Genomic DNA, 144,179 nt, shown 5'->3' on the forward strand with positions numbered 1-144,179 from the left:
GCGGGCCTCCTGACCGTTAGGTTGCTATAGACTGGGGTGGAAGCGGAGCTCAGCAGAATAATGCAGGCTTTTGTGCTGGGAAGGAGGCTTCAGGCTCTCTGCACCAGGAAGACGAAGGTGTGGTGCCAGCTCTGTCTCCAGTGCCAAAAGTGCAGAGAAACACCTCCTTTTTTCTACTGTCTGTTTCAAAAAAATGTCCTTTGCAGGTATTGCATCTGCAGCAGCTGACCCCACAGACACGAAGCAACAGCCAGGCATTTACCTGCAGGTGCCTTTACTGGATTTTAGCTCTTACTGTGGTAGCATCTCTCTTCCCCAATGGAAATAGCATGGAGAAAGCATGAGCAGAGAGCAGGATTCACCTCACAAACTTTCTTTAGGACTGCCAGAGTGCATTATTGCCAGTGGACTGGATGGCTTGGCTGCCAGCAGAGTGTTTCCATTATCTGGGATGTCCAAACTAAAGCCCTTTCCATATCTCCAATATGACTTTAAAAGTTGACATGCTGTTATGGAGGTTGAGAAAAAGGACCTATTTCACTGGGAAAATGGACAGAGGGAGAAACAGAAGATGTTATTAATCTCCCAGGTCAGGGGGGAAAAAAAAAGCGCAAAGTAAGCCCTTAGGAAGTTGTGGAAGTTGTGAAGTCCCTTTCTCAGGCTGGCAGCTATAACACTTCCCCTCTCAACCCCTCTACCCTTTACAAGCCAGTTTTACTGCAGAGGAAGACCATGTGAGAGAGGCTCTGAGAGGACCTGCATGCACTAAAAAGAAAGGAGAGTGGAGGTTTTCCATGGCTGGCTGCTGCTTTATTCAGGTGATAACCCGATGCTGAGATATAAAACAGGAAATAAGAATATTGGAATTTGTGTTTCTTAATAGAACAAAGACCAACAATTCTGCATGCTTTCCTATTAAAGATCCTTATTTTAAGAGATTTTATTGGCTACATAGCTTAGTAATTCTCTCAAACCAAACCCAAAATATGAAGTTTACATCAGTTGTCCACATACTCTTTTCTCAACTCTGTCTCTCAAAAGACTTCTCATGACAAGGCTGAGTACCAAAGACCAGGTGCTCCTAAGTTTTGTCGGCATTTTTTTCGTCGTAGGCCTTAACTGACTTTTGGACGAGACAGAGTCTGTTAATTTGGATTCTGAAATGCAAAAACCAGACAAACACATGCAAAAACTCACAAACACACCATGGGTGAAAATGCACGCCTGTAGGGCCAATATCTGACCAGTGGTCTAGTTCAGCATGATGCTTTTTTTCTAACCTGCTTCTCCTGAGCCCAAAAGAGCTTGAGACTGGTTTTCAGAGCATAGATTCTGAACATCTACCTGGATTTCCCTATCTTTTAAACCCCAACATTGTCTGTATAGGGGCATAACACAAGTGACAAATGTTCAATGGAAACTAATCAAACCAAGTTTAAAAAAAAATAGTTGGTGCTCTTTTCCACAAACATAAATAAATACAGATGTTCTGGTCTTACGCTTTGGCTAAAACATGTTTATGGTCACAAGAGATTTACGCAGGGGCAAACGCAAACATAACCACTGCACGAGGTTATACTAACACAGGGCTGTACATGACAGACGTTACATCAAAACGTGAGGATCAACAGACTTGCAACAATTTTACGGGGAATAAATGTGATTCTCCCTCTTTCCTAACCCAAATTCACCGACTGTTAGTGTGGCTTGTGAAGTCACTATTAACCCTGAACTATGATCTCTTGCAGCCATTGGTTGTACCGGGAAATTAAATTTTGCCTTGTAAACCATCACGCCCACGTTACATCTTCGTTACTGAGCTGGCACCAAGGTTTTCAGGCTGCCTCTGGTGGTCTCCCTCCTGCCAGGTAACAGAGACCCCTGCAGCTCTGAGGCCGTGGCGTGCTCTTTAGTCCGGCGTAGTGTGCCTGGTTACTCATTCACAGGATCAAATTCACACTTTCCCTATGCTCAGCATAAGTTTGGAAGCTGGGGAAGAGGAAAAAGAGCTTCATGACTTCGTTTGTGCTTCTCACAGACGGAGCTCAGACAGGAGAAGGGAGCTTTGGTGAAGGATCTTCCCTTTCTGAAGGGTGCCCAGGTCCCTGATCGCAGCTTTGTGCAGAGCACAAGCCAGAGTGCTGTGTTTTTACCCCAGGTCCGTGTGTGGATTTCCTCCTAATGCTCGTCCTGCATCAGGAGTTGGTGTAAATGGGGAAAACTCACTGCATGAGGAGCCTTCATCTGAAACACCTGCTTGCCCTGCCTGTTTTGATTTTAATCCCCCCTTCTTATAGAAGGGCACAAAAGAACTTTGGTGCAAAAATCTACTGAAGATTTTTTTTTTTTTAAAGAGAAATTAAGAAAAAAAATCAACTGTGGGGGGCAAGTTTGGCAGCTCTCTTTCTGGAAGACCAGGTGCTTGAGTTTCACAAGTCCAAGGGGCATTGAAAATGCCAACATTTTGAAAAAATATATATATAATTTATGATTTGCAAGTCTATTACTTGAAGCTAAACAAGACCAGGATCATTTCTTCTCTTTTCATTTACATTTTTATAGTTAAATGTTACCTAGAAGATATAAAACAGACTAGATTGGAGACTACTTGGTAAGGGACTGTGTCATTGTTATACAACAGACAACATAATGAGTGACTGAAACCTTCCTGCACTACCCAGAACAAATACATTATTAATAAGGATGTTGTTAATGATATGCCTGCTTCTGCAGTCCTCACTCACTAATACCAGGAAGAGTTTTGTGTTTTGTTTGCTGGATTTGGCTTGCTTTTTCTTTTTTCTTTTTTTTTTTTCTTTTTTCTTTTTGAGTTCCACTTAAAGAAACGTGGCCACCACATATTCCTCACTTACAACAAAGGTGATGGTGTTGAATTTGCACAGTGAAGCAAACCCATCTCCCAGCTAACTAATTGAGGCTGCACAGGGCTGGCAGAATACAATTTGACCAGCAGATTGGAAAGACACATGATCAACTTTGCACTGAAACCCCTTCCAGGTTACACTGACCACTGAAAGTCAGGCAAGCAAACATTCCCCCGTGCTGCATCTCTGTCCTCAGGCACCCCCTGAGCATAACGCTGGGGCAAGGATGGAGCCATGCAGCAGGTAGGGGCTGCCCGCCCTGCCGTGAGCTCTGCTCCCCAAAAGCCTCACGCACACTCGCCACCATAGTTCCTTTGCTCCCCCTTCTCCAGTTACCTGATGGCTTCCAGTCCATCAGACACTTGGATGGAACAACACTGTTGCACGTTTGTATTTACAGACTTGGGGCAGGAAGGAGGTTTACTTTGGCAAGTGAATTTATTGCCTTAGTTCCTTGTCGCTATTCCAAAGCCTGTTTCCTGGCATTGGAAAGTGGTTTGCAATAACCTGTTCTCTTTCTGTAGATCTAAAACCCAAACTGTTTCATCATTTCAGGCCAGCTAGCAGGATGTGACTGATATATCTTTTAACCATGAAATTCCCTGCTAGAAATTGCCAAGTTTGAAACAAGCTCCTCTCTGGAGCTGTCTTTTTCTTGAAAAACTACATTTCATCCCAGCATTCCCCAATCAGCTCTACTTCTTCAGCTTTGAAAAATTTCTCTTTGAACATACTTATCTGGCCCAGCTTCCCTGTTTGTTTTTGTTTGTTTTTTTTTGTTTGTGTTTGTTTGTTTGTTTTATATATGTATATGTTTTATATATGTATATATATATATTTAAGCTTAATTAAGGACCTAGTGAGATTAAGTAATGCTTATAAAGCACTTGGGAGATAAAGGTATCTGTGCTAAATGTTACCAGCAGGTGACTTGTGGAGATAGGAATAGTAGAGGGAAGAAAACAAGTGTCAGGCAAGACGTTTTGCTTTGATAAGTTGTGAAGGGATGTAACACCTAATAGCATTAAAATGTATTTCGTGCATGTCACGGGACACTTCTGTTCACTGTTTTGATTCTGAAAGCCTAGCAGTTACCTCCTTCAGACGGCCTGAGTAACACAACAAACCTTACAGCCACTCTCATGGCACAACAAAAAAACAGGTCAAGCAGGAGATAAACAAACAACTTAGTAAAACACTTTCTTCTCTATGTATCTCTATAAGTCATCTCCTTCTCCTTTAAGTAGGCTATTAATTTATTCCCCAAATGCCAGCAAGTATGGGTTTCTTTGTGATAGAAAGTAAGCAGAAATACCAAATTCCCTTTGCAAATGTGATAGGAGAGTGTTTTCAAACAATGTCTTATATACAGATTATTCTGCCACATTTTTTCAAGTCTGGATATAATATATATTTCAAAGATTTTAGGAGAAGCTGTTCTCATTACACAGAGAAAATCTGTGCTTGTTACCTCTCTAGATGTAATTATGGCAGTTTGCCAAGCTGGCTGGAATCTGAGCTGAAAACTAAAGCTTTTATCTCCATCAATAAAGTAACTTCTGCCAGGGAAACTGGCATGATATTCTTGCGTAAGGAAACATCATCAGTGCCAGGGAAATAGCCTGTTCTCTACCTCAGTCAATACTGCTGCTTTTGAGAGATGCTTCCCCCGCACCGTCAGTGTCAGGTACCATCAGCAGCTCAGTAGCAGAGCGTTCAGCTGCGATCATATAACTCACCTTCACCTCTGCACTTGAAACCTCTCACCTGTTCATTTCTCAGCGACATGGTTTAGTGCTTGATTGGTCAGTGCTAGGTTAAAGGTTGGGCTAGATGGTCCTGGAGGTCTTTTCCTACATAAATGCTTTTGTGATTCTGCGATCCTTCATGGAAGCACAGGGCATGTGTACACTGTGTGGTAATGCAAACAAGCTCACTGAAAGGCCAGTCCTTCCACAAGCTGGAGGGGTAGAACAACTGTATGGAGAAAAAAATAATGCAAAGCAACTCTGCCATTGGTGTTTTGTGTTTTGTCTTTTCATTGATGTTTTCCTGTTCAAATCACAAACAAAAAAAAATCTGGCCTTTATCCTTCTCCACCATCCTCACTTCTCACTCTCAAGTGTTGAACATAACTTTCTAGACAAGTACACACCTGCCCTTCTGCCCACTGCTGAGACAGTCTTCAGACCTACTGTGACTTTTGTGTTGGCATCGTAGAAGAGTTAGAAGATACCTAAAGGGAAATGTGGGATTCATCTCACCTTGTCTGCATCAGAGCTACCTGCCTCAGCTGCCATTTTAGTCAGCTGCCCCTGGGTTAGGGCAAAACATGGCAAGAAGAATGCAATCCTGTACACCAGTAGACGTCTCTTGTGGGAAGAGCTACACGGTGATCTGCGCACCACTGCACGGACTGACTGGCCACACACGGATATAATGGCAGTCTACGACTGTTTGCTGTGAGATGGATCTACATTATTGGCCAACAGATGCCTAGGATGTAACAGCATGTCGAATTGTTCTTACTTTGGGGAAGTAATGTACAAATAAATTATGTGCATACATTTTTATGGTATGAAGTTGTAACATGCATTTAGTTGCTTATTCGCGTTTTATGCACAAGACATATAAAGCATTCACCCAAAATATTCTTGCAAGTCATTCAAACTTTCACCTTGACATGTGTCTAGAAGAAGGGAAAGCCTGTCTCTCTGAGGACTAATGAAACAAAAACAGCTAATGTTAAAAGGTTTTGCTAGCTAGGGTATTCTGTACCAGAACCCCCCCAAACCCTATCCATGAATCCACAGTAAGACCAAGGGTATAACTGAATGCTTGGCTCTATCTATTATAAAGAGTTAAACGAACAAATAGATTATTTTGTTGAAGTTACACTGATAAAGCCTTATGACTTGAATCTTACAGTACTCATTTGTCCCGGAACATTTCACATTTTTAGAGGGGTCCTCACAAGATTTCCTTCTAAGTTGTTGGCAGCAATACACGAAAAGAAGCTGGTTTTGGCTATCAGCAATTTAAATTGAAATGTAAATGTGAAACCAGCAGCATTACAAACTTTCGAAGTGCCCTTGTAGGACTGAACAGTCTGCTAATGTAAATGACAAAGTGACCCTGAACATCGTGGATGTTGAAAATTCCTTATGCCATTGTTATGTCTGACATCTTTGGTTTTGTTTCTTTACCACAGCTCCTGTACTAAAACTCACAGCTGCCAACTTAGGCTATCGAAATACTTGTTATGAATGAGCAAAAGCAGATTAAGGAAACTACCCCACACCTGTTCAGGAATCCTTACCAAATGCTACGTGAAGGCGAAGAATGTCTAAGATCAAAGTAAGATCAGGTTTACTTGACAGCATGAGGAAGGCTCCAAGGAGAATGATAACATTCCTTGGGCGAAGGAGTTGCTTCTGTAGTGGATGTGGCAACACAGCATATAGTCTGACGTGGGGGGTTACCCCTGCCATAGCTGCAGTATACAAATTCACTTTCACAGATTGCTCAGTGCAAATGTTTTCAGTCAGCTGGTTTTGATTAAACACGTTTTTACAAAATGAAATTTGTTTAACACTTCTGTCAAAAGGAATACAGTATAATTTCTTTTAATTGGTTCTCAATATTCTGAAGATTTCCTTAACATTGCTATACAAGCTTTTTTTGCTAAGTAGTAGTATGTCTGGATCTCCTATACATTCAAACACTCCTCCTTCCCTCAGGAAAATTAAATACAAATTTAGGTTACAGAAATAGAAAGTGATTATATAAGCATCAAAGATGTGTGATACACATAAATACAAGTACTATTTACCTTTAATGTTACTCTTCTGTTATAAACAAAAAAAAGCAGTTCTACCATGCAACATTCAAATTTACAATTCAATGTAAAGAACACAGAATTGGGGGTATCAATTTAGTGTTCTGAGGAAAATCTTACTACTGTTTCTGTAATGAATGCAAAGGGTACTTCACCCTGACAGCACTTCCTTTGCTTCAAAGCAAGGTCTGCCCACAACAGGGAAACAAATCCTAACTGGTGGACTCAAATTGCCAGTTGATCAAAGCCCACGCTATGCAACGCTTACAATACAAATTTCTACTGCTGTGAATAAATTTGCATAAGTGACAGAATTTAGATCAGCTCAAATAGTTAAACTGAAATGTGCTCTTGTGCATTTCATCACTTTGTTTCATTCTGGGAGAAGTTGGTGGAGTAAATACATATATCTGTACTCAAAATGAACATTGTACTAACGATTCCTTAGATTAAATTTTAACCCCTCCCTCTAAGTCTCTTTCTAGAACTTTATTTCCATTAGCAGGGGAAATGTCCTTCCAATAATAAGCCACTACCAATAGGCTGACCACTAAAATTAAAATTATTTCAATTTAATTCAAACTCACCAACATTTTCCTTAGAGGATGGCATCAATTATGAATAATTCACTTATCAATAACTGGTTAAAGGCACACGACCATTAATACAATGTACTTCACTGCAGAAAAAACGGTACCTGTAGTTATGTGAAAATACAGATTATATTCTAAATTAGAATGTAAGATGATAGGAAATGCATTCATTCTTTCTGTTAAGGCCAACATGGAATTAAGAGAAATTTTATCTTGCTTTTTTGGGGGGGCTGGGGACTCAAACATTCAAACATTTTTAACTTGGCAGTTATGAGAACCTACTTTTTAAGACAGCAATCCATTAAAATCAGTACAACCTCTTCCTTTAACTTTAAAAGTACAACTTGAAAATACGTGGAAATAGTTTCAGTTGGCATAAGAAATGTATGAGTTAACAGTAATATTTTAGTGATATGTATTGCACACTGTGCATGAAGCTACTACCTTGAGTAGACAAATTTTTTGTGTAATTCATATACTTTTTGTATTTCATATTAATTCAATTGTGACAATGCAGTAAAGCACAAATTCATCAAGATATGTTTTTAGGGTTGGTTTATTTTTGCTATGTTTTTTCTACACACGGCAAATATCACTGCATAGCTGGAAAAATCAATGCAGTTGAAATGCACTGGTAAGAAAATGTTAGGAAGTTCATTTATAATAGGGAGGTGCATCTCCTAGGTGATGTGGGCTGAAACAAATATTTAACTTCTTTTTTTCTTTAACCTGGCTACCCACAAACTAGGTGTCACTTTACCTTAAAAATCTATCCACGGCCTGAGATAATGTTGTCTAAATGTCAGGAAGAGGCACAAGATTAACGTCTGTCTGGAGAGGGACAGAAAGAAGTCACATGTGACAGGTGCTTGCTACTTTCCTCAATATATTTATTTCTGCATGGTGCTTATGTGTTGCTTTGGTAGAACTGCTAGAAATGCAGAAAATGAACACATGCATTTTTAAACTATCTAAGAAGTACCCCATCATCCGATCTTTAAACACAGCTAGAAAGAGAAATCATTTGAAGTGAGAATCAAGCATCTTATGGTACAGTACCAGTCTGAAGGACTGATGGAGGATATAGAGTTACCAAAAATGTTAAACGATAATCTAAAAATGAGAAAGTGTTAATTTTCCACGTTGTTTCTATGCACATTTAACTTTGAAACAAATCTGGATAAAGCACAAAACTCTACGCATATATTATGAAACAAGAATATATAATTTTTTTACAGTGACTTGTACTCACTCTTGCACAAAAGATATTTATTACTGGCATTTTACAGCCTGTAGTTCAAAACACAGAACAAACAGGCAGACTATTCTTGTTGAGGGAAGGCACATTTTGAGGTGGTGTAACATTTTCCATACGTAGCTGAGTGTGCTCCAGAGAACCTTTAGAACTTTGCATAGAAGGTCCCTGGTACCCATTAAGCCAGTCATCACAGTTCATAGTTTCTTATTTTTAGTACTTTTTACTAATATGTATTTATTAATGTAAATGTAGTATAATTTTAAGTAACACTAAACATAAACACGTCACCTGATCTTTGCACCCTTTGATAAGTTCAGCACCTGCTAGCCTATCTATGCTTTTCCACAGAATTACCCCCTTTTGTCAGCTATTCATCAACAACTGAGGAAATTAATGCCCCATCTCCTCAGTAGACAATGGAGCTCAATGAAACAAAACCAAAAGCAACCCCCCCTCAGCCTGTCCTCACAAGAGAGGTGCTCCAGCCCCCTGATCGTCCTTGTGGCCCTCTGGACTCGCTCCAGCAGGTCCATGTCCTTCTTGTGCTGGGGGCCCCAGAGCTGAACACAGGACTCCAGGTGGGGTCTCATGAGAACAAAGAGATGGTGCATCACCTTGCTCAACCTTCTATCCTTACTGCTCTTGATGCCGTCCAGGACAGGGGTGGCTTTCTGGGCTGCAAGCGCACATTGCCAGCTCGTGCTGAGCTTTTCTTCAACCAACACCCCCAGGTCCTTCTCCTCAGAGCTGCTTTCAATGCATTCTCCACCCAGCCTGTATTGGTGCTTGGGATTGCCCCAGCCCAGGTGCAGGACCTTGCACTTGGCCTTGTTGAACTTCATGAGGTTTGCACAGCCCCACCTCTCAGGCCTGGGCAGGTCCCTCTGGATGGCATCCCTTCCCTCCAGCTTGTCAGCCGCACCACACAGCTTGGTGTCATCAGCAAACTTGCTGAGGTTGTACACCGTAAACTAGACAAGAGCTAAACTTTTACTTTGTGACTTTTTCTGAGACTTTTTCTTTTTTTCTGAAATTTCTATTTCAGTGTAATAATAATGCATTTTATTTTGCAGTAAGGATGATGTTGCACTTCAGGAAGAATGCTATGTATGTACAGTAGTAAGATCAAACTCACATTTTAAGCAATTTTTATTTTCTTATACCTTCCAGAATCTTCTGTAAAGCTTACACTTTATTGTAATAAACAAGTTTGCCTTTAAACAGTCCTTAAATATTTACTAGAATTCCTTAGTTCCAAATTAAATACTCATAATTATTGTATTTTAAATCAAGCGTTTTGTTGACACACATAATATTGTAATCAAACTGTCTTCTTTCCATTGTCTAATTGTCTGCAAACTGAGTACCAAGCAACTACAGAAGAACAGAATTTAGTGTAAACACTGTATTATGGCAATTCGTGTTGAACGAGGTGCAGATTCACAGCTTCACTTTTTGAAATGAAAAAAAAAGCATTTTTTAAAAAAACAATTCAATATGAGAGTCCAGCAGAAAAACAAATAAATCACTTCAAGAGGCTAACTGATGTTTTTCAGAAGTGGCACACACTACTAGGTTATAATACTTAGCATCTATATAGTACTTCATGTTTTTAAAGTGCTATATGAATGCTATCTAGGTGAAACGTAGCCAGAGTTCAAATCCAGAGTGAATGGTGATCAGATGAATGGCACGATGACACCAAAATGTAACACAGGTACTACAGAGAGACTAAGTGTTTCACAAATTAGTTAGCTATACATGAATGATAATGACCACATAGTTTTCAAGGGGAATGTATAAATATGAAATTATTACCATTTATGGAATAGGTTTCTGTGACCACCATGAATTGACACAGGAGCTGTAACTGGCTCCACAGGCTTCAAACGCCTAACTTGGAATTAACAGGGAACATAAGGAAACCTTATCAGTGACGAACACAGCTCATTTCAACTGCTAATACGAAAAACTTCAGACCTGTCATCCTTATACATCAATGTGAATTCCGTGTTTTATAGACATTAATTCTCTAGTGCCTGTCAAATACATAATAAATGAACATAGATGAGGTAAAGATGCTGTTATTGCCACATACAGCCAATATGGCAAAGGAGGAGTTTTTCCGAACGGGCAGATCCAGAGGCCATGGCGAATCCCATCACGAACATGATGAGAAGTCCAGGATATGAACAACATCCAAGGAAGAAAGCACCATGAGTCTTTAAGCCTGAAAAGGTGCATAATAAACTTTAATGTCAGAGCCACAACAGGAATCACAGTAGAACAGTGGAGAAGTGGTCTCTGGGGAAGATTGAGAGCAGCCTGCAGAAAAGAAAAATATAATTGGCAATGGCTAGAAATCATGACAAGCAAAAAAAGGTTTCATGGATGATTACAGGAGTATTGCCAATGGGCTAAGAGGAAGCTCAAAGAAAAACATACCATTCTTTTCCACCGTGGCTATTCAAAGCCAACAATACGAACAGCCAGATGTGTCAGAGCTGTGTACTGTCCTGTCAGTAGCAGGGCTGAGGGTGCTGGGACAGGTTTTTCTCTATTTTATGATATGAATCACGCATCCTACTGAGCAGTACTAGCAGCAGGAGAGGAAGGGAGAGGGATGAGGTATGCTGTTCGTCATCTACTCACACGGCAAACAGGAATCTGCACAGTATGCTGCACTGATTATATATATTTAATTTCACAACAATGAAAAGGACACCAACCATACGATACGCTTGGAACATTTAATGTGTTTTATTGGCATTTACTCTCAAAAATTATACTTTAGTTAATACCTGTGAAGTTGTATTGTTCTCTATTAAATACTGTCATGCCAGAAATTTCCAATTGGGCAAAAAATACCAAAGTTACATATATTTCACTTGCCTAAGCTTTGCTCTATTAGCTTCCCACATGCTTGTTTGTGACACTCTTACAAGGTAGTGACTCTCACAAGGTAGTGACTAAGCTTAGTCCTGTTTAGGTGACAGGACTAAAGAGCTCACAAGTAAAAACAACAAAAACAACAAAAAATCTCAACAACTTTTAAAGGTATAGACCCAACTCCTTTAAGTTGCTGCAATGGGTACATTTTCAGCAAATCTGTTTCATACAAGCAGATTGTTCAGGGATTAAAGTAAACAATTTCACCATCAAAAGATTTTCTATCACCTACCTTACAAAGACAATCAGATTTGTGTTACTGTCAGCAAGAAGCTAAAATATATATATTTTTGTAATTGCAGTACTGTCATCAGGCTTCCAAAATGCTGTGGCCCAAGTTCTGAGAGGATAGTCTGTTTTCTCTTTTACAGTCTGTAACTGGATCAACATTTACATCCTTAAGTTGCCAAGCCCAAGAGAGGGAGATGCAGTTCTGTTTGGCAATATAAGCTATTATGTTCTTTCTCCTACCAGTCAAATTACTCGCCCTTTAGAAATCATGATGAGATCTTAAAAAAAAAAAAAAAAAGTATATTCCTTTCCTGCCTTACAACATCCATCCACCCCATGAAAAGTACATCCTTAGTTTTGAGGCTTAGTCTACATCTGTAAATTCAATCTTAAATTCACTGTCTGTGAAAAGCTTATCCTCCAATTCCAGAAATGCTCCTGTGCAGCCCAGGTTAGGTCAGCAGTGGCACATTTAACAGCTCTGTTATGTATGTTTGCTGGTACAATCTTGTTTGCCATCAGTAGCATTCTCTACACTTTCACAAGCTGGTAAATCTTAAGTAGCAAGCTAGCAATTTCCACTTTTTTGTTCTGCAACATGAGTGTTTGGACCACAGGCCTGGGGGACTCTTGTCATGGAAGTCACGCCTGTACCACCTTCAACCCATCACACCACTCTAGTTTATCAGCAAAGCTGAATGCAATGGCAGGCTGCAGTAACTTCCTCATTTAGAGCTAGTCAGTGAGACTGAGCACTGGTTCTTAGACTTTATACATTCGTGTGCAACTATATAAACTATCTGGAATACACAGAGGTACAAATTCTAACCAGAAAATTCTTTGTAGACTTCATATTTATTGCCAAAAATAATGTGGGCAAAAGGTTAGATCACATGCTGCTCGGTACACAAGTATTTGTCAGAGTAAACATAAGTACCGCAGGTGACTATTTACCCTGAATACTCCAGAAAAAATAATGATGAAATTGGGAAAAGCAGCCCACTAGCCAAATAGTCTAAGCAATGAGCAGTGTCAGCAGGAACAAGAGGAGGAGTCTGTAGGTAGCAACCTGCAGTAGATGGCAATACTGCCTTGTGCTGCACTGAAGAGCTACTTCAATAAAGTAACCTATCATCAGATTTAATAGTTGTGATTAAGAGCATGATAATTAATTGTGTACAGCAATGTAAACAGTACTACTGTTATAAATTAGTAACAGTGGAGTGGTTAGTTAATTAGATTTCTTAATTTATTAGTTTCTCAGTAATGTGTTGCATAAGCAACAAACAGTGTAGTCTTGTAAAACAGTTACTCTCAGTCCTGCAATCTGGTAAGGGAGAATGAGACTGGGACTAACAAATTAGCAGTAAAAGGTAGTAAGTAATAAATCATACAGGCAACAGTTTGAAATTACGACATGAAACCAAAAGTCGCATCATATTAAGCTGAGGAAAGAAAAATCACACATTAAAATCTGGTCTATCTAGCCAGGCAACAACACAGCAGAAAAGTTTATGGGGATTAGGTTAGATCACAAACTAAAAAGACTGCTGGCACTGCAAGAAGACAAAATACATAGCAGGATTTTTATGCTGTTTTAAAAAAGACAAAATTCTTGTATGCATTTGTTAGCAAAAAAGAATTAAACTAAGAACTTAGCTCAAATTTAGGGTATTTTTGCTAAAATACTGTATGTGGTTTGCGACAGGGCCCTTCAAAGACAATTTAAGCAAAAGGCAATCCAGAGGAGACCAGAAAAATGGCAGGATGTTTAGAAATCACAAATCCAGGCTCTTCAGCCTTTACTCAGTGAGTTACTTAGTTAAGAGACTTATTGTAAAGCATAATGTCTATTCAAGTTGCGAAAATAACACTGTTACAGATCTACATCCCTGATTTAGAAACCTACACAGGACACAGTTTACAGCTAAATATCCTTTATTAACCCAATTAACATATGGAGGAGAGTGGAGTTAGGTAGGCAAGGGACTTTGACAGGGCCTTTGGGCATCTTGCCTTCTCCTTATTTCAGCAATGTATGTGTGGCTACTCAAGGGCTACTCTTCTGTATGCTGCGCTTGTATTCCTAATTTGTCAAAAAATAAAAAAATTTAAAAAATGGAGAGAGCACAGCAACCAGACATCTTTTCCAGACAGGCATTAAAGAAAACGAAATCTAACTGTCAACATCATTAATTTAGGTTCAATACTAGAAAAAAAATATATATATATAACTGCTTGGAAACCGAAAAAACACAGGAAGAAATTGACTGATATAATTCCAATAATTAACTTTGTTTGGGAGACAAGGGGCAGGCTACACAAACATTCTCCATCATGGAAAGTGTAAGCATATTTAACCTTGCCTCACTGGAGGCAGTAAGGAGGCAGGTCACCTCCCAGTCCTACCATACAATGCCCGATTTTCTGAACTAGCACTGATGAAGAGCGCCATCTAGTCGTCATTATCAAGAAAAAATACCCGTGGTAAGTACCAGAAAAAGTAGCAAGAACATTTTAATATTTTTTATAACTTTTTAGTCATTCATTACTTGTGCTTACTGATTTTAAAATAAGGAATAAATGTGAGAATAATTAGGTTTACATGTTGTACTAAGGTGTCAGTATTACATGACTCATTAAACAAACTTTGCTTTTCTTTATCTAGTTTTCTAATTTTATGGCATTGCCACATGCAGAAAGTACATAAGAGGGGAGAACCAGGAGGTACCTAGGGAAGAACCACCCCAGGCACCAGTACATGCTGGGGACCAACGGTGCAGAAAGCAGCTTTGCAGAGAAGGCCCCGGGTGTCCTTGTGGAAGCGAGCTGAACAGCAGCCAGCAGTGTGCCCATGCCGCAGAGAAGGCCCTGGGTGTCCTGGGCTGCACTGAGGAGCGCGGCCAGCAGGCGGAGGGAGGCGATTCTCCCCCTCTCCGCAGCACTGGTAAGGCCATCTCCGGAGTACTGTGCCCAGTTCTCGGCGCCCCAGCACACGGGAGAGGTGGAGCTACGGAAAACTCTATCCGATGAAGGGCCACTACGATAACTAAGGGGCTGAAGGAGCTACCGTTGGAGGAAAGGCTGAGAGAGCTGAGACTGTTCTGCCTGGAGGAGAAATGGCCGAAGGGGGCAGATCTCACTCAAGGTCTAAAAATATCTGAAGGAAGGGTGCAGAGAGGACAGAGCCAGCCTCTTTCAGTGGGCTCAGCACCACGACAACAAAAACAGAGGCAACAGGCACAAAGCGGAGCACAGGAGGTTCCCTCTGAACGTCAGGAAGCACCTCCGTGCTGTGCGGGTGACGAACCCTGGGCACAGGTTGCCCAGAGAGGTTGTGGAGTTTCCTTCCTTGGAGATCTTCTGAAGAAGATCCAGGTGAAAATTCACCTGGATGTGGACCTGGGCACCCTGCTGGTGGTGTCCCTGCCTGAGCAGGGATCAGACCAGGTGGCTTCCAGAGGCACCTTCCAACCTCAGCCATCCCATGATGCTGTGAAAATGTCCTCTTTGTCAAAGAGGAACAAAACTGATCATATTAGAAGGTCCATCAAACTTACCAATAGGAAAAAACATCTTTTATTTACAATAAATACCGATACTGTACACAAATAAAAAAAAACTGTTTTCCCACTGGAAGTCTGATTTTTTAATCTCAACTATAAACAATAATGTTTCTTACATATATATCTCTCTTACATATTTTTTTAAAAAAGGTAAAACATTTTGGATTGTTGTTCTTTAAATAAAGGATTGCAAAGAACAGCAATTTCCTTCCCACCTCTCCTTCCTCTCCTGCCTCTGTGTCCTAAGAATTATGTCCTCTGTCATCCATGTGAGCAGTTCAACACTACTCTGAGCAAGCAGGAGGAGAAGAAAGAAGACAAGACTGGCCGCTGAACAACTTATGCTCTGGTTGAATAAATAAAAGTTTCCCCTTCTGTACAAAGTAGCACATATGCATACATATGCTAGCAACACCGTAGCAATTCCTGGTTACAAGCAGAGTGGCATGGCTCTAGGGGTGGGGACCATGAGCTGGTACAGCCAGAGCTTGTGGGCAGAGCAAATGTTTTGGAGAGCATACAGAACAGACTGTTGTTTCAGGGAAAGCTGAGAACAGGTGGCTGGAGCACACAAGGATATATGCACGTGTGTCAATAGGGGAGTGGGAACAGGACACACCGAAAACACGGGAGAACCCCTGAGAAGGAGTGCCACAAGCTGGTAAACTCGTTCTGCTGATAAACTGTGTCCTAACAGGCAGTTCTGCAAATGGAGGATGATCACATATATTCCTTAGCAGGAGCCAATTCACTTTTTTCCTTTTATTAAGAAGTTTGACACTTGCTTGATTTTCTTTTACAACCAACTATACTTAAGGTCAATCTCAGATTGTTTTTTTAAAGGTGAACAGGCTATACACATATTGCTGGTTTGCGGGAGAAATGTTTATAGAATCAACCGAAAACAAACCTCCTACTGCTCAGTATGACTGGTTGAATGAAACAAAACATCAGCTGGATGATCTGTTTTCCAGATTTCTACTCCTTACCTTAAACAGAAATGGAATAATCCACTTTATACACAAAGTGTGCGTGGCAGCACTTAAATGTTAATTTGGATAACCAAACAACCATATTTGGATAACCATAGGATACCATGGAAAGAGGCTTTCAGAACTCTTTTTTTCAGAGCCTTGTAAGGGGTAGAACTTAACAGGGGATGTGGTATTTCTTCATTTTAAAATCATAACAATTGTATAAAAATATGAATTCCCATATATCTTTTTAAAATGCATCTAATTAAAGTATCGTTTAATTTTTGTTGTTGTTTAGGATATGGTAGACGAACAATAAAAATGAGCTGCCACCAATCTATTCACTTACCTTTAATGACAGGGAGCCAGCAAGGAAGAAGTGGTCCACGTCGATGACAGAGGCAAGGAAGCCAGCCAGGGTGACTTCTGTGAAGTCGCTTTTCTTCCGGAGTCCGATCACTATCGCCCAGGACCACATTCCCAGTATACCATGCACTGCATTATCAGAGAAGGCTCGGAGCCAGTCGTTTTGCTGAATGAAGGAAAACTGCAGAAGCCTGTCTGCAACAAAGCAGAATATTCCCAAACCTAGACTAGAAATAACTGAAGCTGTGCTGAAAGTTTGGAGGAGAGCATGGGCCTTTTCAGTCTCAGACGCCATGGCAAAGACCATGTCACAGCACACAAAATGTCATCAGGATATACACTGTGCATTGTCCCACGCGTCTTCAGTTGTTCTGCAAACGTCAGAAACAACAAAGTATTGAAGCAAAAAATCATTACCACAAAGCATTTGTCATCACAGCTACAAATAAGCATAAGAAAACAATATTTGTATTTAATATTCCTACAGAAGCTTTGATTTTAGTCAAGTTCATTTAGGTGACAACTCTGAATTAAAATGCTTGTCCCGTTCCAATCAGCACACACACCTTTGTAACACAGAAAGCTCTAACTCCACTTTTTGAAATGCAGTTTCACAAAATAACTCGAGTTGTGTCTATGATAAGACACTGAATATATTTCAAGATTCCTCCTGGCCTTAAATTCATGATATTCATCAAATTAAATCCATTCCACTATAACAAAAGGAAGAAAAAAATCAGTTTTAAGGATTCCTCGGACTGACGCTCAAAAAATCTCAAATCTTTATATACCAGAACAGTTAAAAAAAAAATCTAATCTATAATTCTATTTTCAATATTTTTCATAGTTTGTAAATATATTTATTATTGCCATGGTACCCCTCTCTGAGCTACTCCTTGTTTATTCCAGGGTAAATAAGATTCGCAATTAAAATAAGCATTAATAAGAGAAACACTGTAATATCCTCACCTTTGACGACAAACACAAAGACAACACCCTTCAATCAAGCAGAGGTAACCAAAACCAACTTCTTACAGAGTGAAACTATGTATGTTCTTCCTACACCTCCATAGCACTCCAGCAGCAAACTCTACCGTTACTTCTAGGACTCCTCTACTATTTGTCACATTACCTTCAGAACAGCTCTTTCTGCAGAACTTATAAAAGAACTAATCCTAGTCATTTTACTTTTCAAAAGTTGACCACTGTAATTTGAAAATAAAGGCATTGCTATAAGTATTAATAATCACTTAAAAAGTCCTTAAACAATATTTATGCTTATGTAATTGTTATGAAACCCTCTTGCACAAGATTATTTCTGGGAATAATTACCCTGACCTTAAAAAAACTGGTTGACACCTCAAAAGAAATTTCAAATAGAATCCGAGGTCCAAAAGGCCCTCCTCACCAAAGAAGCAACTACAAGATACCTGGGTTATAAAGAGAGAGTACTCGTTGTAATGATAACACTAAAAAAAAAATAAAAGAAATATCCACATATAATCGATGTATTCCCTAGCTTTGTGTTGTTAAACAGGCACTGTAAAGCAGACTTTAAAGCACAGTATTAATTCTAACTCCAACTATTATGATGTTATGTACTTCTGTGAAGCCCCATCCCTGGAAGTGCACAAGGCCAGGCTGGATGGTGCTTTGAGCAACCTGGTCTGGTGGGAGGTGTCCCTGCACGTGGCAGGGAGGTTGGAACTGGGTGATCTTTAAGGTCCTTTCCAACCCAAACCGCTCTGTGGTTCTGTGACAGAGCACAGTTTCAAAGCCTGCATCCTAAGACACTGCTATTTCTTTGCAATACACTAAATCTTGATAATTCCTTTCCTAGTAGTTATACCAGGTAAATTTTTATTCTAAATATGCTTTTTCAGAATGTATCAGACCTTCTTTTGAAATGAACGCTTCTAACAACAGATAGACAGTATTTTAGGATTTTAATAATTATTAATCATAAGCCCCAGAAAATATAAAATGTTTTTTTTTTCTGGCTTATTTACATGCCTATCTATTGTAGAATTATCCACAAGACATGACTACTGGTGTTAATCTTTACAGAAAAAAAATCACTGAAGCATTTATTTGGAAAAGGTTAAAAAAAGAAAAGAAAGCATGAATAATACATGGTCTTTCAATACACATGAAAAGAAGTGGGTCAAGTTTAGAGCCTGTTAACCATGACTGTGCCTCTTCTGAATAAATATACAAAGTACTTCCTGAAACACTGGAACTGCCATTTTTTGAGGAGTGATATACTCCATATTTCTGAATAAACTATTTTTCAAGGAACAAATCACAATATCCTCAAAAAAATGCTTCTTTTACATAGCCACCATGACAGATTGGATTTTATTTAAAATTATCATAAAATCTGTGTTAGAATACAATCTGGTGAGAACTGATGTAGCAACATATCTTTAAACAACACATTGATATTCAGAGCCAAACTCACCATGGGACTAGGAGAATACATTTTTTCCCATTGCAGTTGCTTTATTCCAGTAGAAAATGTGGTCTATGCCTTAGAGTTGAGCGTCTCCGCTTGCTGAATCCAGTCCAGTCCAGTGCAGGGAAGACGAAATGAAGTTTCTTCTGTCCCTAAATAAATCAAAGAAATCAATAAATTAAATAAAGTCTATGCGTGGTCAGTCCAGCTAACATACTGAAGATTTAGGGTGGGTCTACATAAAACACATGCACATGACAGTTGATACAGTACCGCTGTTTAGAGCTGTCATTGCTCATGACATTTTTATATGGGATAAAGCATTCGGTATGATCTCTGTCTATGCTCCACAAATTAAGTTTTGAAGACATATTTAATTTATTTTACGTAAATTTGAAAAGATAATTTCATCAAATGCATAGTTGTCTTTGTAAATTACTGACGCAAGAAGATATTCATATTAAAGCTGCAAATATGCATTTGGGGAAACACCTGACACTAAGATGTCTTCAATCTCCTGGTGTAAGTGCAAAATAAAAATCCAATGGCTAAAAGTAGCATTTAGAAATATTATTGCTCTCCAAAATTTTTGCTACAATTTAGCAAAATACACGAATATAAATAGGAATTGAATGTCTAAAAATCTATTGTCTGTTTTATGCAAGAAGTCAAAAGATCACATTGATCCCTTAGAATTCCATAATCTCCTCAAGAATATTATTTAAAAGTGGATATTAATCTATATGAAAAACTTCATAAAATATCATTATCCTTTAAAACATATGCTCAAACTGTTAATGTGTTACCTCCTGGAAAAGCAGATATGAGCGCAAAATGATCTCAGAAGTACTAATAATGCAAATATTTTGGGTCTGATAATTATAATGCATTATGGGGCTCAGAGGGTTGAAGGAGGTCAAAGAGGAAAGCAGACAAAAGCTCACAAGACATCTGCAGAATTCTACCACGATACTGAGGAACGAACTGAATTAAAACCACAAAGAAACAAAGGAGGAAACAAACAAACAAGCGAGCAAGCGAGCAAGCAAGCAAACACAAAATGAGAAATCTGCACTTTTTAATTAAATTGTTTCTTTCAGGGACCATAAGTCAAAGTGTTCAAAAACAGCCCTTCCAAGCTACCAAAATGCAGCCCTACTCCTTCAGCAGCACTTTGGAACTGAGATGAATTTGAGGGGAAAGAAAGTGTTGAAAGGAATATCCTAAAAGTATGCAGCATCTGGAAACAAACTGCAGTGCTAGCCAGTGGAGGAAAATATCATTTGTCATCCTACATCAAAAAAAAAATAAATTAATTAAGGTTTATTTATTACCCTAATTACTACTATACCATTTGGATCGTAAACAACTAATCCAATTTAGGATTAAAATACAGCCCTTCTGTGTAACTGAACTGGGGGATGAAGGAAAGACGAGCATGCGGCAGGCAGACATGTAAAATTAGGGGGATCAGCAACAATTTCTGCCTGGAGGTGGGGGTACTCTTTGTTTCAAGGCAGAACAGCCAAGGCTGCCCCGCAGACCTCTCCTCGGTCATCAAGGAACACAAATGTAGTCACCTTTAAGGAGAAAACAAAACAAAACAAAACAAAAAAACGCAATTAGGAGCGTTACGGAAGCTAACGTGGGAGAGCCGGGCGGCACCCCGCTCCCTTTTCCGACGGTTACACCTGACGAGACGCCCGCAGCGCTCCCCGCCAGTCACCACACGGGAACTCCACGCCGGCCGCCGTCACCGCAGCCCCCTCCGAGTACGCCCCTCCGAAATGCCGACACCTGCCTGCGGGGCCCCTCGGCTCACCGGGACCCCCGAACCCGCCTCGGTGCGGCGAGGCACAGCCCGAGCCTCCCGCCGGCCCCGGCGCCCACCTAAGGAGCGGCCGCCGCCGGCCGCCCCCTGCGCCCCGTCCCGCCTCCACCCCATGAGGAGTAGCGGAGGCGGGTGCCCTGCCGCCGCCGGGCCCGCGGGCATGCGCGAGCGCGGAGCAGGCTGGGAGCGCGGATGAGGGAGGTCCCCGCCCGTCTCCGTCTCCTCCTCCTTTTTCTCTTTCTTCTTCTCTTCCTCTTCCTTCTCCACATCCTCGGCGGGCCCCGCGCTGGGGTGAGGAGAGCGGGAACTGGGGCTGTGGAGAAGCCCGGAGCGCTACCGACGGGTTTTTTGTGTATTCTTGACGAGATTGAGTAAAACAACAACAAAAACAACAACAAAATAACAACCAAACAAAAACCCAACGCCGAAAGGCTAGTCACTGACCATGCATAAAACAACGAAAAAAAAATCTCACAATGCTACTGACTAAAAACACGCCTTTTATTAGAAAACAATAGGTATAAATCGTCTGGGCAACTTTATCCAATATGGAGTCGTTGGGGTGACTTTAAAACTTAACTACTGGTGTAAGTTTCTGGACAAAAGCATGTTTTTACCGTTAAAACGCCTCCCCCATGTTACCCCGACAAGTTTCAATCAGGTTGGTCACAGAAACCTCTACAAAGCTACACAACTCAAACAGACACTGATACGCTCAGATGTAGCACTGTCAGGACAGCTTCCTGATATTTATCCAGCGGTGCCCCACTGTTTGGCCCCTAATTTTTGCCTATCCACATTATACAATTGCGGTATTACAATAACAAATTACACATGTTGCTGGTCTGGCAAGGCATTTAACTGCTGCCGTCTCATCCTTCATCCCTCTTACACTTCAAAGCCTCTTCAGAGGTAGCTGGGACAGCTCCTAGGAGGATACAACGTATTACAGATCTTCACTTCCCAGAAGCAGCAAGCAGAGATTCAATATCTTGAATTATTTTAGAGGTTTTTTCCAAAGCCTTCAGGATGCACCCTTCATTGAGTTCTTCAGTATCACTCCTATTTTCTGTTTTTCCAATGGCAATTGTAGGTGGATTGGTTTTTGCAGCAGATGTCCTTTCTGGAAAATTGCTATTATCCAATAAATCTAGCATGAGTTTGTCAAGAAAAATTCAAAGCCTCCCTCCTAATAATGAGAAAAACACTTTGCCACATCGTAATCATTATTGTGCATTACAGAGGCTCACATTTCATACCACAGTGATTACATAAAACTAGAAAATGCTAATGTTTCTAGAAAATGTCTTTAACTAAGGCTTCTATTTGCCCAATAGTTAATTTAAAGAAAACTGATGTTACGCTGCAAAGTTTCATAGCATGTATGTTTTTTCATCCTAATAAAATTAAAAGCTAGCATAAAGACAGGTTTACACTGCCTTTAAGAAAATAGAGCACTGCATACTTTCTGGGCTGGTTGGACAGTCCTGAGGTAGGTAATAAACAAGACAGTATCTTATTGCAACAACATGCCAAAAGGCAATTGTACCATCCCTCTTTCAAGAACAGATTAGCAGATGGTTTTAGTGAAACGAATATATAATCTATTCATAATGTATATATTATATGTAATGAATAGTGAAATGCAATAACCATTACAGGAATTCCCTACTTTGTTAATGATTTTATTTTTGTTTTGTACTCTGCTTTTGTTTTTATTTCCAGTGCTGTTGTAAAGGAATTGAACAAGATTAATGAGAAAACTGTAAGTGACTTAAAAAGGTGCTTTTAAGAAGCAGGTAAAACAGTGAAAAGCAGGTGAGAACAGAATAGAGAGCTTCTTATGTTCGGAAAATGCAGGTCTGAATACATGATGAACGATACAGATGAATACAGATGAACAACTGAATATCAAAGTGAAAATCTTCACGGCTTTCAAAAGGATACAGTTAAATCTCTGTATTTTTTCAAGCTCAGCATCAGCAGACCTGTCCAAGAAAATAATGATTTTTATCATAGTATCTAAAAAGTTTCTCAACCGTACTTTTGTACACCATTTTAATTTCAGTTCTCAGAAATACAGAAAATTAGAAAGAGAACTCTAAGTGAAAAAAAGCATTTTTTTTTCATACTACTAGTCAGTGGCTGCATTTGTCAATCATTTGTTTATAAAAATCAAGGCTCAGCTCTAAAAATAGTCTCCTTGCTGTATATTTATGTGAGTAAAAATAGATAAAATTTTTGTTTCACCATCTACTGCAACTGCTATAATGTGATAACTGAATCTGTAATCAGATTCATATATCACATTTGTAATATCTGATTATGTAAGTATACAATATCACTAGACCTTTGGTCAGTAGCATTTATTAAGAAGGACAAATACATAACAGATCCAGATGTCATTTAAAAGTTCAAAGTACTATTTTGGACAGCTTGCTGTTCTGTTAAAAGTTGCCTTTCCTAGTCTAGTTTCTCATTTTCACTTTGCAAGATGTTATTTCTATAACATTAATCTTATGGTAATATTTGGCAAGGTCACCATAATTCTATTTTTTAAATAAGGCAGGCAGAAGCAATGTGAAACAAACTTCACCTAGAATTCAACTTACTGTACATTTTAAGTTCCAACAGAGAAATATGAAGTCACACAAAATAAAAGGATTTACAGTTTTCTTTTTGGATCCTTAGGAAATGCTGTCTATAAAATTCAGAGTTTATAGTCTTTTTGAGTTTTATTTTCAACATTATTTAGCATAAAAATGAGTACCAATTTTCTTCAGTTACAGAGTGTGCGGTATATCCAGGAATTTCTTTGCTTTCATTCAAACTTCTGCACCATTCTATTACTGTTGCGATGTATCTGTTAACATGAAAAAAAAAAGTTATTTAGATGAGAGATACACTGTTAATTCAAGATAGAAACAAACAAACAAAAAAGGCATTAAGCAATGAACCTGGATTCAGGAAAAAAAAAAAAAAAAAGACTAAAAGTCTAGCCTTTTCCCTATGTTTCTTTGCCCTTTTTGGATTCACAGTTTTTTAAAAGAATATCCTTCATATTTAAATCTATACAGTCACAGAAAATTATAACAAAGCCATCTGATTTGAAATGAATACTGTACAAACGTTATTTTTTGTGTGTGCATATCTGCTTGCTAAAATGCTTCTGATGATTTGCATAATAAGGCTGCAATTAGAGCAAGCAGATTAGCGAAAGCAATCTGTAGGCAGAGGTCAATATCTGTAATAAAGCAAAAATTGGATAAAGTGCTTTTCAGCTCTAGATGCCAGCTTTATACAGCACAAAGATATTTTTTTGCTTACCCAATGATTTAAGTGCCAAGTTGGAGCTCTAGTTTGAGGTTGGTTGATTTTATTTTTTTAAAAGACATTGCATTTCCATAACAATTATACTGAAATGACTGTATGCAGTGATCCTGAGTCATACAGGTCCTGAATCTTAGCCAGATATGTGTTTTTTATCACTATGTGTTTGGGCTTTTCTTTTTTTTCCTCCAATGTGTCTCCAGTAAAAAACATTTCTTCATATAAAAGGGTTTGCTTAGAATTCTTTAATATTTAACTTTAAATTGTTTAAATTACTTATACCTTTCATAGATTCCAGGATGGCTTATTTTTATTAGCTGCTGTATCCCATCAGGAGTAGTTAGCTTACACCAACCTACATTTTCATTTACCTTAGAAGGAAAAAAAATTATTAGTATTAATTTTCTGCTGCAGTCTAAAGAAAAAAAAAAAAGGCAAGTGAATAACATTTGCTAATTTAATAATTAAATTATCTGTGAACACTCCACTTTAAACAGTTAAAGTTTGTGTTTTGCTAAGTTTCTTACAGTCTACTATCACAAATGTGGGGGGAAAAAAAGGAAAACCTGGCATGGACCAATACTAGTTTTTGTGCTGTTTGAGAATAAATTATTTCTAAAAATGTGTAGGGATGTTTCCAAACCTGTAGTACTTTCGCTTCTTCCTACTTTTATCATTAATGAGTGTACAGATTTGAGCTGGCTCACATCATAAAGTTACAGTATCTTTTAAGAAACAAAGTATCACACTTTAATTGTTTATAGTACACATATCCTCAGGAACATCTTTTTGTGTCTAGTCACCATAGGGTAAAAGCAAAGAGTGGAAGCCAAAAATCTCAGCAGTCAACTCTAAATTCCATTCTGACATAATTTTCTCTGTAGTGCCATTTTACCACCATTGCCATTTTCACCACTTTGTAATGCAAAAGTCAACACAATCTTTTTACTTCAATGTTAAGTAGATCAAAAAAATTATCGAAAAAATATGTAATCCCATATCCACAAGGTTACTCCTGAGCAATTTTTCACTACTCAGTTGCTCAATTATAGATATTTTGAAATAACACCAGCACCACCACCACCAAAGAAACACTCCCATCTTACACCGATATGAGTGACTTTTTAAAAGGATACAGTTTTATTTATCTTTTAGGCATGAATTATGCACTAGAATATTTTTCTTCCTCAGTTTCTGGGTAAAATACTCGCAATACATGGTGCTATCTTCATGTAGTTCTATGTAGTTCTATGTCTATTACACCAGCTTGAGAGTAAGCCATGGCAGAAAACTGCATTGAATCATGACTCTATCAAAAGAGCTCAGTTTGTATTTTATAGACAGAAAAACTCTTGATTTACTTTCCCCATTAGTTTCCTAATAACACTTTTTAATGAAGAGTTTTAAGAATAGTCATTTCTGTAAGTCATGAGTTACCTGAATCTTTCTACAGCCAGAGCTGAAATCCCAGACCATATTCAAGGTGATTCCATCCCTAAAAGTAGCATGGACTTTATAGTCTGAGTATACAAGAAGTCTTCCAATGCTGGGAATAACCTTTTCATCCAGCAAAACAGGCAATATTTCCCGTCCGTCTGTCTCAGGCACCTAGAAACAAACAAATACATAAAAAAAAAAGAGGAAATGTCACAACTGGTTGTATCTCTCCCAGATTTTCATGTTTTTCTAGACCACAAGCATCTCTCTTTATCGTGCAATTCATTGCTTTCTGCTTCACCAATTCACCTTAACAGTCTGTGGTGATGGTTCCAGTTATATACCTTTTCATCTTTGCATACAGGATATGCTCATGATTTTTCCCTCTAGAACTGGTCCTACTCCCTATAGCACATGCAGTCATCTTTGTGACATGGAAAGATTTATAAATCTTCAGCTACATACCATCTTCCAGCAGCAGAGATGATAGTTATGAATTAATGATAGTTTAGTCTTGTAGCAGTACTGAAGGATTCTGAGGAAAAAAAGTATTAAATATTAAGCATTTTGTCCTTACATTAGTATCTCCTACACAGTTGTGATCTTTGTTCTGTAAGTTACAGATGTCCCCAGTGATATTATAAATTTGTTTAATTTTCATACTTAATAATAAGTATCACATGTAATTTTAATTACTGTCCTTTCACAGTTAGAGGAGTTAATGTAACAACAATGAAGGAGAAAAGTAAGTTACTTGGTTGCCTGAGTAATGATGGAGGATATAGAATATGGACTTCCTGGTACATCAGGAGGAAGACTGTTTACTGAATACATCTTTTCTTCTCTCTGCAGTAGAAACAGGAGTTATTTATAGGTACTGTAGCATGACAAAACTATTTATAATCTTGAAAGAGATGAAATTTCTGACCTCCCAGACAACTCTAACCACATTTAAATTTCTCCCAGAAGACAGGTATCTCCTTGAAAAGTTGAAATAAACACACAAACAAAAAATGCAGTTGCATCCATCCCTTAAGTCTAAGGCACATTCACAGTTTTCATACACTCAACATGGACCAATAGGTTATTTTATCAGGGAGTATAGTTCATTACTGAGTAATTAAGTTTTACTACAAGTTAGAGGCTAGGTTCAAAGGGTACAGCATTGATCCTTTATGCTGCTTTAAAAATAAAAATATCCAAATCTAAGAACAGAAGAAATAAACATTGAAATTAGCACACACGACTCAATAAACTTTTTTTTTTTTTAAAAGGATAAAGTTAAGAAAGAGAAGTGGAGTAACAGCCATGCTAAAAAAACTAATCACTTGAAAACAAAGTAGAATTACCTGAACAACAATGTAGGGTCTTGACTTTAGACTACATATCCAAATGTCTTAAAACACAGCTGCTAAATTGAAGGAATTCTGAACATATTTTTAAACAGTTTTATTCCTACCTTGTTTGTTCCTTTCTGGATTACATAATGCATGAAGTAGTTTCCCAAAAAAGCTCCTTCAGACTTGAAAAATGATTCATCACCAGGATAAATTTCTGCAATGTTTCTTTTGCCATGGATAAATCTAAGAGAAATAACAAGACTTTTAACAAGTATTTAAAATACTGTATCAATAGACAGTACAGAAGAAAGCACTAAACACAAACATTTTCGACAACTCTCACAAGAAAAACTCTACTGTTTCACAAACAGCAGGGCATACCAATTATTTTTTTGATGATTAGCATTACCAAGTCATTTTTGCAGGGTGGAGGTGGGGACGGGATTAGCATGTTCAGAAGGAGAGCTTTGTGTTAAGGTAGGTATCTCACAAAAGATGTCCAATGCCCATTCCACTGAACACAAAATATAGCAATGCACAAGAAGGAAAAGGTATTATTCTCAGGGGACCAGTCCTAACAGGTGTACACAGAAAAAAAAAAAAAAGAAAAAGCTGTAGAACTGAATGCTTCCTAAATAACCAGACTTCATTTCCGCTGCACCTGGGGTTTTCTTTTCTTTTTTTTTTGTTGTTTGGTTTGTTTGTTTGGTTTGGTTTCATTAAGATTGCCAGTCTTTTTCTTGTGATCTTGGAGTGTTAAGCTTATTTAATGACTCAATTCTGCACTATGTGGTCAGATGCCAAAACTTCAGTAATGGGACTTTAAAACTAAGTGTTATAAACTGGGTCTTATAAGACTAAGTATGGCTACTCACCATACTTCCAAAGAAATAAGTTATAGTACTGAAAACACTGACAAAAACTTTGTTCAGATGAGACAAAAATTCAGAAATTCCACTGAGAAAAAAAAAACACAAACAGAGTGTATGGCAGAAAGATGAAAGCTTTAAAGAATGATTATATTCTTACCAAAAACTTTTGAATGCTGATAGCAACTGTGGCACTTTCAAAGTTTGTATAACAGATTTGAAGAGCCTATTTTACAAAAATTCTTATTTAAAAACAAACAAAAACATACAGACAAGCTGATTTGCCAGGAAAATCCACAGTAGAGTTTAGCTGCCTGTAACATGGAAATTACATAGGTCACCAAGACAAGCATTTCTAAAACGTGAAATCTTTAGCATCAACAGAAGTGATGTAATTTGAAAAAAAAAAAAAAAAGGCAAAAAAAAAAAGCACTATAGTTGTCAGTGAAGTCTGTGGAAGTTACAGTTGTCTATTTAAGTCTCTAAGAAATCAGATCACTTCTTTAAAAGTCTTAAATATGGTTTCAAAATCTTTGTTTCAGGCATACCTGCTTTCAGACCTGGAACTACACTCTATTAGAGAATGTGAAGCAAATTTTAAGCTCTGTCTTCAAGCTCTAAGAACAAACAAATGGCAGCAATTAATAGAATCTTCCATAAAAATTGTGTACGATGTCTAAAGGAATGGGAAAGGGACAAAGTAAGACATTTTATCTTGAAGTTTAATTCCCATACAAATGAAGTCTTCCAAAAGTGAAACGCATGACTTCCTTCATACCTATAAAAAATACCTTCGCACCATACAATTTCAATTAGCTGAGGGTATGAATACTTTCCAGAATCTTGCTTCTTTTGTAGAAAAAAGTCACAGAAACTCCACCTGTATAAAATACAATAAGAGCTTCAGTAAGATTGAATGTGTTTTTTTTTTTTTTTTCTAGGCTGGTAATCATTTCTGTATCCTAAACAGAAATATTTTTCTATACCAAAACAGATGCATGCACAACTACTCAAAAGAAAATAGGCCACATATTTCCAATGTCCTCTAGTTCCTAGGATACCTAACTACTAACTAGTTCCTAGTTACCAAATTTATTTTCTCAAATCTACAATTATTTTTTCAACTATTTTTAGCAGGGCCGACAGAGAATATATGTCACTGTCCCACTTCAGAAGTATCATCTATTCAGAACCGAAACAAAAACAGAAACTCAAACCCCAGCACAGTGTTCTTTTTCAGTACTCTCTTTCATTTACATAGCATGTCAGAAATATTTTTTTTTCCCTCTGGACTAATTAGTTTTTATTCCTTGACAGTAGGATAAAGAATGCTAGTTTCACAAATTCCATGTTTTCAAGAAGTTGCTAGTAAAATAAGGTATGATGGTATTTTTTCTTTTATTTCTTATAGTTAGATTTCAGTTGTTTTGCTAAAGGTTGAAGTTCAGAATTGTAGACATATGTTAACAACTAAGACACAAAGTTTAAATTACCTGTGTAAATGTGGTGCTCTGCAGCTTAGTGGCAAAGCTGCTGGCAAACGAGATACTGCTTCACACGCTTTAGGGTCTATTAAAACATCTGCTCCTATAGACGTATGGTTATTTCCCTCACATGTTTTCATTTCAGTCTTAACTGTATGTAAGTTATAGCACATTAATGCCAAAGACAAAGGGTATTTCCATTCTTCTGGGTACGAGGAAACAGACCAACACTGTGTAACCCATGCGTATTCATAAGAACAATTTGTACAAAACAGAGGAACTCTATCTCTGTCTTTTTGGTCCTTTGGTTTGGTTGTTTCTCTGTATTTTCCCTCAGCACCGCCATGTTCATTCTTTCTATTTTCTACTCTCGTTTGTTTTGATAACATTTCAGGAAGAGAATTTTTACTTGATTTTCCATACTGGTCTTCATTTTGATAGTTGCTGTTCTTTTGAGAGGAATGTGAATATGCTGCAGATGGTTGGCTGACTTTGCATAAGAACTCCACAGTAAATTCTTGCTGCAATTCTGACAGGTAGAGGTGGGCATAACCATCCAATGAGGAGATCTTCACATTTCCATTCTTTATACATCTCGTCAGGTCTGCAGTAACAGGGTCAGGCCATCTAACTTCTAAGATATCACTGAAAAGAATCTAATACAAGAAAAAGGGTTGAAATGTGCTTCAAAATAAAATTTACATGCTTGCCAGAAATTACAATGTTGGGATTGTGAATTTTTTGAAATAATTCATGTCTTCTGCATGCTGACGTATGGCATGAAACATTAGTCTGTATTTATTTGTACCCATGAACTCAGGATATCTGTTATTCAAATCATCTTCTTCCTGTTCTAACAGGATTATTTCTAGCAATACGCTTATAATTTAATACCCATTCATAAACCAGAAAGATGCATGGCCAACTGACCAGGCATAACTGCCCACTGACAGCTATTTCAAACTTTTTAAGAAACACTGAGGAGAAAGCTCAAGATCAGGAAATGATCAAGATCATTATGCTGATCATATCTGTTATCAGTGGAGCTCATGCGAAGTCCATATTAAAATTGTGTACACTGAAATGCCACGTAGTCTGAATTCTTCTATTTATAAAATTAAGCCTGTAAAATGGCATGTAATGTACCTTTATATGCTCTTACCAAAACTGAAAGGTATTTGTTCTTACCAAAACGGAAAGCATTTGCAGCACAGTAAACTTACTTAATCACACAGTACTGAAGATAAAGTTACACAGCTATTGCTGGAATGTGGATAGAATGTATTTGTGAAGGATAATTTGAAATATGACAATGGTTTTAGACACTTATATAGGATTTCAGAATTCTCCAAAGAGTAGCCTCATCTTACTCCAGTAAGCTGCACTTTCTCACAGCGCAGCTTGCTACTTCAGTTAGAACTTTTGTCCAAAATAAATAAGAAACATTTTCACAGAGTACACCCTTGTGCTATCTCTTCTGTAACGATGAAGCCTATGATTCTCAACAAATTGCTCCAAACAAACACTGCATCTACCTCAATGCCCAGGTTATAGCTTTGCCCAAAGAGGTGGTATAGCTAAATACAATTTAGAAAATGCATTAATCACATTCTGAAAGAAAAAAAAAAGTCAAGATAGAGAGTGTTTTTCTAGGCATCTGCAAAGTTCTGCCCTAAAAGGACATATATTTGTTTGCATTGTCATTATGCCTGATCACTGCACAGGAAATATTCTTACTCTGCTCTCCTTTGGAGACTCCAGGTAAAGTACTGGATCCTACATGAACAAAGAAATGCAAACTCACTTCAAATAAGGTCTGAAAAAAATCTCTTAGCAAAAGAGTATTCATTCAGCTTAATCAACTTTGTCCCACTTGACTGTTTGCTGTTTCAGCTGGGACAGAGTTAATTTGTTCATTGTAGCTGGTGTGGTGCTGTGCTTTGGATTTAGGATGAGAATAATGCTGATAGCACACCGATGTGTTAGTTGCTGCAGAGTGGTGTTTTCATAGAGCCCAGGATATTTCAGCTCCTCGTGTGCAGCCCTGTCAGCAAGGGGACTGGGGATACACAAGGAGCTGGAGGGGACACAGCCAGGACAGCGGGCCCAGGATAGCCAAAGGGGTGACCCACATCCTCTGGCTTCATGCTGAACAATAAGACAGGGGGGAGTCAGCTAGGGCGGGGGGAACAGGGACAACATGACTGCTTGGGGACTGTCTGGGCATTGGTCAGCAGGTGTTGAGCAACAGCATTATGCATGAGTTATTTTGCGTATTCATTCATTCATTTCTTTCCTATTAAGCTGTCTTTACCTCAAACCACAGGTTTTACTTTGTTTTTCTCCCTGATTCTTTTCCTCATCCCACTGGGGGCGGGGACAGTGAGCAAACAGCAGTATTGTGCTGAGCTGCCTGCCAGGTTAAACCACAGCACTGATCTTAAATCAAACCAGGATCATACTTCTGCCCAGAGTCCAGTAAAAATGAAACAGGAGTGTATTAGCAAGGTGAAAATATCTGCCAAAGGTATTTAGGGCTAGCTAAAAATGAAAATTGACCATAAAGAATTGCAAAAGGACCCTAAAAAATTCAAGGGACCGCTCAATAAGGCTGCAGATAACTATTTAGTGGAGATAAATGGAATGTGATATAAGTGAGGAAAAGCAATCCTAGCTTTACATCCAGAAGGATGGGCTCTGACCTATTACCACTAGGAATGAGATATTGGTGTAATGACTGAAAACATACTCTTTGATAGCAATATATCACATGCTACAAATTTCTAGGAAATGAACTAGATATTAAAAACAAAACAAACATCATCATCATCTTCAACAACAACAAAAACAAACACAACAAAACATACAACTACTGCTGAATAGATTTATGGTTAATCTGCATGTTCAAAACTGTGTACAGCTCTAAGCAATCCACTTAACTGACAGGATCCCCCTTGTCAAGCTTCCTAGAGATACAGATGGTCAGCATGGCCAAACAGAGCCTAAGTGAACGGCATTTAAGCATAAGTGAAGTAATACAGTGTAACTGTAGATGCATTTTTGTACGTAGCAGCCCTATAAAAATAGTATCATCACTGCTAGTAACAGGTCACAGACCTTATGCTAACTGCGCCTTAAGATAACTCGTGCCAGGTGCCAGAGTGGCTTGTTAGGCTCGTGACCACCTTGTTATGTGAACTTGCTGTGTGTACTTGGAGCTTGATAGCTGGTATCTCTTGCTATACTGTACAGCTTAAGTGTGGCAAACAGCAAAGGCCTTGAAAATATGGGCACTGGTGAAGAACAGAGGGCACAGAAAAACAAGCTGATTGTAAATTACTGGTCAGAAAGGGAGTACAACATCAGAAGCTACAAAAACACCATTCTTGCTTTAAGGAAAGCAGTTGTGGCTAAACCAAGAGAAAAAGAGCCCAGCAAAAAAAGCCACTTACTGTGGCGTTGGAAAATTATGCCTCAGCATCCTGAAGCAGATAGTGCAGGTGGAAAGTATGGTTAGGAACTGCCTAGAAACTCAGCCATGTTATAGAAGAAGATCCTGAACCAGTAGAAGGTGGGAGGTTACCCACTATTGCACGCAGCAGAGCATCAGCTCTGTGTACATGCACAGCGCATACATGATATGACTGTTAAGGTCTGACTGCTGTAAGTATGTACTGATAGTCATTGTTTAACAAATAAACATTAGCACAAAGTGTGCTGCTAATGGAATGTCAGGTGATTTATCGGTCCAGGTGATTTATCAGTCTTTTAAAGAACATGAAATATCTGGGTTTTAGTCTTACTAAGACTGGGTGGAATCTGTACTGTTCAGCTGTAAAGGATATGCAGGACTAAGGATAAAATACTAAGCAAAATTTAAAACTGTAATTTGAAATGGCAGTATTCTAAGTGAGTTGAGAAATGCATGAACCAAACTGTACGCTGTTGGTCTTCAAGGCCTGTACTCATACACACGTGCGTACAATTCTGTAAGCCCACTTTGTCAGACTACCAGGGCAGCTCAGTTTACAGAAGTGTTGTGTATAAAACTTACAGTCTTTCTTTCTGAGGATATAAGACGTGAAGGTAAGTATGGCCGAGAGGAAAACTTGTTCCGGAAATCTAGAGCTCGTGCAACTTGTTCCTAATTAAACAAGAAGACAAAACCAAACTGTACTATCACGGGTTTTCTAGAGGCGTTAGCAGACCGAGCCCTCTTCCCTTACTTAGGAGGGCTGAGGCAATGCCCCGCACCTCTCGGAGGCGCCCCCCCACCCCGCTCCTCCGCCCGTCCCATCTCTCTCCCCGGCCGCCACGTACCCTGTGGGCGCTGAGGACGAAGGCGACCCGGCGGCGGCAGGTCTCTGCCGGCTGCAGGGGGTGTGCGGCGGCGGGCAGCACCTCCTCGTACAGGTACTCGGAGCCGCAAGGCGACAGCACGAGGCGGGCGCCCCCCGCGCAGCGCACCTCCACAGAGCCGTCCCCGAGCAGCACCATCAGGCCCGCCGCCGCCATGGCGACCGAGGGAGGGCGGCCCGCCGGGCGGGAAAGGCAGGGCCGGGCCGCCCAGCTCCCTCAGCATATACGGCCGCTTTAATTCTTTGGTTTTTTATTTATTTATTTATTTATTTTTAATATGGCTGTTTGGCGGTAACAGCCCCTCTATGTGGCTCCCGCTTGCGGTGCTGGCCAGGCGGCCGCCGCGCCCGCTGTGTTTGTTTGTGGCGGCGTTTCTGAGGCGCCGGTTTCTCCAGGCTTGGCAGGGGGGCTGTGAGAAAAGCGGGCGGATAAGACAAGAATGGAAACGGATAGCTCTATAAACAGAGCTTATTGCTGTTTGAAGTCGTGGCTTTCGATAACGAGGAAAGAGAATTATGTGGGTTAAAATCCAGAAATGAAAATTTGCAGAATGGATGCCCTGACTGCTTACTGGTAATTGTGCTACTTTAAGACGGGCATCTTTCGACACGTGTGTTTGCACAGAGCGCAGCTGCCTGGAGAACTGTTGCAGCAGTACCTGCTGGTGTTCGTCCTTGCCCTCCCCCCTTCAGCCTGTAAGCGGCTGAGTAATTCGTTAATTCATTTCCTCCGCATGTTAACATCTCTGGAAGATGAGGAGGCGGCTTGGGTGACAGGATTGAGAAGGCAGATTGCAGATCTACAACATAGCCCAAAGACAGATTACAAATAAATATTTCTCTTGTGACTGCTGTTTTACATACATATACTGAAATCTAATCCATGTACTTACTCGTAGCAGAATCTCAGAAGCCCTAGCTGAATAAAGATTTGACAGATTAACTTCCCAAAGGCCAATTTATAATTTGCCTTTTTGGAAGACACATACATTACCACCACCATCCACCTTTACAGTTTAATCAAAGCTATTTTAAATAGAATGACAGTTTGCAGTTAAAGGACAATTCATTACCAATGCCTGGTTAAAGCACTAAGTAAATGTAATTCAAGATCCTTTGCCATAAAATGTCACTCTAGATCACATGGTTCATCTAGCTGTAAAAATCATTCCTTACCTTTGAAAGTACAGGTTTCTTAGATCAATATGTGACCATGGAATTGCATACAGGACAAATTTCCATCTTCTGCTGAAAAAGCAGCCTCAGAGGGAAGGTCAGCTTCCAGTCAAGTGGCTACAGATACAAGCATGCACAGAAATAAATCTGGTTCTATTTGTAATACTGTTTTTAATTACTATTTTTCTGCATTATACTTGCCTGAAGCAAGTTTCAGAGTATATTTTTAGATTATAAATTATTTTTATCCCTTTTATTGTAAAATCTAGCAGTGTAAAGATAATTGCTTTTAAAGTAACCAAGTATAAGACTTGATGGAACTGGACTAGGGTTCAGAAATGCAGATTCTAGTCCTGGTTGAGCTTTTAATTATTTGTATTCAATCATTTAAAACACAAATAATAATAGTTCTCTGCTCTATTTTTTTTTTTATCTATGGAAGATGCATATTTTTTTTCTGGCAATTTCAGTGCTAAGGTAGGAACCCTAAACTTGGGAGCTGTGGAAGCAGGTCAAGTAGACTGAAGTAGACATGACAGAAGCAATTCAGGAATATATTTACATACACATACAGTACTGTTCTCAACTTTTGGCTGGAATGGCATTTTTCTGTACTTAAATCAACTAGTAGGAACCACGCACATAACATGGATAATTAGAACCATAATTGTGTCAAAGAGAAGCAAAGTTGCAAACTTGAGCTATCGCTAATTGCATAAATGAGTTCTGGGTAGAAAGGAGAGAAAGGCAGAACATTTAGAGATGGAAATACTGGCCCTGAGAGAAATAAAAACAAGTATCACAATCCAGAGCAAGTGTCACTAAATATCAGTGCCATAATGGATGCCGCTTAAAAAAAATCCCAACTATACATAATCTGTGATACCTGATGTAACTAAGCCAGTTCCTTCTGTCTGTAGTGCTACAATTACACTTAAAACCAATATTCAAAAAACCTACTGATAATGTTTTTCCTAATAAAAAAGAAGGTTAGTAGCAAAAGTTCTTAGCAGATGTGAAAAGAAATTACTGAGTAAAGGTTTCTGAATATGTAACTCATTCAAAAGCAAACAGAATGCAAAGTGACCCATCTTTCAGCCCAGCATGAAGTGACTTCAAGCAGTGAAATTTTCTCATATTAAACATTTAATTCACAATTGATTTCTCAAGAGTGGCAAATATTGTGCATACTTTTCATGATGTGTGAAACTGCTTAGTCACATGCATTAACTCAGATGCAAAGAATCTTTCTTTGAAGAACTAGTGCTTAAAAAGTTAGCTTAACTTCTCCCCTGAAGTTTAATTTCCCTGCTTCTGTGACTTCATTGGCTTGCCATTATGAAGAAAAAAATAATAAGAAAATATCTTTTCAAAGGCTTTTTCATCAGAACAGTAAATGAAAAGCACCATTGCACAGTGCACTATTAATTTGAAAATCCTAAAGTGTAGTTGAAATCATCCTTAAACCCCCACAGACGCATCTCTATGATACACAGAAGAGCTACTGGCAGTTAAAAGTGGGCAGACAAGCAGCAAAAAGTGATTGTTACAATACAAAAGCTGCTTCATTCATTTGCTCCCTCATCTCATCCCATCCTCACTAATTTGTATTAGTCTCCTGTGAGATTTAAGACAAATAGGGAAGATGGTTAAAATGTTTAAGGCAAACATGATCTTGTTTTTCCTTAATCAGTAGAGGAGAGTTAAAACCATTTTCTCCTTACTGCAATACAAGTCTATAGCTCTTACAAATGTTCATGTGTGCATAGAACACCAACTTCTCCACTGTTTTGAATTAACATCCCAATGCAGAGCTTTCAATATTTTTGCTGGAAAAATAGGAAAAGCCTGTTTTGCAAATCTTGATCTGAATTGCTTAAAATATACAATTCCTAATTCGAACATTTTTATACAAGATGACTTACAATATTTCTTTCTTACATCTACATCTAAGATTAACTGTCCCCAAAAGCTGACAGGATGTATCATCTAGATACATCTAGAGTCAGACTGTTACTTTTGATAGAAAGACACTAAACAAGAAATGTAAAACTAAACATAAAAGGCAGAGCCCCTTGAAGACACTATTAACTTACTATCATGCACAGGTGAATCCTTGTTCCGTGGTCATACTATTGAGATTTTCCATTTTCAGCAATCTGTTTTCTACAAGACATTTACTTCTGAAGTAACGAGGAAGACTGACCTACATTTGAATTAAAAATTTTGTAAGAAAATTATGCACAACTTAAAGTCAGAGAATGTGTCTGTGTGAAGTATCTATCTGAAAACTATTTATACTTTTCTTGTTTCTGGATTTTCATCCAGGCTTTGAAGTGCTAATATAAATCTTATGACTAGTATTGTCATTTTATGGATTTTGTGTGTCCAATCTATATTAAAAGATAATCTTCTCTGTATCTGTGTACTTTAAAGAAAAAAGGAGTGTTAGGGGTAGGAAAATGAGCAGATGAATGGACCAAAAACTTCAAAAAAAAAGGCAAGACAATGAAAATATACCAAAGGAAACAAAGCTAGTTAAATTTTATTTTCCAAAAACTCCAACCTGAATGAATGTTAAATAAACATCCAGAAAACAGTCAGTGCTCACTGTATTAGCAGACACAAGTTATTTAACCAAACGTATTACAGTGAAATATTAACAGAATTATTTACATGCATATTTACAACATGTTCTTTACAGTAGCTACTTTTTGGGATTTTTATTTTTTTTATTTTATTTTTTGCAAGGGGTTCTACTTAGTCTAACCAGTAACAGACAACAGGAAACAGTACAACTGAGTTTGGCAACACCAACAACAATGGAATATCCTAGGGACACTAACATGATTATATTGGGTCAAAAAAGAGCAGTTGGCTTCAGAATGTTAACATATGTGAAATATATGAATGTATTCAAACTACAAAATCAGGACAAATTATACAAAATAATTAGAAGAATGGAAAAAGTTACAAGGGTTGTCAGAAGGTTAGACATGTTAGATACATTCAAAAATATATTGAGCACTGCACATACTTTTGAGGAGCATGAGTTAAACGGTAATTATATTCATGTAATCTTGAAGAACACAGCAAGTTATTTAAAAGGATCATTTTTGCATGTAAAAGTAGAAAATAAGCTTATCTGAACCAAATGTCTTGAAAGCACCTGACTTTCAAAATACTGCTTGCTTTTCCACAATATCAACATATCACATGTTTATTCCAGGAAAAAATGTCCAGACCTCACCCCTACAGGTCTGGGGAGAGGAAGAAGAAAAAAAAACAAACCACAAAATAACCCACACAATACAAAACCTTAACAAACCAATTCTCATGATCTACAGAACAGGTAAGCCATATTTGGACCATACTCTCCTTAGCAAAAAAAAAAAAAAAAAAAAGATAGCTTGTATATGGCAAAAAGGATGAATAATTCCTAATGTATACTAGAATAAGCAAGCAAGCAATTAAAGTTAGATCACGTTATTCTTCCCCTTTCTCCCAAAAAGGGAAATATGGGACAAATCCCCTTTAGTTAAATTTTAATTTCCATTATGACACTTTTTAAGTCAATTTTTATTGCAGCCAAAACATTGTTCATATACCTGTACATAAAATAAACTATGATATATACACAACATTTTAAGATACAGGACATAAGTTTACAATTTTTGGCAGATTCTGTTTAACAAAATGGAAATTGTGTATCTTTAGTACTTGGAGAAACTCAACTTCCTTATTTTGGTACAAATGTTACAAGTTTTATATCCCCATGTATTCTAAACATGCCTAAACTGCTTTAATAAACTAATATTTATGTTTAACGTCTCACTGTTTTCTCTCATGTTCCGATTCTAGACAGAATTTTTCATATGCTTCTTCAATTTCTGGATCCATCTCATCATCAGTGTCATCAAAATACCTACAAAAAAACACACAAAAATAAGATTAAGTACATACTTTCAGCAACAGTAAATAGGTGATGTATTGACGTAGATGAGAAATATAAAGCAGACCTTTATAAATAGTAGTTAACTATTGACTAGAAGAGGGTGAAGAGGGAAAAACAAAATCATGGCTACAAAAAGAACCCAAGATCGCAAAGCACAGGCCATGTACAAATCACAATAATGTTTGTCACCATTTTAGACAGTCTAATGCTCTCCAGCAGTTAAGAGTTTTTTAGATGACAGAAAAAGCAACAGTGCAATGCAAAGCAACTTCTTTCCAAAACTTAATGATGTTTTCGCACTGATTTTTTTTTTATGCAGAAAGCATAATTAGCATAATTTTTGGTTAGTCATCATCCTAGTTCAAATACAGGATCAACCATCTTGGTCGCACATGAGTCAGAAAAAAATATGTTATCCTATCTGTTGATACTCAGAAGAAGGCAACCTTAATTCATCCCCCTTTTGCATCTGCATTATAATGCCTCCTATTATATGGCAACCAGTCTATTTAAAAAAAAAAAGATCTCTTATATTACATTTAAGACCAGAGAAAAGGCTAAATCCTGTTAACAATAATCAGTACTGCACAGAGGGGAGACTACCAAAGAGTTTCAAAATAAAGCTGAGATGTGATGGGGATCACGTAACAGCTTTGCTCCTTCCCACAGCTACTGGGAAGTAACTTGCACGTCACTTTTTTCCCTGTAGGTCCAACTGGTGTCTTCACCACTATAAATGAGGACAATGGAGTTGTAGCTAGAACATGATAGGGTATGTAATTCTAAACACCCTTATAAAGAAAAAAATAGTCAGCAGCTATTGACCCTCAATAAGTGTGCCTTTGTTTCAGGTGCCCAAATTATCTTCAGTGCCTGTGTTCCAAACAAGGGAATTAGCATGATTTATCTGCACTGAGGCCATAATTGTTTCACACAAAACTTCAGTAAGTGCCAAAAAAAAAGTATAATTAAGGAAATTATTTTTTTCTTGAGCATTGTGCATTAAATAAGTAGTTAAGATATTTATTTGTTCCTCCTCACTTGCAGGAGTGTAGACTTGCAAAGGGACTTGACACAGAACCCTTTTCCCTGATGACAGCCACAAGAAATAGCTGACAAAGGATCAGGACACATTTGGCTAAGCTTTTCTTAAGCTTTCAACAAGGGTTCCACAGTCACTTTGCAGGAAGGCTGACTGTCTTCCACAGGCCACTCTTCAAATACTCTTTTTTCTTTTTTTTTAAAATGCTGTCTGTTTCCATTTTGCACTTAACTTGGTCTCCTAAGCACAACAGTTCAAATGGGTATTTTTTCGTCAATATGAGCCTGTTGATTCCTCATGACATCTCTAATTTACCCTCCACAGCTTCTGCAGCTAGCCTCAGCTAGCAGCCATCTTAGTCTTCTAATTTACTAACAAAAATATTGATCCAGGTCAGCACTGTTAGCACACACAACAACACTGAAAATACTTTTAGATATCAAATCCTATTGTGAAAGTCCTCCTTTAACCAGAAGAATAAAAAACTCAGAACAATTTACTTTAGACCACATTCCTCCTACTGGTTTAAATTTTAAATTCTTATAAACCAGTGTTAGAAAATCAGACCGTATTCCCATCTACTATTTCTCCCTTTGCTATTAGGTTGCTTTTCTTGGTCTGCAAAAATACTAAACAGCCATTTCATGGGGGAATGCTATTTATCCTAAGGAGAAAAATTTAGCAGCTTCCCCTTTGAAAATTTTGTGGTCATCTCTAGGTAGGATATATAGTCATCAATCAACTGAATACAGGTTGCCTCATTTTCTGATACTTGAAGCTCTGTTGCTGCATTCTGCTTGCAATATTCTTTTCTACATTAAAAAATTTGTACCTGTGTGGAAATGCTAAAATTTCATTACCTGTTGAATAAAAATTTATTACAAACTTGTATGATAACAACGTACACCTTAACAAACATTTAATTTCTACTGTAGGGCTAAACAATTATATTATTATGGTTTCATTTTTGTCAGGATTGCATTCTTAAGTTTGCAGAAAAAATAACTAGTATCTAAAAACTTATCACTCTGAAAGAAAACATACAGATAGTCAGCTCCTGGTAAATCTGTTCCATTTTCTTCATTATCTGGGCAGAAATCTTCTCTTTCAAGCAGCTCTTGGTATTTTTCTTGGTAATCTGGCATAGTAAAAATGAGACTGAGTAGTATATATAATAGGGATAGTCCTCTAAATTAACATTGATCTATACAGTCTGAAAGTAGCCTACGTAATGAAACCATAAAAGGCATAAAACATAATACAGAAAAACCTACTACTATAGTGTTTTTTCAGGACATCAACCAACCTTTAAGAATAAGAAAGATACCTATGATACCACAGAACTGCAAAGGTAGTCACAGATATCTTCATTTGAAACATCATGCCATGTTGTGCCCAGATGACAGAAACCAAAAAAAGAAACAAACCCTTCTGCTTGTTACTAAGGAACATGGTTTAGTGATGCTACTTGGTAGGCCAGGCTGACTGTTGGACATGATCTGGAAGTTTTTTTCCAGCCTAATTATGACTCTATGTTTCTAACAACGGACAAAAGACAACTTGAAGTTTTATGGGCTTGTGGATAGACCAAGTGCTGAGGACTATGGCACAAATTCTTCTACATGAACTGTATGAACTCAAATACATATCCTCCATTTCAAACATTTACATTCTTCAACCCTGAGTAAGGCATGCGTTGCACACTTAAGCCAGAAATTCATACGTTATTTTGTCTTTTAAATTGCACGAGTTTCAGACATTTTACAAACAACTTCAGATATACTTCAGAAGGGCATAAATTAATTATAATTTTTTAAAGAAGATATATATTAAGCTTGTGATGTACCTGGATCAGCAGCAGTGAAAGGAATGCCATCAGAAGTGTAAAATGTTGGCTCATTCTAAGAACAAAAGTTATACAGTAAATTGTATGCATTCAGAGAAGCAGCTTTTTGTAGTTTTCAGCAATATGAAATATACTACAGATACGTTTTCAGCAAAATATGTTTTCAGCAATATTGATGTCTACGGATCAAATTAAATTAACATTAAAGAACCAAAGTGTCAGTACTTTCTTACCATAAAATAGTTTGGGTCATTTTCAGGGGTAGCTTCTGTATGTGAAGAAGTTCCAAGAACTCTTCCCCAGTTACTTGAGCGCAATTCTACTAGTTTCAGAAGCATACGTTTCACATCTCTAAAATAAAGGGAAGCAGTACAGAAGTTAGAATGTTTTTCTGATAAGCAATAAAATGGCTTCTCTTATCCTACAAATTCTAGACAGTTACATCATAGAAAATGATGTCCCCAAAAGGGACAAAATACTTGGTCCAGTCTGCAGGTAATTTTGAGTTAATTTTGAGTCTTTTTTCTGCAAGTCCAGATGCTCCATGTGTCAATTATGAAATACTCACACTCCACTTCCTCTGTGTTGATGTAGGGAGTCCATATGAAATAGAAACAGCTCTAGTTTTTATCAAGATACCAAGTCTGCAGCACAACTTGAGCAACAAATCCTTTTCTTATAAAAGGATAGTAGTGGGGAATACAGGAAGAGGGGGGTGATATTCAAACATCTAATTTATAGTCCTAACTTTAGCTCTCTGAATCACATTGAATTTCTGTAGTCAACAAGCAAACTAATCTCTCCAATACATTAGATATCACCTATTTTTCCCTAAAATAAGAGAAATTGTTTTCTTCTTCTAAGGACATCCATGGAGAAGAGTTCTCATTCAGAAAGGTGAAAAAAAATTTTCAGTTGTTTCCTCTACTTTTTGCAACCAGTAGTAAGACCCTACCAAAACGGCATGTTCTTCAGAAAAAAAAGAATTCTATTTCACTCCTACAATTACAGCAATTTAAATACCATATTTAAAAATGTTTAATTCTGATTTAAAAGTATAAACTAGGAGACATCACAGCTATTATATTTACACTTGCTCTGAGAGCCTAAAGCACTTACTGGAGATTAAGATCTAAAGGTCATTAATCACCTCTGTTGAGACAAAAAACAAAACCAAAACAAAATAAACAAAAAACACCCTTAGTTGAAAAAATATTACTTATTAGATGCAAAGTGATACTTACATCACTTTTTGTGAATATAAGTTTTTTAGGCTGGTAAAAGTGTGTTTTGGACATGTTCAGTATTCTTTATTTTTTTAAAGTATTCTAAACGTGTAACAAATTTATCTTCTCACCTGCTACAGTTTGCATCCAACACAACATTTTCAATTCGCTGAATCACTTCATTCATGTCATCCTTTCCTTTTTCTTTCCAGGCATCTTCTAAAACTGAGCCTGTTAACTAAAGACAAGGGATGAGCACTTTTTTTTTTTTAAAAAAAAGCAAATCACGGAAAAAATTAACAAGTTGTTACAAAAACTCCTATGTTGACAATTTGTAACATGCAAGATTGTCCAATTATCTGAAGGTTGAACCTGCCAATCTTCTAAATCTTCTTACTAAATAGAATAAAATTGACCTTGTTAAATAATCTGTTTAAGACTATGTACAGTAAGGTAGCTCTATGTCCAATGCTTATGTTACCTAAAAGTCCACAGCCAATTCCCTCCTGTCTGTCTTTAAACCAGAATTTGAAATAACTCTTCAATGATTTAGTTACACTGCGAACCAGTCATATTAGAACAAAACACGTGTTTTTTTTCTTCATTTTTTCCTCCAAACAGAGAAAACTCTTCTCCCAAGAGACCTGGGTCTGTTCAGCCTTGAGAAAAGACGACTAAGAGGGGATCTTATCAATGTTTATAAATACCTGAAGTGTGGGAGACAGAGGGATTTGGCCAACCTCTTTTCAGTGGTTTGTGGGGACAGGACAAGGGGCAATGGCCACAAGATGGAGCACAGAAAGTTCCGCACCAACATGCGGAAGAACTTCTTCACAGTGAGGGTGAGAGAGCACTGGAACAGGCTGCCCGGGGACGTTGTGGAGTCTCCTTCTCTGGAGATATTCAAGGCCCGTCTGGACGCCTACCTGGGCAACCTGCTCTAGGGAACCTGCTTTGGCAGGGGGGTTGGACCTGATGATTCCTTGAGGTCCCTTCCAGCCACCACAATTCTCTGATTCTGCGATTAACATTGCAGTGACTTCATGTAGAAAATCATTACATCTCATCACCTCTCTGAAGTCAGACGTCAGTGGAGATGGAGATTGCATGTGACCATACTGTTACCTGGGTCACAACACAGAAATACGGCAGCATTTTGAATCCTGCTCAAAAGGATTAACAGCATTTGTCAGATCTTAATTGCTCTAAGTGCATGCTCTGCACTACATTTTGTATATTATGAAAAATGAGACCATATTTTTGCAGGTAATACCACTAGTTTACCTGAGAACAACAAACAGATTAGTAATCTTTTGAAACACCTCAATCAACATAGCTATCATCAAACATGGCAGAGAGTTTCATCTATATGTATATAAGAGGAGGCAAGAATCATCTAACCAGACTAACCTGAACTTTAATACTTAAAATCTGTGAGGCCTGAAACTGCTGCTGAGAGCACTTTAGCAGCAGACAATCTAAAACTGCTGTGGATGAAAAGACTTTTCTGTAAGAACTGGCACTTCACTGCCCAACATCTGCACAGTAAGAGTAATGAGTTAAACCATGAAGAATTAGTTTGCTACTATTGTCAAAGTTAATAGCAATTTCTGATCTACTCAGTATAAGTATCACAATCCAAAATGCTTGGAATGGCATCTCATCATACAAGTGAATAAAATGTAACAGAAAATCAAGTATCTTAGCTCTTATTTCATATTCCCAGATTTCTATAAGGGTCCTGCCTTGATCCTAGATAACAGTACCAAAAAAGTTTAATATAAAAAAACCACCGCACTGCAAAGCAAACAGGTAAAAAACTCCGGTATCCACCGCTATTCCAGGGAAGAGGTGAAGTGGTGGTTTAAAACCCTGAAGGTATTTAAGAGACATGCAAACGTGATACTTAGCGACACGGTTTAGTGGTAGACTTTGTGTCTACCGCTTAGGGTTGCATTCATGGTTGGATGTGATGGTCTTAAGGGCATTTTCCAACCTAAATGATTCTATATGAAGAAGAAAATATATCAGGAAAAATATATTACTTCTGTAGCGACACACAGAACATAAGTATCAGCTGCAGGAGTGAATGTACTCAATAAACACAGCCTCATACTTGCTATGAAGCAACCAGCTTGAACATCCAAACTTTGTTTCAATGTTTTCAACATTCAAACTTTTGTTTCAAGGAAGATATAAAAGCTCTCTTCCCTATTCACGGTATTAAAAGAAGCCAGAAGAACTGGAATTTAAGAGAAGAATCTGAAAAACCATAGAGTGGGAGGACAGGGGAGGAACGAGGAAAAAGAAACAAACCAGCACCAAAAACACGGAAACAAAATTCTGGAAAAGGAGTTTATATTTTGACCTTCATTCCCAAAATAAACTGTGTTTTCCCAAGTATAAATATTACTAAGGCTCGTGAAAACAAGTTTCTCCCTGTATAGTTTTTTTTTTTTTTTTTCTTTTCAGGAAAAGTAAAACTAACGACAAAAGAAACTTTTTGTTCATCATGAAAGAAAAATACCTATTTATACTGTGGTAATGATGCAAATAACACAGTAGGAAGTGATTGATACAAAGAACCTTTTGCTGCAAAGAACTTTTGAAAGTGATACACCCTAACTTCTCAGCATCTTTCAAACCAGAAAATATACCCCAAAGCTCGCAATTCATTCAAGTTGGTTACTGTTTTCTCCTACAACAGAAGTTGAAAAAGGAGAGCTGAAAGGATTACTTGCTCCTTTGCTTCAGTTCCATTGCTACTGTATACGGCCTCACACTTTACTTTTGCAGTAGTACTTCACTTTTTTGTTTGTTCAAGTTCGCAGTGAAAAAAGTAATTGTGTTACTAATAATGTAGAGCATAAAATCCCACAAACATTTCCTCTGTTGCAGCTTTGTCTCCCCTACCACTACCAAAAGTAAGACAGTACATCCATCATCTCAAAAAGACATATAATGCTCTACGCATACATTTCCTTATCTAGTATGGCTTTTAAAAGTATTTTTTTCAGTTATCCATTTTCTCTGCCCAACCTTCAAGCACTTTTTTTTCTATTTTAGATAACCAAAATTCTTATCGTTCTAAGACAAAGACTTCCAGAAGACACGTCGCCTGCACTTTGTGTGTTACAGAAGCGCATCCCACTGACTTTATGCACTGCTCATTTCTGGTTTGAGGCACTCAGTTAAAGCATTACCAGTGCATGGAAGAATATGACAACAGGGACATTCAAGAATGACAGCTGCTTAACTCTAATAATGTTCATGCTGACTAAGAAAAGAAACTACCCTCTCTCTTTTTACCTTACCAATTCTGAATTTCTAATTACCCACTATTAGAAACCTCTCTTTATCACGTTATTTAAGGACAGCTAATAACGACACACTACAGCATCAACCTATAAAAAGAACTGTGTGATGTGGCTACCTCTCTTAGCCTGGATCTCATATTTGTGACCACTGTGGTATGTGGCACAAAGAAATAGGCTTTCATGAGATTTTTCCCCTCCCCATTTTTTTTTTTGTTATCCCCCCCACCCCCAATTCACCAGCAGGAACCACTATGACATGACTACATGTGATGCACTGTTTTTAGTTATCCCAGATGAAGAAAAAGCAAAGTAACTTACTATTTGTGTTTAAACTATACCATGATTGACATAATAATTACATAAGTAGTACCAGATTTTCCAACTCAACTACAGAACTTGATTATTTTTTTCTTCTTTTAAAACAACTGTCTCACCTTCAGCAGTTTCACTGCACATATCAAATTATTGTCCACAGGATTGGAGAAAAGTGCATTTAGTAATTCTCGAAGGCCTTCTTGAAGAATTTCTGCTCGTGTTACCTGACCCTTTGTTGCTTTAATCTGCAAAATATCAAAAACCAAAAAATCATAGAATCAAAACAAACAACAAAAACAGTTAAAAGATTCAAGTTTCAGAAATTTAGTCACATTTTTTCTTTTAGATGCTCTATGATTTAGTTGGTGATTAACATAGTTGAACTCTTCAGACGGAAGACCATATCAAGTACTGCAACTATTTAAAACACAGACTGAGTAACATTCTTAGAAATCTGACAAAATCATAACAACGCTCTTCTAGCATTGTGTTTCTTTGTCAATAAATTGCTGAGAATGGCTGCAAAATGCCTGGCAAATAACCTGAATTGTTTTTTTTTTTTCCCCCCCTATTACATTACGCACTCTCTACAGCTGTAGAGTGACTTACTTCTGTAAGGCATATTTATTTTAGAATTACAGAAAATGGATTAAAAATAGAGGATATACTTCACAAAACCAGACAAGCTCCTCTCCTTCCATGCCCTTTAGGAAGCTTCCTTTTTATTTCAGCAAGTGAAAAGTATATTTCAAGGCCCACTTATGTACAAACATGAAAGAGTTGGAGAATTATTTTCTTTCCTCGTGACACAAATTTTTTATAGTGTCCGAATAGATTACAACATTTAAATACTCCAGTCAAAAAAAGTTATTTTTTAAGGATACTACAGAAGCTACTGAATTTATCGAACTCACAGGTATGAGTTGTTTTTTCTTTAATGTACAAAAAAAGTGTATGTATACATCATAGATACAAAAACCTGATCTAAATACAAGATTACATGCTTCATGCATGAGCCAAAGACTCAATTTTAAGAAGAAATCCCATTAAAGGTCTCTATTTTTAATTGCTCATCTTGAAGATTCCCACACCTTCCTCAAGCATCTTATAATACCTCTGATTAGTGGCTAAATATTGAATTACATGGTTTATTGATTTTGATCTGCTTCTGCAAGTTGTAACATTTCTTACATTGGTTAAGTGAAGTAACCTGATGGTTTTGCAAGCCAAAAGAAAATACTAAAAATATCATTCCATTTTTTCCAGCAGAGAAAATATGTGACCAGACACAAATTTTGGAAAAGGTGGTTTATGGTTGGTTCTTTTAGTGAATTCTTATAATTTTCTAAAAATATCTTTTTACATTTCTCTTTTAACGATCTTGTCTATTTTTGCTTATTTGTTTCTTTGATGCACAACTATAATTAAAGTTTTCTCAAGTTCTTTGACTTATTCACCTCTACATTAAAAAAGCAACACCTCAAATGATACTCCATTTCAGTGTTTAGTTAAACACAACAAAAAATTAACAAAGAACCACTTGACACAACTTTCTTCTTACCTCTAGGTTAAGATAAAGTTCAGCTAAGAACAGCACAAAGGCATGAAATTGTTTTCGAGTAGCCTCATCTCCTTTTGCAGCTTCATCTCTGTTTTCAAACTCTGTTCGACACCTGAAAAATTGAAACAAAATCGTATAGTTATCATCTGTAGACATCCCAACACATATAACATGCTACTTATTTAGTAGAATGCTAAGAACGTATGAACTGTGTTAAAATTGTTAAATGCTGAATTCTGGGAAGTATGATTTGTGAAGGAAATGAGAGGGCTTTACAAAGGCTGTGGATTTTGCACTAGGTGAATAAATATGATTACATGATTGTGTTTTCAAGCACTGAGATATATGAGATTTAAAAATACACATATTATAACATGGGTGCAATAAGTTTAACAAAGGTAGCTAAATGTCAACAGAAATAAAGTCATAAATGATATTTTCCCATTTCAGGGTGCTTCCCACATTGCCATAGATGCCTTTACACTTGTGTGATAAATTCTTTATCCAGCAATTTTAAGCAACAGCTGTGCATTATTTAGTTACAAACAAGCATTTAAAAAAAGTGAACACATTTAATAATATAGTTTAAGATAACAGGATAGTTATGTAGTACTTTTAGTCTTCAACAACAGTGTCAAAAATATGCAGGTTTGCATATCAGTTCAAAAACAAAAGGAGAACAAGACAATCTCCCATGTATTCTCAATGCTTATGCAACAGATTAAGAAGTATCTAGGAAACTGAAAAATATAAGGAGTTGAAATACCAAATTTTAAGTAAAGATGTGGGCTTAGAAAGAAAGAGGAGTTTTCTGTATTCGTATGGTTGGCCTTTTTATCTACACCCCAATTCCATCCATATTAGCAGCAAAACAATAACTACCTTAATATTACAGCTTCAGGGTGCTAGAACATTATCTATTGGATTGGCTTTAAAACCAGGAGTCAGGTAATCCAATATTAGCATGGATTTCTTTCATGCTGTTGCTCAAGTAAGAAATGTAGATAACGTGACAAGATAAAAAGTGATAATTTGTAGTGTCATTTGGAGTTAGAAAAGACTCATCTGCTTTGGAACAAGTTAAAAAATAAGCATTTTCAGCTTCTCTGTAGAGTACTGTTCCTGATTAACATAAATTCATTTAGATCATCTTTTAAACTTTGTTTTTTCCTAAACATACACGGACTAAGTGAAACTTTTAAATAAGTCTGAAGCTTATAAAGCCAGAAGTCCTTAAAGGTAAAAGGATAATTTGACTCCTAAAGTAAAGTGTACTACTCCTTCAAATGTAATGCAGTAAGATTTAAAAGGAAATATATCTATTTAAAAAACACTGTATTTTTATCAACTATGAAGCCTTAATCATTAAACTGCAAGCCCTCAAAATTCTAAAAATTGTGGAAATTTACCCTCCTGCATTTTATGTATCTATTTCACATGTGTAAAGTCACTTAGCTGATCAACAAATGAACTTCCCACAGGATCTCCAGCCAGAAAAGTAATTAAAGAAAAAAAAACACAGAATAATGAAGTCTAGCATGAGTCAAAGGACAAGAATATATGTACGTTTAGGATACTTTTGAAGTTGACTAGCTTTGAAATTTACCCTGTAATTTGGTATCAGCCTAACATACTGAGTTCAGAAGAGACTACAGAACCTGAACTGAGCATTATTTTCATATTAAAAAAATAAATATATGTATGTATTCCATATGCAGTACGCACCTGAGGATTTAATAACCCTCATTATAAATTTCCATTTTAAATATGTACTTCCTCTATGCTATGTAATTTAAGAGTTATACATAAAAGAGGAAGACAGGAAATCTCAGGAAGTAATAGGTTTAAAGTGACATGCAGATACTGACCTTTGAAGTAACAACTGTCGGAAGTTCCCACTTTGTGGGCTAATCGTTAGATGGTGAGATAGGTAGTTACACAACCGTGCACCCATGTAGGAAAAATTTGGGACAGATGTGGCCTTCCAAAATAAAAGTGAAAATAATAAATTATTTGTACAAGTAATTATTAGGTTATCAGGAAATATTTTTAAAAGCATTTTAGAAAATGGTGTTTAACAACAGTTAACTAGGTCACTGAAGAGTAGAAGATTAATAACTACTGTTTGTCATGTTAACTTTCATATCTCATGAACACTTTGCTACATGCATTTCGGCACATAAAAGTTTATTATACTGTGATAATGTGGCTTTAAGAAAACAACTGCCATTACACCACGTGTCCTCAACTCTACTTCTCCATTGCAGCCTATACCAAAGAGTGTCTGAAAGTCACTTACAAGCTGTTTATACAGAAGTCAATAGAAGGCATTAAGATGCTTTTTCAAGGACACACACTCTCTCAAAGAGCAGTAAGTGATTAAAACAAAACAAACAAAAAACCCACGTTCATTCAGTCTGAGTGCTATCTATACTAGAATCTATGTTTGGCAGTAGTGGATGCCCAGAGAAAGAATACAAAAACATGACAAGGAAAAATAAATACATAAAAGGATTAGGAAGAATGGGGAAAGTAGATCATTACTCTATATAGACAGCTTGAGATACCTGACACCCAAAAAAAGGGAAAACTACACAGGGCTTTTTTCTTTCATTTTAGCATTTTTCCGTCACAAGTCTAGCATCTGTAAATCTGCACAATTAGGTTAAATTAATATCACTGAGGCAGATGCTTAAAAACACATTGTGGCTATTGCAATTAAAGTTTTATGATAAGCTAGGACTAAGAAGCACAAATACTTGAGCAGAAGCTTAAGACAAAAATAATAAAGCAGACTTGACTGACATTCAAATGCCATCACCTCCTAAAAAACCTAAAACCTCATGTTTTGGATACTAGGACAGCTTTTTTTTTTTTTTTTTTAAATATTGAGCTGAGTTTCACTTTCCACATAAACTGTTGTATTTCAGATTGTTTACACTTAGTGCTTCTCAGTTAAGGAAGGTACAGCCAACCCCAACACTGGACCTGTTTTAAACAGGGAGAGAGAGGAAGAGGTAACATTAAAGATTTGCATTAAATGTTGAGTCAATTTATTTAATGTATACAAAAATTTTTAAGTGGGATAAATTCCTGTTTTTTCTTTCAGTAAAGTTATATTGAATGCTGTAGTCTTTTATCACTATCCTCCACGTATCCAAATAAAGGGAAAATGATGCTGCCAGACACAGTACAGGTTTGGCAGCTGTATGATAATAAGAAACTCAAGACTCTACAGTCCTGTACGATAACCAACCAGTCATGCTGCTTCTACATACCCCAGATTATTTCCACAGTAAAAAAAAAAAAGTTCAGCAAGTACCTGCACTTAAAAGGTGAATAAAAGAGCTGTTCACATCCTTCAAGGAAGAGTTTGAAAGCAACCAACCCAGGAAAGTGAGAGACACCCAATGTAATAAATAGCAAGTGCAAGTGTGACTTCGTTCTGTGCAGCAAGCCCAAAAGACAGAAACAGCAGCTCATTTGCTTAGCAACACAGATTAAGCTGTTCTTTCCAGCGGCTCCCCCAATTAGTACAGAGTTCAGTTTAAGGTCTCTGTCCTCATTTCCGTGGCCATCAATGGGACTGGACCCAGTAACCATCAGACCAGCAATGAAGAACAAAGCCTGCCATTGAAGAAACATTTCCTGAAGGGAGATGTGTACAATAGGTATCTAGCTATGTTTTTTAAATGTCAAGGAGTAAAAGACATCTAAGCATTATGAAGAATATTTTTTGTAGGAAAAAACAAAACCATGGAACTCAGACATGGCTTAAGAGTCGTTTCTATCTGTACTACATAAATACAGCAATTCAAATATAACCCTTTTAATTAGGTGCTACAGTTTCAGTTCTACTATATGACCTGGGAGATTCAAATACACAGCAAAGACCACTGAGATAACTGGTGAAACTTGTCAATGAGGCAAGCTTCCCACAACCGAGCTATCATTTCAATCTGTCAAGCATAATCTTTTGCTGTATGTTTCAGTCTAAAGAGAAAGACAATTCAAACCATTAAAATGCTACATAGGTACAATTATATAACAACTAATAATACCATGTCTATTCTTGGGCACTAGGTAACGAGAGTTATGCTATCCATGGTATAAGACAGAATACATAGGCTACCTGCTGATAGATGAGCTCAACAAGTTCTTGCAAAGCTTCATCGGTAGTAACCCAGCCATTCAGTGTTTCAGCAAACTGTTCTATTTCAGTTTCAAAACAACCTGGTTGCTCAGTGAGGTGGTTTAGGAAGTCTTGTACATATTCTGCCAAAGTCAGATAGCCATCATATCCATCTTCATAGGAAGAATCCTACAGCAGTGAAGAAGCATACCAACATTTAAGAACCTAAGATGAATTTGTTACGCTTACCAGCTCCAGAAGTAACCATACAGCCCTTAGATATGAATAACATCCTGATGCGAATATGAATAACTCCTGATGTTTTGCATGCATACTTCATAGTGATCTTTAGTACACGGTTTACAGACATTTTTAGAGAGCATAAACCTCAATGCATCAGAAAGCTGCTGTAGTCCTATCATCTTAAGAACTAAGTCACAAACTTTTACAGAGATTAGGGTCTCCCAGACAATTATTTATTTTTTTTAAATTAGGAGAATTAAACAGTTTGTCAAACTGAGCGTAAGATTAACTAACTAACTCACGTGTAAGTATACCTGTTACGAATAGAACTACTCAACTGAGATTAAAAACCCTTCATGTGCACACACACTGGGCTGTAGATAAATGAATTGTAGAAGGAAAAAAATGGAAATAGGAAACAAAATGTTTTGCACTTACAGAAAGTGCTAAAGTGCTCCAAAATATGCAGGAGGGAAAGAAATTACAGAAATAACAAATACAGTATAGTGTTCCCATGCTTAAAATTAAGTCAGGAAAATTGATCTTCTGAAGTTAGCACAGCCCATCTTTTAGCAATAGATGAAAGATTACATGACATGAAATAAAATTATTTCAGTGGTATTGCATTGATTCACAGTTATTGAGGTTAAAGTGCAGACAGTAAACACACCTGTTCCCTAAAGAAAGTGGGGGGCTAGCACAATAGCACTTTATCAGTGTTTATGCTCCCAGTGATGGAAGAAAAGACTGCTAATTTTGCCCATTCAAAAGTGAATGTATGTAACACTTTAAAGTTCAGTACTGTTCTAGGATGATTACAATGCAAGTACATGAGAGGAATAGCATAGGAAGCAACATACTTTGTGACATCACTAGAAATAACACATACAAATAATTCACTTTGTCACACTACCCAAGGGATTGTGAGCATCTCATATGACGTTTCAGATGTCCAAGCAGGAGCCTGATTCAAGACATGAGGGTAACAGTCAGGACATCAGAGTTCTCAACTGCTTGTTATTTAACAATAAAAGAATTTAAAATATATACACTATAATGAAACTTTGACGTAAAGCGGTAAGACTTCCTTTCTTTAGTGGACTTACATATATTATGTTTATCATTCTATTTTCTTTCTCCCCACCCCCCTTAGTGAGCAGATGTCCTTTACTTTCTGGCTTCAAAATGCCACAGTAGAGGAGAGACTGAGAAGCAACATGGACCTGCAAAAGATCAAAGCCCTGTATACGAACTGCGGGGAAATACAGACACACATTGCTAAAAATCAAGTACTGACATTAATTTCAGGACCTGTTAGGAATGTGTGGTAAAAGTGCATAATTTCCAAAATTATTCAGAGACCCCATGTCATAAGGGCATACAACTTAAACTAATGAGGCACACATGAAAATAACAGAAGAGAAACTAGAAAGACATTCTTGTGATGTTTTATTCGGTGGAATATTTGACCAATGGATGACACTGAAGACAATGTTACTTAAAGTTGCACACCAGAAACAGGATAAAAATATGTTTTTAAGGAAAGGGTGGCTAGTTGTTACTATACATAAGGATAAAGCCTTGAACAACTTGACACAAGTTTGCTTTGCTTTAAGCTTGCAATTGGTCTAGATGAACTTGGGAGAGCCTTTCCAACCTTGAGTATTTTATGACTCTAGCAGTTTGGTGCCTAAGGAGCCAGGGAGTAAAAGCTAATAGGCCTCTCTATAACTTGCTAGTATTCTGTTCCTCTAAAAGAAATCGAACAGCCCAGAAAAAAGTACTGTACAAAGTAAAACTAGTTTGTTCCACATGAACATGACATTATTGTTTAACTACTGCAGCTTAGTCACATACAGCCAAACTACCTACTCTGCAAACAAGCTGTTTTGAAATTCTGCAGCCAGGTTGCAGGGAGAGTAATTGCTGCAGCTGGAAAAAGCATCTGCTCGTTCTGTATTAACAACCTGGTGAATGTCACTCTCATTCAGCAGAGAAAGTATCTTCTCATCCTCACTGTAAAGAATTTAGTCTCGGAAAAGAATGTCCTTGTTTTGGAAAGGGTAAATTGGTGTCCCTGTATTCATGCTCCTCCTTGCATTCTGAATTTAAGAGGCTAAACTCAACACCACATTCATCTACTTATATTAAATACACAATTCCAAAAGCAGCCCAAGTTTCAGTAACTATGCTGGGAACAGAATAAACTGAAGGAAAAACGAGTAATTAAAATGTTAATGTATGTTGTTGCTAAATTAGTAATGTTCCATACTTTAAAAACTATATTTAGTTCAGTAACTTCTAGACATAAGTCACTTACATTTCTCATTGGCAGATTTTAAGATTTAACAGAGAATACAGCACCATGCACTGTACCAACTAATGGAAAACAAAGCAAATTCCTCCTGGTTATTTTTAAACAGTAGTTAGCGAACAAAAGGCTATAAGTTTACACATTCATTACAAATTTATGATTCAAAGCCACGAAAGTCAACTAGAAATTTTCCATTAATTTCAATGATTTCTCAGTCAGGCCAACACTGCCTAATCCCTCTCTTTTATGTTTGACAGCTATAGGACTAGACCCTGGATTAGGCACAACAAAAAAGGAAGAGACGCTAACTTGAAAGTTGTTGGTTTGTCTCTTTTCTACTAAGAGTCGGTTCACGAATTTAAAGCCATAACAATTGACAGGCTAAATAGGTACTACCCTCTGATTTACATAACAGTAAAAATCAGAAACTCTATAGAAAAGATGCATGAGCTGCTCTCAGGCTGTTTCAGCTAATGTGCCAAATAACACTTTCCTATACCTGAGAAGTACTCACAACATTTCCACTTAGGAACTTAAGTTACCAATAATTTATCATTGATTTGATTTCTCTTCAGACTTCTTAGGAACAAGCTTTTCCTCCTTCAGATTATATACACTCATCAAGTTTACAATAACATTATTGAAAAACTTAAGTACAAAGAATGCTGTATGTACGAGGCTGCAAATTTTAGTTCATATATGAGGTTAAGTGACACTCTTATGCTTGGCTAAATGAATAAAAACAGCCACTGAGGCTTCTCAGCCTCTAACTGGAAATTATTTGAAGTAGAAAAACAAGGGTTAAAAAAAAAAAGCTTCCAACCTAGAGAACACAAATTTTACTACTGGAACTATGGCATGAGGACATTACGCCCTTCTGATGGATGGAAGGATGTATTGTTTTCATATACCCTGTCCAAAGAACAAGTCTGACATTTCCTACTGGCAATCCAAACCTGTATCTAGTCACCAATTCTACTGCAGACATCCACATCTTCCTATGCTACTGACAGCTGTATACAAACAGAGAATTCCACAGGAATTCTACATTCTACAGGAAATTTGCCAGAATTCTTCAGAATTTCCTGAAATTTCTAATAGGCCTTGGAGCATCTTGACTAGTAATTGACAGTTTTGAGTATGACCTAACTGGAGATGAACTGAATATGGACACATATAGTAATTACAATAATGCACTACCACACGAGGAATTAACAAGTTATTTTTAAAATAATAAACGTTTAATAAATAGCAAAAGCACTGTGTATTTTGTAAGAAAAATGGGAGCTTTTGCATCTAAAAACTCCAGGGAATGTTACAAATGAAAGCTATGAAATACAAAGTTGAAGAAACAGAAGTTTCCTGTAACTTGTTTTGATTCCAATTTAAAACTCATGGTCAAAAATATCACTATTCCATGCCTAGTGTGCACTGATTAAATTAAGGTCCCTGCAACATACCAAATACATCCAAATGAAAGCCTAGGTTTTGCTGGCACTTCAGAGTTATTTTTATTAATAGTTGAGTCACACATATTCATAATATATTCTTACAACATAGCAACGAGGAGCTCCCACATGCTTGTGTGTTTTTGCAAAGCACCTGAAAAGCAACATTCATTGCTGGCCTCTGGAGCTTGTAATTACATGTATGCAAATGTATACCATTCTAAATGGCATTTTTTAATCTTGAAACTGAAACCCAGTATTTACAGAGAACATGTAACGTACTGGGGCAAAGTAATAATTATTCATTCAACATGAAGCATGTTCATGTTGGCTTTTTTTTTTTTTTTTTACAGTTGTATATTGGCATGGGCTTGCATTACCCAGGACAGTAATTTTATTCAGCAAGCCAGCAAAGCTGTTAACATCAGATAACATGATTTTACTGGCAAGAAGGAAAAAAAAAATAAAAAAAATCAAACACTACACTTAAGATTCAAATCAATTATTTTTGTTTTAGTTATTCAAAATCTAGTTGTTTCAGTGCAATTGTTTATTATCATTTGATTCTATTTGTAGAAGTGCAAGTATATTTGTAAAAGCTTAAGTTGAAGCTTCTCTTCCGACACATACTTCAAAATCCTGAGAAATCAGTACAAAAACGCAGCCAAGCCTTTACTTAAAATACATTGTAGATGTAAACGCAGCAGAGTCAGTCTCCAAAAAGATTGCTTATTCGGATGTTGCTGAAGTCAATGCTTGGAGTAATCAACAAGGAATGTGGTTATCTGTAGCGAGCTTTAGCAAAACATCCCACACTAAATACTCTCAGGGTCACCATAATATTCACCCCACTATCACTTAATTTTCTAGCTTTATCTCTAGAGGCTATTGTCTGAATCTTTTGAATTTCTTAGGGAGCATTTAAGATAACAAAACCTTGAGAATACATTGTTAAATTGAAAATAAGTAAATTAGAATATACTAAGAAGAAAAGATAAACACTTACTGCAAAGTTCTGACTGAAGTTCTGGTTGTATCCTGATGGATAGAACTCAGGTGCTTTAACCGACAGCTTTGATACTACCACAGGAGCCACAGCCACCTGAGGTTTAGCCATTTCTGGTCCGGAATCAGGAACTGAAGCTTTATCCTGTGATCCAGATGGAATTATTGTCTGTTGCAGGTGGTCTGAAAAGTGTTTATTAACAGCCTTTCTTAGACATTGTTTAATTGGTATGCATTCTCACAGAGTACATAAGGAATACGTATTTTTTCAACATTAATCACAGTATATAATTTCAAACATACCTTGTATTATTTAGACGCCATTTTAGTTGATTTTCTTAAACATGAATAGTTTTCACTTTTGGAAACTCTAGACTCCTTTCCTTTCCACATTATAGAAAGTGAACAAATGTTCGTGTGGAAGTGATGGAAGAGAGAAAGAGATGAGAAAGAGGAAGAGAGGAGGAGAGGAGAGAAAGAGGAGAAAGAGAGACCGCCTCCAACACATTTTCTAAGTGAGCTAACCCGAGTAGTAAATCAATGGTTTCCTTGCTTGTTTTTCATAAAGGTTTTTCATAATTTTAAATGCAAAAGCAATATTTTAAAGGTCAATAAATAGCAGACACCACTAATTTTAATATACTCCCCAAAGACACCTAGCTATTGTCCATCTAGTACATAATTTGCCGAAAAAAAAATCAACGAAACCGTGTTTTTAAACCACGTTTTGCACATTTTCTAAAGATAGATTAAAGTCTTTATAGATCAGCTCGTAAGTTTATTGACAAGGGACCCCGACATGTACCCAAAAAAAACCCAAGCCTGCCGACAAACACGGCTCTGCGCTACCGCAGGCTGGTGTTTACGCGCTGGCAACCCTCTAGGCCGGATCCAGGGGATCTCCAGCACGGGGAGGGCTGGGCCCAGCCGCGGCCGGATTACCACACGAACAGAACGCTCCGGGAGGGAGGGAAGCGCCGACGGGGCCGCAGACACACACACACGACCACCGCCCGCGGAGCCGAGGGGGGCCGCGGCCGGGAGGGGGGGGGGAGGTGGAGGTAGGGGGGAGCCCTACCTGCGTTACCTGCGCCTCCGCTGCCCGGCGGCGCCGTCTTGGGAGGCCGCAGGCCCTCCTGCTGCGGGGGGCCGTCCGTTTTGTTCTGCGGCGCCTCGGCCGCCTCCGAGCCGGGGGAGCCGTCGCTCCCGGGGCAGGCCGCGCCGCCGCCGTCCGCCGCGCCTCCGCGGCCCCGACCAGCGCCCGGAGTGCGGTCGAATTGATCCGCCATGCTGGGGCCGGGACGGCTCCGAGCGGTCGCGGGAGGGAGGCCGGGAGGCAGCGAGGCCGGGAGGCAGGCAGGGAAGGAGGGAGGGAGGAGGCGGCCAAGTCCCGCCTGACCGCAGCCTCAGCCTCCACTTTCTGTTTGAGCCCCGCACGCAGCGCCCCCTGACGGCTGCCCGCCCGCCCGTCGCCATGGCAACGCCGGCGCTGCCGTGGCCTAGCCCCGCCTCGGCCCGGCCCGGCCCGGCAGCGGGCCGCCCTCCTCCGCCGGCGGCGTCGTGCCACGGGCGGCCTTCCCAGCGCGGCGCTCCGCCGCTTCACGTGCGGTACGGTGCCTGCCCCGCGCCGGCGGCTGTTCTACCCCCAAAAAGGGGCACAAACTGCGAGCTAAACCGCGGTGTAAATGTAATCCCACGGTTAAGCCTCCCTTGAGACAATGTTACCGCAGTTAGGCGTACTTAAAAAACCACCAACCCTACTGGTTGGTCAGTGATAACATATTTTCAAGTGATAATGTATTTTCACGTACAATCTATACACGAAATTTCTTATTAAACGCTCACATATAAAGCCCTCCACACTAACATAAACCTACAATAGGAGACTGCCCATTTTGCTGATCTCTCATTAGCCTCAAACGATTCAACTCACACCTCCATTCGCAACTTAATTCACCATTTTTGTTCTGCCCTGGCAGTCCTGCTCTCCTTGCTTTGCGAAATCCAGAGCCCAACCTGCTTTCACACTCGGGAAGGGTGCACCTCAGCTGACCGCGCCGGTGATATTTGTGGTTTATCTCCCAGAACAGCCTGGCCTGTGCTGACCTTTCCACCTGTTATTTCCAAAGCCCAAGCCAAACGCTTGTGTGTTGTTGGCTCAAACTCCGTTGATGACTCATGAGAGGATGAAAAATAGGCAAGTGTGTATGAAACGCTGCACGAAATCGGAAGTGCTGTCCTGCATTTTTTTAAAAATATGACTATTGTAAAACTTTATAAATGCTGTTCCTGCTTATTATTACATTTTACTATTTTAAAATTACTAATGGAGGATATAGAATACAACATATAGTGTTGATTTTTTATATTCCTGAGGCATGTAATGGACTGACTCTTAGTTAGACAAAGCTGGCCAGATTATAAAGGTGACACAGAATTAATTGGACTCATGGGAAAACTATTCCTATGCACCTACTGCTGAAAGTGAAGATTGGTAAACTAAATAATCTAAACTGCACAACTGAAATGAGAGCAAGTATAGGAGACTAAAGAGTTTTCAGAAAAGACTTCACTTGTGTAAGTAATTATTAAAACTAGATTTGAGCAGTATTATCAAACCTTTGAAGATCACAAAGAAGCTACTAAAATAACAAAATTAAAAAATTAATATATTTTTATATTATTCCAGTCCTGGTTTTAAAGTCTATATTGTGACCTCTGGTTGCATTTGTAAACTTTTTGTAAAACTATTTGTAAACTGTCTTACCATGACGAGAATTAAAAGCTTAAATCAACATGAAAAAGGAAGTAGAGATTCTCAATCATTGGTTAAGGATGCAGAGGCTCTAAGAAAATCATCAGGATATCCTGCGACCACTTTTTGAGACATCGATCTTTCAAAAAAGCATATCTCTTTTTCAACGTATATACCTATGATGAATTAAATGCCTCAGGTTATCATTATTATGCCAGACAACATTTCATTTTTGGTCATAAATGTGAGTTCTTTCCAATTAGCAGACCTTCTATATTATTTTAATATAGTGACTGTTTGCAACTACTTATGGTGTGGAGTGGAGTGTAATCCCAGATCCATCTTTTTACTACAGATGCGCAACTGAAGTTTGCAAGAGAATAGTTGTTTGTGACTGGGAGACCAATTTCTCCTTCCCAATGTAGACACCAAAAAAAAAAAAAGTATTTTCAGGTGATTAAATCAAAAAAATCACAATCCCCAAATATTACCTGCAATACTCAATCCCTTTAGACAATGCTTAAAGTTCTCCTTACAACGTTCTGGCCTGAGGAACTGAAGTCCTGTGGGTTACTTCAACGCTTGAGAACAACAAGCTGAAAACCTGACATACCCAGGCTAGCAAGATATATCCTACTAGATTAAAACTTTCAACAAGTGCAGTTATGGCCACTTATAAATATCCACTAGAGGAGTTACCTGCTTTGTCCTAAGCAGGTTACCTAACAGCCAGAAATTTAATTCAGAAGCAATCCTGCACAGACCTGCAGTGCTTGGTGCTGGGAAACCACAAAATGCAACTTCATCACTATTCAGAACGCAAGCATTTTTTTTTTTTTAAAGGTGACAACATGTTTCTACCTCGGGAGAAGAAGGGAGGAGTGACTGCTGCTGTGTTTTAAAACTGAATATACTTTAATAATTAAAAATATAGTGTTACCTTTATATTTACATCAATATATCTATATATTTAATTCATATTGTTACATCTATAATGTATATTAATATATTTAATTTATATTTAATATATTTATATTAATGAGGTATGTTGCTGCACCAGTTTTCGGAGCCCCAAACACAAAGGACACAGCAGCACATGGGCTGAACTCCGAGCTGAATCCTTCTCACAAATGCATTTAAAAATGGTTGTCTCCTGAACAACCAGCGCTCGGTATCCTCTTATCCACTCTCGGAGCCTCACGCTTTCATTGCCTAACTTCACTTCCAGCCGTAATTCACCGCCTGACACCACGGGACGGCCTGGGGGAGCGCTCTGCACGGAGCCGCACAGCCGTAAATTAACTCGAGCCTAATTCCACACCTTGCAGTTACAAATTGCACCAACAACCTCCGCACCGGCAGCCGAGCGTGAGGCTCCCGTCCGCCCTCCCGGTGCTTTTCAGCGATACACCGCACCCAGAGGCCTCCCCTTCCCCAACCCGACCGCGCACCGCTCCCCTTACGACGGGCCGCCCCTTCCGCCATGGCGGCGGCGGCGGCAGCCGGGACCCCCACCCCCCGGTCCCCTCCCCGCTCCGCCCCCGTCCCGGCCCCGCCGCCTCGCCTCGCCTCAAGGTCGGTCAGTGCCGCGGCGGGGCCGGCGCCGGCGGCACAGCCGGTGGGTGCGGTGGGGACGGGACGGGACGGGACGGGACCGGACCGGACCGGACCGGGGGAAGGGGGCTCGGGGTGAGAGCGGGGGGCCAGCCCTGCGCTGCCCTACCCGCGGTGGGGAGCTGGGGGAGCCGCGTTGTGCTGGGGGGACGGTGGCGGAGCGGCCGCTGGGGAGGGGAGGGAAAGGACGGGGAGGGAGGGGAAAGGGCGGCGGCGGCCGCCGGTCCCGGCTGAGGGAGTCGGGGAGAGGAAGGGGAAGGCAGCGCGGCTCCGCCGGGCGCCATGGCCGCCGGGCGTTGTGGCGGGGGCGAGCGGCCTGCCCAAGGTCAGCGGGGCGGCGGGCTATAAATAGCGGCGGGGCCGCTGCTTTGCCAGCCCCGGCACGGCGGGACGGGACGGGACCGGACCGGACCGGACCTCATCGCCTTACCTTGCTGCCTCCTTCCCTCCGCACGGGCGGGCGAGGAGCCCTTTTCCCCCTTGGCCACCTGCAGGAGGGGGAGGCCCGGCCCTGCCCTGCCCGCACCCCGGGGTGCCCTCACTGACCACTGTCGGGAGCCCTGTCAGGGCCGTGGGTCGCCCCCCAGGTTCCCAGGGGAGCTGCGGGGTGTTGGAGCTGCTCGTGGGGAGCCACGGTTCCCTCTCCTTTGTTTAATTTCATAGCTTTGCTCAGCCGCCCTGCTTTGACAAACAGTGTGTTTTGCCCTCTAGCTGGGGTGAAAAGGTAGGGAGAAATGATCTGTGCCTGGCTGGTGGCAGTCACATAGGCCCAGGCTGCCGAGTTTACATACCTCCTGTCTGATGTCATTAATAATCGTTGCTCTGTTTTTCACACGCGCAGCAGGGATTCCATACGTGGCAAGGAGTCTGCTCGGAGGTCTGGGCGAAATGACGAGCCTCCTGCGTATTGCTGTTAGTGGGTGCTCCACTCCTGTTTTTGGCAATGTCTTACCACCTAAGGTGCATTCTGCAAAGATGCCATGTTTGCGAATGTTTAGAACTCACCAGGTACTCTGGTCTCAGGCAACTCCAAAGCCAGGTAAATTGATTAAACTGTTGTAAATAATCTCTTATTTTAACATAAAAAGATAGCTTGATTTTTTTTTTTTTTTCTTTCGAATAGGCTAGTACAGTCTTATATGGTCTATTTTACAGTCTTAAAAAAGAACACCCTTAAATCATACCTGTAGCTTACTTTAGTAAATTGAAGTTGATGAAAGAAATAATAAACTAGCAATTTTATGCTAGTTTACAGAGCTTATGTAGAAGGTATTTGTCTTTGTTATGAATAATGTGGATCCAAATACTCTTTACAGGTGGGTGGTCAGAACTGCTGCTGATGCTTATTTTGCTTGAGGGTAGTACTTAAATGCTTTTCTTAGCTAAAAGCCTGAGTTCCCCCTGAATTTTGCTTTGTGTGCATGCAGTGGAAAATACTTTCCTCACAAAGAGAGTATCTGAAAGCATGATTGTATCTGGATGTAGTTATTCTGTGTAAAAAAAAAAAAAAAAAAAAAAAAAAAAGAAAAAAAGTACATGTGATGCACGGTAGGTGCCACATTAGTAGATCTTTTGGAGGTCTAGAAAAGCATCAGTGTTTGTGAACAGAAATGTCTGAGAAAACACAGCACATAACATATAACTTAGAAACACCTTTACCGTGTGGAATTTCTGTCAAACTGCATTAGTGGCTGGTGCGTTTTGGGGTCCTTTCAAGTCAATGACATGGTGTTTGGGGATTCTGAAGAAATGTGGTGGGAGAAGAGCGTTGTTTGTTTATTCTGACAACTTCTGATAATCTGTATCACATGACTTTTTACCAAAATTGCATGGAGAAATTTCTTTGAATTTCAGAGTCTTCTTTTTTGAATTTCTTTGACTGACAGCCCAGGGAGCTGGGTTCTGTGAAAACTGATCAGGGCATTGTTTTGATATCCCATGATTTTTTTTTCCCAATTTTTTCTCCCATATTTATTATCTGAATGAAAGAGACATCTAACTGTCTGGATATTGCAAATTATCCTTTGGTTGAGCATGTTAACCTGGGATATAGGAAACTAGGTTCAAAGTTCGTTCTCAAATATCCCAGGTAAGGGCTCTTGTTGTTTGGATTTGTAATCAATTCTTGTGTTTGGCTTTGACTGCAAATTTGATCATGAAACCGAAGGATCTCTTCTGTTTTTTTCAAAATCACTATGTCTGTATATATATTTTTTTACTTGTTTTTATGAATTGATGTTCATAAACTTTTCCACAGGAAGGGATAAGTCTTGTTAGCATAATATGTTTAAGCATTCAGTGCTGTCCTTTCCACCCTCATGTGGAAGCCTTTGTTTAAGGGAGAGTAGTATTTATATTCATGCAATATAGTTGTTTAATACTGAGAATTATTAAGTTTCATAAGTCTTCTGGTTGATAATTAAGCTGTCCTTATGGCTCATTTTGGTAACATGAGATTTGTCATTCAGCAGAGGACAAATCAAGGATAAAGCAGTAATTGAGGGACAAATCAGTAACAGTAGTGCTGCCTATGTATACTTATTTACGTGCTTTTGAATCAAAATTCAACAGCGTATAAAATAACTACATTTTATTCTTAGTTTTAGGAAATTGTTTGCTTAAAGTGATGCTTGGTGAAATCATCGTAAGATTAAGAAAAATAAGTTTTGGGAAAAGACTAGTGATGCTGTGTTTCTTCGTAAGCCTGTAGTTATTACTTCCACGATCTCAAATAAGCTTTCATTTAGTCCATGATGTCTTAAGTACAGGAATAACAGTTCCCTGCACAGTGAAGAGATTTGGAGTCAGTTGAAAAGTAAACTTGGAGGATGGATACGTTTCTTACAGCTGTTTATGTTGCTGCTATTTTTTTCCTTTCTTAAAATCACAGGTATTTTCATACAGGAATAAACAAGTATTCCAATGGTCTATTTCAACCAGTTGCCAACATCAGGTTCTTCAGAAAAAGATGCAAAACTTTTCCTAGACCCTGCTAATGGGTGCTTACAGAGTGACCAACTGAAGTTTCTTATTATGCATCCAGATTGGCTTGTCCACAAATATATGACTTTCAACCCCCTCTACCTTGGGATTTGTAATGTTCTTTCTGTTTTTGTTCTTTCCTATTTTTTTCTAAATCTTGCAAGACTTTAAACCTATAACAGTTCATTGACGATTAATTTTATAGCTAATCTGTACGTTATTCATAAACTGTATACCTCTTCTCTCTTCTCTTCTCATGTAAAGGCAAGGCTCAGGTGTTTGTTTAATCTTCTTTATCATTCTTCTTCTTTTTTTTTTTTTTTGCCTACATCATATTGCTGTTCTGCTGAATTTGTCCTCATCTTCAGAACAGGTGAGATGGTTTGTTTAAAGCTATTGTTAGAGTAATTTAGCAGTTAGGAAGGTTTCATATCCTGTTTTCTCATTCCAGAAAATGTAGCTTATTTCTCCCTTCCGTTTTGTCTCAGTCAGTCAGTGATATTTGCTGATTCTGCTTTGCTACAGGGTACTTCATGAAATCAGGTTAAGCAGATAAATGTATTTTTCTCATTTTTTTTTCTGCATAAAATATGCTGGGTTTTCTTGATAGCTTTAATTTCGGATCTTCTTTAAATACCCAATTTGTGAATGGAAGTTAAGTGGAAAAGATTGCTTTTATAATACTTCTTAATTGTTTGATTTCTGAAGCTTGGAGATCTAGATTACCTGCGTGTATTGTGTTTACCTGAAGTTCAAGACTGTGCTTTCCACTTTTCTTCTTACACCGTGCAGATTATATTAAGGGGGGTGAGAAAGCATAATAATAGGTGTCTTACTTAAAATTACAGTATTCTCATTTTTTCTAAATTCGAATTTACACGTTTAATGCTAAGATTCTAAGGTCTGTGAAATTTGATGATTCTACTTTTGATAGTGGCAAAATCCTTTTTGTGTTGATTCTTTATATCAGAAAAAGTACTGTGCATCTCTTACTGGATGAACAGCACATTTGAAGTCTTCATGTGACTCATAGTGGTCAAGGTATGTGTAAATTGGTCTGTGTTTGAGAAATGTTCTTGATGTCATAAAGCAGTAAGTTACTAAAACATAGGCCAGGCACTTCATAAAGAGATTATCTTGCATGGAGGCCTAAAAATGCAACTTGGAAGCTTCACTCATGCAGTTTTAAACCCAAGACAAAGTTAGCAGATGTGCTTTCTCAAGTTAAAAACTAAATCAGGGTTCCAGTTTTATAATTGAAACTGCTGGATTCAACAAACCAGATCTGTGTTAATAGTTTAGCTTCCTTCAAACCTAGTATTCATTGTATCCTCTCTTGAAGTTTCAACATAGATCTTTACTTTGCAGTTGTAGACATTTTTGTGTTCAGTGTGCTCCGTTTTTGTGTTCAGTGATATGATAGCTCAGGGTAGTGTCCTTAAAAAAGTGTCTTTTAACTGGTCTGGGTAAAGGCTGTCAAACTGACACCTGTTAGCTTCACTTTTCACTTGAATTCTGGTTGCTAGATATTTGGCAGTGGGACAGAGGAGAAAAGGGGATAGATCAACGAGACTTGCTGAATGTTCTTCTTGGATTTGATTTCCCAAAGCATTGGAGAAGGACATAGTCCTCAGTGTTGGTCTCCAGTCATTCTGCTTAGTAGAGGCGGTACAAATCCTTTCTGTATTAAAACAAACAAACAAACACTTTACATGTTTTTATTGCATGAAACAATAATGTGAAAGAAGGAAATGAGAAAACATGTTCGGCACATAGTACATATTCATGTCCTGTCCTTTGTAGCTGTTACCTCTTCTGCTCTGGCATTCCACACAAAAGCAAGTGAAAAAAATAAGTCAGTATCATTTTTCATAAGAACTTGGGCCTTAGCAGATAGAAATATATTCTAGTATATATTTCATCAATTTCATCAATTTCAATATATTTCGAGTGTCTGTGCACCTTTAAATTTGCAGCCATCATTCTATTCCCTGTATGTGCTCTAATTCATTCCTTCCTCTCTCTGTATTTGTCCACTGCAAAAAACTTCCAAAAGGAGAATGCAAATGTGTAGCACCCTAGTTTTTATTTTCTCAGTGCTTCTTGAAAAGCTTTTTGCCTCCAGTCCTGGAGATACTTCTTTCCTGAAATTATGGCTCATCTCTCACTCTAACAAATTTTAGTCATTTTGGTTTCATTTATGCTTTTAAAAGACAACAGAGTTCATTTCCATTGAGTTGATTTCGTGAAAGTCATAAACATAAGTGATAAGGATGCACTTAGTTGCACAGCGCTGTTTAGATGCGTGTGCTGGTGAAGCAAATCTTTGCCAGGCATTGTTGTCTCTGTGAGTCTGTTGTTTCAGATGTGCATTCTTGTACTTGTTACTACTTTTCCTTTATAGCATTTTTTTAAATTGATTTTTGCCTTAAAAAACTTTAAATGTTCTCCAACATAATAAATATCACAACACTTGTCTTACAGTTTTATTAGTTTAAATTAAAGAAAAAGCTAAAATAAAAAGTAATAATAATAAGTAGTTCTTTGATTATCTTTCTTGCTGCCTTCTTATTGGTTGTGTTTAATTTAGTTATTTTTCTAATGGATGAGACAAGTACAGGTAGATATTTAAGTACCAGCTCTTAGCAACTCTTTCTACTGTATTTTCAATCAAATTACTATCAAATTGATAGTATCTTGAGAGTTGTTGATCTAAAAATTTCAGATGTTCAGCTTTAAGCACAGTGCAGTCCCAGTTTTATTTCATAGATAGGTTTAGATTTAAAAATATCAAAATAATTAATTTCCTTAAAGTTCTTATAGTATGATATGACTTTGGTTTTGTTTTACTTGTTTCTATCACAGTCAAACAAAAAGTGAAAAGGAGGCCTTCCTAAAATGTGCAACACTTTCCTAGTCTGGCACAGTTTTTATAGCAAAATGCAGAGTATTGGTGGCCAATTAAAAATCAGATTTACAATTTAAAATAAGGCTATCACCCTCTTTTGTTTGCTTTTTGTTGTTGTTTGTTTGCTTGACCTTTAATATGAGTAACTGCTTAGGTGGCTCAAGCTATTTTTCAAGGACACATATGCAGTGTAGGCCTTTCATATAAATGTCAGAATCCAGATTTAAATTCTGCATACACATCAGTGAAAGCTGTTGCAGAACTGGGCCTGTGTGCATGCTGTCTAGCAATGTGGCAGTGTGATGTATGATTGTTCTGCCTGAGACTGTATTTATAAATGTATTTAAACACTTGATTGGATCAGAGTTTAACTGTCAGACTGAAGGACTACAAAGAACAAAGTTAGATGTTTGTAACTTGAAACATTAAGTTTGAGAGAAGGACTTGGGGATGTTGGCTGATGAGAAGATCAATGTGAGCCCATGTGCTCTTGCAGCCCAGAAGGCCAACTGCGTCCTGGGCTGCACCAACAGAGGGGTGGGCAGCAGGTGGAGGGAGGGGATTTGTGCCCCTCTGCTCTGCCCTTGTGAGGCCCCACCTGGAGTGCTGCGTCCAGGGCTGGGGCCCCCAGCACAAGAAGGATGTGGGGCTGTTAGAGCAGGTCAAGAAGAGAGTCATGAGGATGGTCAGAGGGCTGGGGCACCTCTCCTGTGTAGACAGGCTGAGGGAGCTGGGGTTGTTCAGCCTGGAGAAGAGAAGGCTCTGGGGAGTCATTACGGAGGTGTTCTGGTACCTAAAGGGGACCTACAGGAAAGCTGGGAGGAACTCTTTGTCAGGGAGTGGAGTGATGGGATGGGGGAATGGCTTTAAACTAAAAAAGGATAGATTTAGATTAGGCGTTAGGAAAAAGTTCTTTACTCAGAGAGTGGTGAGGCCCTGGCACAGGCTGCCCGGAAAAGCTGTGGATGCCCCATCCCTGGAAGTGCTCAAGGCCAGGCTGGATGGGGCTTTGGGCAACCTGGGCTAGTGTAAGGTGTGGGATGTTGGAACTGGGTAATCTTTAAGGTCCCTTCTAACCCAAACCATTCTATGGTTCAAAGCTAAAACTGGCAAATTGAAGCTTCTGTGGTTTCCTGGTGTTATTTAATAGAACTTGGAAGAACTTCAGGTAAGGAGATAAAATTAAAGAGAGGTATAATTAAACAAACCAGTAGCCCGATATTTCATTATTCTTCAACTACTTCAAAAAACTGTCATTTTTTCATTTCCTCTAGCAACCTTTAGAGCTGTATATTAATGTAATTGTGCCCCTCAATGTGCTTTTGTGGTATGTTTTTTACATTCATTAGTGGTGACCTAGGACAACTGTAATATGGTTTTGATAGACATTTAGAACTGATATTTAGAACTGAATACTGGTTGTTCTCTGGATACCCAGTGCCCTGAGCTGGTGGAAGGGGATGGGGAGCAGGATGTGGCCTTCGCTATTCATGAGGAAATGGTTGGCGACCTGCTACGGAGCTTGGATGTGCACAAGTCGATGGGGCTGGATGGGATGCACCCGAGGGTACTGAAAGAACTGGCGGAGGAGCTGGCCGAGCCGCTTTCCATCATTTATCGGCAGTCCTGGCTATCGGGGGAGGTCCCAGTTGACTGGCGGCTAGCCAATGTGACGCCCATCTATAAGAAGGGCTGGAGGGCAGACCCGGGGAACTATAGGCCTGTCAGTTTGACCTCAGTGCCAGGAAAGCTCATGGAGCAGATTATCTTGAGGGTCATCATGCGGCACTTGCAGGGCAAGCAGGCGATCAGGCCCAGTCAGCATGGGTTTATGAAAGGCAGGTCCTGCTTGACGAACCCGATCTCCTTCTATGACAAAGTTATGCGCTTGGTGAATGAGGGAAAGGCTGTGGATGTGGTTTACCTTGACCTCAGTAAGGCTTTTGACACTGTTCCCCACAACATTCTCCTCAGGAAACTGGCTGCTCAGGGCTTGGACTGGCGTACGCTTCGCTGGGTTAGAAACTGGCTGGATAGCCGGGCCCAAAGAGTTGTGGTGAATGGAGTCAAATCTGGTTGGAGGCTGGTCACTAGTGGAGTCCCCCAGGGCTTGGTACTGGGGCCGGTCCTCTTTAATATCTTTATCGATGATCTGGATGAGGGCGTCCAGTGCACCCTCAGTAAGTTTGCAGACGACACCAAGTTAGGTGCGTGTGTCGATCTGCTCGAGGGCAGGAAGGCTCTGCAGGAGGATCTGGATAGGCTGGAGCGATGGGCTGAGGCCAACTGTATGAAGTTCAACAAGGCCAAGTGCCGGGTCCTGCACCTGGGGCGCAACAACCCCAAGCAGAGCTACAGGTTGGGAGATGAGTGGCTGGAAAGCTGCCTGGCAGAGAAGGACCTGGGAGTATTGGTTGATAGTCGGCTGAATATGAGCCAGCAGTGTGCTCAGGTGGCCAAGAAGGCCAACAGCATCCTGGCTTGCTTAAGAAACAGTGTGGCCAGCAGGTCTAGGGAGGTGATTGTCCCCCTGGACTCGGCTCTGGTGAGGCCGCACCTTGGGTACTGTGTTCAGTTTTGGGCCCCTCGCTACAGGAAGGACATGGACGTGCTCGAGCGAGTCCAGAGAAGGGCGACCAAGCTGGTGAGGGGTCTGGAGAACAAGTCTTACGAGGAGCGGCTGAGGGAGCTGGGCTTGTTCAGCCTGGAGAAGAGGAGGCTCAGGGGCGACCTTATCGCTCTCTACAGTTACCTTAAAGGAGGCTGTAGAGAGGTGGGGGTTGGTCTGTTCTCCCACGTGCCTGGTGACAGGACGAGGGGGAATGGGCGAAAGTTGCGACAGGGGAGTTTTAGGTTGGATGTTAGGAAGTACTTCTTTACCGAAAGGGTTATTAAGCATTGGAACGGGCTGCCCAGGGAGGTGGTGGAGTCACCATCCCTGGAGGTCTTTAAAAGACGTTTAGATGTAGAGCTTAGCGATATGGTTTAGTGGAGTACTTAGTGTTAGGTCGGAGGTTGGACTCGATGATCTCGAGGTCTCTTCCAACCTAGAAATCCGTGTCTGTGTCTGATGTTTATTTAAAACACAGTTCTGCTACTAAAACTCATTTGTGTATTTCTTCATAGTAAAGTTAAAGTGACTAGAGAGGGATTTAAATTCATCTTACACCAGACTGAATGTGTTATCACCAGAATACCTTATATTGTATATTTGTTATTCTGATTTATACAACCAGAGTTGTATGAAATCAGATGTGTATGAACTGCAGTAAACCCTTGTTAGTGCTTGCGTGGATGATTGTGCTTCTCTGCTGATACCTGAGAGAACAGGGACATTTAGAAAGATGGCATAATTTGAAGAAATGTAAACTGCACTGCTAGAAACAGTAATTCTTCCCTTTCCCTGAAGAGAATCATTAAATGTGACATGTGCATGTCTCTGTACAACACTGAGGAGTATTAATATAAATTCAATAATCTTCAGTGCAGCTAATGCTATCTTATCTTATCTTATCTTATTCCTACAGGAATTCCTTATAAACAGCTGACTGTAGGTGTCCCCAAGGAGATATTTGAGAATGAGAAGAGAGTGGCTCTATCACCGGCTGGAGTTCAAGCCTTGGTTAAGCAAGGCTTCAATGTTGTGGTGGAATCTGGTGCTGGAGAAGCCTCCAAATTTTCTGATGACCATTACAGAGAAGTTGGAGCAAAGATCCAGGGGACCAAGGAAGTCCTGGCTTCTGATTTGGTTGTCAAAGTAATTGCTTTATTTATATATTTGTCTTACATTCTTTTTGGAGAAACACATAGGTCAAATTTTTCCAGTAGTCTGCTGAAAGTTCAGTAAAGAAGTTCCTTCTTTTTTTTTTTGTTTCATTCTAAGTTCTGATTTAATTTAGTCTTTTTATTTATAGCTCATGTGTGGAGCTATAGTATTTAACTAGCAAACAACAGCATTGAAAAATTTGAGGATAATTTCTTGTCAAGTTTTTAACTACCTTGGAGGATTTGTTTTCTAGAGAAAGGTAGACTAGTTCAGGACTCTAATCAGACGAGATCCATGCTCTAAGAAACTTCTACTCCGAGATTAGCAACGCACAACTCCAAGTTACTCTTCAGGGAGAGTTGCTTGGAATTTTGAAGGTGCGAGTTTCTAAGTTTTTTCAATCAGACATACAAAAATTGTGCAGCAACAGTGTGTTTCAAAAGTACTTGTAACTAGAGGAATTGTAATTGATCAGTGAAGACTGCTAAAAGTGAAGTTACTTGACAGCTATTAGGTTATGCTGTGTCCTGAAGGGACAGAATGGGCCTTCATGTTGATGTCGAGGCTTCCTTTAAATGTTTTCTTTTTTTTTTTTTGAAATTATTCCGTAAGGGTTGAATACAGAGTTTCTGTGAGTTAGTTTGCGAACAACCATTTTTAGTTGGTTTATTTATTTAAAAAAAAATAAAAATTAAATACAGATCAAGATGGGTATTTGCTGGGGTTCATTCTTGTAATTTCTTGCTTGTGGTAGTGCATTGCAAAACTGGTTAGCGATTCTTAGCCTGTAGAGTTTAACTGGCACCTATGTTCAGTACTCATTTTGTTTGCAAATGGCTGGTTTTGAGACAGCTGTCTGTCATGAAAGCCAGTAACTGCTGGTTAGAAGCTGTGAGATCTTTCTGAAAGTGTGACTGTTATTGCTCTGTCACCCATCTACATGGAGCTAATTCTAATACATGGACTGCATCTAATAAATGCAGTTACTCAGTTTAGTTGTGTAAACAGCCTTTGATATACTTCCTTGTGTATTTTGTGGGTGGAAATGAACAGACTGCAAGCTGTAGAAAGGAAGCAGAGTGTGCAGTGATTTATTTCCACTGATTAATATGGAAACTTCTTTCTTACTTCTTCCTTTCTTCAGGTGAGGGCTCCTATACATAACCCGGCTCTAGGTGTACATGAAGCAGACCTTTTCAAGACACCGGCTACCCTGATTAGTTTTATCTACCCAGCACAAAATCCAGACCTTCTGAAAAAACTTGCAGAAAAAAAAACTACTGTCCTGGCTATGGATCAGGTTCCACGGGTCACCATTGCTCAGGGATATGATGCACTTAGCTCCATGGCCAACATTGCTGGGTATGAAACTTATTTTTTTTTTATTAATAAGAGACATAATTGCATAGTAATCTGCATTTTCAGATAGCTGCTGTGATGTTAACATGGTGTCCAGTCACCCGTTCCAGGAAGGCTATGAAAGCAGATGGGTAAAAGAAATAAAGTTGAGCACCTTGCCCTAAGGTATATAAATCTGAAGAGTTAGCTGTTCTTTTTTATTTATTTATTTTTCCTGAATGTGTGCTTGCTTGTCTGAGTGAGCTTACTACAAAATTACTCTGGGTTTTGCAAATGCGTGTATGTGGTTCCTTCCCTAATGAACCTTGGGTTGTAGCCTTTGAAAGTAGCTTCAAAGACAACACTTAACATTTGGCAAGTTACGTATTTATTATTCATTGAAAATTTTATTTGAGAGTGAATAGTTGTTGACATCCAGTATTCTGCAGTCCAAAAGTCCTCTCTGAAAATGCAATGCATGATCGTTTTTCTTTTTTTTTTTTTTAAAAAAAAGGGCAATAAATATGAGCAAAGATGGAAAGACTTAAACTTGGGCCCAAGAGTAAAATAGTAAACTTGTTTCGTCTTGTGTATGCTATAGTCAAATGTGCATATTTTTGATGGCTGTCATGAATGGAATTGTGCTGAGCCAGGGAAAATACTGAATGTTTTCTTCCTTGCTTGACAGCTACAAGGCTGTTGTACTGGCAGCAAATCACTTTGGTCGGTTTTTCACGGGTCAGATCACAGCTGCTGGTAAAGTTCCTCCGGCCAAGGTAAGTGCAATTAAGCAGATACTGTGCCAGGGGAATATGTGAGTTCCTGATCACAGTTAACCACTGCTGAAAACTGTGTTCGAGGCTTTTTTCCCTTCTTTGTGGATAGTTCTATAGACTTCAGAAATATGTATTAGTATTCCCATATGGATTTTTGTTAACTACTTATAGTGTTTTCTTGGGGGGGAAGAATAAAGTAATTGGAGTTTTAAGTTTGCTTAGTTTTAAACTTCAGACTAGATATACATGGATGTTTTTATCTATCTATCTATCTATATATTTTTTTTTTTCCAGGGTGGAAGGCAAGGACGCAGTTAGGAAAAGTCAGAGATGCAGGGATTTCTGATGTGTTGAAGGCTGTGCTTGAAGGGGTTGCTTTGCTTGAAGGAATTGCATGCAGTTGGATTAGGATGAAGAAAAATGAAAGTAAAGATTAAAAAAAAACAGTGAGAGAGAAATTAAGGGGAAAACCCATATCTGCTTCCATAAACTATTAGCTACAGATGAGTTGACTCTCAGATAAATGAAATTAAGAGCTTTTAAACTGTTACTTTTATAGGGCAATTTCAGTCATTCTGGGTTCTGTGTCCTATGTTAACTCATTTAAATGACTGTTTATAGTGAGGTTTATCTGCTGTTGTGAAAGTGGTACAATGTTGCTGTTCATCTAATCAGCTCTACTTTTAGCTTATGCTCAAAGCAGGATAATGGTATCGTTCTAGGTCTTGATAATTGGAGGAGGAGTTGCTGGCCTCGCTTCTGCAGGAGCAGCGAAATCGATGGGTGCAGTGGTTCGTGGATTTGATACAAGGTGGGTGTGTGAAAAAAGAAATAGCAATCTGAAATGGTTTTCAGCTAAGGTTGTTTGCAGCAGTAGTCCAGTGAAAGCACTCTTTCTGCACTGAATCACAATTCCCTTCTTACCATTTTTTTCCTGCATTATATCTTCATTTTTTATTCCGCCCAAAATTGAAACTTTACAAAGATCTTATTAAATCATTCATAACTATATGTGTATAAAAAAAAAAAATCACTTTATGAAAATGATAAAGACAGGGCCTTTGTCCAGAATTGCGTGTGTCTGTTTTTTTGGGTTGCAGGGAAGAAGAGTAAAGAAAGAATCTCTATGCTCTCATTTATAGCTTGCTTTGATCCAGGTTTATAGCTGCATACTGTCATTCACGTCTACTCTCCTGATCCCAGAGAGAACTTCTCTAGGAACTTTTTTGAGGCAAACTTCTTTCAGTCTGCTGAAGGAAAGAAAGAGATCAAGTTATTTTATTTATGAAACTCAAGGTGAAGGAGCAGGAACTGCATCTGAAGCTGCTTTAGATGCTGATTTCTTGGGGGATCTCTTTTACGTTCAGAAGTATTACTTTGTCCAATGGCCATTTTTAGAGTAATAGACTGGGAAAATTACAGACAAACATTCTTATTGATACAGGAAATGCAAATGTGATTAAATTTTTTTCAGTTAAGTGGACTTCTTATATTTGTCCGTGGTTAATATTGTATCTACGTTAAATTACTTGTTTGTTTTTATGCAGAAGTGGCATCTAGTGCTACTTAGCTGTATCTGACATGAAAGAATAAAAATGAATATGCTCCAGATTTATGACGTGCATTATTAAAAAAACTTTCACTCTAGTTTGTTAGAAAAACTGTATGTCATAAAAAGAACAAAATCTGTTTAAAGCATTTCAAATTTTTCTTTTAATTCCAATTTTAAGCATCCCATATATTTTTATCTCATTGTATGAGAATGTTTGTGGTAAATCCTCTGCATGTTGTGAATCTTCACCTCACTGGAATTATGTTATTTACTGTGATATAATGTGATGCAACATAAATTACAGTTTTACTGTTAAAAACATAATACTGTACAAATAACTGTTAAAAACAATTCTCGCTGTGAAAGCCAGACTTACCGGTATTTCCCATTTCACAGGCTAAAGACAGGGCCACAAGCTGTGGTGTCTATTTTTCACCTACCTTAGTCATCTAAGTTAGGGCTCTAGACTTATCTAGTCAAGGCAACAGAACTGGGTGAGCAGGTGTAGTCAAAAGAGCTAAGTTCCCAGCTCTGCTTCTTGGAGCAACTCCACTGACTGTACAGGAAACCTGCCTGTAAGGCTGCCTACATTTCTTATCCGAGAGTTATCATTAGGGACCTAAAATTACTGATGCAAACACTTCTTTCACTAAACACAGAAAATTGAGGACTTCAGTTACAGTCTCCTTATTACTAGGATAAGCTTTGGATTTTGTGTCTGAAGACTGCTACTAAAAAGATCATAAAATTCATGGTGGATCGAGCTACTTCTGAAAATGCAGTATTTTCCTTCCCCCCACAATTTTCTTTCTCTAGAGCTGCAGCTCTGGAACAGTTCAAGTCTCTTGGTGCAGAGCCTTTGGAAGTAGACATAAAGGAAGCTGGAGAGGGCCAAGGTGGTTATGCTAAAGAGATGTCCAAAGAATTTATTGAAGCTGAAATGAAGCTCTTTGCCAAACAGTGCCAAGATGTTGATATTATCATCACTACAGCACTTATTCCAGGTATGTTTTACACAAAATATGCTAATTTTTCTTTTAGCTTGTGTAAGTTTGCATGTTTTGGAGCTGTGTCTTCTGTTAAAACGAAAGTGTTAGATGCTTTCTGTGTATGTACCTCATCCCTCATAAACATCTGTCTTTAAAGTGACCTTTTTTCTCCACAAACTATGTGCAGAAAAAAGCTGTATTTTTTAACTTGCTTTGTCCTGTCTTGACAGGTAAAAGAGCTCCTATCTTGTTTAAGAAAGATATGATTGAATCGATGAAGGAAGGTTCAGTTGTTGTGGATTTAGCTGCAGAAGCAGGAGGAAACATTGAAACTACAAAGCCTGGAGAATTGTATGTTCATAAGGTAAGTATTTTGGTCTGCACGTTGTTCTCAGTTTGCATGAATTCACATTCATACTTAATTTGAAGATAGGATTTTATAAATTGTATGCTGAAAACGAGTAGCCATTTTGTCTGTTTGGACTAAAGTAATCCTGTAGATTTGCATTTGGTTGAAAGTCATCTATTTGTATAATAATTTGAAGATTTTTAAAGAAACAAATACCTTTTTGTAGTATTAGTTAGGCTGGTAAGTAAGGAAGCGTTTTTTCTTAGGCTTCCAGTTCAGTGGTTTGTCTGTGCTGAGCTTCTTGGTCTACCTAAGGAGACATCAGTAGCAAGAGATTCTTTGACTTGCTCATCACCTCTCACAACTGGAGGTTATAATCCGTGTCACAGGTACAACTAAATAGGTTCAGACTGTATCAGTGTGTATTTTAGTGCAATCTCTGGCTTAGCTCAATGCAATTTAAGGTTCAAAAGGGTGTCATCTTGATATGTCATCAGCCTCGCCAACATGACTGTATCTCCCCTAGAGTATCCAAACCACTTGTTAACCAAACTAGAAGTAGCATTAAATTAAGCAATTTTGACCTGCGCTGGACTAACTACTTCGTGTTTGCTCCAGCGTTCATTGACTCAGTTGAGTGCTTGTTTTCAGTTCATAGGTTTTATTTTTGGTACATGTGAGAAATCTATTAGTGATTACTGAAATATGTTCAAAGTAGCAGATTTCCCAGGTTGTTATTTGGTAACATACACATGGAGTCCTGTGTCCAGCTCTGTGGTCTCCAGCACAGGAAGGACGTGGACCTGTTAGAATGAGTCCAGATGAGGGCCATGAGGATGATCAGAGGGCTGAAGCACCTCTCTTGTGAGGACAGGTTGAGGGAGCTGTGGTTGTTCAGTCCGGAGAAGAGGAGGCTCCGGGGAGACCTTATAGTGGCTTTCTAGTACGTAAAGGGAGCCTACAGGGAAGCTGGAGAGGGACTCTTTGTCAGGGAGTGGAGTGGTAGGACAAGGAGTGATGGTTTTAAACTAAGAAAGTGTAGATTTAGATTGGATGTTAGGAAGAAATTCTTACTTAGAGTGGTGAGGCACTGGCACAGGTTGCCCAGAGGAGCTGTGGATGCCCCATCTCTGGAAGTGCTCAAGGCCAGGCGGGATGGGGCATTGGGCAACCTGGTCTGGTGGGAGGTGTCCATGCTGATGGCAGGGAGCTTGGAATTAGGTGATCTTTAAGGTCCTTTCCAACCCAGACTATCCTCTGATTCTGTGAACATAAGGGCATATTGCCAGTAGTGCTGTACTCTAGGGAAGCCTCTAGAACATATTGCTACCATGGTTGTCATTAATATAAACAGGGCTGTACACATATATTGCGTGTCATACATTGTATTTGTGGTTTTCAAGACTTTTGGTGTCTTTGTTTAAAAGCTGAACTTAGAGTATGTAGAACAGAAATAAACAAATACTTGTTTGAAGAAGTTATGTGGAGTGCTTTTAGTCAGAGGCATATTACCCCTGAGTATAGTGTACTGGAACTGAGCTGTGGAACAGAGCAGCAGTGCGGAACTATTAGCAGTGTTCTACGGCATTGCGTCAAGAAGCTGGAGTTCCTAGAAGTATGCACAGGTCTTAGCTGTAAGCTGCAGGAGCAGTGTTTTAATGTGAATCTGCTTGAGCATGAAGGGTGTATGCTAGCCTTGGTTTCCAGCATCTTCCAAAAGCTCAAGAGCCTGACAGCCAGGTATACTCACACTTGTTCTGTGAGCAGTGTGGATGCATTGTGTTATATTTCTACATAAGTGTGAACCTGAGCATACTACTTGGACAGCTAGCTAGCTCTGAGGAAGCTCCTTTCACTCATCTGTGGTATAGAAAATTGCCTCTAGTGTATGCCCTCTGGAAGGACTGAGAAGATGCCAAGCACTGAGCAGGATAATCTCTTACCTGGTTGCTTTAAGAGAATCTAAGTTCTGAGAGAACAGTAGCATTTGGAGAAGTCAATCTCTTGTACCAATATGACCTTGTCTCTGTGTAGGCTTGTTGCTAATAGCATTTGATGTGTTGGCTTTGATCATGTTGAATTTTCTAACTGTTGTAAATAACCCTCTCTCAGCTAATTCTGTTAGAGATGCAGGTAACAGGAAAAAAAATGAAACTGGTTGGATACATATTTCCAGAAGGATGTATTGGAAGAGATGCTGCTTTTTCAGAACACTGAAAGACTAGTCCTTATATTTTGCTTGAATCTTTTTCAGGGTGTTACACACATTGGCTACACAGACCTGCCTAGCAGAATGGCTACTCAGGCCAGTACTCTATATTCTAATAACATTATCAAACTACTAAAGGCTATTAGTCCTGACAAAGAGAACTTCTACTTTGATCCAAAAGATGAGTTTGATTATGGCACTCTGGATCATGTAATTAGAGGAACTGTAGTAATGAAGGTAAGTCAGTAAAATATTCCCTTTCTAACTTGCGGGTACATATTTTCGTGTTCATTAGTGCTGTCTCCTTAAAACATATTCAAAGATAACTGCATGCTGACAGACTTCAGAAGTGTTCTGGTGGACGTTGTGGGCAATCATGTTTGTATTCAGTTGAATATTCCTCTGTCCCTTTTTGTGAAGGAAAACCTCTTTGGTTCTGTCTTCTTACCATGGTTAAACAAATACCTTTGTCTACTGTTGAAAAAGAGAAAAATATTAAATTTTCATGTTGTTTTCATGTGATAAAAAGTAGTTATTTAAAACAGTTTAGAAATACTATTACAGGCCCATAAAAACATTCCTCCTTTATTACTACTATTTTTTAATATGTAAATACAATTTTTTTTGTTTATACAGGAGAAACTTCCGAAAAAAATAGTGGAATTAGAATATGCAGGATAGTTTAAGTTTTACTAAGAAATAATAAAATAGAAACTTTGGGCATGGGCTAGTATGGGCTTTCCTTGTGCAATGATAGTATGCAGAACACTTTTAGTTCTATTAGGTAGGAAAGAAGAGGTATTAATTTTTGTTGAGTTCTGTTGGATAATGTTACCAAGATGTTTTAATGCTTATAAATATCTACTTTGGAGGAGGCTTATGTTGACTTCAGATCTCTAGACTACTGAGGAGGTATGTACAATTTTCATGTCTGAAAGCTCCAGTAGTTTCTCCTTCAGAGACCTGGGAACACAAAAATCTGAGGCACATGCCTGGCCCCTTTCCGAGGTCTGGCAGACTGATTACAGTTCTGATCTGTAGTAGAACTTGCTATTTCCAAGCCCCCATTTTATTTTGGATAAGTTTTTTCTATTTAAGAAAATTTCCCTCCTTGTTTTGGGTCCAGCTTTCAAGCCACATGCTGTGCTTTTACCTGGTGCACTTGGACCCCAACATTAAGTTGTGTCTGATAAATGTGCGAACCAATGTGGTTAATTTAGTCAGGCCGTACTATTCCTTCAGCCTTTTAAACTTCTGATGCATAAAAAGGAAGATGCTCTAGGATGTTAAGACTTCACTGAGTTACAAGATTAAGAATAGTACACTCTTCTAGTTATAAAGCGTCTGCTATGTTAGGGATAACTGTAAATATCTCTTGTCAGGATGGCAAGGTGATTTTCCCAGCACCACCACCAAATAACATTCCTCAAGGAGCTCCTGTGAAACAGAAGACTGTAGCAGAGCTGGAAGCGGAAAAAGCAGCTACTATTACACCTTTTAGAAAAACTATGACTAGCGCTTCTGTATACACAGCAGGTATGCAATTTCCGGAGTTGGAGAATCAGTGTAGACTGCTCCTCATTTAATTAATACTTTTAAGTGACTCATCATCTTACTTATTGAATTTAATAACTAGCTCAGAGACCAGTTGATTGGCTGGTGTATCCTAGCACGAAATCAGTGCTGTGTAATAATTGGTTTTGAGAGAATAAAGTTTTAGAAATTTAACCAAAAATACTAACATTTCAAACAGTGCTGACTCACACAGTGAGCATGTATGTATGTTTGTTTTTTGTTTCTAACTATCTGTAAAACATTTCAATTGTTGAAGAACTCTTGCTAGGAATTGTCCATACTTTGCAGCAGAACTAGCTTAATCTTCAATCTTTAATGTATTATGTGAGACTTAAATACCCATAAGTTTAAATGCAGGAAACCATTCAAAAGTTGCAAAATAATTTTCCTGTGCTTTTCTTCTAGGCTTAGCTAGCATGTTAGGACTGGGCATTGTAGCTCCTAATACTGCTTTCACGCAAATGGTGACGACATTTGGCCTAGCTGGAATAGTGGGTTACCATACAGTATGGGGCGTGACTCCTGCTCTTCACTCTCCACTTATGTCAGTGACTAATGCTATCTCAGGTATGTAATAGTCATACAGCTGCTTGTTTCCTACTTGAAGGAAGCACAACTCCTTTTATGTGAGCTTTAGACAAATGTCTGATTTGTCTTTTAAAATGGCAAAGAGTATCTCTACTTTCATCAGTTACAAGGATAACTAAAACACTATTTCCAAGAGCCTTTTTTTTTTCAAAAGAAAGGCAAATGTGGTGCTGCGTATTTTTTATTTTTAACAAACTTTCCATTCTTAAACTCCTTGCTTTAAAGTTTGTTTCACTCAGGAGTGCTGCAGTCTCCTCTTTCATACAACACACCTTTTCTCCCTTGTGTCCAAAGTATTGACCTGAATATAACATGTCTTTCATGTCTTCTGCTTTTATTTTCCTCTCCTCAAAATACGTTCTTTGGAGGTGGGGGGAAAATTCTGACAGTGATCTGTAAGATTGATATCATGTAAAAATTTCAGGAAGGGAGAGAGGCTGTCTGTGCCTGTGTGACAGGCTACAAGCCTGATCTTTTTTGACACTAAAAGCAGTTTCTTTATTGAACCGTTATTCAAAGGCTGACTCTGTGCTTGAAGCACCGTATGTTAAAACTACATTTGTGTACTAACTGTTTTCGTTTGAAACATGTTTGTATTAGTGAAAAAGATCATGGCAATTTTTTAAATACTAATAGAGACTAGATTAGGGGTCAAAACTTCACTCTGTTTGACAGCTGGAAGAAAGCTTTCTATAGATATAGGACGTTATAAGGTTCAATAACGTTTTTTTTCTTTTTTAAATAGGACTAACAGCAGTTGGTGGGCTGGTATTGATGGGAGGAAACTATCTCCCTGAAAATGCTCCTCAAAGTCTAGCAGTGCTTTCAGCCTTCATCTCTTCAGTCAATATTGCAGGTATGAATGTTAGCCTTTTTTTAAGGATAACTTAAAGTACTTTTGTAATTCTTTTATTTCTTTTAGATCTTTAAGTGGATAGACTTGAGAAATGTTATTCTGGAAATAATGTCTAAGAACATCCATAAAGGGAAAAACAAAACAAAACACAAAATTTCGTGGTAGCTAGTGTATCTGGCTTGTATACCCTGTGGAGTAACCTCTCTTTTTTTTAAGTATTTAAATGTGCATTTTTCTTACAGTATTCTTTGGGTGATGACTGTATGAAATATATTTTCCAGTATGCCTCCAGATGGTATTGCATTTAAACTTGAATTCCTTTTTCCACTTGAAAAATATACCCCTGGAATAGAATGAAATTCTGTTTGCTTGATCTTCAGAAGTCCCAGCTTCAAAATAAAAAGATGTGAAAATAAGGCGTGTGACTTAGAAATACATTTTTTTTTTTTTTTTTTTTTTTTTTTGCTAGAATAGACAGGGAAAAGAGCAGAATCATAAACCAGACTGCACCTTACAGCCAGCAGAGAGTACGGAGTAAGAGCAAGTCCTCCAGGCTTTCAAACTCCTCTCTTTATGAATTCACTTCGAAGGTTTAAAAAAAACCACAGCAGGATCTCACCCTGATTCCACCTTTGTTTCCAGGTGGTCTTCCAGCTTACTAGCTTTCCAGAAGTTTTGTTGGTGTCAGTTACTAGCTTTTTGTGGTAATATGGTTTAACTAAATATCTCTTACAGCTTGGCACATGCTTAATTTCAGACTTTATTTTTGTAAAGTTGTTGCTTTCTTTTTTGGCTAGGTGGGTTTCTAGTTACACAGAGAATGCTGGATATGTTCAAACGTCCCACTGATCCTCCTGAGTACAACTACTTGTACCTGCTTCCTGGTGCTGTATTTGTAGGAGGTTATGCAGCCGCTCTCAATGGTGGCTATAGCATTGAACAGGTAAGAACATAAACCTTGTGGCGTTCAGCCCACTATTCACAATGTGGTGTGCTTCTTTACTGCTTACTCTGTTGAGGTGTAAATAGCAGATCAGCTACTGTGTTTTTATCAGGTTTGTATTCTCCCAAGGCCAAGCTAAAGTTGATTGACTTTAAGCTTGCAATCATACCCCAAATACTGAATCTATAATTTTAAAAGCTTAATTTTTTTTACTCAGGAGCCCACAGATACTTTATTTATTGGATAGTTTTCCTAAGCTACACCTTAAATGTTAAAGTGACTGTAGGAAACCAGTCTTTGGTTTAAATGTTTCTAAAAGTTCAACTTGGAATGACAATTAAAGGAGGTATGACGTCTGTAAGGAATGAAATTTCAGTGCAGAGGGATATGCAGAGATTGTACCTATAGAATCTTTTATGGTAGGCTTTTGTTTGCATTTGTTTCAATAAAAAAAAAATCAATGTATATTGCCTTTTATGCTTGGAAGAAAAAAGTAAATTCAAGCATAGTTTTATTCCAGGTGCTTGTAATACATTGCAATTTTTTACTTATCTAGACATGTTATGTGTAGCTCAGTTCATTTAAGTTTGCTTATTCTTTATGAAAGCAGGAGTTCAGGGACACTGTGAGCAAAGTCTGAAAGTATTCCTATAATGAACGGGACAGTTCAGCTATGGAGTAGTACTGAAGAAAAACTTGCTTCTGAATTGATGAGGAAAGTTGGTTTGACTTGAGTTTAATATTCACGGTGAAGATAAACTAAGCTCATAAAATGGGGAAAAAGTTTCAATAAAGATCACATTTTAATTCGTCAAAATCACATCTCTTACAACAATTTCTCACAGTCAAGGCTTTGATTTTTACTTCAATTAAGAGCAAGTCACCTGGTGACTTACACACATTCTGGAGAAAACCGTATTGTGTAATAATCAGAAAGCTTTTGACATCAGCTGTGCACTACGTGCCTCTACTTCATATATTCTTATCCATGCTTTTCTTGTTTTAAAGATGATGTATCTGGGCTCAGGCTTATGCTGTGTTGGTGCCCTGGCTGGTCTGTCCACACAAGGAACAGCTCGTCTTGGAAATGCTTTGGGTATGATTGGTGTTGCAGGAGGTTTAGCAGCCACTCTTGGAGGCCTTAAACCCTCACCTGAATTGTTGGCTCAGATGTCAGGTGCAATGGCACTCGGTGGTACCATAGGTATGTGTATTCTACTATAAACTAATGAATATATGCTCCGTACGTGCATTTATGCAAGCTGTAGATACAAAATATTGTAAAGGTCACAGATGAATTGACTTACTGTGGTGGTTTCACACTGATGGCCAGATAAACTCCACCACTCTGATCTCTCGCTTCCCTTCCACAAAAGAACAGGGGGAAGAAATATGATGAAAAGGGGCTCAAAGGTTGAGATAAGCAGAAGATCACTCACCAGTTATTGTTGCAGGCAGAATAGACTCAATATAGGAAGACTTAAGTAATTTATTGCTTATTACTAACAGACTAGAGCACTGATAAACTAAAAGCAAGCTAGAAACACCTTTGCCCCCTGTTCACCCTTTTCTACCTCCTCCCTCCGAGTGGTGCAGGGAAATGGGGGCTGCGGTTGTTCCTTAACACTTTGTCTCTTCCGCTCCTTCACGGTCACTCTCTGCCCCTGCTCCACGTGGGGTCCCTCCCACGGGATGCCGTCCTTCCCGAACTGAGCCTGCGGGGGCTGCCCACAGGCAGCAGCTCTTCAAGAACTGCTCCCACACGGCTCCGTACCGCGGGGTCCATCCTCCAGGAGCAAACTGCTCCAGCATGGACCCCCCCTGGGTGGGGGTGTCTGCAGGGTTGTTTCTCCCTACATTTTCATACTCCTCTCTCCTGGCTGCATTTTTTCCTATTTTCCTTTCTCAAATCTGCTCTCCCAGAGATGCAACCAGCATCACTTGCTGGATCAGCTCTGGACCGTAGCCAGGTCTTTTTTGGAGCTGCCTGGAGCTGCTCCTGTCTAACAAGGGGCAGCTGCTGGGCTCTGCTCACAGAGGGCATCTGCGCAGTCCCCCTGCTACTAAAACCTGGTCAATAGACTAATTTATGGCTTGCTTATATTATTTTGCAAGTATGTAAATGAAAAATTACAAGTCCCAGGGCATTTATTGTTAATGCATCGAGATATGATAAAGAATGGGGAGACTGGTGGAAAAGCAGGAGTACATCATCTATGTTGTGGAATCTGGGTATAAAGAAGCAGATGAACCTGCCCAAGTTCATACTTACTTGCCCAAGCTGATTTGCTTAATGAATGCTACCAAATTCCCTTTTTCAAACTGTGCTTTCTTCACATAAAATGTTGAATTTCTCAGTGTTTAACTAGGCTTATCAGAACAAAATGTGCTTTAATCATCTCCCTAATTTGTATCATATCCTTATTGCACATTTGCAGCTTTCTGCTACTCAGCAATTTGTAATATAGAATGTATTTTTCCATTAGAGCAGGTGTGTATTTGCATGTATTCATTGTACGGCAAACCATGGTATATCAATTTCTAGCTGCATAGATTGGTTATGTTTTTGTATGACTTCGCTTCTGTCTTCAACTCTTTAATAGGTTTGACGATTGCTAAACGCATCCAGATTACAGATCTGCCTCAGCTAGTGGCTGCTTTCCATAGTTTGGTTGGTTTGGCTGCTGTGCTCACCTGTGTAGCAGAATACATGATCGAGTATCCTCACTTTGCTACTGATCCAGCTGCAAACCTTACAAAGGTTGTGGCATACCTTGGCACATACATTGGAGGAGTGACTTTCAGTGGCTCTCTTATTGCTTATGGAAAGCTGCAAGGTGAGATCTTTTTGTTCAGAACTAAGTATTAAAGGCTTGCCTACCTCTCCCCCTCCAGGATTTAGCTCTGCCTGTAGACTGCTATGTAATTGGAAAGAAACCTTGTGTTTTGCATCAGGTGAAATTTTGTATGTTTAATTCTTGTGGCTGTACTGTTTTCTATTTAATTCTGTTCCTGCTTGTGTACAGCTTTATTTATGAAAGGTTTGTCTTCAGTGCTTGGACATATCTGACTTGGTAATTAATAGTGGTAATAAGCTTCTCTCAATTCATCTTGTCTAGAAATAAGTGTTGCCATAGAGTTATTAAGACACTGTACCTGACATTTTCTTTATTTTATTGAAGTCTTATGATTGCAACTTCATCTTCCTGCACAGATATATTAATTGAAACCCTTGTGTTGCTGGACTTTATGAGCACCAGTAGTATTTGTGAAATTTTGTTCTTAGCATCATTCAGGCTTCATTAGGTAGACAGTTTTGCAGTATCAGTTAAGACTGTCTTACTTTAAACCATCTGCTTTACTATTTACCTACCATGCAAATTCCGTATTCCATGCCTCTTAATGTTTTAGTAAATGTGCGTAAACACACACTAACTCCTGATTCTTAGGCACCTGAAGGTTTCTTTATTACATGTATTTTTGATTATGTAAGCACACAGCTTTTGAGAGACAGATAGTATCTGTTCTAAGAACTTCCAGAGAAGAGAAGAGCTTCCTATTACTAATCCTGTTACAGCCTTGCAGTAGTTCCTTTGGGAAACATCTGTTTGCTTTCTTCAGTGTTTCAGACCACCATTGAAGGAGGAAGCATGACATTGATGGAAAGCTGTCTTCTCTAATAACCTTTTGAAGGATTTGTCAGTAGTATGTATTTCTGCTAAGTAGTTACTCATTTGTTCTCAATTTTCTTCCACGTCTCCATCCTTGGCCTCACTTCCATGCTCCCCAGTGATACGCGTGCATGTCCTTGGTGAGCTTCACTGCCTATTTCAGCCCACTTGTGTTTTTTTCCCCTTCCATTTTCAGATCAGCATCATAATAATAAGCCTTTCTACATCATCCTATTGAACTAGAGGTAGTAGGTCACACCCTTTGTCTTCAAGTCTTGAGACTATCAGTTCATTCTTTCCCCTGAATTCTCATAAATTTAAATGAGACACTTGGCATCTAATTATGTAAATCAAAATTAATGGATAATAATGGATAAACGTGCATTATTTTCACTCGTCGCTGTGTTATTTTAAAAAAGAAAAAAGAAAACAAAAAACCACCAACCCCCTAAGGTGAAAATAAGGATGTTTGTCTTTTTAAGCTGAATCACAGAACCTTTTTTCCAGTGAAGTCTCTGCCAACATAGGAAGCTGTGGGAATTCTGTGCGACTGAGAGTACTGGTGAAATTAAAGCATTTCAAGCAGGAGTATTGTATGTTTGGGGTTTATCTGTGCAGTCGTGTTTTTGTAAGCACACACCTTTTGAGAGTCTGATAATACCTGTACTAAGAAGTTCTAGCTAGGGGCTTCCTGTTACAGAACTTCACATACAGCATGTGAAGTCTTGGGGCCAGAATGTAAGTTGAAAAATCAAAAACAAAACCAAACGAACCACATAATGAAGGCTTTTTTGAGAGAAAAAGATATTTAGATTAGGTAAGTTATTCTGAAGCACTGAAGAAAGATTAGGAAATAAAATGAGTTTAAACAGGAATATTTGAGAATCTAGAATACACCTGAATGCATTGCAATACTGAGTCAGTACAAAGTCTCAGTTTGTACTAACTTTTGTCTCTTATCCCCGTCCCCCTCCCTCCTTCTTTTTCTCTTTTGTTGAGGTATTCAGTCTTGTCTGGGGCTAGAGACAGACTGTCCTACATGTATGTTTCAATTTCTCAACATGCATTTGATTGCAGGTATCCTGAATTCTGCACCACTGCTTTTGCCTGGTCGACATGCATTGAATGCAGGGTTGCTGGCTGCTAGCATTGGTGGAATGGTTCCATACATGATTGATCCTAGTTATACTACAGGAATTACTTGCCTAGGTTCTGTGTCAGCTCTCTCAGCCATAATGGTAAGTTGGGAAATTATAGAAGGCAAAACAAATATTTGTTTTTCATCTTTTCAAGTCTACTCTTAACAATTATATTTTACCATCCTGAGTCACTATCATCATACACAGTGCCTATATGTTGACTTTTCAGTAGCAAGTTGAACTGACTTTCTTAAATCTGGCTGTAAAACAGAAATGTTCTGAAGAACTGGCATTGATATATCTAATTACTTTTTGTAGCTATGACTTAATGGAGCCTTTCATATACATTTAAAAGACTTTTGGAAAGTTCGTTCCTAAAAAAATCCATGGAACTGGTCAGTTGATTTTATGTGTAGAGATACGTAAATTAACACAGATCAGGACAATGGAGTGCCTTCCTCTCCTCCTCCTCGATGTCTCCTATATTAAAAATATTAAAAATACTTAAAATATTAAAAATACTTGGATTCTTTATTAAGTAACTTCGTATTTATTTTTTTAATGCTTCAGGCAGACTGTCATTTGTGCATGTTCTTTTTCGTCGTAGCTTATACTGGAAGTATGCATTGTCTTTCCTTTTTCAGGGTGTCACTTTAACAGCAGCCATTGGAGGTGCTGATATGCCTGTAGTTATTACTGTCCTGAACAGTTACTCTGGATGGGCCTTGTGTGCTGAGGGCTTTCTACTAAACAACAACTTGCTGACTATTGTTGGTGCACTCATTGGCTCCTCTGGGGCCATCCTCTCTTATATCATGTGTGTGGTAAGTGAGCAGAAATTGTGCTTGTTTTCCAAGTGCTGGAAAACCTTATTCAGAATGTTTGCTAGAAAGATTAGCAATCAGAAGGCCAGACTGCTAGGTATTAGAAGCTAGAATTTTTAATTGAAACTCCTGGACTAGATGTAAGTCATACCTCTTAATTTGGAGAGACACCCACTTCGGAACTAAGGGAAGCCTTTGCATTGGACTTGCACAATTGGGGTTTGAATCTAAGCTCAAATAGGTATGATTGCTCGTGCTCAACTGTCTTTTTAGTTATGTCACTCTGCAGTGTTGTTAACTTAAACTAAATTTTAAGTTTATCAGCAGGAGTGACTTCCTTTTTTTTAAAAAAAAAAATTGATTTGTTTAGAGAGTAAATTTTTTTTTTTGAGTGTGGGACAGTGTGCTTGAATAGTTTCTTCAGAAAATAGTTACTGTGAAGTACCACAGGGTGGCAGCAAACTTGCATAAGTTTATTGCTGATACTAATGTGTGTGTCAGAGCAAACTTGAGCTTTAACTTTTCGTGTAATCCTACTGTATTATTAGTAATTGACTTCCTTTTTTTGGGGATCGTTTACTCAGAAGTCCTTCTTGTCTTCCCAAAAAAACCAAACAAACAAAAAAACAAAACAAAAGCTGTTCACCTAAATTGCTGATACACGTACAATCAGCAATTTGGGCGGTATCAGTAGAAGGATGATGCTTATGGGGCAACAGAGTTGTGCAAAGTATGTTCTTTAAAGTAAATATCAGATTCTTGTAAGTCTTGGTGAAAATACGATCTATTGGATATATATTTCCCCACAGGCATAGTCACTCTACAGCTTAATTTTTCTGTTACTGACCCTTTTCTGTCTTTTATTGCTAGTTCCTTTCAGTACTCAGAGTTTTGAGATACTTGCTGGTGTTTTTTGGGGTAATGCAGGTAAATAAGAAGCCTAGGGATTCAATTAACAAAATAGTTATGCAGTGACAGAGGGGTTTTTCTCTATGTATTTCTTAACATTCAGGAAGCTTAGTTTTTCAGATAATATTCTAAGAGTCTTGTGCTGCTTCACTTAAGCTTAGACAATTAAAGTTGATCAGCCAGTGAAATTAAAATCAGTTTGTATAATTTCTATAAAATACACAGAATAACTTATTTCTCTCCCAACATTTTTCTTTTGTGCTTTGCTTCCTTTAATGGAAAACATTACTTCTAAAGCCTTGTTATAATCAAGGGATTCATTATCATTGCCTTCTTCAAGCTGTGTTTCAGGAAGAAAAAATGCTTCTGAGTTCCAGTGGTTCCAATAAAGGTCTCTGCTTTAGGCTGTTGTAACCTGTGCTAATGAAGCAGCGCAGTTTCTCCCTACATCCTTTTTTTTTTTTTTTAACCTCCAATATGACTTCCATACAAAACAGGATATGTAAACTCATCTAGTGCAGACATGCAGGTATTTGTGGAAACATAATGGCTGCAAGCTTTTTACATTTCCAATTGCCTTTTTGTGATAACACTGTATCCACGTGATCCCTTACAGCTTTTACACGAGTTAATAAAACTGGCCAACACGTATTCAGGTAATCCCTTAAAATTTTGCACTCATATCTTATTGACTGATTTTTTCCAACCATTCCTGTTTTGTGCCTATTATTAGGGTGAGTTAAGGACAAAGAATTTAACTTTCAAACAAAAAAGCAAAGGCCTGTACTTGTTCACTTGTCTTGTGGATTTTGGTTCTTTTAAAGCACTAATGCAACATGCCTTTTTACAGAACATTTGATTGTATTAACATTTCCTTCTCCCTGTCTTTTTCAGAGTGAATACTTGATGATTGCAATTGTAGTATTAGAATCAGTATGCTTAGGGATGGGGAAGATGCTTCAGGTGGGAGAGGAACCATAATCTGAGGTGATGAAACAGAGCAAGAGAAGGCACAGATTGTGTTAGTCTTACAAATTGTATGCTGCCTTCTCGTGTACTAACTGTGCTGTTTATGTGGGCACAGTGAGTGTGGAAGAGCTTGGCGTTCTCAGCGATCAAGGGCTTGGTTTTACCTGGGCTGGAAGCCTCAGGCAGTGTCACTTGTGTATACATATATATATATATATATGCAGCAGAAGGGGTTTTCTTCTGGTAATTGGGTTATCTTTGAATAACAGCAGTGATGAAGCCTGCTCTTTATTTGTATATGTTTGTGGTGGTAAAGAAGGTGAAGGAGGCTATGGAAGACTTAGCATACTGTCCCTGTGCTGGGTAGGTCTTAGCTGCTTTGGTTAATTTTATTTAGTGAGGTCTTGACTCATTTTGAAGCCGTCTGTGGTTCATAGCCAGGCAAGGGTGCTACAATCTCATGCATGCTTTGTGTGGTTTCTCAGATTTCTAATACTTGAACCTTTTTTTGCTTTGTCCTGGTCTTACTGTTGTCTTTTGTTTTAAATAAGACTTGAAAGTGCTTAGCTTCTTGTAGTCTTACAGTGTGCAACGTCTAAAAAATGTATTCTTCTGCCTAGACTGTTTTGCCAGATAAAACTGCTATAACTTACTAGTCTCTTCTCCCGTTTGAAAGTTTAATGTTTTGATACACATCAAAGGCAGTGTGTTCTTAAAGGATAAAACTACTGCAGTCTGTACAAAAATGCAGATTTCACAAAACCTGCATTTGGGCCCTACTGTGCACCATCCTTACAGTATCTGTATCAGAATAAACAAAAGTTCTTCTAACATCTTTGCTGTGCTTCTTTGCTAGATGCTGAATTTCAGAGTGGCACATCTTCTCAGGCTATAGGAAAAACCTGTGGAGTTGCATGAGATTAAGTATCAGTGGAAAATGGACTTGGAAGCATACTTTTGTGTGGGTGTTTCCTTTCACTTATATGTGTGTCTCTCCAGATCCATTCTTAAAATCTGCTGTGATTTATGAGCTAGCACAGCAGGTAAATGACACACATGTTTAATTAAAAAAGAAATTTATGCCTGTTCCTTCCCTGCTTCTAAAATTTTGTTTATTGCAATTACAAGTTTTGCCTACTTCCAGATATTGCTTTGGGACCATGCTCACAAGGAGACATGCCAGTGAAAGCATTTAGCCAGTGGCCTTTCCTGGCTGTGTATCTACAGAGCCGAATTTTCAGGATGTGTTCTTCTCTTAAAGCTCCTAGTTTAAGATCTCTTGTTCTCTCTTGGTACTCTGCCAGTAAGTTAATGGCCCCCTTTAGTACATTCAAATTTGTTTTCAATTAGCATTTGGTTAGTTTTGTGTGGCTGCTTAGCTTTGTCCTGTTCTTTTCTGTTGTGATCCTGTAGGAGCTTTGCTTCTGTACTACCTGTAAGAGCCATGTGGTTTCCATGCAGTAGTTCTGTGCTTACATCTTGAATTGCTCAAGAATTAGAGAAATACCTTACAAAAATTATATGTATGTATATAAAATTTGTCATCAAATTTGTATTCTTCTATATCTTCATTTTAATGACAGAAAGAGACCAATATTTGACGAAGCTTTCTTTTGTGTGTTTTGTTTTGTTCTTTGCCTTGGAAAAATGCTGTTTATCTGTCATTATCTGTGTAGTATTACGTGTTAGAAGCTATTGTTCGGCATTATTGTTGTAATCTGTGTCTCTGTTTTAAGGAGCCTGTTTTAAGAACTTTGAGTAGTCAGCAGGCAAAACCAACAGATAAAGACTATTGTCAGGAAGGTTTTAATATTTCCAGACGTTTACTTTGTGGACGTCTCCTCTGCTTTATTTTTCCATTTCATCTTATCTGATCGAAAACCTCTTGTCTTCCAGGCTATGAACCGTTCCCTTGCAAATGTGATTCTAGGGGGCTATGGCACCACATCAACAGCTGGTGGGAAGCCCATGGAAATTACTGGAACCCACACAGAAATCAATGTGGACAATGCAATTGAAATGATAAAGGAAGCTAATAGCATTATTATTACTCCAGGTAAGACACTCTTGACTTATAGAGCAAGATGTTCTGAGGATGTGTTATTAAAACAAACACACAACCCAAAACAAAAAACTGAAGTGTTGTCTGGAGTTGTGGGATATGCTTTTGTTCCCAGGTTAGTTGTCATTCCTCTGTGTAAACATGTGTATGTCACTTCACTTTTCTGTGTGGGCATCTCTTCCCACTTTTTCCTACTTATGTAGTTTTTAAATTCATAAGGACAGAGGCTGTCTTCTGCAAATTATGTTTACAGTTAATTTTGTGTACAGGTGTTGTGCAAGTTTCCAAGGTACCACTGATACCAGTGAGAAAATTAATAATAATCTGTCACTTACATTACTGAGGGTATTTGTGCTTATTCTATGCTTGCTTAATTCTGCATTTTTTTTTTTTTTTTTGGAAAACCTGCAGGAAAACATTTGAATCTAAGTTAGTATCCAACAAATACTGGAATTCAAGTAGGAAAAAACCCGAAAACCAAAACCCTGAGTTCTGGGTTGAGCCATAGGCTCATATGGTTCAATAGTATATTTCCTGTTAGGAGAGATCAGATGAGGAATGGTTGAAGATGTTCTCTTCAACTGAATGGCACTGTTGTGTTAAATCATGTAAATCATATATTTGCAATGGAATGGGAAGAATGCAGGAAACAAAGTTGTCCTTTTCTGATAGAGCAGGAAAAACATGTTTCAGTGAAAGTGAAACAAGTTACTTTGTAGTTTGGCTGGTCAAACTACTATACTGTTAGTGGTCGGGAGACCAAAAAGATGAGATGAATTACATTCGTAGGGAGTTGCAGCCTGACCACTATATGAGTATCAGAGATACATGCATTCACATATATGTTTGTGTATAAATATACAATTTTAATTATATATTAACTAAAATATATATTATTTTTTATAATATATAATATGAGCAGACAGCTGCTGTTTGTGTGGAAGGTATGCTTACTCCCTGTAACTATTCTATCTACACTGAAATAGAAAAACAGCTTAAAACATTGGAATTCTTCTTTCAGGTTACGGTTTGTGTGCAGCAAAAGCTCAGTACCCTATAGCTGATCTTGTGAAGATGTTGAGAGAACAAGGGAAAAATGTAAGGTAAGGACTTTCCTTGATGAAAAGTATTATACTTCTTTTCATTCCATTAAAATCTGCAGCAAGTGTATGCTTTGGTTAATTTTTCTTTCAGCAATCGTTCTTATGCTGGGCTCTCTAAGAAATAATTTCCTAATGGAATTCATCCCTCTGCTTGTGAAACTGTTGGGGTATAGCTGAAGGGCTGCAGTGAGAATAGTGGAGGATCCTCAGAAGGAGATGTGGGCCTTTTGCAGTATGGAGAAAGTGCTTTTGCTTGTGTCAGTCGTATGTGAAGTGGAAGAATAGATCGGGTAGAGTGGCCTGTGCACCAAGAACACAGGACTTATTTCTTTCATTGGATAACTGACTTGCATTAATGATAGCAATGCTTACAATTACTCAGCAGCAGTAGTAAATAATAGCGACAGTAAAATCCAGTTCTGATGGGCATGTTTAGATAGATGCCCTTCTTAGATTTAAAAAAAAAAAAAAAAAGAGCACAGAAGGCAGACTTTCATTAATACCTTCTGTGCTCTGGGGTAGCTAAAGATGGTCAGTGTGTACTGTTAAGAAGTGTCTTGCAGATGCTCAAAGCCCTGTGTTTGGACTAAAATGTGCTGCAGACAGTCCCTCAGTTACACGTAGATATCCAGATTCCTCCAAAATCCTCATAGGTCAATCCATGTGATCTTAAATTTGCAGCAGGACTTCCATAAGATATGCTGCCTGATTTTTTTCCCTTTGCCTCCTTCAAGCCTTAGGGCTGTGGTATCTTTTCTCACACCACAGTTCTAAGGCTTCTACAGTCTCACTTGTTCAGAAGGCAGTCAATGAAACCAGGAAGGTGTATAAACTTCTATCACTATTTTAATGTAACCTGAACCTTCACAGAATAGCAGGATGGTTTGAGTCATAGACCTCTGGAGATTATCTAGTTCAACCAGTACACTTATTCAAGGCAGAGTCAGCTTAGGATGCAGGTTGCTTAGGGTCTTGTCCAGTTGAGTTTGAGTATTCAGTCTCCAGGGCTGGAGACTTAACAGCCTATCTGGGAAAGAGTAAAACAGTTTGTTTTTCTGAGGTTTAAATGGAATTCCTTGTATTTCAGTTCTTGACCATTGCCTCTTGTCCTTTCACTGGATAACAAAACCAGATTCTTCTCAGTGGTGTCTTTGTTCTTCTCTATTAGGTGCTTACACAGTGACATCACCCTGAGCCTCTTCTTCTCCAGGTTGAAGATTCCAGCTCTCTCAGACCTTCTCCCATGACAGATACTCTAATCCCTTAACAGGAATCCAAAAAAATAGGTCTAAGATGCTTAAGTTTTTGCAATTGCAAGTAACACCGTAATTAGAGTCCATTGAGTATTGCATGGAAGGATTATTGGAAAAGCATGTGGCCACTGTCAGATTTTATTTATTTTACTTTATTCTGCTGCAGTGCTGAGAGAGAATTCTTAGGTGCTAGTACTGGCCTCAAGTCCTTTTCTCCCTCAATTTTTTTTGTAGACCTTAGAGGTATTGAAAATACCGGAAAGCTAGCATCATTCCTCCCTTGTTAATTGTTTGGGAAAGTATCTTCTAATTATGGTAACATAATATCTTAAAATTAGTCAAGGGTCAGCTTTCGTTTGAAACAAGATATTTGGACAGATGCTGGTTAGCTATACTCATTCTGTATGCATTCCTTGTGTTCATTTCATTTAGATGGTGACTCTCCTTTGAAATCTATACTCCAGCAATTAGTGGGATTTTTTGATTTTTTTTTTTTTCTTTCACTGTTTTTTCAAACTCATTGGAAAGATGCGTATAGGTCTTTGCAGTGTTTTACAGCATGCACTGTGGTGGATAACAGCAGTGCTGTTGTAGGGTTTAGCAACAACTATTTGTTAGTGTTTATCCAGAGTTGCAATTCTGCATATTAAATTGCTTTATCAAGGTATTTTTGCTTGGATATGTGAGAAGTGAGATGCATGCTCGTGTATCTACTTCCTGGAGCAGTTCTCTTCACTCCTTATTTTTCCATGTTTAGCAAAAAGCTGAATGTGTGTCCAAATTGCATTAAAATTTTTGAAGACCTGTTAATTGTGCAACAAAAGAACCTAGATGAACCTTCTTGACTGATGTGATTGATGACAGTTTCATAAGCTTTTAGCTTTCCTTTTAGAGCTTCTGTGTGGGGGAGCTATTTTTTTTTTTAATAAAAGATTGTTGGTTTTGCCTTTTTATGGTGGCTTTGCAGGGGAGAAACATGAATGAATCCTTGAAATAACTGGCTTATACTTGACATGAGTGAATTTCAGGAAGGGATCACTGCAGTGGTTACCTAGCATTTTAATGAAATAAATCTGTATTTACAGTTTGTGGTAATTTAGGCCTTTCTTCACTTTGCGGAGCTCCCACGGTGTTCATTGAGTACAGCTGCTGTCCCTCTGGTTTCAGTAGGGCTGGAGCGCCTCGGGACCCTAAGTACACTCACCATCCAGATGTAGTGACACTCTAACACATCCACTGTGGAAGAGTGCCAGCATGGACATACGATTGTCATCAATTTGTAATGCCCATACTGTGCCAAGAAAAATTGCATCTGTCATATGGTCTTTTTTTCCCTTCATGGCTCATGACTGATCCAGAGACACTGTTGTTTTAAATAACTATGCTTATAGCCCTAACGTTCTCAGTGAAAAGCACAGATTGTATAAAATGATGCGTAACCTTTTATGACTAGGGCTTAAATTCACAATTGCAGCAGAGTTTAGAAACTTTAGACTGCTTTAGTTATTAAATTGCTAACATAGCTAACATCACATCATCACTTACTTGAGATGGTATTGCAAGTAGATTACATCTTTAATGCATTAGTAGGATCACATACAAAACTGGATATTGCTGAGCCTCAATTATAATGTTACCTAGTTATGGATGGCCAAAACAACAAAACTTTTTATTGTCTAAATCCCACAGTCTCCAGAATTCATTGGACTTGGGGGACTTGGAGGGAAGGTTGCTTGCTTTACAACTAGTTTTGTGTTTCTGCAAAGTTACAACTGAGTAAATTGTGGAAAGTTCTCATGTTAACAAACTTCAACTACATGCTGTGTTGCTTGTAGGCCCCTAGTTGTGAAATTCTGATTTCTTTTATTTAATTATATAATAATTCCATATGTAAAGTGTATAATTCTTCTGTAGTATTATAGTACAGTTAAAAATTGTATACATTCTCATATGTAGATGGGTAATTGACAAGTTTCATGTCCACACCAAAATGCTGAGCTTTTGCCATAGTATTGCTTTCCTAAGACCTTTTCAGTCAATGCGTCTTAATTTCCTGCATAGTACTCTTGAGAAGAAAATTTAATTCCAGGTTGAAAGGGCTTCTAAAATTATGCTTTATATGGACTTTTAAAAACTAATTAATAATTAAGGTATGATGGTTTTCTTTTCCCTCTCATAGTTGAGGGAAATACAGATCACTTCTTTAACAGCCTTTTAGATTAGATGTTAAAATGCTGTATTTTTTTTTAAACCTAATTTGTATAGGTATATGTCTTGCAGGACTTTCATTTCTGTCTTCTGGTGCTGGAGAACCTGATTATTTTTAAACACATGGAAACACTTATGGGTTTCTTACATATCTGAAAATGTGACAGGATGGATTTAGTGTTGGATCTGCGTTTTCGAATTCTTCTTTTTACCTCTGGCTGAGCTCTAATCAAATGTATTTAAGGTTCAGTTTTTTAATTCAGTGGTGCTAAATGTTTGTGATAGAACACGTGGATGGGTACCACTTACACGTGTCTTTGTAACATAATGAATAAAATCAACTTACTGAAATTACTTACTTCAATTTAAAAACATTGTTTTTTGTAATGCAAGAAAATATGCTAAAATTGTAAAGCATGAACAGTTAAGATGCTGTCCTAATCAACCTTCAGACATTGCATAACTCAGGCGTACATGAGAGGAAGATTACTGTCAAAATGCTGAATGGCAGCACTGTGCGTGTTAATGCAAATTTTTAGGAAACTGAAGTACGCTCACTAGGAAGAAATTAAGTGGGTATGTGTACGTCAGTTCTCTGTTTCTTGTAGTCAAATTAACTGGCTGGGCTCTGAATCATTAGTGCTGCAGATGGAGGGACAAATGATGTCTGACAGATCTGTTAGCTCAAGTGCTGCATCAGTGTAGCTAGAGAGAATGATCAAACCTTACAGCACCTGATCTGCTTCTGTAAAGATGTGCACGTGTGGCTGCACGATTCTCGGGGTGTATTGTTGGTATGTCAATGGTTCATTATGCATCAGCTCAGTTCCATGTGACCTTCTTATGTCAGTTGGTGATGCTTTTCAGAGATTTCCCTACTGCTGGGTTCTTGGGAGGTCTATTGCAGTGAGCCAGGTCCATGCCATGTACTTGGATCTTGCCCCTGCTCTGATAAACCCTCTCACTGGAGTAGTTGGAAATACAGAGCCAGTACCAGCCTCCATTTAAGTATGCTTAATTTAAGTGATTTAATTCCGTTTCAGTTTAGCTAACCTGACTCCAGCAGAGCCATCGAGCTTTGTCTCTTTCAAGTACTGTTTCTGGGGTCATCTGTTTGTAAAAGGCATGTAATAAAAGGCATGTAATCAGACCTGAGCTAGCTATGTGCTGCTTTGCTGCTTAGCGATGCTCTGTGTAGTCATCCATAATGTGTGATCGGAGCACTATATTGTGATACTTAGAAGCCGTGCTGCACTGCAGATGATAATATGTCAGGATTTAAGCTGCGTGCTGTGTGAATGGTGCTGTCTGAATGGTGCAGTCCTCTGTCCATCTAGTTTTTGTTTGTTGTCTCCTGTTACCTTGAATAACAGATTGTTGTCTGTGCTAGAAATAAAGGAATCCTGTGTCAAAGGATAAGTAAAGTGAATGGCGGCTCGTGGGTGGTGAGAGTGGGTGAGGCATAACTCTTGGGCAGATTATTCTCTGTGTATACGGCTTCTAAAATGTTGACCAAGCTAAATCAGGCACCAGCCAGATGTTACATACTTTAATCACTCTGTTCGGCCTTGGCATAATGGCAGGAATCCTTCCTTTACATGATGAAGTGATCGTGAAATACTTTTTGCATTGAGTTAGGTACGTGTTAGCTCTTTCAGTATTAATGACGAGAATATTATCTAGCCATTGGTAATACAGAAAGATGCTGACTTTATTAACTTAGAAAATGGGATTTCCATCTTGAGTTTTTCAATAATTTCAGTGCAGTAGTTCTGAATTGAAATGCCTTCTGTGCTAGAAAGAGCTGTCCCAGATATGCCACATGTTTGTGAGAGGTTTTAGATCATTAGCCTAAATTTAAAAGAAAATGTTGCGTTCCGTTAAAAGAAAAGCTTCAAAGTACGTCCTGATTTTTTCAGTGTGGTGTGTTGTCTTCCTGAAGCTAAAAATCTACCTGAAAGAGGCTAAAAAAAAGCTGTATGTTCTTGCCTAGTACCCATACTTTTAGGTGTGAAGTCTGTCAGTAGCATAGATGTGTTTGCTAATTTCAGTGTATCTGAAAACTGGCATCATAAACAGGCCCCATGTTATACAGTCTGAGTCAGGGTTGAGATAGAAAATTCTTGGAAGATCTGTGTTTCCATGAACTACCATAATAAGGTTTCAAGTCAGCCACAACATGATTTTGCATCTTTGTTTTGGGTAAAGTATGTGTAGACAGAAAACTTAATGCCAGGTAAACAGAAAATCAAGAGTGTAAGATTCTGCTCTCATTAAAAGAAAAAATAGCTAAGGGAGTTTTTATGTCACTTATATTAAAAACATATCAGAGAAACTTAACTATTTTTCCACCTCAAAACATTTTCCTTACAACATACCTCTTTTTTAATGTCATTCATGTTTTAAATTTTTAAATATGAATGTGATTCATATTTTGAACATCTGGGAGAGCATATGTGACAAATGGTTTCTGCTGTAGAGCACATAGCTTTGAAGAACTGCTGCTGTTTTGAGTCAGGAGCAAGATACATGGCTTTTGTTGGGTATGCTGTGAGCCATCAAGGATTTTAGCTATCTCTTTTCCATGCTTACCTGAATTCTACTTTCAGTTGGACTGGCTAATTTTACTCCAGATGTGTGTATATCTTGGGAAATTATGGAAGCCTTTAGATAAACGTATATTTTTAATGATTCTTTTTGACACGCTTGCATGTCGAATTTCATGAGGTACTGGCTGCTACTGTCATATTTGGTTAACAGGCTCTCAGAAACAGATTTCTGGGAGTAATTTCAATATTTGTCCAAAAAGCTTTTGTATGAGCAGCTTTCTCAAACTTTCTGAGTACACAGTGTGTGGTTTCAAACAGTCTGTCAGAAGATTTTAACTGCTGATTGTTCATGCCATAACTCTTCCTGAATGAAGATCATTTGTCCCTTTCTTTTCTTGTTTTTCTCTGCCTCTTGCCAGGAATGGTGAAGTCAAAGGTGAAATTCATTCTCTTGGCAGCTTAAATTTTGGCTTTCCAGCTCTTGAAATAAGATTGTATATGTATATAATACTTAATAGAAACCTCACGAGTATTTTGTTTTGTGTCTTGCCAAAGCAGCTTTGGTCACAAAGAAGCTCAAATCATTTTATTAGAAACAAAAGAGAATTTTGTTGGAAAATCTATTTTCATTGCCAGAGGAGTGATGGTTTTTCTAGGGTATACTTCATAATAAAAGTTCTCCTAGTGTACTGTAAGTGTTTGAATTTGGTACAGTTTAGGACTAGCTGCATGTCTTATGCATGGCTTATGTTACTGACAGATTGGTGTGAAACATAAGCTGTTAATGTTTTGTCCTGTGTATTTGCAATCCTTTCTCTGATTCTAGGTATTATCCTTTGCATCAGGATCCCAAATGTTTGCTAGCTGAATACAGTCTGTTCTCTTAATTTATTTGAAACGTTCCTTTTAAAGCTGACTTTTATCCTGCTCTTTGACCTGGAGCTTAAAGCTGCAGTGTGTCTAGCTTTATGTGGATTAATCATATGTCCTTAATTTTTTCAGGATTTTCAATTGTCTCATCTTTGCATTGTGTTAATGCTGTGTTGCTGATGGAGCATTCAGTTGCCCTTTTAAGGATGTATTTGTACTGTGACTTGTGGACCCTCAGTCATGTGGTATCCACTTCCATCTCTGTGGAGTTGAAAATAGAAATATGTGGCAATCCCTCAGACGTGGCAAGCTGATTTATCAGTCTTTCATTTCTTTCTGAGAAATTCTGTATGAAGTCCTTTTATTGCATTCCTGACTCACTTGGATTTCTGTTCTGAAATTTTTCTTTAGAAATCCAAGAATTTACAGTTTTCTCCTGGGTGTTTTCTGTCTATTCCAGAATACATGTATGCTTCTGTATTAAACATTTAGCTTCATCCATATACAACATTCATCCCAGACACTTCTGCTGTGCCTGAGTCAGCATTATGCTTGATTGCTCTGGAACTGGAAAGATAAAAAAAAAAAAATGCGTACGACAGTAGACATGATCTGCCTAGTTTATTCAGGGACAGTAGATGAGTAGAAGAATACACTCTGCCAACAAGAAATAGATTTGCTACTAACAAAAATGTCTGTGGGAGTTGCAACTTAACCAGTGTAACACCTCTGTTCTGAGTTTTGTCAGTTTAATAGTCTTACATGCTTTAATGTCCCCCCTGGTGCTTTGTGCATCTGTCTGAATATTTAGTAACTCACAAGCAATGTGTTTCCTATATATTGGTTTTAAGCTGTTCAGAAAACATTTCTCAATCATTATGCTTAAGCTGGTAGAGCTGCTTAACTTCTTGTTCCCCCTCCTTTTTTTTCCCTTCCCAAGATGAATCATGAGAAGAAAGTGGCATGTTACCCAAATTCAGTAAAGCATTGTCTTGTGCATGGAGTCCCTGCTAAGTTTCCTGTTGGACTGCAGTGTTAGGCTACTGATAATCACGCATGCACTAGAGATACCTGATTCACTAAGTTATTTGCCAAGGACATTTCTAGGTGTAGGAGTCCTTTTGTTTCAGGAAGACTACACAGTCTTTCAGACTTTTCATGAAGAGTGTTATATTTTGGCTTGTTCGCTTTGTGGTGCTTTCACTTTTCAGTAATGTAAGGGACACGCAAAACATACTAAGGGTTGTTTTCACACGAAGCAGCGTTGCTCATAAAGAATCAAAGAGGTCAGTCACAAGTTTTTAAATATGGTACAGCTTGGAAGGTGGATGTGAATGCTTGTTGTGTGAGCTGTGGCTCAGGCTGGTGGCTGTAGCTAGTAAATGGTAAAATAGACCTATTATTTTCAAAAGTAATTGAAGAACAACCACCAAGTTTGTTTTTATAAGCTGCTGCTGGGTGGAAAACTTAACATTCTTGTTCCATCCTGCAGTGATGTGTTTGCCAGCATTTGTGGCCACTAGTTGCTTCTGCATTGTTGCTAGAAGTGTGTGTGGCACTGTTAATGCAGCAGGCTCTCCAAAGCCACTGTTCTTGCAGGTGCAATGAATTTCTTAAAATCTTATGACGGAAGGGTTGAAAATGTTCTCCTAGCCTCTTTAGGTTTACTGGAAATTCAGCATATTCTTTTGCATAGCTGTTGTGTAAGTTATACTTCTAATTTTCCTGAATAGGAACAACCATTGTCTAGGTGAAGAGTCAAATCAGTGGGCCTTGTTCCTTCTTCCACCCATTTAGTTCCCTGCTGCACTTGAAAACTAGTATTTTTAAAGTGTAACCATTTCCTTTTATTAATTCTCACACACTTACACTCGAAGAACTTCTTGGCTTTTGAAGTCAAAGGTGGCAGTTTTATTGTGTAGAACAGAGTGATCACTACTTACTAATAGAACTGGACTTTTCTTTTAGGTTTGGTATTCACCCTGTGGCTGGCCGTATGCCTGGCCAGCTGAATGTACTCCTAGCGGAAGCTGGTGTTCCCTATGATATTGTTCTGGAAATGGACGAGATCAATGAAGACTTCCCAGGTTACCATGCAAGCTATAAGCTTCTATTAGATTTCATTTGTTCTTGCCAATTTTCATTTGATTGTTTTTACATTGCATGAAGATTTTCAAAATAGATAAAAGTCAGTCAGTGAGCAGAGGTCTTTTTTTTTTTTTTTTTTTTTTTCAACCTGTCTGGTTTCGCAGCTGATGGCAAGTGAGTGTAGAGGAATACAAGAAATAGCCTGACTCAAAAGCAGAAAACTGAGTACAGACAGGTAAAGCAAAAATAAGTATTGAATGGAGGAGTACAGAAAAAGAGTAGGCATTGAAGGGGGAGGGATAAATAGGCCTGTGGAACTTGTATCGTCCAGAACTAAGAGAATAGTTTTATTTTGATTTTCTTGCTTGTAGATGTGGGATAAATGACAAATGCTGTGTCTCTTTTTCACCACCATCCCCCGCCTCCATGTTACTGCTCCATACAGGAAAACTACTGCTACTTTTTTAGGTCAGATGCTGTGGATGATTTGACCCTGTCATATCTTGCAAGCCAGAATAGTGTTGTATAGACAACTTATTGATGTATTAAAGCTTTATTTAAAAATCAGGAAGTTGCTGGTAAAAGCTCTTTCAGGAGAAATTTAAAGGAAAAACCAGGCACAAAGAAATCTGAAAGTGCTGGTACTATGTATGTATGAAGTCACATTGAAGGATTTAACTTTGCGTGGCAGAATCATTTAATGAACTGGTTGGAGTGGGTTTCTGGATTCTTATAAGCTTGCTGGGGGTAGTTGGTAGCACACTTGGGCTCTCACATATAACTTGCCTGATTAAGTTTGTAAAATAGTTGTGAATGAAGTCCTCGTAAATGTTTGTAGAGTACTTACCACAGTGGGTTCTTCTGCCTCTAAAGATCAGATTTGTCACAAACATGTACACCAGTGCCTCAGTGCTCAGGTTTCACATAATTTTTTTCTCACTTTTGTTTTCTTTCTCTTGCTGCAGATACTGACTTAGTCCTTGTAATTGGTGCAAATGATACAGTTAATTCAGCAGCTCAGGAAGATCCAAACTCGATCATAGCTGGAATGCCAGTTCTTGAGGTCTGGAAGTCCAAACAGGTGAGATTAACTGGATCGTGTCAGCATCTACCTACCTATAGAGAGTGTGCTTTTAAAAATATGGTTTATAGGAGAAGCTGGCAAGATTTTCTTAATATTTCATTTTCCATGAGAAGCTTTTCTAAAAGATGTTCAACAAAACAGTCAGTACTCTGCAAATATGATGCAGTGCTCATAATTTTATAATCCCTGATGAGTGCTTTAGTGAGACTAGTGATGACTGCAGTCAAAAAAAACCTAACGAACGTACTTTACTCACAAGTGTGAGTAAAGTAAAATGGTTTTGTCTTCTGTATTTGAGTGGGGGTGATGTCTGTCTTTTCCTGTATCAAACATGAGCTCTTTATATGCAGGTCATTGTAATGAAGAGATCTTTGGGAGTCGGTTATGCAGCTGTGGACAATCCAATCTTCTACAAACCCAATACTGCCATGTTGTTGGGAGATGCTAAGAAGACTTGTGATGCCCTGCAGGCCAAAGTCAGGGAATCATATCAAAGCTAAATACTGATTTATGTTCAACTCGTAATTGCGACTACAGTTTTGTCACAGAGGTCATGGAAAACAAGAGTTAGAAAAATTTCTTACTGTCAAAATTCAGTCAGCATTTGCAGAACACAGCATTGACTCCTAGGAGATGTAGTTGAGTCAGGGATTTAGGTTGTTATGAAAGCATGGACACATTAGCTCTTCAAACTAAACCTCCTATGAGACAATGCATTAGAATATGAAAGTGTGCTTTTTAATGTTAACGTTGAGTTGTTGGAAGCAGGAAGTAATTACTCTTTGTCATCTTTAAATGGTTATTGGCTTCCTCTTGCCAACTGTCTATACTTCTGTCATGGAAATTCACTAAAAAGTACTGTGCCAAAATTGTATTCTGTCTTATCATCAAAGCTGTTCTTTGGCCAGTATGAACAAAAATAACTATTTATTTCTTCAAAATATAAAGCAAAATTACAAACAGCTGTGAACAGACACAAATGAGTGCTTGCATGATTTGAGACTCTAAACATAATACTATATTAAATCTCTATAAAAAATGGAACTCTTCCTTTTGGGGATATATGGATGCTGTGAATGAGGAACGTTTTAGGATAATTACTTTCCTTTAAAATACAGTTCCGCATTTTCGTAGTGTCCACTTATGTAAAATGAAACATGGGATTTCAGGGACCTACCAAGTGATCTTCAAGCCTGACAAGGAAATGTACACCTGTACTGCTTAACCATTTTCAGCAGCTGCTAGATTATCCATCTTTCCAGTTGTTGCATTTTTAAATTTTATATAAAAAAGGTCCAGTTCTGCACAGAACATGTTGCGTAGATGTTCTGTTCACAGAATCTGGACCACAGTGTTTCAGTTTTTATTCGCTTAGACGTTTAAATGTATTTGCTATTTTAAAATTTAGTGATGCTTTCTTAATCAACATTTTTGTGATGCTGGAAAAGGCACTTTTGAACATATTTAAGATGCTGGAGTTTATTAGAATTTTTTTAAATAAGCTATTGTTTGGACAGCACAGAAATATACCAAACTTAAAATCCAATGTTTTGATTATTTGACTTCTCCCTAATCCAATTGAAAGCACTGTTTAAATTCCCACAATAAGTTCAGCAAAGAATTAAATTCTGACATAGATTGCTGTTTTATTTTTATTATGTTAAGTGTACTTGAGTGGAACTCAAATATTTGCCTAATAAAACAAATTTATCATGTTTGCATAATGATGTAGCAACTGTCTGTGGTGACAAAGGCTAAACAAATAGTTGTACTTGTGTTAAAAAGCATTAATATCTGGGGAAGTCAAACTGCTATCAAGTAAGTCTTGAAATTAATCCATCTTGACTGACAGAACAAATGTTATTTTTTTTATTACACCATGTATTGAGACTTCGTGTAAAATATAGTATTTCCACGTAGCTACCTCTGTTTTTATGTGAAGATCACTTAAAATGCAGACTTTGAACAGGTAATGCATTGGAAATGTAACAGAATATGAAAGCTACCCTTTTTGCAAATCTCTTGTATATAATTTGAAAACAAAAATTACCACATAAGCATTAACGTGTTGTACACTGCAGGAAAATACTTGAAATTAAATTGTAATTTAAAACATCGTGGCAGCTATGTGTAAAGGTAGCATGTATGACCACTTTAATTTCACTGTATTCAACTTTTCTTTTAGGTCTGCAAAAAAAAAAAAAAAGAGGTGAAATGTGAGAAAGGGGAAGAGTTAAGAAATGATCCCCTTTCTCTCCCTCACAACTAGGTGAAAAAGGGATTTGAAGGGATTTAACATCCTAAAGCATTAATTTTTGTTTTGTCAAACTTCCGGTATCTTACTGTAGTATGCAACATGTCTTTGCTTGTAAGTACTTAATATCGGACTTAGATTTTCTTTAAAAAACAAAAAAAAAAACGGTGGGGAGACTATTTTTTTTTTCTTTGTATTTGACAACAAAATGTACAGTTGGATCAGAGGTACCAGTGTTATCTTTAAAACTGTGCTTTACCATGGAACACCAGGTAATTGTTGAAGTGCTAATAAAAAGTCAGTTATTTTTCTTTATTGATAACTGTCTCTTTTCTCACCTGTTGCATTTCCTGATTAGGTAAGTAATCTGAGGTTCTTCTGAGAGTTAGAATATCCACCCAAGGATGTTGAGATTGAAGAGTGTAGTGAAGGGAATCATAGTGAAACATGCTTTTGCCTTTTTTTTAATTTGGATTTTACTTGAAATATACATCTGAGGTATGAATGACATCACCTGACCTTCGAAACTTGTCTGTAACCTATTCTAGTAAACAAAGAGGCTTAGACAACTTAAGGCAACACATTGACATCAACTGCTCTATTGCCTTAAAGAAAACCTGGAAAACTAGCTTGGCTGAGTGCCTCATTTTCCATTGGCTGAAGTGCAAGATGAATCTCTCTAATACAATTCAGTTCTTATTTCTGCAAGATGGTCAAGCTGGTTGTTGTGGTGATTTAAGTGTCTACCTTCAAAGTGCGTGATAAATGGATAATGTTAGCGATTTGATAGTCTGTTCAGTTGTATAGTTGCACAGGTCTGACATGTAACTCTTATGCTTTCTTCAAGCTTTGGTCAAGCTGAGACTTGAGGCCTTTGAGGCTGCAGTCTAGTGTTGATTCATGAGGTAATCTCTCCCCTTGATTGAGTAGCCCACCTAGGGAGCACATACCCACACTGTAGATTTGCAGTCTGACAAATAATAAAGCCATGACCTATGTCCTTTCACTGATCTGACTACTAGTTTGAAGATTTTATTCTACCCTCTGTCTGCAGCTCCTTATTATCACCTAAGATGTATGTAGCCTGTATCAAACAGAATATGAAAATCTGTTCTGATCAGATCATGGCAAAGCACTGAGCAAAAACAAAAGAAGATTATGGAGGGCACTAATTTCTGTTCACCTGGCAGAACTGTTCCAGTTTATAGTGTCTGTGCATGGCTGTGAGACACCTTGGATGTTTGTTTTTAATAGAAATCGTTGCATTATTGAAGTTTCGGAGGAATTTAGATTGGAAGGATCGTCTAGCGATAATTTGGTCCAACCCTCTTCTCAAAACAGATCCAGTTTTAGATAAGATTGCTCCAGGCTTTGATCTGAAGATCATACAGGTCTCTGGAGATTCCACAGCCTGTTTCCCTGTTCCAGTATTTTCTTCTTTATCATGTTTATTACTTAGCCTAATCCTTTTACTGTTCCCCTCTGAGAACAGTCTTTCCCCACCCTCCTGTTGAAAACAACTCAAACATTCTCCGCTCATCCTTCTAAGACTGACAAAATGTTTTTTTTTTTTTTTTGTTTCTCCTTGTATGTTGTGTGCATGATGGTTCCTGGTTTGACTCACTCCAGTTTGTCAGTAGTTTCTTGTACTGGCCATGCTAATCCAGATGCAGTTTCACAAGGACGAAGTACAGGGAAACAATCACTTCTTTTATCTCCTGGCTATATGCTTATCAGTCTGCAGCCCAATATGCAGCTGGCCTTTGCTCCAAGGTTGTGCTGCTGGTTCATGTTTGACTTGTTCAGTGGGACAATCTCATCCTTTTTTGCAGAGCTGTTTTCGAGCTAGGCAGACCCCAGCCCACACTGTCATATGGGGCTATTCTGTCCTGAATAACGCACTTTGCATTCTCCTTAGAACATAATGAGATTCCATGCAGTTTGTTTCTTCATCTTGCTGAAGTCCCTCTGGCAGTTGTGTGCTCCAGTATATCATTTGTTCCTGCAGTTTGCTAAAATCTGTGAGCTTGCTGAGAGTGCTTTCCTTCCCAGGGTTCTTGTCGGTAATAAAAGCATTAAAGAGTATTGACTTCGGCACTGACCTCTTTGTGAGATACTCATACCTCACCCGTTGCTGGACTTTGCTCTGCAGTCTAAGCCATTTAAGTCTGGTGGACCAGCCAATTTTCCACTTGGTCAATATTCCACCTATGGAAATTATATGACACTAATGAGCCTGGATACTGTGGGAAACCTTAGAAGCCCATCCAAGCCATAAGCAGCCAGTTTCTCCACGATATGCTGTAGGAAGCAGTATAAAAAGCTTTACTAAAGTCTAGGTAGACATTCACAGTCTTTCCCTCATCCACTAAGAGGGTTACCTTATTGTAGAAGGGGATCAGGTCAGTTGAGCAGGACCTGCTCAAAAAATCCATGCTGACTGGGCCTGATCACCTGGTTGTCCTATAAGTGCTGTGTGATGGCACTCAAGATGATCTGCTCTATGAGCTTCCCTGGCATTGAGGTCAGACTGACAGGCCTGTAGTTTCCTGGGTCCTCCTTCTGCCCTTCTTGTAGAGATGGGTGTCACATTTGCTAGTCACCAGTCGACTGGGACCTCCCCAGATAGCCAGGACTGCTGATAAATGATGGAAAGCGGCTTGGTGAGAACTTCCACCAGCTCCCTCAATACCCTTGGGTGGATGCCATTGGTCCAGTTGGGCTTTATCCCTTCTAATTTTCTCCCTGCATAGCCTCATGACATCTTTGTAGTCCTCCTGAGTGGCCTGCCTACAGTAATGGGTAATACGTATCCTATTGTGTCAGTTCCTTAAAGAAAGTGTGTGATTATGGTCCATTCAAAAAGGGAGATTGGGACCTGAACCTACTTTTTAATTTTGATTGAATCAGAAATTGGCTTTTTGAGTGAGTTGCAGTTTTATTCACTTGATATGCTTTGGTTTCTGTTGCAGAGTGGTCTTGGAACACACAAACTTGGATTCTTTTGAAACTAAACCAGAAAATACATGAGAGCCACAAATAAATATCCAGTCTGCAAGACCAGATTAGAGGTAGTCCACAATGAAACACCCTCAGATATACAGGTGTGGATTTCTTATCCTCACCACCAAGTGCTTTGCTTGCTAGGTGTGTTTATACTGCACCAAAATAATTTTTAAGGTAGACTGCAAGATGTCTAGAGCATAAGAGAGAGATTATACATTGTAATTCACTTCCTTCTTTTCTAGGGTTTAATTATATGTAACAATTAAAAAAAAAAAAAAAAAAGCTTTTTGCTCCAGTGACACATAAATGCTTTTTTGTAAACTTCCAAATTCTGCAGGAAAACTTTACAGGAAGGAATCTGAATACTGGGAAATCTGGAATCTGGGCACTCTGTTCTGTACCTAAGAAGGGCAGCTCAAATACTCGTTTAGTGGGACTTGCAATTATTATTTTTCCAACAATATCACTAGTGTGGGGTGGTTTAAAAAAATCTGTTTAAACAAACTAAATTAATTAAAAAAAGATAATGATTTGCATAATCCAGCTGCTGTGTAGCTACCTAGTGGATATAATATTACACCAACTACCCTAGACTAACATGATACGTGGTTCTTTCTAAAAGCAAGCAGCACACTTTCATAAGTGGGGTTAGTAATACTTGACACTCCAAATTCCCCGAAGAAGATGTTTGAAGTAGCAAAAACAGACCTAAAATATTAATTTAAAGTATTATTTGCAAAATTAACACATTAACTTGTAGCCCTTATTCTAACCTTCATTATGACCTCTAAAGTAAGAGCCTTTTCTCCAGTTCTATAAAGATAATAAGAAATGTTAGCTGAACACAGTATTCAAGGTGCGAACTCCCCAGAGTCAAGCTGATGAGAAGAGAGTGAAGGAAAAAAAGTGTTAGAGGAAACCTAACTATTTTGCTTTCTCTAGTTTCCTTTTCCCTGGAGATAGATTACCCTGGGAAAGAGGGGGATCGTACCCTTCAGCTGAACATAGGCAGACATACCAAGTGTGCTTCCTGTAATGATAATTGGTAAATTTTATTTTTTCTCTGTACACTGTAAGACTGAATGTAGCCCTTGTACTTCCCTTTGAAACCTGGCATGCTGCAACCCAATTTTCTGCACAACTTTACTTACCTGCTAAGGAAATGGCTCTCTGAATTCTACATTGCTAGTTTTTAAATTCATACCTCTTGACACATTTTAGAACTCTCTAGGTTGTACTTCTGCAAAGCAGTTTTAGATGGACAAGGATAGAGAAAATAATTATTAAACCTTGTTTGCCAGCTACTGATGGTTTGGAAAGTAACATAAACAGGGGGTAAAAAATATATATCTGTTATATCTTTTGAAAATGGGGTCAAAGTTGACAAGACAAGGTAGGGAACGTTTTGACAAATTTTATGTCAGAGAAGTAGTCATACTGCAAAGATCAGACCTTTTCTTCATATGTGAACACAAGCTTGAAAATAAAATCATACATGATAACACTTCTGTTAGATGTGCTGAATATGATATTTACTAACAGTGACATTTTACAATTAGGCGTCAGACCAGGAAAAGCCCTTGTGTGTCTCTTGACCTTCTTTTCCCGTCTCTTGCTGACAAAACTCATGAAACTGGTTATTATCCAGACCTTTCCCTGTTAAAGGAAGGAATCAGTAAAAGAACTGGAGGATAGAAGGGGGCTTCACACCCAGTAAGAATTGTCTTCTGAAAGAAGATTGTGGTTGAACTTTAGCACAGCATGAAATTAAGTTATTCTGTTACATGGTCAGTCTAACCCATAATTAAAAAAATTCCTAGCAGAATGGAAACTAACAGCTAGTGAACATAAAAAGCTCAAGCAGATGTTAAAACTGTCTTGTGCAGTAATAACTAGCAGTTGCCCATTCTCCCTATTAAAATATTACAGATGTGAGTAGGAAGAACCATTTGGTTTTCTGATTGTACATTTGCAGAAGCTCATTATTGTCATAGGCCATAGTACAATGAATTTAAGTTTTTAAGTGTTTTATGGTAGATTTGTTAATGTGTGGACACAACACAGGAAGTTGGCCCTTCTCTAATTTATAGACACATCAGCAATCCTTATTTGTCATCAACATTCTGTCCCCAAAGGTACCCACTCAATGCTAGTTTAGTGAAGGATAAGGTACGAGGTGATCTAATTATACCTGAATTTTAAAACCAGTGGACTGTAATCCACATAATGCAAACTAAAAGTATTGCTGTAATTTTTGTGTTGCACTGTGAAGTTTGCTTCATCATAGATGGGATTTTTTCTTTGTTTCTGTCACTTTCTTAGGCTTACAACTAATCTTAAGTGAATTCGGAACTTATCCTTCTTTTGAAGAAGTGATGTATGCCTTTAATTGCAGTTAGTGGGACTTCTCTGCTGGTCCTGCTTACTATTCAGAGGATGGCACAGGACAGAGAGCTACAGCTGCAGCAGTGAGTGAACATTGAGGCTGTGATTTGTAACCACCTACATTAAAGTGATCAGATGGCACAGTTATCCAGACAGGTTATTTGCTGCCTCTCTGGCCTCATTGCTTAACATTTTCTGATTCTGTGATTGCAGAATGGAACTCAGTCTTGGTTTGAGAAGAGGGTTTGGGGGAAAGGTCTTTGTGAACCTGGCAGGAGGCGAATTCTTAATGTAACATTGAGTTTTTTATTTTTTAGACTTTCAGAGGTATCATAAGCCACTCCTTCTACTTGGTTGGTTAGATTCATGAGCAATATGTTAAAGTTACCCACGACGCTGCTGAATTCTATATGTAGACCTCAGGATCAGTTACTTTTTTTACCTGCTTGTTCCTTTTTGTGTGAAATCATTATGGCATCTGATATTTGCAAGAGTTAACATTTAGAGGGATCTAATTTCTGTTATCCTCTGAAGGAGGTGGTTACCTTTGCATTTTTGGTGGAGATGATCCTATAGGAAACCACAGAGTAGACCCATCTTACTGTCCTCTTTTACTACTTTTAAGCTGTAAAGGAGAAGCAGCTTCCCATCTCAACTGTAGACTGACTATTGCAGTTGCTCCTAAACTGTGTTGCTCTATCTAACATATCTTTTCAAACATAAAACTGCTCACCTGAGCCTTTATAGGTGTAAGTCCTTTATGTTCATTATTGTTCATTTATGATCATGTTCAGATCTGAGTGAACATGGCTGAACGGAGATGATATGAGTGAGAAACTGCAGTTTTAGTCTGAAAACACACCCATATTTACTTTTGGATTACTGTCATGCTCGTTTTAGACATGTTGTAATTCCTCAGATTAAGCCAGAATTATTAAAATTGATTTTATTAAATGGTTGAACAAAATATCACTGGGATGAAGCTGAGGTAATGGTGAAGACCAGAACACGGTTCAAAGAGCTCAGTGTAAGAAATAATACAATGTTTGAGGTAAGAAGACTCGCACTGGTGGTCCTAAAGATGTTCTGAGTTGGTCTCCCTGATGAACTGCAGTGTACCCCTCTGGATAAGAAGAAGGCATCTGAAGTTTTATATTCTCAGCTGATGACAGGAGCAGTGAGGATATTTTCAAGAGGAGTGAGCTTGGCTTTTTTAATGATCACTTCTCTGGCATCTTATTCAGGGGCCAGCCCTGTGGCTTTGGACTGAACAGTTAAATTTCTGTTTGAATGGGTGTGATATCGTTCCATTTCAGAAAGTGTACAGTAGCTTACGGATAGCAACCATCTTTTAAGTTAAAGTAAATGGTAGTCTTAGCAACGCATTGTTCCTGTGAGCGCATTCTTTTCAAAATAATTGCTTTTAAAACTGTCAGCTCTTAAAAAGAAAAAAAGCTGGTTCTTTTACCAAGCAGAACCTGGAACACGTTGTCTCTAGACTTCTTCCATGTTTGTTTTGTATTCTGCTAGGCTGTATCCTACCATTAGTTTTCAATAAACTTACATCAAATCCTTCCATGAATGAGTTTTCACTGAAAATAACTGTAAAAGAATGTTAGCTTCCTGTTCTTTCTAATTCAGAAGCTCAAGTATTTGTAAGATATGTCTTTGAGATGTTTTGTTACAATTGTTCCCACATGCAATGCTTCTATTTAAAAAAAAAAAAAAAAAGCATTTTGGTGAGGTGCAGAAGTCAGTATTTGAGCCTTATTTTTCAAACACTATTTTTTTTTTTTTTTTAAATCTTCAAAATGTACTAATTTGACTTTCAGCCAGACTTACCTGATAATATATTAGGTTAGGACGGGGAAGTAGCTCAGGTTTTGATCAGTTTGACACTAAGTTTACCATACCTGAAGACTTATGTTCTTTGCAGGAAATACCAAAGAATTTTGCCAGAGTGTAAATTCATTAATATTTTTCCATTTCCAAGCAGAGATAGAATCAGCTCTCTTTTGTCTACTTAGCTCCAAAAATTGCTTCCCACACAGCTTTTACTTTTAAGAATAGCTGCAGTTGATTTGGGAATTACTCTGATAAACTTGCAGTGTAAGTAACTTTTATTGAGTTCATTTTGTGGATGAATTATCCTAAATTATTTTTATTTATTTTCTTAATTGTCTGCATTTTGTGTTGCAGGAGTTGGCCAAGATTAACAGGAATGGAAACATGGAAAAAAAAAAAAAAGAATTACTGTGGTTTGCAGGCATTAAATTGTTTTGAATACAAAGATAATAGGAATGGGACACAAATAGGAGCTGGGCATTTAAAAGCTTTTTGGTTGTTGTTTGTCTGATTTTTTTTTTTATATAAATATTAAAGGGCCATCAAAATAAAGACACAAGACATTTTATGCAGCCTGTGTCTGATGTTGTATACACCAATTTCAATGCTCTTAATAAGAACTATTAATAATTTATGTCAGAATTCACAAGCTGTCAAAATGTGGAGGTATTTACAGGAATGAATAACACATTTTTTAAAAAATAAAAATAAAATCACATTTTCTGATTATAGACAAATAAACCATTATCCTCTTACTGGATTGTGTTTCTTGCGAAGATAAATTTAGATTTGGCTCAAAATAGGGGATAGTTTAAAATCAAACCTCTTGAAGAACCACATGATTCAGAGCTTTATACTCCAGGGGTGGTTTGATACTTTGAGAAGGAGAGTCCTAGTTTGCCTCATGACTGCCAGGTGAAGTTAACACCTCCATTTTGCAAGAGGAGTTAAGATCTTTGCCATCCCAAGCACCACATGAGTGTTGAGGATGTGTAATATGAGTTGCCACCCCCTCCCACCCCCCCAATCTTTTTAAGCTAATGTTTTGGCATCATTTATTAAAATCCTGTAGCAATAAATGCTGTTGAGGCCCAAGCAGTGGTGCTAAGGCTCTATTTGTATGTGCGTTTGTGTGTATAAATATGAGTTAACAAAAAATGGGTTTCAGCTGATAGTTATCTCTACAAACACATTTTTTCTCAAACGTCTACAGTGTATATGTACACTCTTGCTTTGCTGCACATTTAGAGATTTTTTTTGGAGAGGTGGTTCCAGAAGCGTCACAGTTAGATCTCTGGCTTAGCATGTGTTTTCATTACCACTGGGAAATAATCCTTAAGTAGACTGTGTAATGGAATTGCTATGACACAGTCATAGAAAAGGATCTTTCCTTCGTGGGGATTTGGTTGTTGCTATTGTTTGGTGGCTTGTTGCTGTCAAAACAGACTAAAAATGAAAGGGAGAGTTGACATCTTTTATTAGGCAATTGATGTAGCTGAGAAAAGAATAGACACGTTTTTCAGACCTCATTTTCTTCTAGTCGGAAATGGCCTTGTCCTCAGCTTTGAATGGTGTCTCAGCCTGCAAGCTTGTCTGGTTCTTTTCCCAGCTATATTGTTTCATCTTACATTATTTCTTCTTACAAAACTTATTTTCCATGCTATGTCAGGCCTTATGTATGTACCTTGTAACATTTCTTAATGGTAGAGAATCTAAGATTATTAAATATTAATGTAGCATTAGAGCTCTATGATTTTTTTTCCCACCTCTGGAGTTTATTCTTATATGGTCCCATATTTTTCTTTTTCTCTGTCAGCAGTGTTTGTTACTTTCTCACTTTAAATCCTAAAATCTTGAAAAATCATTAGATAAGAATTTAAGATAAAATATATGTTACTATTAGCACAGCCAAAACTGAAACATCTTACATTTAAGTGCTGGCTACAGCAAATATAGAAGTTGTGCATACATGGTGAACAGGTGCAGACAATATTTCAAGACAGAAAAGAAAGGCAAAGTATTTTTTGTATTTTAAAAACAAATACTATTTTGTGTTTTTTGATGTCTTTGAGACCAGACTCCTTGGTTTGACTATTTTATCACTGATTTCTTTTAAATTAACTAAAATATTTCAGTCTTTTACAGAATTACATAGTTTATAGCTTAGCATAGTTTTTCTCTTATTACTTAACTGGTTTCAAGTTTGTGTCTTTCTCATTGGTAATAAAATAAAATAAATGCTTGCTATCCTAAAGATGTTTGATAATCATGTAATATATTGATTCTAACAGTTATCATATGACACAGATGGTCAGTGGCTGCCTTCTGATGGGACCTTCACTTCTTTTTCGTGCTGTGTTCTTTTCCTTTGTGTTCTGATATCAATTTTAAGAACAGCAAGGCATGTTAAAGCCCAGTTGCTGTTTCTGGGCCTTATTCTTGAGACTGTCATAGATCTCCCATTTTCTTGGGATTATTCCAGTGTTTCCAGGTTGGAAAGCCGGGCTTCTGGTCCGGTCTTGCCTGATGGATAAATTTTGACCATGTGGTGTTATTTTGAGAAGTGTTCTGTAAAAAAGTATTAAGGAGATAAATCTGTGTAGCACTTTGAATTTTTATTTATATCAGCTGGTTGACTTGCTATTGACACTTGGAGTAAGCAGAAGAAGGAAGCGAGAAAAATTCAGATGCTGGAACACCTGGTTCAAAAATTAGTCTTGAGAGTTGAATAGTAATTGACTGCACCGGCCGCTAGATGTCACTTGTTCCACATCAATATATATAAGAAGTTGATCTGGTGTCAAAAACTTGTGTGTATACAGAAATGCTGCCTAGGTGAGCACAGGATGAGGAATTTTTCTTTCTCTACTTTTGTGCTTTTTCATCTGCAAATTAGGAGGGACTATTTTGTAGTGACACCTTGTTATCTTGGAGCGAAAGAAGCCTGTAGCTGACTTTTGCTTATGTTATCCTATAATGCTTAAGTGGGGTTTAGAGGTTGGCTTTTCTTGTAATGTATAACCATGAGACAGGCACCAGGAAGGCCCTAATTCTGCCACTACCATGCTGATCTCCATCCCCACGGTAGTGTTAGGATTGACTTGCACCATGAGTTTGAATCAACAGAAGTATGGTTGCTTTCACAGCAGCACTTTTGGTCGTCTGTGCATTTGCAGACATGTCTTAGAGATGAAAACGTGGGAATTGATAAAGACATATCAAAGGCCGAAGAAAGAAAGATGCCCCCCTCACCTCCACAAAAAAAGGAAAAACTCAAAGAAAGGAGCAAACCCCAAAAGGGTTTTGTCCCCGAAAGTATTATTTTCTTGAATTAGTGACAATTCACTGCAGAATATCCGGTTAAGGAATGTCAAATCTTGAAAAAATGTATGGGCAACACCTACACTGGTTAAATTCCAATTGTCCTCTGTAGATCAACATACATAGTTATGCTTTTTCTAGTTATGTATTGTGCATGTACATTGTGCCTAACTGTATAGTCCTTCTGTTATGTCTGTCCTAACTACGGCACCTGACAATATTATCAAAAACATAGAATGAAGGAACAAGAGTCTCCTCTTGACTAAGGCACAAAGAACTGTATTAATTCTTTCTCATTTATCACTCAATGTATATCTGCAGGTAACTTTCTGCCAGAGCACACTGTCCCATTGCTTCTTTTCTGTTCCTGGCTAAATTTTAATCATTCTAGTAAATAAGTAAAATAACAACATGCAAATAATAGTCCAAATATATTAATAATACATAAAAGTATGTAAAATAACTGTATAAATGAATAGTACAATCTCTCTATATATATATCAAATATCCCCTAGTTAATGAGCTTAATATAATTGTTATTTTTACAATATGCTGTGGGGGTAATTTTTTTGTTTGTTGGTTTGTTTTTCAGTTCTGTTATATCTTAAAACTCTACAGTAAAGTTTTCAGTCCCAGTTTTCACTATGGTATATAGCATTAATTTCCAAACAGGAAAGGCTGCCTCTGTCTGGTTATTGTAAAACAACATAAGATACCAATGGAGACAACTGAGCTTGCTTAGTCTTGATTACATACAATTCAAACAGTGTATAGGACAAACCTTTGCTAATTTTGTTTTATTAGTTAAACATACTGGTCAAATTTGGTAAATGATGCCCTAAAGGACTGTTCTACAGGTTATAAGGGCTAAAGCAGTTTGTCTTGGGAAGTGTAGCTGCTTTCTGGCATTGAATATTTTACTCAAAAATATGAATGCAGCTTTTGTAATCACACACATGATGAATGGAAAAATGCAAAGAAATAAAAATTCATCGTTATTGTTATGCCCTTTGGCAAAATTTCCTTTGTGTAAGAGATATACCGTTTCAAATGTTCACAATAGAATTTAAAGAAGGAATGAGACCGTGGTTTTCACCATGACTCTTCATGGAGATGAGTGTGTGTGTGCTAGATCTCCGTCACAGTTTCCAGAGGAAACCATATTCACAGTTCATCACTTTATATTATTATTCCATAAGTATTAGGCTGGTGTGTTTTATATTTGAGGAAAATGGCAGAAGGTTGCTTCAGGTAGACAGAGACATCCAGTTCTCTCATTTACCTTCTTTACTCTGAGCACTTTAGATTCCACCACAAGAAAGCCATTCCAAGCAGGTTTTTGTTTTTGGCTTTTGGTTCTGTGGTGCCAATTTCTACTCCCATGGTCCAATGGTGAGGAATTCCAAGAGGAAGAACAAAGAGAAAGTGTCAGGGGTAGTGTGCTGTGGAGTTTCCACCTCTCATTTCTATGCCTGATAACTAAATGAGGGAGATCTAACCGGGTGTTTTACTCATTTAGTTGTCTAGGAGTCTCAGAATCACAGAATGGATCAAGTTGGAAGGGATCTCTGGAGTCCAAGCACTCTGCTCAAGCAGGGATACCTAGTGCACGTTGCTTAGGACTGTGTCCAGGCAGCTTGTGAAGATTGTGAAGGAGGGTGCACAACTTCTCTGGGCAACCTGTTCCGGTGCTCCATCACCCACACAGTAAAGAAGTGCTTCCTGGTGTTCAGAAGGAACCTCTTGTGTTCCAGCTTGTGCCCACTGCCTCTTGTCCTGGCACCGAGCACTGCTGAAAAGAGCCTGGCTCCAGGCTCTTTTGCACCCTTCCTTCACGTATTTATCAATGTCTATTAATAAAATCCCCCCCCAGAGTCTTCTCTTCTCCAGGCTGAACAGTTCCATCTCTCTCAGCCTCTCCTCACAGGAAAGGTGCTCCAATCCCTTGATCATCTTTGTGGCCCTATGTTGGACTCTTTCCAGTATGCCCATCTCTCTTGTACTGGGGAGCCCAGAACTGAACACAGAACTCCAGGTATGGCCTCAACAAAGCTCAGTAGATTGAAAGGGTTGCCTCTCTTATCTGTTGACAATACTTTGCCTTATGCAGCCAAGAATACCTTTAGCCTTCTTAGCAGCAAGGGCATGTTGCTGACTCATGTTCAACTTGGTGTCCGCCAGGACCCCCAGGCCCGTTTCTGAAGAGCTGCTTTACAGATGGGTGGCTCACAGCATGTCCTGGTGCCTGGGGCTGTTCCTCCCCGGGTGTAAGACCGTTCACTTCTTGTTGAACTCCATGAGATTCTTGTCAGCCCACCTCTCTGTCTCTTTGACCTCTCTGTCAAAGTCTCCCAGGATGGTTGCGCAGCCCTCTGGTGAGTCAGACACTCCCCCCGGCCCCCAAGTTTGGTGTCATCCACAGATTTACTAAGGGTACACTGTACCTTGTTGTCTAGATCATTAATGAAGATGTTAAACAGGACTGTACCTGTTACTGAACCCTTGGGTACTCTTCTCTTTGCTGTCCTCCAGCTCGACTTTGCCCCACAGACCACTATCCTCTGGATCCAGCCATTCACCCCATTTTTAATCCACTTCACTGTCTGCTCATCCAGCCCGTACTTCAACAGTTTCTCTGTGAGGATCTTAGGGGAGACAGTGTCAAAGGCTTTACTGAAGTCCAGAAAAACAATACCCACTGCTCTTTCCCTCATTCATCAGGCTGGTCATTTCATTATATAGAAGCCTGGAAATGGTTTACCTACCCAGTCACTGAGGTGAGTCTAAGAGTCATTTAGTTCCCTGTGTTCTCCTTCTTGCCTTTTTTGAAGATAGGAATGACACTTGGTATCCTCCAGTCTTCAGGCACTTCTCCCAGCTGCCACCGTCAAGCAAAGATTGTAGAGAGAGGCCTCTCAGTTGCATCTGCCAGCTTCCTCAGGACTCAGGGATGCATCCCATCAGGGCTTGTGGACTTATGCACTTCCAGTTTGCTCAAGTATTCCCTGACCCGATTCTCTTCCACCAATGACACATCTTCCTTGCTCCAGCCATTCTGTTTGTCCTGGGATTCCTGAAGGACAGTCTTGCTGGTAAGACTGAGACAAAGAATTCCTATGGGTCTTTTTGTGTTAGCAGCCTATCTCTAAATTGCAGATAAGTAGACATGAACACATTAGTCTTAGGCTGCTTTCTTACCTAGAATTCTACCAGCTTCTACCAAAGGAGCTCTTCTAACAAATCTCATAGAATGTCTCCCATGTTTGATATATACTATTAAAAACATACTTTAAAGAAACATTTGCTTTAAATTCATGATATGTAAAGTCACAAAGAGTGGTATCCTACAGAGACCCATGTGTGTAATGGTACTGAAATTATAGCATATTCTTATGGCAGAAGTATATTAATCACACAAGAGCCCAGTGTTGTAAATTTTACGGCATTCTGGTTGCATGCACTGTAAGTGATGAAATGAAACAGTACCTACTAGAGTTTCTCTTCATGCAAACATTTCAAACAAGCTGAGGTAAAATGAATAATGTATGCATTAGTGTTCTGCAGGATGATATATTCATTAATTCTTTTAAAATATATGATGGACCTATTTGGGAATCATGAAAAAATACAAGTAGTTCCAACTTGTTGAGTGTCAAAATCCATTAAAAAATGGATTTTGATAAGAAATGACAAATGAGAGAAATTCATTTAGGTTTTGTTTTGTTCATTCCTTTGAAAACTTGTGTGCCTGTATACTTTAAGCTGCTGTGAGGATAAAAATGCAAATCTTTTTTCCTTTCTTGTACAGCAAATAATGTAACACTCCTGCCGCTGACAACTCACAAAGTAAGTACAGAGAAAAAAACTAGGTGAAATAGTGTAGATAGAAGTAACTTTTTTTTCCAAAGAAAACAGGCAAGAAGATTTGACTTTTTCACTGAGTTCAGGCAAGCAGCTGAATGACTTGTGTGTAACAGTGAATACGTGTGTCCCATGATAAAACTCTGGGTTCTTTGTTCTCACACATTTGTGATTAAATTGGAAAAAATCTGCGTCTGTAGTCAGAGCATTTGCGGTTAGAGTCCTAATATCAAAGTTGGTGAGATGACCATAGCTTAGGGTAAAAGGGCGTCTTCCTGCTTGATTTGGGCAGTTCTCTTCTCCCCAGCTGTCCAGTGAGGCAGGTTTTAGCATCAGCTACGTGCAGTTTGCCTTAATGATCCTTTTCCAGCAGAAAACATTGACTCTAGACTCTACAGAGCTGGTCCAGCTCAGAGCTTCAGCTTGGCATTAATTTAGGATGCTAACATGGCCAATGTGCTACTGCATATGGATGGTGAGTTCATGGCTCAACGGCATGTAACACTGGATTTGCATGCAGCATCTCCAAAAGCACAGACCTCCCATGGTTTGAGCTCAAGAGGAATTTCTGTCAGGATAGCTGCAATGGTCTGGAGAGGTTTCATTCCTCCCTAGGTCAGCCAATAGGGAAGGACCCATTTGCACGCAATTTGCAAAAGGCAGGCATTCCATCTAGCGAATCTGCGTAATAGACACTCAAATGAATACATTTCAATAGGCAAAGTCATGTGTAGTGTTTTTTGCAATTAGAAAATATTTATATGACTAATCTCTTAAGAAAATGGGGAAAAAACTACCAATTTTCCCACACCGAGAATTCTAGAATGTGACCTCAATAGGAGAGTTACCTTTGCCAACAGATTTCTTTTCATGTGCAGTACTCTTTGGTTTGACATTTGAAACTTGTGCTGATCAGTAAACCAAACAAAACCACTGAGGTCAAAAGGTAGAATTAAAAATCTAAATGTACCTTTTTGTTAATTTATTTATTTTATTTATTTTTTTAAGGAACAGGTATGTGTGTCTGTATAGAAGGTAAAGAGATGGATTTTTTTTTTTTTCCTTTCAAAAAGTTACTTATTCACTTGAAGTTTTACAGAAGAAAAAGTTATTTACATACTGGGCAAATATGTTCTGTGTATCTGCCAAGACAATTCTTGCACCATAATAATTCCTTCTGAAGAAACAAATGTCCCCTTTCACATTACAGCTCTGCACAGTTTACATGAATTTTTCCAGGAGTTCACTTTAGAAAAACTGCAGTAACACTTGCATGTTTTTCTTTTCCCTCATGTGCAAGCTGTGACCTTTTTATCATGGCCCCCTGCTTACACAAGCCAAAGCACTATTAGGCGATAACCCATAGGTGTTATGAAAAGTACTCAGCTAAACAGGAGCAGTGCAAGTTTTGTCAGAGAAAAGAAAGTTTTACCACATCAGTGTTAGAAGGGCAGACAAGAACAGGAATTAGGAGCTCAGGCTTGATGTGAATGTAGGACTATCTGATCTGTGAAACACATCTAGCCTTAACTGTATTTCTCCTCTTTTGGATAGCCGTCTAACAATGTTCAGAGGCATATTACACTAAAAGCAAATCTTCTAATATTTGTTGTACCAAGAATTCTTTTACAACTTGACACTGAATTCTTTAAACATAATCTTTAAACCCCTCCAATGGAAATATATAATAAAAAAAATTAATAATAAAAAAAACCACAGGTCCTTCTAAACAGGGCTTATAACAGTTCTATAAGTCTTTTGGCTTGGTGGCATACCCAGCAGTTACCAGGAAGATCTGGAGGTAAGGGTGCATTCAGAATTATGGAACTTCCTCTGCCATTACAGCCAAAAGCATTGCTGTTTCTTACAACAGCTGATATGGAGTCTTTCTTCTGTTTTCCCTTGTTCAGAGATGTAGATCTAGCAACAGGGAACCAAAATCAAAAGCCAAATCTGAAGTAACCTCACTTGACTTCTACCTAGTACTATAAGCATTTTATCTCATAAGACTGCTTTTTGATATAAAAATGAGCCTTTATTCTCTTTATTAATGTAAAAATCAATACCTATCTTCTTATGAGGGCCTTCAGGATGGCCTGAGTGAAGCTTCACTCCCCTGGAATACCAGTCCACTGGGAATTCTTTCAGGATGCTTAACTCTAGGGGCCCAGTGAAAGCACTGGATTCTTCCAGAAATGTAGTTGTACAGATGCTTTGTTTTAAAACAGAATCAGCACAACAATGTCAGCAAATAGCCTGTATAAAATAGCCTACTCTGTGCTCAGAGCACAGTTTCTGGAAGTAAAGCTTGTAAGATGTGAGGAGACACCTGCCTCAGAGAACTAAAATATGTCTCCAAAGAGTTCCCTAAACCATGGGCTTCTATAACATACATTTTTTGTTTGTTTGCTTTTTTTTGTTTTTAATTAGTCTTGAATATTTAACAGGCACAAACTTCTAGAAAAGGGGTGGAGAACTTGGAGTTTAGAGGAAGGAATTGCATCTTCTCCTCTGGTGATTGTGGTGCTGTAATCACATTTATTGCTTCTGCTGACCGCATCTGGAGATGTCCTTAATTGATTCTACCCAATAAGCAAATATAAGGCTAACCCTGAGAAAGGGTAAAGCCTCTTAAGAGTCTTGGCTAGAGAAACACCAATCTAGAACTGGGAATCTAACTTTTTAAGTACTTTCTATCTACCCAGGTACCTGTAAGTATAAATCCATCCAGAGGTAAGATGGATTTAGTGCCTTGGAGATCTAAGCTTTAGCCATTTACCCAATGTAACTCAGTATCTGGTGCAGCAGTGAAGAGGGCTTCCACAGGATGTATCCTCCATGGGTGTCTCGCACTAGGACCCTATATCTCTGCAACCGCCCTTCTTTTAATACCTTGCTGTGCAGAGCTCCAGGCAGAAGATCTGTTTATCACTGCTGCCTGCCTAGAGGGCCAATGTTCATTTCCTGCCAGAGGAACAGAGCCCTCCTGCCAATTAGGATGGTTGCAGTAGGTGCTGAAGGCACTTTCTGAGGCTGCAGCACATGACCAAGGAAAGCACCTCAGGCCTCCTGTTACCCATCCTTTCAGCAGGCAGAGCTCCCTGGCCCATGACAAGTGGTCACAATAAAGCTGTTATTGCTGGACTAACATCACACAGGTGCATCGTCTCCACCAAGAATTCTCAATAAAGAACAAGAGCATTTCTTAAATTCATAACTGCACAGATACTCCCAGTTCCAAATCTTTAAAATACTTTACATATCACTAGGATTAAGCATTATTTGCTTTGACTCACCCATGCCTTAGAGGTTATCAGATACAGATTTGCTCTTCCTCTTGACAGTACTTTTTTTATTGAAAAACTATCTTTTTCTTGCGAGTTCCTCTTCTATTGGAAATGATGTAATGTATCATTCACAAAAGACTTGTGACGTTATTTATTGATGTGAGATGTCATTCCCAAAAGGCTTTTATAAGTGTTAGATGCGGGGAGAGTAATATTGTTCTGCTAAACAGCATTTTCTAAACACCATGTAGAATTTGTATCTTTCTTATGTTGGCCTATATTTTAGAAGCAAGCTAAAACTAGACATAAATTAAATGTATAACACAGGATTTATAAAATAAGTTCAAACTGAGATGTTTTCTGCAACAAATGTGTCATTTTATAGACAGTTTTTTTTTTTTTTTTTTTTTTACTGGAGAAGAGTGATTAATATTTCATATTTTGTAATACTCTTGACGTATTTGTTATGATTGGTGGTAGGAAAAGTAGATAGACACTTGGTTAGTGGAAATGGAAGATACATTGTTGTTTTCATTACCAACTGTAACTTAAGTGTTAGGACAACACTTGTTGTATTTTCCTTTAAAGAGATATTGGTTACCAGTTTGTAAGTGCTGTAATGAAAACTAATATCTCTATGGTATGTGAATAATATAAAGACAAAACATTAAAAATGACAATTACAGATATATATATATATATATTGTTCCTTGCATTTTTCTTTGCTTAGGCAGTAAGAGCAGACCAGTGTATCAGTCTTTTTAAATGTCTGTTTGATTTCACTTATTAGCTTTTATAGAGTGAGACATTTCTTAGAAATGCAATGACATTAGGGGCCCCTTAAAATATGAACATCTCTTCTCACTGAGACAGTTTAAAATCATCTTAAAATTTGTATTAACTTTACATTTTGTTTAAAAAGGTTTTATTAAGTCCACAATTTAGACCTAAATTATCCAGACACTGTCCCTTTAAGAAAATGTCAGCATATAGTAAGTGCTCTGGATATGCTTTAAATTTTATTATTCTAGAGGTTTTTTTTTTTTGTATGTGTGTGAGTGTGTGAGTGTGTGTGTGTATGTGAAGGGGGAGGCAGGAGGAGGTTGGACAATTCAGAGCAAGGGGAAGGAAAACCTAACAAATTCTTGGGTACTGTCCAATGCCTGAGCTAAGCCATGAACTCCATATTTGGCTTGAAAAAAGGAATTTTCTCCTCAACAGCTGTCCCTGGAGTCAATATAAACTGTTCTAAAATATTTAGTTACCAGCAAAGAGATACTACAGCAGACACTAAAACAAACTGCCGTGAAGCACTGACCATTGTGAGGGAGCCCTGATTCATAGACGGTACTGTACATTGCATAACGATGCAGCTTGTCGTTGCCCGACGTGTTGTGTGTCACAGTGTGTTACATAACAGGAGGGCTTCCCACGCATGCAAGTAGTTCTCCCAGGAGTAATGACACGGAGATAAATAAAGCTATTTGTATGGAAGGGATGCAGACCCGGGCATGATGATAGAGACTGGATTGCCTTTCATTTATTCCGTAGAAGACTTTTAAAAATAATATGGAGCTTACCTCTTTGCCTCTCTTTGTACGTTTTAAAGACTTACTGCTCTAATAAATGATGATTTGGAAACAATACTTCCTGACAGTGGAAGAAAGCCAAAAACCCCTTAAAACTTAACTGGAACATTAGAAATAAAAGTACCCTTTGAGTAAAATTTTACCATTTTGAATGAACTATGTATTCACTCAGCCTCAAAACACTCCTTAAAATGAAGCCCTAAAAAAGACATTACTTTTCTTCTTTCATTTATGAATTGTCATAAAAGCAAGACTAAAAAGCTCATTGTAAAATGCTGCCTGCCTCCTCAGATGCTGAACTGAAATCCTACAGTATTCCAGTATATGCAGCTGAATAAAGAGCCGAGGTTGAGATTACCTGCTCTAGAGTTATATATTTACATTGCTGCAAAAGCCGCAACCTTACTGTATATTTAAACAATGTATTAAGGAAAGTGCATGCAAATAAAGGATGTCAGGTAGATATAAAGCAGGACTGGCTGGCTGGGGTAAGGGGGCCATGGAGCTGTGTCTTCTCTTATGGAACATTGTGCAGCCTGCTGAGAGCCCTGTATACGTGGTTATGATCAGGGATGATGACCATTGCTGAATTCTGAAGTATTGACATAGGAGGTTTGGACGAAATTTCTGCAAAGAAAGCCCTACCAGGATCATCACAGATCCTTATGGCATTTATCTCTTCAAGGCAGTTCAGAAGAATGCAATACACATATACATACTACATATGTATATATATATGTACTGAAATGCAACAACCGGCAAGAGTCATCTTGCAACTTAGGCAAAAGCTTAAGTCTGTATGGAGGCTGAATGTGATACAACAGCAAGAGGTTGGAACTAACGTCTTTAGCTCACAGGTATTAAATTAAGTGAGCTCATTTGTGTTTTGAATGCTGGCTATTTAGAGAGTGGTTAACCACATTCATTTAAAGTACAATCAGGAGGCTGCTTACACACTTACTCGCAGCAGCACAGCACAAAAAACAGCTCTGCCCTTGCAGAAGCAGCAGCTGCCACGTGTGGAGAGCAGCACCAGGCTGACGAGGCGCCGGAGACATCTGAGGGGTGCCAACACCCCCGGCAATGTGGGGAGAGGTGGTCTGGCGATGGGCAGTGCCGGCTGCCCCTCTGCTGGTTCCAGCCACCAGAAACTGGCACCAGCGACAGCTCCACCCGCTGAGGGGTCTGTGAGGGGAGCCTGAGGCTCATGAGGGACCAGGAGTGTCTGAAGGGGTGCTGGGGCCTGCCACCCTCAGTTCTGGTCATAAACTGTCCCCCAGTGAGCTGAAGCAGTGGTGATCACAAGACAGAAAACTGTGTTCTCTGTGTCCCCTTTGGTGTCAGCAACCCGTGGGACCTGACACAACTCCCAGGGAATGTGCAGCCACCCAGGCCTACAGTTTCTGCTGGTGTCTGAGGGCAGTAGTGAGAATGCCTGTGGGAGTTGCACCCAGGCAGAAGGGCTGCAGAGCTTCGGGGGAAGTGGACAGGTAGAGGGGCATCTGGGAGCCCAAGGACAGTGCTGGAATCACACTCTGCCTGCAGTGGAGCAGAAATGTCAGCTAGGTGTATAGCAGGTGACAAGGGGGATCCAGTACCCCCTCCCCACCAGGCAGAAGGAAGTGACTTCAAGAACAGAGGTGACTGGAGACAAGTCTGTGCTCAGGGCAGCATGGGAAGCTCCTCCTTGTCTACCCTGGCTTCCCAGGTGCCCTCACAAAACATCTGTGAGGCTCTGGAATTGGAAAGACAGGGACATGATGAGGTGGTTGATGATCCATCTGTGCTAGAGTAGTCACCAAGGTCAGGTCAGCCAATCCCCTGCACCATGACCATCACCATGAGGAAAAAAAGGGCGGTTTATTTCTGTAGGTGACTTCCTGAGGGGAGCAGAGGGCCAACCAGACCTGCCTTTTAGAGAAGTTTGCTAATTCCCAGGGGCCTGGGTTAAGGACATGTCCAGGAAACTTCCTAGCTTGATACTGCCCTCAGATGATTATCCACTCTTGCTTGTTCTTGTGAGTAGTGACGTAGTCATGATAAGTCCAAGGGAAATCACAGGAGACTTCAAGGCCTTTGGGGGACTTGTGGAGGAATCAGGAGCACAGGTACTATTCTCCTCTATTCTTCCCGTTGTAGGGAATGGTATTGAAAGAAACAGGTGGACCCAGCTTATCAATACCTGGCTCCAAGGATGGTATCACCAGTAAAATTTGTGGTTTTTCAATCACAGGATGGTCTATGCGACACCATGCCCACTGGGGCCTGATGAAATCCACCTTCCTCAAAGGGGAAAAAGTGAAAAAGTATTTTTGCTCATGAGATAGCAGGGCTGATTTGAAAAGGTTTTAAACTAGGTTTGAAGGGGATGAAATCAGGCATGCTAGTAATAAGCTATAGGACAACATGATGTTTTTTTGGGACAGTGTTCTTATGAGGGCTTTCACTCTGCTCAACAATGTACTGGGTACACTGGAGCACATTTGAAATGTTTGTACAGCAATGCATGCAGGATGCGGAGAAAACGAGGAGTGAGAAGCTTTGGTTCAGTCTCAGAGCTACGGCACCATTGGCCTAAGTAAACCCTGGTGGGAAGAGTCCTGTGACTGGGGTGTTGTGGATGGTTATAGGACCTTCAGGAGAGATAGGCAGGGCAGGCAAGGTGGAAGGGTTGTGCTCCATGTAAAGGACTGTACAGTGAGGATATAAAAATATTAGAATGTGTCAAAAAGAGGGCAACAAAGGTGTTGAAGGGTCTTGAGGGCATGACTTATGTGGAGTGGCTGAGATCACTTGTTCAGCTTAGAGAAGGCTGAGGGGTGACCTTGTGCTGTCTACAACTTCCTCATGAGGGGGAGCAGAGAAGAAGGTCTCCACTAGGAGGTGAAGGAATGGCTTAATCAGGGGAAATTCAGATTGGGTATTAGGAAAAGGTTCTTTACTGGGAGAGTAGTCAAGCACTGGAACAAGCTCCCAGGGTGCTTGGGTCATGGTCTCAATTCTGCCAGTATTCAAGAAGCACCTGGAAAATGCTCTTCGATACATGGTTTAATTCTTAGGTTGCTCTGTGTGGAGTCAGGAGTTGGATCCTTGTGGGTCCCTTCTAACTTGACATAGTCTATGATTATTTAAACTGAGAAGAAAGGAGAAGGAATGGGAAATGAGAATGGAAAGAGAATAGTAAAGGAAATTGAATGGAAAAAAGACCAACAAAGTAGATATGTAAACATACGCAATATATAAAAATGTAAATAACCATGGGTTCTGAAAAGCTGAGGATTTTTCTTGTGTTATCTATAGTATTTTTGGTATAGAGAAATTCTGAATAACAACTTAAATTACATATTTATTAAGCTCAGGAAAATGTTGCTATTAGATTTCTGTACAAAATTGCTGTCTTCCTCAGCAGAACTACTGCCATGAGTTAAAAAGAGTATCATCTTAAGTGTATATGTGGACACAGGAACCAATTGTTTACGTTAATTTGGTCATAAGGTTTAAGCTGTACCAACTTTTAAATGAAACAAACCACTTTCTTGGGACTGTCTTCAAAAATAGTTTTCTCTAAAGCCTTGGTAGTGGTTGAGACAGCTGGCAGGTGCAGTCTGGATACTCATAGCTTTCCAGTAGCCAGCTGGCATATTACTCCAGTGGACTAGATGAGAACCTACACTAATGTTAAGAGTATTTAATTGAATCTCTTTTGAACACCAGTTAATTTATTCTTCAGGTGGAAAGCCAGAGGTTTAATGGCCAAAGTCAGTTTTTTTTCAAGATACGGACGTGAACAGCCAGGCATCGGTGTGCAAGTGGCCAGAGAAGATGCTGGAAGCAAAGGTAGGCAAATACCATGCTCCCATCTGTGCTATTAGCTATAGATTGCCTTAGCTGTCCTAGGATGATAAACTGTACAGGTTTAGGATGCATGTAGAACTGAGTTGTGTGCCCATGCCTCGAGTGAAAATCCTGCTAGAAATCAAAAAGCTCAAGTTAGAAAGTTTTAAATTCATACAATTGCCTCTCAGTGGTTATAACCCCTAAATGAAGTCCATCCTCTGGAGGTAAGTCAACATTTTGCATGCATTGTATCAGTAAAGCACTGCTATTTGCTGCCTTCTGCTTGGATGATCTAGTATCCTGGAAAAATCCACGTAACATGAGAATATCCAAAATATTGACTGAAGTCTCTTCAAAGAGTGGATTTTTTTTTTCAAGTTTTTATTTTATATAAACAGAATCACAGAATGGCTGAAGCTGAAAGAGACCTCTGGAGGTCATCTGGTCCAAACCCCTGCTCAGGCAGGGCCATCCAGAACTGGTTGCCCATGACCATGTCCATGTGGCAAACAGCCATTCAATTTATTTTCTGTTGTAGTGAACCTACAGATCTCCCCATAATCCATGGAAATTACACTTACACAGCTCTTAGTATTTTTATTAAAAGTCAAAGATGATTTGAACTCAGAAGTAGTTACTGAAAAACACTATACACGTGACAAGTTGGAAGGCCACTCTTAAAGTATTCTGGGTGGACTTGCATAATGTCAAATGGGTAGTTGAGACACTCGACAATTAATAAATACTAATCTGAATATCCTGATAACTTAATTTCAAAAACAATCAATGGAAGTCTGTTCTGAGAAGTTTTGAAGATAGTGTTTTAATTTAAATATATTAATTGCTCTATGTATAATTCAACTTTTCTATAAAAAGTTTAAAATTAATTATGTATGGTTTTGAAGTTTCAGATAACTGTTGATTAGTTTCTTTATGGAACTTCTGCAATGAAAGCAGTTGTTTAAAACTGTCAGTCTACAGTCTGCAGTAAAACACATCTTATTTCTGTGAATTTTACTGAATGTAGGCATACAAATAAAAATTAACTCACAGCTCTCAAATGCTGATAAGTCATATCTGATGACATAACTGATTTTATAAAAATATTCATTAAAATATATACTTGACACTTGGGCAGAGTCTGCCCTCGATATGAAAACAGGTTTATATGTAGTAATGTCATAAAATTTATGATGCACATAACATTTCACTTTTGTGAATGTAAAGACTTGAGTTTTAAAATGGTATATTTCTCTTGCTGTTAAAATGATCTGGAAGGAATTATTCTTTAGACCCAGAAAAAGGTTTTAAAGACAGTCATTTCTCTGGTCCTACTTTCTAGGATGGTTATGGAGATTTTTTTTATCTCCCTCTAAGGGAGGGCAATACTGCTGTCATAAGCATCAATGCCTTAAGTTGATCGTGTTTGCCTTCATTTGGTCCAAGCTTGTGCTAAGCGTCTTTAGCTATGTTAGTAGGATAGAGGGCTGTAAAATTGCACACTTTGTCCCTGTTTGTGGCTGAAACCAACACGCACTTACACTGACAGAAGCTGGGCATAACTCAGAGATCATCCAGGAGGAGGGGAAGAAAGTACATCCCAGCAGTGGATTTGGGTTCTACTACCCTGGTTACATGGGTCGTCGGGAAGGGAACATATGTAGAGTGCTCTGTATGTGGCCAGTTGGCTTTGGGGCCAGCAAACAGTCCCTGTGAGTAAAGCATCTAGAAGGACTGAGCTGAGGACTCTCTGTAATTAGAGAAATTTTCTATTGGCAAGAACAATCTTTCAATGCCTTCTAGAGAAAACACCAGATGATATCCGAGAAAAAATGTGCACAATGCTTTAGGAGAGAAACACGACCTTATCTCTGTCTATAGGTACCTTAAAAGAGGCTGTAGCAAGATGGGGGTTGGTCTGTTCTTCCATTTGCCTGGTGACAGGACGAGGGGGAATGATGCCAGAGGAGGTTTAGGTTGGGTATTAGGAAGAACTTCTTTACCGAAAGGGTTGTTAGGCATTGAAATGGGCTGCCCAGGGAAGTGGTTGAGTCACCATCCCTGGAGGTCTTTAAAAGATGTTTAGATGTAGAGCTTAGTGATATGGTTTAGTGGAGGTCTTGTTAGTGTTAGGTCAGAGGTTGGACTCGATGATCTTGGGGAGGTCTCTTCCAACCTAGATGATTCTGTGATTCTGTGTGATTCTGTGTTCAGGATAGAGTTGCTCCTTAGTAGCCTGTTGTCTCCCTGCTCAGCTCAAATCCTTCTTTCTGAGAAACTGTGATATATCTTTTCCTTGCTCTTCTGGGCCTTATTTCACCACTGACATGAGTTGGAGCTGTTTTTGCAAACTTAAAATATCCCAGCATATTACCCCGCAGAGTCTTCCCATAACTGTAGGTGGACAGACAGCTCCATTTATCTTTCCAGCAGATGTACTGTCTCTTCAGTAGCTCATCCTATTGAAAAACTTGGTTTCTCACCTACTTTTCATCTTTTTCATAGTAGAGAAGGAACAAAACATTCCACAAATCCTATGACAGCAGTATTGTAGCCAGAAAAATAATGTATAACCATGAATTTAGTCCATACATGTACTTAAGGTGAATTCTAAGATTCTTTCCCCTGGGCTTGATTTTATACTAACGTGTGCCAAAATCAGGTCCTGCAGCACATTCTAGTGATGAATTCTGTCTCCCAGAGAGGTGGGTCCCCAGGGCACTTATTTGAGTTAATATACTTGGCATCCAATACAACCATCTGAAATTCATAATCTCTGGGACTAAGAGGTCAAAAAACATTTGGAAACAACTGACAAAGGCATTTTCTTGTTGTTATTGTTTCTAGGATTAACATGGAGACATTTGTCTTCTTGCAAACATTAGTTTGAAGTGTTCTGCGATTACATCTCTAGTTCAAATCTTCCTATGAAGAAAGTAATATCAATTGACTAGAACTTAAAATGGAGACTATGTATGCCTATACCAACTTCTTCTGGAGTCTTGCCAAATCTCACAAGCTAAGTAGGGTAGGGCATGTTAGGAAACCTCTGAGAAGTTGTGGTTGAACCAACTGGCAATCTGTATGTCAATTTAGAGTTTTCCTGCCTTGCACTCAGTTTTCAGCGCAGTTTCTTGTTTCTCAGTATGAGTGAGGGAGTGTCTGACTATGCATCTGAGTTCAGCCACAAGAGTTTTGGGGTACTCAGTGTTGTGGCAGAATGCTTTGGGTCAATGTTGTCCTTGTCCTTACGTCAGCATCACGATATCACAGAAATTGTGTAAACTAGTTGTGAGGATCCCAATGTTATGTGCCTGTGACTATCCTGAGCTATCCTGTGTCTCTCTGAGTTACACATATTCTGCTTTCAGGAACCTGCACGTGGAACATAGGGAACATAAGTGTGCTTATCACCCTCTTGTCTGCACTCCTACAGGCTGCAAATACAGCCTATGTCACTTCAGGAACCCCTTTGGGATAGAACCTACGAGTGATTGTGTATCTCCACAGGATCTACAAAGTTGTGGACCTTTCCAAATCTGTTGCTTCATGCCTTTTTTCCCATTGATTAAAAATAACAGGTCCTTGTCGCAGAGAGAAGCTCTGAGAATAAATGCATGGAGGAGCGTGATATTCTAGGATACCATTGCAAGAAACATCGGTTTATTTTCTTTTATTACGTGGCAAGTCTAAGATTTCAGATGTCTTTTATTCATTTCCTGGCTTTTAAGTGTTTCACTTTGTAAATGATGTGACAAGTAAGTGCACTGTCATTTAGCAATATTCACTGTTTTTACATAAAACTCATTTTTCCTGTTAATAAAAACATCACTTTGGACAAATAAGATAATATGGAAGGTCTGGTTAATTCTTGTATTGCTGTGTATTACCCAACAAATGATGTCTATCTATAATACAAGTAGATAAAAATTAAGTATATTTCAAAGTGGTTTCTCGATTTTTGAAATGATTTTTTACCACTGCCAATATGGCCAAAATTTTGTTAAATGAAAGTTTTGAGTCTGTCTGTGTTTGTATTTTCCCAGGCTGTTTTAATGCCTGAGGGAATAATTTATAGGGCTGTAATTTTGTGGGTTACTGTGTTATGACCACTTATAAATGGATCCTTAGGGCACTAAAAGGGCCAAGAAAATGTAAATACAAACACAAAACAGAAACAAATACCTGCAACATGAAGAAAACTACAAGGAGAGAGACCATATGGCCTAACAGTTCAACTCCACTTAATGGCTCCATTCAGCTCCTATTGAAGTAAAAGCATGTTTTACTGCTGACTGTAGTGAAAGAAAAAATGAATATTAAAGCCTCACCTGCAACATGACAATCACCTAACTCTGTGTTTAATAATATCTGCACTCTTTTTTTTTGTTTGTTTGTTGGGCTGCAATTTTTTACTACCAAATATAACTCCTGTTCCTGCTTCCCTCCAAATTTAACAATGAATATTTTGAAATACTCACGTAGCTTTAGGCTTGGACTATCAATAAGCTTTTTATGACATTTTCTGTTGCAGGAGTGAAAGGAAACTATTGGTTGGGACACCTGATGGGAGGTGGGCACTGTGGGTTCTGGTCAGTTTTACTGAAGACAAATACGTGCTTCCATGGGGAGGTATGAGAGCTTTGCTGGGCTGATCCACTCTGTGGAAACAAATCCTATTGGCAAGAGCATCTGAGCATCCATCACAGGCAAAACTTCTCTATTCTGGGAATTTTAATGTATTTTATATCCAATAGACTTATGAACACTGATTTGGGTATTGTGAAAAAAAAGAGTACATAATTAAATAAGCAGTTGTGCCGAACACCGTTCCCTTCCTCTTTCCCAGGCTCCACTTGTGCTACATTTGCTGCAGATTAAACTCATTCTGTCCCTGTTACTCTAGTCAGGTGACAGGTGACCTGGGAGGTTTGGTGTTGTGTGCCTAACTCTTTTTTCTGCTCCTCTCCTTGCTTATTGATTTTGTTCTGCTGCACTTTGCTTCTTACTACTTTTCTTCTGCTACTATTTGTTTCTCATTCATTTTTTTCTTCTGCTTTTTGCTTCTTCAGGTTTTCTTGCTACTCCATTTCATTCCTCCAGTGGGGGTTGCCTGTAGGCTGCAGTCACTCAGGTGTGTCCCTGCTCCGCTCTGGGTCTCCTGTGAGCCACAACCTCTCAGGGGGTGTGCCTGTAGGCCACAGTCCACCAAAAGAGTTCCTGCCTGGCTGTGGGTCACCTGTGGGCAGCAGTCCCTTGGGGGTGTCACTGCTGCAGCATGGGTCACCTGTGGGCTACAGTCCCTTGGGGTACTGTAGGTTATTTAGAATACATACGTGAGCCTCTTGCTCAGCATCACCCCTTGTGAAGGTTATTTTTCTCCACTGTGAAAATTTCTTGCGTGCTTCTAATTCTTCTTGTGTTACGTTCCTGAATGTATCGTAAAAGGTATTCCTTTGCTCTTCACTTCTCCATTGTTAGAAATGAGTACACTGTAATAGGTGCACTATACATACATACTGTACAAACTGAGAGGTACTCTGAGACACGTGGACAAACGTCTAGTTTTGAAGAGAAGGTGTCTTTTCCTTTATTGTGTGATAGAATTTGCAAAAAACTACCTGCAAAGGTATTATGGCCCAAATCATGGGCAGTAATCAAGCAGAGGACTAGCTTACTGGCTTGGTAGAGATAAAAGTTGCACAAGCCAAGTTCTGTGATTTAATGATTTAGGGTAGGGTTTTTCTACTTATTTCTACTAAAAAGTAGTCTGTGAAAAACAGCTAATGAAATCAAGGCGTTGCTCAGCTTATGTTTGTTACACTGGTGTCCCACCTCTGCTGCAGAAATGTGGAAGATCCAGAAACAGAAAAAGCCCCAAATCACTGTTTTGGGCCACTCTTTCTTATGTTAAATCTGTCATGAGTTTTACTAATAAATTGATTGGAATTAGGACAAGAGGCTGTATGAGAATATTTAATATGGCTGAGACAAACAATCCTACCTTTTTCCCACTATGAGGAAGCTTTTACTAAATGGTAACAAAATGAAAAGGAGTGATGTAATCAGGAAGCTTTTTAAACTGCACTGATGGTTTGCAGAAGGGTAGGTGCCATACGAACAATACTGCATAAACTTCAGAACCTCCTGGCAGGGAAGTCAGTTCTGAATGAAAAATCTTTGCCAAATGCACCCTGTCATGTTTTCCATCAGTAGAGCTGGATATTTGTGTATAATTCCTGTGGGATTGGAGGATGGTAATGTATACACACAGAAAAAGTTCAATTTCAAGTAGCTGCTAACATCCAGTAAACAATATGTTCCAAATTCCTTTCAAGGCTCCTAGCACACTGATTTTTTTTTTTCTGAGCACTGCTGTTCACAGTGGTGTTCAAGACTATTGGTGAGAAACCTTCATAACTATAAAAAGAAAAAGAATTGGACACAAAGCATTTCATATTGAATCTCCAACAGATAGTGTGCCTTCCTCCTAGTCACAGTCCTCTATTTCCACTGCAGCCATCAGCAATCAGCAAAAAAGGATTGCAGGATCCTTCAAGGCTGCGGGTGTCTCTACAGTTTCCCTGTTTGATACCAGATGGCCTGGCTACAGCGTATTTTTGTCACCACAGAACAGGGAGATTCTAGATCCTTCTGGTGTGGGACTTTATTACCAAGGCAGGAAATACAGACACTGTTGGTACTGAAAAGGCACTGAGTGGCAGAGACAGTCTCAAAAGTGTTTGGGATGCACCTGTGGGTTCACTGACATTTTTACAAAGAAGTAAAAGCCCTTCTCAGGATTCTTCCAAAGCATCACATGCATTTATTTGTGTATACGCATACTCGTAATAAACAGAAAATTTGCTCAGCCACATGGCAGCATTGCAATCCCTATCATCAACACTGAGGTTACAAAAGAAAATTTCTCTATATTTAACCCTCAGTTTGCTTCTTCACACAATGGGAGCTGTAAACATCAACCACTACAGCTTGTCCAAACACAAGGAATTCCCTTTTAGCTTAAAAGCCTGAAGTGTGCAAGGATGCACGCATGCAGCCCTTGCTGTTCTCAACAGCCTCTCAGACAGCCTCTTGTGGGCTTGCCGCTGATGCCATCAGGAGAAGGAAGCTGCTTCGGCTTCATTTAGACAGAAGGAGACATGATGTGATATACTTGAGAGCTGGAATATTTATATGCAAGGGCTTGTGCAGTGCTTCCAGATATTCAATAAACAGATTCCAAAAATCACAAGGATGACTCCAAAAACATGACTCGGCAAGTCACAAAACGTCTAATTCTTTGTCTTTTGCCTTTTAAGTTTTAGACATGAGGGATGTGTATCCATAAACCAGAAACTTCATAGGGTACTCAGGCCAGCCAACCTGTGGCTTCATTTTGACTATACTGGGACAGTGCTCTAGGATGCCTTTGTAATCAAGGGGCAGAAGGAAATGTCTGTGGAGGCCTGTAGAGGGAGATTCTGTCTACCTAAGTTTTAGGGTTTGAATGCAAGTTGAGTGCTTCAGGTAGGTATGGGATGCTCCAGCCTAAAACCAGAACACTGTGTTTCTTCATGAACAGGGATTTTAGGAAAAATATAATGTACTGGAATATCCTTGGTAAAATTATTAGAGCTCACAACACTAGGAGTCAGCAGATCAGAACAACAATATGGTTTTCTTTGGATTGCTTAGGTGCAATAAAAACCTACAACTGCAGATCTCAGAGTCTCCTTCTCAGTCTAGCAAAGAAGAAAAAAGTAAGTATTGATCTACACTCACAGACCTCAAAGTTCATTCATTCCTGTTATAACTGATGTGCAAATTTCCTTCCTTACCTTTACTCTCTGTTAGCTAAACTCAACCTCTTTCACACACACATTCATAATCACAAATACTTCAGTGACGTCCTCCTTCATTCTGACCTTGTGCAGGAGTTCAAACACAGAATTACAAAAAGGGATCCACTGGGTAATGTTCCACTATGCTGGAAAAGAACACATTTTGAAATTTACTGGCAAAAACTGGATTTCTGTTCTAATTGATGCAATGCATTGCATTGCCATGTCCTTAATTAGCTGTGAACTGAAAGAAAGAAAAATTTCCCCGTTTATAAAATCGGAATCATTATGACCTGTGAGCAGGGAGGTTCATCATGTTGGTACTTTAACTGTTGTGCAAGTAGTGTAGGTTCTATTGAGACAGTAACAAAAATGCCTAAAACCATTTCCATTATGGTGATTTTGCATCAAGCAGAAGCAGTTTTAATAGGTGTGACAATAATTCATATTTCAACAGAGCCTGTTATCTAAGCCAGAAGATTTATAAATATTAATCAATCTTCACAAAATTATTGTGAGGTTAGTATACTAAATGTAACAATAATAAGTTTAAAAGAAAGATTATTTAAAATGTTAAGCAACTTGCCAAGAATGGTAACTGACCTGGGAATACAGCTTTTCATTTAATGCTCTAAGCCATTAAGCTGCACTAGATTACAGTTCAGTGGAACTGTAAATGAACTCAGAGCAGTCCCAATGCATATGGAAATGATGTCAGCAAATTGCAAGGCAGCAAGTCAGCCTCACTGGAACTTACAGAGAATTTGATGCTGGAGCAGTTGGATTCAATAACGCAACTAATTATACTTGATGTGGCATTATATGAGAGGGTTCTCTGGCGTAGACATAAATGACACGTTTGTTTTGAGAGTAGGAGAATCCCATCTTGGGAAAGTCGGTTGAGTATTCAGGCTTGACTTTGAAGCCTTTGATGAGAGAAGCATGTCTAGTCTAATCTCTGAGTGACAGGTTCATAAACGCACTCACTGCAGTTGTTACACTAATGGCCATATTATGCTCTGCTGATTTTCTTTGCTGTGCTCATTCAATTTCTTTAGAGACATCCAGAGATGAAAGAGAAAAATGCACAGTATGTTGTAAAGACCAAAAAGAGTTTTTGTTTGCAAACTCTCTTGTTATCAGGCAAAGCATTAGAAATGTACAGCAGCCTGTGTAACTTAAAGAGGCCATGTAGCATGAAAGAATACCAGCCTTTTAGATGAAAACCTGTCAGTCTCCGTATGGGAGGTAAATGTAAATTAGTGAAGATACAATGTCACCGAGAACTGCAGGCTTCTGTCTTCGCTCACATTGCTGGTCACATCTGTGGAAATCATTTACTATCAATTATGACTACCTCTCCTGCTTTATGTCATAATTTGACTTCTAAGTAGAAGAACAACTAGCTTCACTTCTTCCTAGGGAGTTCTTCCAGAGCAGAAGAAATCAACAAGTCCTCAGCAAGTGCAAGTTGATGGTGAAAATAAAGGTTGAGCAACCTGGTCTAGTGGAACGTGTCCCTGCCCATGGCAGGGGGGGTTGATGAATCTTCAGTATCCCTTCCTACCCAAGCCATTCTGTGACTCTGCTTCTATGATTATACGATGCTGTTTCTCATATTGGTAGCTGCCAGAGCTTCACTGAAGCTCTAGGCAGCTGGGAAAAAAAAAATCAGAGCAGTCTGTGGGTTGTGTAAATGTAAAGCGGTACTTTTGATTGACATTCTTTAAGTGATGGCTGCCGATATTCTGTGCATTCAGCAGGGTAGCAAACTGTCTCTGTAGCCCTTACCAACAGCTGGTACAGAACATCACCAAGTCCATCATACAAAAATCTTCGGAATATTTGTTTATTCTGCTTCCAAATCAAGTCCTTTCACAAAAGTAGTTTCATTTGATGCCCCACTGGAAAATTATCTCTCTTTACTTTAAAATCTCTGAGTTTAATTCTTGGTATATGTTTTTCTCATATAAACAGTAAAAGTGAAACTGTTTCACATTCATAAGTGATATGTCCTTGCCTGTTTTATAGATATAAGCCCATTAATCTTTCAATTAATCTGTTCTAAAAACAGTCCTTTGAAGCTTGGGTTGCAAGAAAATTATATAGTCCGTGTAGCTGTATTTTTTCCTGTTCAGATGTCCTCTCTGCTGTCAAAAGCTGAACTGCATTAGTTCAGGGCTATGTTATGGTGTGGGAAAGAGGTCACTGAGCTCAGATGCTTGGGTTTATCCCCAACAGTTCCATGCCTGTTTGATGGCCTATGGAAAATGACCTTCCAGTACCGTACATCCAAATACACCCTGCCCTTTCCCCACTCACAGCCTATGTTTTTGGGCCAGGCAGTGTGTCCCCTACACTGGAAAAAAAAAAGGGATTTTATCTTGATTAGGCATGAAGAGTCATTCAAATGATGACCAGTAAAGCTCATTTGTATATGTTGGTAGTGAAAAGTAAGACAATGTGTACGAATCTGCTTTATACTCAAAGCTCCCCTCTCTCCCTCTGTGCTCCTCTTCTCTCTCTCTCTCCCCTATGGTGTAAGAGGGACCAAAAGGCTATGAATAGCAGCTGTGCTCTCCCCTGTGACCTCGGTGGGAACTAAAATTCTGAAAATAAAGCTTACAGCTAATAATGGGTTTGGAAGCTGACTCCTGTTACTGAAAACACACTTCTCCTCCCCACCCCCTACCCCAGTTTGGACATATCTGTTAACTGCCCAAGGGAGCTGCATTCTTCTTTGATTTGACTGTCTGGAAAACCTTCACCTTACTGTACTGCTGCATGACTCTGAGATTTGCAGCCTGTTCTTTTTTTTGTACACTGTTGCATCTGTAAAGGTTCATCAAATACTTGCTGTTTGCTGTCTATTCTAACTGTCCCCAAAAGTACCATCTGGCAAATACACTCAGTTATAAATCTAAAGGATTATAATGGCACTATAAAATTGCCTTCAGCTGACTGGGTCAGAGCAGTAGATAAGTCGTGATGATTTTTACATGCATTTTCTATTGGACAAATATAGTCTTTGGTATTTTGGTGCATACAAAAGGTCCAGACACAGGCAGAAAAAAATGCAGTTAATATCTGCGTGAACCCTTTGTGCTGCTTCATCCACCTATTTAGGTGATTATATGCATGGAGCAGTCCTAATAGTGTGTAAGTCTTCAATGCAGACTGTCCTTATGTGCAGTCTATATGTCTTGATGATCTGCCTTCAGATCTGTCTTACTAGCCAAACATTTGGTCCATTTCTTCATACTCTTAGGAAGTCAGCTGGATAACAAACAGCTTGCGTTGCATGATGCTCCTGCCCCCTCAGTGAACTTGACGCCTCAGCCAAGTGACATTTTGTTTCCAGTCAGCATGGAATGACCAAAGCTGGACAAAGGACACCACACAGTTTTGTTCTTGTCCTCTGGTCGCTGGGTCAATAGAAACTGGGATTGCAATGAGGCAGATGTACGTCATATGCAGGGCCTCAGAGACCTTCCTCGCAACCTAACGAATGGATCTTCCTAATGAACTTTGAAGATCCTTTCAATCATCAAAGCTGTTTTGTAGCTGGGGTATGAGAAAATAGAATAGCTTTCTCAGAGCTCTGATTATCCCAAGCAATCCCTTTTCTAGCTGTTATAACTGAAAAACTTTAGTAATTCAATGTAATTTACATAATACTCATAAATTAACATAGTATGTTATAAAGTAGAGTAAGACTGTTTCTGGCCCACACTGCTTTTCTCAGGCAGATGTCTCATTGCTGTAGCTCAGTTCATAAATGAAAATAATGCAACGCCTTCCTCCCATGATATAATTTATAAAAATTGCATCAGTTGCAAAGAAATTAGAAAAAAAAACCAAGACATTCAGCTAAGACAGATGAGCAGCTTTAAAGATTGAAAGTAACAGAAAAAAAAGAGAGCAAGAAATAGTATTCAAAAGGAAGATACATTTTAGTAATGTGTATTTGCTTTATGGGAGACTGGTCTAGAAAATAGAAAGACAGAAATCCTAAATCCTGCAGCACAGCTCTTTCTAAGTTTGCAAACTTAAAAGCTCTAATTACAAGGTTTACAGTGTTCTTAACACATTATATTATCAGACTATAATGTGTAAGAACAACTTAGAAAACAAGGTAATAGAGAAGTTTCAGGTCGTTCTTTCCTTCATACATAGCAAGGTAATGAGTTTGTTTACAAAATAGGTGATGCACTATTTTTTTCAATAAATCAATGTCCAGCTTTTGTGATTTGGTTTTCTAACTGAAGTAAGAAGCATGTCTAATACTGTCAAGTAGAATCATGAATAAGAGGGAGCATGAGAGTGCTTTGGTTTTAGAACTTAATTAGACTTGAAATTAAGCCAATGAGAAGACAATTAAGAGAAAAAAGAGCACAACACTGTGCCAGAGAAAACTTTAGTAGCATGAAAGAAAAGTTGACAAGATGGAATACAATATTTGAAGGCATAAACAGAAGATATAGAATGAAGCAATAGTTAGTATCGAGAGGATTTGCATAACCATCAGTGCATGCTGTCTCTCCTAGTCTGAACAGAACGCACACTTGTGTGCTAGAGCTTGCCATTGACATCAATGGAAACTGAGACTCAGTCCTTCAAGGAAGCTGACAGTGCAGAATCTAAAGCCTAGAAGGCCCAGTGAATCAGAGTACCAGCAAAAGTAATGCAGAGCAAGGAAGAGATACAGCCATGGAATCAAACATTAAATAAAGAGGAGGATCAGGACAATGACATTGTGAAGTAGAAAGTGTAAAGGATAAGGAAAGCAGTACCAGCAAATGCAATAACTAATATGAGATTAAGATAATAGAGTATCAAGGAGAGAGGATAGTACATGAGGGAAAAGAAATCAGGGAAGAAATGAGAAGGGCCTCTAAGAGCAATTGGAATAAATTTCCTGCCAGAGAAGTTAGAAATAGCCAACATCTCATCTAAAACTGTGTCCCTGCTAGAAAAAATGCAGCACAAATAAATAATCTGGCAAACTACAGATCTTTTTAAATATTATGTAAAAAGGCTCTTGAACCTTAAATAGGATGGCATAAATGTTAGGCTGTATGTGCATTAAGAAATGGAAATTAAATTCCTTTGAATGAAGACCTAGCTTGAAGGCAGAATGCTATGGGGAAGCCCTTTACTCCCTATGATAGTAGTCATCCCATGACCAAATAGTTTTGTTCCAACCTCTAGGTTTTGGGTACTTGACGGTTTAGCTCTACGCTTCAGGAATCTGAGGCAGTAATACAATTCTTGGGCAGTCAGCTCCATCTGTATAGACAGGTTTGGTCTTCCAGAGACGTTGCTGACAATAGGCGTTCCCAGCACCATGCTGTACTGATGCACTTCCAGAGAGCCCACCTGGTGGTGGAGCTCTTGTTTCTAGTCTTTAGGGATAAAGTAGGATGCAGGCGAGAAACTTGTGCTTAGCCAAGCCACAATCACTTTTACTCTGGAAAACACTAGACAGTTACAAAACAACATCCTGTACGTACCCTCCTCCCCCGCTTAGTGTGATCTCATCTCTCCTGGGAGTCCTGGTTTGGACAACATCTTTCCTGCCTTTTCATCAGGCATGTGGTAGTGGTTTGGCCTTTTTACTCACACAATCAACTTTTATCATGGTCTCTGTCATTCTTTTGTTCACATACTTCAACTGGGAGCAGTCTAGTTTGCATACTCCCCACCTTCCCCTGGCTTCTTCACACAATCTGTCAAAGCAGTGACCTTACTGGCAGAAAACCTTTTTTTTTTTTTTTTTTTTCTGATAAAGAAAGATTGTCAGACACCAACAGATCTTGACTGGTCTCTCATTGTTAATCCCTTTTGAGATCTCCATATAACAGCAAGAGAGTTGTCTATATTCAGAAGAGAGTGAGTTTGAGGTTCAGTTGTTCAGTGCAAAGCTATGATTGGAGTAAAAGTAATGTCAAAAGGGCAATTCCCAAAGGAGGAGTTATTCCCAGGATAATATGGACAAATCCCGGTGCAGAAGTCCAGTTATGTATGGTCCAGTCTGTATGTTAAAAGAGGAAGAACAAGGTCATTATAGTATTGGTACTGCCTAAAGTTTTTTCCTCACAACTCACCTGTTCTACCTTTTCCACACCACAAAATCAGTAGTCACACATTAGCAGCTCCCAGTTGTATTTACAAACTGTGCAAGTCAACTGTTAACCCACTTCACACTGTACAGGTCCTTTCCAAGTCATTGGAGAGACTGATGAGGTTCTCATGTTCACCAAAGCCCATGCTTTTGTTTGCAGTGACTATATTGTAATCTTTCTCTCTATTGACCTTTTTCATCTCACTGTTTGACTTTTCTTTCAGGATATTCATTTTGTAGCTGACTGAAAATCTCTTGGATTGTCTTGATTCAGATCATAGTGAAGATGAATTTGCATCGCAGTAAAACACTGCTACTATGTTTGGCTTCAGCTGAGATCCTTGCTGGCTGTTTGAGCAGAGAGGCCAAGGATTTAATTTATCCAGGGACTAAATTTTTTTGTTACCTCTCCCATGATTTGGTCTCTACTCAGTGGACGACTCTATCCAGTGCTAAGTCTGGCATTGTCTTCAAACAGCATAGCACTTACAACGAGAAAGGGGGGAAAAAACTCTTAAATGTTTTTTCAGTTTTTACTTGTAAACACTCCCATGGGAGTAATTTACTGTGACGATCCAAACATGCTATTTTGCAGTAGTATTTTAGAAGTCTACTGCAGAATTGGTAAATAGAAGAGTAAATTTTCCAAACTGAGATGAATGGACCAAGGCTGGAAATCTAGTATGAGCTGCTGCAGATGAAGCTGATTGAGAGAATGTCAGGTGAACATTTTAGCTCCTTAGTATTGGTTTACTTATTACCTACTGCTGTGCTTTCATAGAGGATGTCGGGTAGATGTACATGATTCCATTGGGAAAAAAAATCCAAATAACATTTTGCCTTTCATTTATTTATTTATTTATTTATTTATTTTACCTTAATGGGGAGTACTGCCTGTTAGAACATAAGAATTATTTGAGTACTGTCTCAGTACACAGAAAACATTGCTTTTTTTTTTTTTTTTTTTTTTTTTTTTTTAACACAGCTGATGAAAAGGCTCCAGTAATGTTGGCCATGTCTGGTAGAACAAAAAAAAGAAGTACTTAATTCATATTTGGGGAGCTATCCATATTTTTACACGCTAATACTTGTGTTTTTTTTTGTCCCCATCTTACCAAACAAGCTATGGAGCCTTCTTTTAGCTGCATGCCACATTACAGATATTTGAGATTAAAGTGACTGCAGTGGAAATAACAGCCGATACTGGGGAAAGAGCATTATAAATCATTCCTGTCTCTAAATCAGTTTTGTCTCAGACATATTTTTGTCTCTATTAAATTGATTCTCGTGTCATTCATGACTAGCCCCCGAGTTTGGTAATTTTCCACGGTGAAAGCTAAGATGGATAACTTTTTAATAGCTGTAAGAAAACAAAAATGATTCCATTGCACACATCTGGATGAACTGAAATCCAGCTTTCCAGGCAATCCATTCTCTCTACTGCTATTTTGAGAAATAATCATGCTGTCTTATTTAGGATTATTTTAAATACTCTGGGTTTATTTGCAAGAAATATTATTTCATGATTTATAACTCTTGCAACCTTATTGACT

General features: G+C 38.6%; 4 protein-coding genes across 18 annotated transcripts; 1 reads left to right on the forward strand and 3 right to left on the reverse strand.

The window, feature by feature from the left end:
- Nucleotides 1-9,705: 9,705 nt before the first annotated feature.
- TMEM267 (transmembrane protein 267) lies at nt 9,706-21,119 on the reverse strand. Of its 8 annotated transcripts, XM_040542099.1 has the most exons (5): nt 20,751-20,990; nt 19,122-19,267; nt 17,696-17,865; nt 16,644-17,031; nt 9,706-10,899 (listed from the first exon to the last, which is right to left on the reverse strand). In XM_040542099.1, the coding sequence occupies exons 4-5, from the start codon at nt 16,965-16,967 to the stop codon at nt 10,564-10,566; spliced, it is 660 nt and encodes a 219-aa protein (XP_040398033.1). In that variant the 5' UTR covers nt 16,968-17,031; nt 17,696-17,865; nt 19,122-19,267; nt 20,751-20,990; the 3' UTR covers nt 9,706-10,563. The 8 variants fall into 8 exon arrangements, 7 of the variants coding, with proteins under 7 accessions (XP_040398033.1, XP_040398036.1, XP_040398035.1 ...); XM_040542102.1 differs by lacking the exons at nt 17,696-17,865; nt 20,751-20,990 and adding an exon at nt 21,006-21,119; XM_040542101.1 differs by lacking the exon at nt 17,696-17,865 and having other exon boundaries at nt 20,751-21,027.
- Nucleotides 21,120-21,428: 309 nt separating this feature from the next.
- Nucleotides 21,429-34,323, reverse strand: CZH5orf34 (chromosome Z C5orf34 homolog). Of its 2 annotated transcripts, XM_040542088.1 has the most exons (12): nt 33,727-34,323; nt 33,461-33,550; nt 29,416-30,062; nt 28,701-28,802; nt 27,173-27,296; nt 26,468-26,559; nt 26,179-26,248; nt 25,714-25,884; nt 24,559-24,647; nt 23,717-23,809; nt 22,894-22,934; nt 21,429-22,096 (listed from the first exon to the last, which is right to left on the reverse strand). In XM_040542088.1, the coding sequence occupies exons 1-12, from the start codon at nt 33,919-33,921 to the stop codon at nt 21,903-21,905; spliced, it is 1,908 nt and encodes a 635-aa protein (XP_040398022.1). In that variant the 5' UTR covers nt 33,922-34,323; the 3' UTR covers nt 21,429-21,902. The 2 variants fall into 2 exon arrangements, with proteins under 2 accessions (XP_040398022.1, XP_040398023.1); XM_040542089.1 differs by lacking the exon at nt 28,701-28,802.
- Nucleotides 34,324-37,471: 3,148 nt separating this feature from the next.
- On the reverse strand, nt 37,472-58,768 carry PAIP1 (poly(A) binding protein interacting protein 1). 4 transcript variants are annotated; one of them, XM_040542091.1, is made up of 12 exons: nt 58,432-58,768; nt 57,346-57,527; nt 53,684-53,800; nt 52,335-52,523; nt 50,071-50,183; nt 48,203-48,314; nt 46,761-46,886; nt 43,141-43,247; nt 42,017-42,134; nt 41,784-41,838; nt 40,982-41,075; nt 37,472-38,865 (listed from the first exon to the last, which is right to left on the reverse strand). In XM_040542091.1, exons 1-12 carry the CDS (start codon nt 58,631-58,633, stop codon nt 38,772-38,774), a joined length of 1,509 nt encoding a protein of 502 aa, XP_040398025.1. In that variant the 5' UTR covers nt 58,634-58,768; the 3' UTR covers nt 37,472-38,771. The 4 variants fall into 4 exon arrangements, with proteins under 4 accessions (XP_040398025.1, XP_040398024.1, XP_040398029.1 ...); XM_040542090.1 differs by having other exon boundaries at nt 58,423-58,768; XM_040542095.1 differs by lacking the exon at nt 53,684-53,800 and having other exon boundaries at nt 58,432-58,764.
- Nucleotides 58,769-61,561: 2,793 nt separating this feature from the next.
- Nucleotides 61,562-105,846, forward strand: NNT (nicotinamide nucleotide transhydrogenase). Of its 4 annotated transcripts, none has more exons than XM_040542085.1 (22): nt 61,562-61,717; nt 62,555-62,752; nt 71,131-71,360; nt 72,514-72,731; nt 73,396-73,483; nt 74,206-74,294; nt 75,852-76,039; nt 76,255-76,388; nt 78,628-78,819; nt 79,965-80,118; nt 80,563-80,724; nt 81,491-81,601; nt 82,399-82,544; nt 83,553-83,748; nt 85,148-85,381; nt 87,293-87,453; nt 87,999-88,178; nt 91,953-92,112; nt 93,140-93,221; nt 102,070-102,188; nt 103,155-103,270; nt 103,624-105,846. In XM_040542085.1, the coding sequence occupies exons 2-22, from the start codon at nt 62,602-62,604 to the stop codon at nt 103,771-103,773; spliced, it is 3,261 nt and encodes a 1,086-aa protein (XP_040398019.1). In that variant the 5' UTR covers nt 61,562-61,717; nt 62,555-62,601; the 3' UTR covers nt 103,774-105,846. The 4 variants fall into 4 exon arrangements, with proteins under 4 accessions (XP_040398019.1, XP_040398020.1, XP_040398021.1 ...); XM_040542086.1 differs by having other exon boundaries at nt 61,566-61,674; XM_040542087.1 differs by having other exon boundaries at nt 61,662-61,717; nt 62,558-62,752.
- The last annotated feature ends 38,333 nt before the right edge of the window (nt 105,847-144,179 follow it).

The sequence above is a fragment of the Cygnus olor genome, chromosome Z (assembly GCF_009769625.2).
Source record: "Cygnus olor isolate bCygOlo1 chromosome Z, bCygOlo1.pri.v2, whole genome shotgun sequence".
Taxonomy (NCBI): Eukaryota; Metazoa; Chordata; class Aves; order Anseriformes; family Anatidae; genus Cygnus; species Cygnus olor.

Coding starts and splice junctions, on each gene's coding strand:
- NNT (XM_040542084.1), top strand. CDS start 61,996: ATGGCCGCCGGGCGTTGTGGCGGGGGCGAGCGGCCTGCCCAAG. Junction 62,753..71,130: donor TCAGGCAACTCCAAAGCCAG/GTAAATTGATTA, acceptor TTATTCCTACAG/GAATTCCTTATAAACAGCTG. Junction 76,389..78,627: donor GAGAATTGTATGTTCATAAG/GTAAGTATTTTG, acceptor AATCTTTTTCAG/GGTGTTACACACATTGGCTA.
- PAIP1 (XM_040542090.1), bottom strand. CDS start 58,633: ATGGCGGATCAATTCGACCGCACTCCGGGCGCTGGTCGGGGCCGCGGA. Junction 43,248..46,760: donor GTGCAGTGAAACTGCTGAAG/GTGAGACAGTTG, acceptor CCTTGTCTTTAG/TTAACAGGCTCAGTTTTAGA. Junction 41,076..41,783: donor TTTCACTGCTGCTGATCCAG/GTACATCACAAG, acceptor TTACTATGCCAG/ATTACCAAGAAAAATACCAA.
- TMEM267 (XM_040542102.1), bottom strand. CDS start 16,967: ATGGTCTTTGCCATGGCGTCTGAGACTGAAAAGGCCCATGCTCTCCTC. Junction 10,900..16,643: donor CTGGCTCCCTGTCATTAAAG/GTAAGTGAATAG, acceptor TCTTTTCTGCAG/GCTGCTCTCAATCTTCCCCA.
- CZH5orf34 (XM_040542088.1), bottom strand. CDS start 33,921: ATGGCGGCGGCGGGCCTGATGGTGCTGCTCGGGGACGGCTCTGTGGAG. Junction 26,560..27,172: donor TCCAGAAAGGAACAAACAAG/GTAGGAATAAAA, acceptor TTTCTACTGCAG/AGAGAAGAAAAGATGTATTC. Junction 22,935..23,716: donor TCTGTAACTGAAGAAAATTG/GTACTCATTTTT, acceptor TTTCTTGGACAG/GTCTGCTGATGCTGAGCTTG.